The sequence below is a fragment of the Lynx canadensis genome, chromosome C2, assembly GCF_007474595.2.
Source record: "Lynx canadensis isolate LIC74 chromosome C2, mLynCan4.pri.v2, whole genome shotgun sequence".
Taxonomy (NCBI): Eukaryota; Metazoa; Chordata; class Mammalia; order Carnivora; family Felidae; genus Lynx; species Lynx canadensis.
Window position 1 is genome coordinate 103,929,199 of NC_044311.2, and position 136,156 is coordinate 104,065,354.

The window sequence follows — 136,156 nt, forward strand, 5'->3', positions numbered from 1 at the left end:
TACATTTACAAATGGAGTAAGATTTGACTATCAAAATAAAAGGTAAGAACAAGGCTTCTCAATTTTGAACTTCAGTGCATTAATAAGTATCTTTAACAACTAAAGTAGCCCCTGAAATAATATTTTGTATGAAGAGAGTATTAATTAGGACCTCATATTGACATACAAATCCAGATTTAGACTGTTGCAAAATCATAAACCATGACAAAATTAGGTCAAATTCCTACATGACAAAAATGCCCCCTCCTTGAGATGGTGCATGAGTTTTCTAGTTCACCAGTCTTTCTCTCACTCCCTGCTCCTCCCCTTCCCCCCAGCCACATTGCTTAGATACTCATTTCCCTTTACATGCCTGGTCCTTATAAAGGAATTTCCTATTTCAACTCATGCATCTAGAGGAGTGTTTCTCAACAAGGGGTGATATTGTTCCCCAAGGCCCAGGTGGCAAAGTCTGGAGACATTTTTGTTACAACTATGGATGGATACTACTGGCATCTAGTGCATAGAGGCCAGGGATGCTGTTAAACATCCTACAATGTGCATAACAGCACCCAACAACAAAGAGTTATCCAGCCTAAAATGTCAACAGTGTTAAAGGCTAAGAAATCCTGACCTCTAAGAAAACATCTAAAATCCTCCAACATGGCACAGAGGCCTTGCGATAACCTTTGTGTATTTTGGAGACTAATCCATTGACATTATACGGGTCGCAAATACCTCTTTTCTTCATTGTTTATATAGTCTTCTTTGTATCTAAGTTCTTAAATTTTAATGAGTTTCTCTTTCCTTTAAAATTTGTTCTTTATTTCCTTCGAGAAATCCTTCCCTACATTGTTCCCTTCTAAACATCCTATGAGTATTTCACATTTATGTCTTCAATCCATCTGGAATTTATGTGCTGGAATTCAGAGATGTAATTTTGTTTCTACATGGATAACCCATAGCTTCAATAGCATTTACTGAATAGTCCATCTTTCTCCACTAATTGGTAACACCAACTTTGTTGTATACTGACTTTCCAAATAAACTCCCACCTATTTCCAGATTTTCTATTTTCTCTTTATTCCTGTGATGTCATTAATTTAAATTACACTTTGATTAGGAAACCTACTATCTGATATCATGATTCCTTCCCCAGTCTTCTTTAAATTTACTCTTATGTATGATTTTCAGTGTCAGCCCTCTTGTAATTTTATTCAAAAACGCATTGAGTTTAAAGATGGGGTTAAAGATAACTAATTTTTCTTATTCATGAACATTGTATCCCTATTTGGATTTTTCCATGACTTTCAACGAAGTTTAACAATTTCCCCATAATGATAATGATAGACTTATTGCTGGGTGCTATATATGGTTTTTGGTTTTCTAGTAACTATTTTCTTCGTTTAGGTCTTGTATAAGGCAAACTTGCTGAGCTGCCTTAATAGCTTGTCTGTAGAGTCTCTTGGAGTTTTTACTTAATCATATCACCTGCAATAGTTTCTTCTTCTGCAATACTTACTAATCTTTTTCCAATGTACTGGCTCTGATTTCTAGTACAGTTTAGAAGAGTGGGTGTCTTCATCTTGTTCTTGACTTTAAAGGCATTGCCTTTAATGCTTCGCATTTAAACATGACTCTTTTCTTTTTAGATTTTTGGCAGATACTTTCTGTCAGACTATGAAAGTTTTATTCAATTAGTGCCTTTCTAAGTTTTTAACATCTTGAATGGGTGGTACTGAGCCAACTGTAACAGAAAGAGGGTTGTTCTTTAAGCATGCCCAGTCTTCTTGAAGGACTCGTTCTTATATTTGGAGATGTAGCTAGAAAGCTTTCCTCCATCTTTGAACCTGACTCCTATTCACCCCCAGCCTTGCTCAGCATCTTTCAGGGAAATCCATTTAGTTTAAATCACCTTTGATAGAGATACTGTTCAGTTTCCAGAGATCAGCTAATTCACTCACAAAAAGGCCTTAAGGGCCTTAAAAATTACCTCCAATCATTTCACAGTTTGCAAGAGATAAAAATCAAAGTCAGAAGCCTGGCCAAAATTGTAGTCAACACATAGAGCCAGGGATAAATCTCTTAAGATTCTTAAAAGGAAGTAGGAATATGCATCAACATTCCTTTCTCTTCAAGCTCTTCTCTAATTCCCTGGTCAACATATGAGCTACTCTTGCAAAACTGCTAACAAAAATGTAATCCAAAGTTTCTAAGTGGCTGAAACAGCCAGATGAGGATTTAAGTGTGCACCTCACATGTGTGAAGGAAACTACTTCCGCCAGGGAAAGAGAAGTGTTATCAACTATTGTGGGCAAATAAAGAGTCAGCAAAAATAATCCCTGGGCCTTATAAAAATGTAATGACATTTCGGTGTTGTTTCCCATCTTTTTTTTCTGTGGGAAAACACACAATGTTGTACAGTTGGCTTTTTTGTTTCTTTCTGGGCCACACTTACTGGGGGACACTTTATAATTTAGTCTTTTTTTCTTCTTCACAACAATGAAGGGGAAAAATAATTCTTCATACTGCTTTTGAGCCAGGATGCGTCAGTATTGTACCTGAGAAGAAAATGGCTAAGTTCTGGGACAGGTGGGATTTTTTCCCCTTCAGTCAAAATACATATGTTATTGGAGAGTTTCTTAGCCAAAAAACAATGTTTGGCTATTTCATCTTGAGTACTATATTTAACTTTCTGAAAATGTCAAAACATCTTATGCAGGCAGCATGCCTTGAGTAAACATCTATCTCCCTAGGTGTAACTAATTTAGCCATAGCCTTTTTGAGTGTCATTTAAACAGCCACAGGCATGGACCTGAACTTCCATTTTTTTCTCCAATCATAACATCTATCTTGCAGTCTGAAAGTTACTAAAAGTTACCATAGCATCCCTCGCCCACATATGTGGAGGCTGGGGTGGGGATGTATCAGTGAGAAACACTCTTCCAAGTTAGCAAAGAAAAAGATCAAATCTGTAGTGGAGTATAGTCAAATCCAACTTTCCAATCTATCTTTTTTATTTTTATTTTTTTAAGTTTATTTTTATTTATTTTGAAAGGGAGATAGAGAGCAAGCGTGGGAGGGGCAGAGAGAGAGGGAGACAGAATCCTAAGTAGGTTCCAGGCTACCAGCACAGGGCCCAATGTGGGGCTTGAACTCACAAACTGTGAGATCATGACCTGAGCCAATGTCAAGAGTAGGACCCTTACCTGACAGCCACCCAGGGGCCCCTCCAACCTATCTTTTTTTTTTTTTTTTTAATTTTTTTTTTCCAACGTTTATTTATTTTTAAGACAGAGAGAGACAGAGCATGAACGGGGGAGGGGCAGAGAGAGAGGGAGACACAGAATCAGAAGCAGGCTCCAGGCTCTGAGCCATCAGCCCAGAGCCTGACGCGGGGCTCGAACTCATGGACCGCGAGATCGTGACCTGGCTGAAGTCGGACGCTTAACCGACTGCGCCACCCAGGCGCCCCCAACCTATCTTTATTAAAATCAACTGGTTAATGACTTGCAGTAGGCCAGTAAAATGTTATTCATTTAAAAAGCAAGACCTGGGGCACCGGGGTGGCTCAGTCCAGTGAGCATCTGACTCTTGATTTCAGCTCTGATTATGATCTCACAGATATGAGAGTCCCAAGGGCTCTGGGTTGGGCATGGAGCCTGCTTAAGATTCTCTCTCTCCCTCTCTCTCTGCCCCTCCTCTTCACCCCCACATGTGCACACACATGCATTCTCTCCCTCTCAAAAAAAAAAAATTAAAAAATTAAAAATAAAGTTATATATGGCTCTTTGAGTTACTTCTAAATTATTGTATGTATTTCCTTTCTCTGGTAAGTGGAAAAAAGTATTTATTTGCCTGATTTTTCACGTTATTAGTATCAGAGAGAAGTTAGGTCTAGACTGATATTAAAGTGAAAAGTATTCCTCCACCCATTTTCTAACAAGAACAAAAATATATTACAGATAAATTTCAAACTTCAGTTATGTCAAAAAATGTGAGTCTTCCATATTCTCCAGTAGCAGGTATAATACATCAGAGATCTTTCCCAAATCACATTATAAACACAAACACATTTTCAGCCTCCTCCTACACATTTTCTTCTCCCACGAAATCTCCACACATCCACCATCTACCTCATTTTCTATGCAGCTTTTTGGAAAACTGCTTGATACACAAGCCTTTTTTGAAAACTGTAAAGTTGTGGTCAGCTATGTCTTTCTAATTGCTGCAGAGTACAGTAGTAACTTTAGCAACACAGAACTGTGGCACAGAGAAATTCAAGACAATCCCCTTTATCTTGATGATTTTTAACAAGGAACCTCAAAACTTTATGCTACATGTAGTGGGCTTGAAACAGATTAATCAACGGGATGTGAACTTAGAATTCATGTTTCGGAGGTAGAACAAATCCTTCCCAACGCCTCCTTTTTGCTCATCTCCTGCCCTTCTTTTCCCCCACCCCTTCCTTTTTCTAGCGCCAGAGTAACAACCGGGAATTATAATATTTCAAGGTTTATAATATACTGTACTGTTAAATGCAGCAAATACAGAAACCTCTTGTTGGAAAGTTCCTGAGATGAAGGGAAACCTACGACACTATTGTTGCAACTTCGAAAACTTCCAATTTTGAGAAGAAAAAGGAAATCATAGTCGTGGGCTACCTTAGCCTTCAACAGTGCACGTCTTCCTTTCGGTTTGATTTTTTCAAGGCTACCCGCGGCTAACTCAGACGCCCGCGGGGCAGCGGTCCGTAACCAGCAGGCCCAACCAGCTCCCAGCCAGCTAAGAGCTACAGGGAGATCTCAGCAGAAATGCGCTCCGCCCTTCCTTTGCCAGGAGGCGTGCACCCGACGGGGGGGTGGGGAGGGGAACGCCACGCCCCCACGAGGGGCGGGACTGCCTCTCAGCCATCTCCTCCCCAGAGGCTCGGGGCGCTGTCCCGGCGTGACGTCATCCAGAAAGCCCGCCCTGGTTGGAGGGAATTTAGAAGAAAACAGGGCGGGAAGGAGGCGGAGTCTAGTTTCCCTGGAGACGGGTTGCTCGGCGGTCGCTTGGTAACCGGTCGCGGCGGTCCCGTCTGCGGCAACGCAGGCGGCTCAGGCGGCCGAGGTCTGTGGGCCGAAGCCCACGCGGGGCTCTTTCTGCCTGCTCTGTGATGGCGGCTGCGACGGCAGTGGTCACGCCCTCAGGTTTGGAGGATGGGGTGTCTCGGTCCCGCGGCGAAGGGGCCGGGGAGGTGGTCGTGGAGCGGGGGCCTGGTGCGGCCTACCACATGTTCGTGGTGATGGAGGACCTGGTGGAGAAGCTGAAGCTACTCCACTACGAGGAGGAACTCCTCCGGAAGAACAACCTGAAGCCCCCGTCCAGGTGGGTGCCCTCGTTCTCCAGCGCCTGGGAGCCGGCCAGGCCCGGGGAGATGCCTCCTCCGCCTTCTGGGGAACCTTGAACGCGAGTTGCACTTGCCTCCATCTTCCTAGGCAGGAAGGGGCACTTCCCCCCCGAACTTGGCGACAGAGGCCACGGAGTTCACAGAGTTTAGACTTGGTGTTTTTTAGAGAGAGTAAAGTTTCAGAAACGCAGAAAAGACTGGAAGACGGCTTTCCTAGACTTTAAAGCACCCACGCACCTCCACAAAACGCAAACTGTTTTTTCTGATTATAAAAGTTGTAAAAGAACCTATTGTAGAGGACTCAAAAAAACACAAGAGGGGTGTAGAAAAAAAATACTGAAATCACCCATAATCTCATTCCCAAAGATGAATATCATTTTAGCTGCTTCTAGTTTTTGTTTTCCTCTGAGATAATTTGTCTCTACAAGTGGTTAACTGCGGGTACCTAGGACCTTGCTCGACTTTATATGCAGTAAGTAAACTTGTTGATTAATTGTTATGGTTTAAAAGACTCCTGCCTTTGCAGTAACAGTACTCTCAGAAACTAAGAAGTGGAAAAGACAAATGAAACGACAGCTACTGGAACTGTGTCTATCATACAACCTAAAATTCTGCCCTTGTTCTGGTGGGGAACAGTCCATCATATCGTGAAGTCAATGCCATTAGTTGTTGAGGGTAATGCACAGCTAGCACTTTCTCTTCCAGTTAGTGTAGCTTAGTGATAGTCAGATAAATAAGCTAATACTTAGATTTGTTTATTGTGTAAAGTGCAATTTAGATTAAAAATCTGTAGTGATTTCTTTGAATGGGTATAGCTTGGCTAAAATAATTTCTCATGACAGTTTTGATCTCATTAGTCGATCTCTTCCAATAACTTGAGTTTTAAGATATGTAGGCTCTATGTAAACTGCCCATATTGCTAAGTCGGTCTATAATAAAAGTTAGAGGAAAAAGTAGTGTTGCTTGATCCATGATAGAAATTGTGAGATTGAGAGTTATTACATAAATGAATTAAACAGGAGAATATAAATAACCAACATTTTCTATGATAAAAATGCATTTTCGCCCCCAAGTATATTTTTCAAACTAAAAGAAAATGGCTTTAAGGCTCTAGTGATACAACCTCAGTACTATTTCCTCAGGAGTTCAGCAGGCTATTTTGAGTCATGGATTTGAGTGGCAATATCCTAATTTAATGGTTCTCAAGAATGTGGTCATCAGACCGAAAGCAGTATCACTTGGGAACTTATTAGAAATGCAGTTCCACGGGCCCTTTCCCTGGTCTCCTATATCAGAAATTTTAGGGGTGGAGCCTAGAAGTCTGTGTTTAACAAGCTTTTCAGGTGATTCTGATGCATGCTAAAGTTTGCAAACCGCTCTACTAGGTCTGGAGGATCTTTCAGTATCCAGTCCTGTGTCATGGAGTTGTCATCAGCCAGTAAGGAAAAGATGAATTTTTAGCAGTGGGTACTTTGAAGGGGTTGTGAACATATACCTGGAAGAACTTCATTACCTTTTTCTTCCCAGCCATCTCTTACCTTTCAAAACATTTACACTTACCCTGCAGGACAAACTTTGGAAAACATGAAAGAGTAGACTGCTGATTCTTATTTAAAATAGTTATAATAGCTATAAATACAGTTATGAACATAATGGCAATAACTGCACATAAAGGGCAAAATTAGATCTTTGATCAGCTGACTGAAATGTTGTTAGCAAGTTTTATTCTTAACCTATTTAAGTATAAATCATATTGATCTTCATAGGACTGTTTTTAGTAGGCTAAGGGATTTAGCAAAAGTCAATAAATGTTTGTTAGACTGTGGATATGCTACTTAGTGGTTATTGAGGCTGGCTGCATCTCAAAACCATATACGAAGCTTTTGGAACATACTTGTACTGGGGCTCTACTCCCAGAAGTTCTGATTTAATTCATGAGGGAATAAGCAATGCTTGGTCCAGTAGCTATAGTTTGAGGAGCTCCTCAGGGGATTCAGCTATGCAGCCAAGATGAGAACAACTGTTTAACATACCCGATAGGTTAGGAACAGTATGTAAAGATACCAGGGACATTGTAAAAAATGTAAAAATGCATAGTGAATAATCATTAAGGTCTTTTGTTAAACTCTGAAATTCTCTTTAATTCCAAATTACCATTTTCAAGAGGTACTCTCTTATTAATTATTCCTGACATAAATGATTTTGGCAAAAGTTGTACATGATCAGTTTTTTAACATGCCCTGCATTTACTTGAGTGTAAGTTCTTTGATGTAATATTTTGTGTACAGTAGTAATTACCCTAGTCCTGTTGATTAAAAACTTTAATATGAGTGTTGTGGATTACTGGGAACTTCAAAGGGTGAATTGCAGATTTTTTTTTAATTTAAAAATGTTAAATTGAAATTAAAGCCATTAAAAAATATTTCATATTCCATCCTCCCCCCTTGTTTTGAAACAGACACTATTTTGCACTGCCTACCAACCCTGGTGAACAGTTCTACATGTTTTGCACTCTTGCTGCTTGGTTGATTAACAAAGCAGGACGCCCCTTTGAGCAACCTCAAGAATACGATGACCCTAATGCAACTATATCTAACATATTATCTGAGCTTCGATCATTTGTAAGTGTAAATAACTGTCTTCTTTCAGAATGTTGTCAAGTTACGAATTTTAATATTGGTAATTCAACAACACAGATGCTACCCTTTTAGATGAATTGTCTATGAATAAAAATATCTATATACACCCAATACATACGTATGTAAAATTATATTTGGATTTTTTCAGATAAAACCTCAGAATGGTTGGTATTATAATATTAATGCCACTTCTAAAAATGTTCAATGTACTCTTTGTAGCCCAAAGTAATAATATTTTTCTTAATCTTGTTATGTCTCAGAGGTAAATTTATGGATACTTAGTTCTCCTAAAAAATGCTAGTAGGAAGCTGAAACATTGTATTTTGAAAGGGAACTTTGATTTAATAGACCATGATAGCGGTTGGTTGTACTTTTCATTTCTGAATTTTCCTGGGGGGCATTCAGTAAGAACTTTTGGTATACATGTTATTAACTTTTGACAAGTGATTCATTCTGTCCTTCCTATGGTTGTTTAATGATAGGATACCAAGCTAGTAGCTTTACTGTTTTTGTTTTTGTTTTTGTTTTTTTTTTCACCCTAATAGGATCAGTTACTTGTTCTGTCATGGGGTTATTGCCTTTCAGTTTGATACCTTTGACAATAAAACATCCTCATTTTCCTTTAGTGTATGTATCAATGGATAGAAAAGATGGACTTCTAAGAAGCAATATAGTTCATTATTTTAAACCATATTTGAGAAATAGAGAAGTAATATACTTTTTCAGGAGTACTTTGCTTAAAATATTTTGACATATGGAATATAAATAACAAATAAGACACTGTATATCTTTTGTATTTCAGGGTAGAACTGCAGATTTTCCTCCTTCAAAATTAAAGTCAGGATTTGGAGAACATATATGCTATGTTCTTGACTGTCTAGCTGAAGAAGCATTAAAATATATTGGTTTCACCTGGAAAAGGTAAAAATTACCCAACCTGACAATGGTAATTTTATGTGGATAGCTTTTTCCTCTGTGGGTTCAGAGCTGTTTAATTGAACTGACAGGGAGTACTTCCTCTTGACTATTCTAAACTGAAAATGCCACAAGTGATTAAAAATGTCTGTGTATAGACAAAACTGGAATATCTGATTTTATCGTGCTCTTGCCCAATTCAAATTTAAATAATTATTAAAGGTTCAACTGTAAATGAATATCTTCATCAATGTAGGAAATTTTTTCAATGTCTCTTTATTTATATACACAAGGATGGAATATACATGGTGGTAACTGATAGCTGTAGATTTAAGGAAAAAACGGAAATTAATATAGTACTTTAAAATGGGATTTTCCCTTTTTTTTATAGATACTGGCCAAGAATAATAGCCATCTGAAGAAGCCACCTGACACTCTCTTAGATCTTGTTTATTGCTTCTTTCTCTGACTTGACAGTGATGTGTTGTTTATATTTCTATGATCATATTTATCCCTTGGTTTTAAACTCATTTGTTTTCAGGTCAGGCTCTCTTGCCAGAAACTATGAACTCTTCATATATACTGTATAGCAGTTAGCATAGCACTTTGTATATCACAGATGCTCACATCATTTTAAACCATATGAAATTACTAATATTCATCTAATGAACTAAAAAATGGCAATTTTATGCTTCAACCTAAATATTATGAGTTAGTGCGGTATAAGGAATAACTATATGATTCAGATTACTTCTTTATTGGACTCCAAGAAAGTTATGAGATGTGATACTCCATTTGGCATTTTTAAATATTATTAATTTTATTGTCCAGTGTGTTCTAAATTCACCTGAAGTGATCCGTTTCTCAACCATTATTCAGTTTTGTACTTACTTTATTTGTAGGCATATCTAATTCTTGGCCACGTATTGTGATTTTGATAATTTATAAGGACTCTAAATATATGGGGAGGGAAAAGAGGGGAAAATATTGAAAATAGGCATCAGAGAATATGTCAGCTATGTAATGTATAATTTACATAGAAGTTACATATTTATAGATGACTATTTTACTTATTAAATATGTCGAAACAAATCCTAGAAGAACATTGCCTTTTAGACATTATCTAATTCTAATTAATAAAAAAATAGGAAATTTATTTTTTAAATGTTGATTTTTATATTTTGTTAACCCGTCTGAGGTATAGATTTTTAAAATAAGTTTCCAGAAATAAACCTAAATACTTTTGGGTATTTTTAATATGGGAAATACATGTCACTAATCTTGATGGAGAAATGATTGTTCAATTCTTAGTATTAGGACCACTGATTAGATTTTGGAAATAAGCTGGAGCCTTTCTTATTCCATCAAAATAAATTTCAGATTGATCAAAGGTGTAAATGTGAAAAATGAAACTGTAGAAGTACTAAAAAGTCAAAGGTGGTTGAGATGTGTCATGTGAGGGAAAAGCTAGGATCCATGCAAGAAGAGGTTGCCAAGTCTATGTAAACAAGAATTGTAAAAATCCTGAATGGCCAAGATTATATAAGTAATAGACTGGAAAAAATAGTTTTAACACAAGTTAAGCAAAGCACCCATTTTCTTAATATACAAAAGGGCAAAGGGCATAAATAGACATTTCATTGGAAAAGAAACACCAATAACTGATTAAACCATGAAAAAGTGTTCAATCATTCTCCTGTGAAAGAAATGCAATAAAACAAGAGAGATTTTTCATGTATATGATTGGCAAAGATTAACATTTATTTACAATATTGGTGAACATGTGGAAATGGAGTCACTGTTTTTGGGAATGTGAAGTAGGGTAACATTTTGGAAGTTGGTTTTTGGTGATATACATCAAAACAATACAATGTACAAAGTTGTTGACCCAGCTATTCGTTCTACTGGTATAAATTTATTGTAATTGATAGACGTAAAGATAAATGTACAAGGATGATCTTTGTAAAATTGTTTAGTAAAAAAAACCCAGAAATCACCTCAGTGTTCATCCATAGTTGCTAATTAAATTAGTTATGGTACTATTTAACAGTTCAATGGAATACAGTGCCAGGGGGTGGGGGGGGTGGAGAGAAAAATGTATATGTACTTAAATGTGGTATATTAGTAAGTGAAAAAAGTATATTGGGTAACTATATGCATGTTACCATCCTAATTGTGTAAATTTATTCTTTAAATTTGGAGAGAAACATTTTTGCTTCTTTACATAGAAAGTTTCAGAAAGAGTACATCAAACATGTAATGGTGATTATGGAAGGCAGGTAGAAAAGGATAATATCTGGTGTAGAAGGGATTCTTAATATTCACATTATACCTTTTTGTCATGCTAAAATGTTTTGTTTTTAACTCTCCTTTCATACTAAGCTTTATTATTTTAGACCAACATACCCAGTAGAAGAATTAGAAGAAGAAGCTGTCCCAGAAGATGATGCAGAATTAACATTAAATAAAATGGATGAAGAATTTGTGGTATGTGTGTTGCTGAACTTTTTGTTTTTGTTTTTGTTTTTGTTTTGGATTTCTTTCCCTTCCCTTAATTCCCCCAGATTTCCATTTTCAGGAATATATTTTGTTTCATTGTTTCTAGAGAGGAAAAGCTTTTAAATAGTGTACCCAGTATCAGTTGTTGCGACTTTTGGTTAAGTTAATGCTCATGGTTTCTAATGACTGAGGTCTGAATTATAGTCAAGGTTCTTAAACTATAGACAGGAAATAGTAAACTGCTAGTTATATGAGTAACCATTTTATTAGCAACCATTCTTTATTTTAAATGGGCTATAAATAATAAAGAACTTAAAAAGAACAGTAGTATTTAGGATTAATATATTCTGCTTCATAAGAACAGTATTCATTTCTCAGGGACTTCTGTATGCTTCTAAAATTAGAATAAGTACCACCCTTTAGGAATTTTTAAAAACACTTATAAATACCAACATTATTTAAATTGTTGGGCAGTATCTTGGCCTTTACCATTCTTAACATTCTATTTATATTCTGAAACTAAATAATCAAGTCTATAACAGATTAGACAACTAACATGGTAGAGACAAAGAACACTTTCTCATAACCAGAGATGGATTGACCATGGTGTTTTAGGAAGTATAATGTGATCTGAAATTGAAATAGCAGGAAAAAACCCTTTTTTTTTTTTTTTTCAACGTTTATTTATTTTTGGGACAGAGAGAGACAGAGCAAGAACGGGGGAGGGGCAGAGAGAGAGAGAGACACAGAATCGGAAACAGGCTCCAGGCTCTGAGCCATCAGCCCAGAGCCCGACGCGGGGCTCGAACTCCCGGACCGCGAGATCGTGACCTGGCTGAAGTCGGACGCTTAACCGACTGCGCCACCCAGGCGCCCCGAAAAAACCCTTTTTTAAAGTGTACTTTACTGTCATAAACCAATTACATTTTCAAGGTGAATTTTTAAATAAGTAGATAATAAGTATATTCTATATTTCAGCTTAATTTATTATGTGATTATATACTATAAAGATATTAATCACTGCATCATTTTATAGCAAATGCTGAAAATAACCATTAAATAAAGTAGACTATATCCAAATAGTAGAATATTGTATAGCCATTAAGATTGTTTACAAAGAAATGTTATTGACATAGGGATGATAACTTATGCTGTATGCATAAATTCAAGTATGTAAAATATACAAAAAAAGAAAAAATAACAATATGTCAACATTAGTTACATATGGATAGAAAGATTATGGATGATTATTTTCTTTTCTGTGCTTCTTTGTATTATCAAAGTTTTTAATGTGTCTTATCAGAGCATAAATATTTTAAACTGTAAATATAAAAAAGATCATTCTGTTATTTATAGAAGGAAAAAGACCATTGTAAAACTAATGAATTTAATAGATATCTTTTTAAATATGACACATTTAAAAAATTAAGGTAAATGTATATTCATTCTGCATGTGTTTTATTGAGCACCTATTGGGCAAGACGCTGGTGGAACTGTATGTACAAAGGCTCTGAGGCAGGAAGGAGCTTAGCTTGATCAAGGATCTGAGAAAAGACCACTGGGGCCAGATCTCCTAAATGAGGCGGGGTTGTGTGTGTGTGTGTGTGTGTGTGTGTGTGTGTGTGTGTGATAAGATTAACAAGGAAGATAGACCAAGTCCAGATCATTTTCGCCATTTTTAAGGAGTTTAGACTTTTTTCTTGTGTAATAGATCTTTTCATTCAGGCCCAGAGAATGTTAAGTTCTCACATATTGCCAATTGTTCACCTCATTAATTTTACTCAGGTATTTTCCTCATCTTGTCTTTTTAGTAACTGTTTATTAGTTAATGGTTTATGAACAGAAACCTGGTCCTAGCGCATCAACTTTTAGCTTCAGAGACATAACTGAAACCTGCCAGTCAGGGAAAAAAAAAAAAAAAAAAAGGTACAAAAACCTACCAGCCAGAAAGAAAGCTCTGAAGGTGGAAACCAATTTTACACTTTTTTTGTACCTCTACGTTATTGTACAGTGCTTGGTGCAAAGTGGATGTTCATTAAATATTTGACTACCAAATCAGCTGTCAGTAAATTGCTGTGTAACTTGTAGAAATTATAGCTGATTTTTTTCTGAGAACCCTTTGAAGTCCAAAGCAGCATCATTAGGTATGTAAATTAGAGATACAAACTAGAAAGCAGCCTCTTTGCACATTTCTTCCCAACTATAAGGTAAAGTCCTTCTACTGTCATAAGACCAAACTGAAGGCCTTCTTCAAAGGCCTGAGGCTGTTAGTTCCCTTATGTCAAGTCTCTTGAATTTTTTCCTTTTTTCTTTCTTTCTTTTTCCCTTTCTTTCTCTCTTTCTCTTTCTTTCTTTCTTTCTCTCTTTCTCTTTCTTTCTTTCTTTCTTTCTTTCTTTCTTTCTTTCTTTCTTTCTTTCTTTTTCTTATTGTTAATCATATTCTAAGGAGCCCTCAGTTACCTCTCCCATTCCTTTTGTTAAGGAGATCAGTGCCAAAAAGCATTTGGACAGTGGGATGTTACATTATTTTGTTGCCAGAGTCTGAGGTGGCTCAAGGATGGAAAAGATTAATTTCTGACAGAGTAAAATTCTGCTATAATCATCTAGAAACTAGAATCCTTCAGTTTTAGACTTGTCATATCAAGGTAGGACACACTGATAACTTAAAAAGGTAAAACAAGTATTGGTCACAAAACACTATTTTCACCTGCTGTATATAATCATATACTTAGTAATTGGCAGTTAGAGAATTAAAAGGGTATATACTAGGCAAAGAAACAGTAGGAAATTGTTCAGTGTCTTCTAAATAACCAAAATCAGAATACTCCATTTATTTTAAAGCTTTTTTGGTAAGTCTGTTTATATTCAAATTGCTTTTGAATACTGTCTTAAAAATATTTAGTAACAAATTTTTTTTTTGACTGCCTACTATTAAAGCCTTTTGCCTATTAGTGTTTAATCCAGTACTAATTCAACAAGTATTTATTGATCCCCTATGTAAACTGTACTGATTAGGTTATTGTAAAAGCATAATAAACTTGTATCTTCTCCCATGGGCATCAAGTCATTGGCGTTTCAGTCATTTACTCTGGTTGTTAAGTAGGTCATCATTAGTGCAAACACAGAATAAACTGAGCCGCGTCTCAAAGGTGTGCATCTGCATTTATGGTTAAGATTTAAGATGTAAACAGTTACATCAATTTTGTGTACACCTCTATGCTCCATTGCTCCTCCTCCCTAAAAAAGTAAATGTAAAAAAATGTAAACATAAAAAAGTAAATGTCACTTGAGTGTATTTATACTCTGCATTTACATTGGCTCATATTTTACAAAAATCTTTCCAGTTCCCCAAAGATTAGCATAGTTCTCATAACTTACCTTAGTGGCCCCACCCCCCAGAGTTTCAGCGTGATCTGGGATGGGACCTTAGAATTTGCATCCTAACAAGTTCCCAGGTGATGCTGATGCTGTGGTCTCAGAACCACATTTTGAGAACCACTGACTTATATCCTTCTAAATTCTTAAAGATCAGGATTATCTTTGAAATCTACCACTGCAGCTTTGTAGAACTGTATGTGTGGAAGTGTCCACCAAATAATTTTTTCCTTTGAGGACCAAGCTCCATTCGCTGTATTACCACGTCCTTAAGCCTGGGTTATTGTTAAATTTGTTTCACCCGCTATGTCACTTATCACCACAGAGACATTTGAAGAGAAAGGGGAGCTAATTTTTTGACCTTCATGCTTTAGAACCTGCTCAAAACTTCATATTTACTGTATATTGGGGAGGGGATTGCCTCTCAAAGGGTCACTTCTGACCCTACTGCCCACACCAATTGGCCCAGGGGTCAGAACCAACTTTGAATCTACATCAACTATCCTTTAAGATAGTTAATATCTAAGATACAAGGTTAGTATCTCAAATATATATTTATATCTTTAAATAGATTTAATATTTTAATATCTTTAAATAGACCTAGGGCCCATGGGCCAAAGAGTACTAATGACTAAACTTAGTAATTTATTAAACTTGAACATAGAAGAGATGAGATGTCAAAAATATGAATTAATGGGATTGGTCCACAGTGCAGGTGAGAATATTCTGTGTCTGTCAACTTCATTTTTGTCCATTTTAGTCATGTTACTCAAAATTGACATTAACTCCTTCCATTATCTTTCTATTTCATATATACCACTCTGCACTGTTTCTTATTCTTATGCTTATTTATCCCTAGTTTTATAGTAATGGCTCTTCCTTCTTCCTTGTTTTTCTTTTTTCAGTAACTATTAAAAAGCCCTGTTTTAAAAGGCACCATTAAAACCTCTAAAAACAGATGACCTGTTAATAACATTATGCCCTAGTTTACACACACTACCAGGCTTTTAAATACCCTTTCCTGCATTGGTCTTTATATTGAGCTTAGTATATTGTGTATGTAAAAACTGGAAATACATTTTTTAAATTGTAACTTTTTGTAATTATTAACTTTCAAAACTCTTATTTTTCTAAGGAAGAGGAGACAGACAATGAAGAAAACTTTATTGATCTCAACGTTTTGAAGGCCCAGACATATCGCTTGGTAAGTTACATGGAATACACACAGGACCAACAAGCAATCAGTATACTTGTTCTGCTGAAAGTTGAAACAAGTAGAAACCATTGTTTGCCATTGTTTTGTGCATGATGTGAAAAGTAGCTCTCAAAAGTTGTTTCCTATATATAAAATGTTATAATTATAGCAAATAAAAAATCTGGAGGGTTGAGTGAGACAGCCTCTAATCTGTACCATGGAAAATCCACATACTGCTTCTCATATAAACTGAAAATAACTCATTTGTCATTTTTATTATAGAAAGACATTATTTGATTTCAAGTTATTTTCCATTCTAATTGACTAGTGTTGAATGGTCTTGATTATAGGAAAATACTTAAATGGTAATTCTTTGAAATTAAAATGGATTATTTTAAGACTGGTATATGGATAAAGTAGTCAGACATTGCTTTAAGTCAGTGTTGGCTTATGTTAATTAGGAAATAAATGTAGTCTATAAATGAGAACCCACTCAATGAAATGTTTACTTTTTTTAAAAAAATTATTTTTAATGTTTATTTTTGAGAGAAGTGAGAGACAGAGCACAATCAGGGGAGGGGCAGAGAGAGAGGGAGACACAGAGTCCGAAGCAGGCTCCAGGCTCTGAGCTGTCAGCACAGAGCCTGATGCAGGGCTTGAACTCACGAACCAAGAGATCATGACCTGAGCCAAAGTCGGAGGCTTAACCACCTAAGTCACCCAGGAGCCCCTCAATGAGATATTTCAAAAGTACATGTAGGATTTTTGTATTTTATTATACATATATTCAAATAAATGATACTTAATTGTTCAAAAAGGTATGCGTGGAATATTTTTTTTTAATGTTTTAACTGTTTTAAGTGTATTTATTTTTGAGAGAAAGAGAGAAACAGACCATGAGCAGGGTAGGGGCAGAGAGAGAGAGAGAGAGAGAGAGAGAGAGAATCCCAAGCAGTCTCTGTGCTGTCAGGATGGAGCCTGATGAAGGTCTCAATCCCATGAACTGTGACATCACAACCTGAGCTGAAATCAAGAGTCGGACGCTCACCTGACTGAGCCACCCAGGTGCTCCTGGAATGTAATATTCTTATTTGCCCTTTATTTAACTTTTCTTGTCTAACTTCTACAAACAAGTTTGAAACTTCCTTGGCCATCCCACCCCAGGACGATCTCTTCATTTATCATTTACTGCCTTAGTATCATTAGTCAGCATTATTTATAATTGTTAATGATATGTGTGTTTTCTGCCCACCTTGAGATGCAATAAAACATAACGTACAATATTGTGGCTAACTTGCCTGAATGTGTGAGTTGACTTTTAATACATTTATATTCTCCATAGCATAACACAGAAGATGCCAAATACATGAATTCATTCATTCATTCTTAAATGAATTAGTGTATTTTTATTGCTCAATTGAAAACTGAGAATATAATATAATCTGATATAGTATATCAGAATAATATGTTAACATTGAAATTCAAACAGATAAACTCCAGTTGTAACAGTACTTTGGTAGTACTTTATAGTTTTCAAAGTACAGTTGACCCTGAACAACACGGGTTTGCACTGCACAGGTGCACTTACACATGGATTTTTTTCACAATGGATACAGTACAATACTATAAATGTATTTTCTTTATGTTTTTCTCAATAGCATTTTCTTTTGTCTTTATTGTAAGAATACAGTATATAATGCATATAACATACAAAATGTGTATTAATTGACTATGTTATCACTAAGGCTTCCAGTCAGTAGTAGGCTATTAGAAGTTAGGGTTTGGGGAGTCAAAAGTGAGTCCCAGATCTTTGATTATGTAGGGGTCAGCACCCCCCTAATTCCAGCGTTGTTCAAGGTCAACTGCACTTTAGAATACATCCTTTATTGACCTTGTGAAGGGTTTGGGTAGATGTTGTTATCTTCATTGTACAGATACAAAAACTGAAATTTATAATCTTTGGACAGTTTACTCTTTTAAAAAACTAATAAGATTGCAGTAGCTGAATTTGAATTGTTTGTTCTAAACTCCCAAGTCTATTACTTTTTTCCCTTTATACCATACAAGAGTTCAGCAGGTAGGTATGGTTTGTTTGATTCCTATCTTAAACAACGACACTGTGGTGCTTGATGTTCCTAAGTGTTGAAGATGATGATGAACTTCTCCTAAAGTATGAGGGAAAAAAACAAAAGTGATGGATATACAGTTATTCTCAGAACGAAACTGTCATTTGTGTTATTAATTCTTCCATTGATAGTATAAATAGAACCTCTAAAGGCCACCTGGGATTCCCTCTGGATAAAGTAGTTTGAGAATTAGAAGGGGTTTAAGTAATTTAATTTGCCTCTATCACTACTCTAAGTTCCTGTTTGTCCTGATTTCAGTTTTTACTTTAAACTATTTAAGTTTTCCCCTACCTATGCCTTTGTAAGTTATCTAGGTATTAGATTCTTTGGACAAGTATTATATAACATAAACCTCTTCAAGCTGAGGCTATGTTGTATTTTCACAAGAGGAAGAAGTCTGAACACCAGGTGTTTGTGGATGGTCAGCCACAAAGTTCTAATGAGGCAGAAAACCCTTTCATATTTTAAAAAATCTGGCATGCTTATGATGTTGCCCACTAAAGCCATCTGCCTGAGACAGCTGTATCTGACTCTACCTTATGATGGCTTAGGCTGCTCTTTCCCCAAGACAGAACTGCTATATAGGTTAGTAACATAGATTTAAGATTTTATGTTTCATGCAGCAGGTGGACTCACAATGCAGAGGAAATATTATTTTAGCAAAGTTGCATGCAGTGAGTTTTTTGCTAGAATAAAAATGACATGTACTCTCTAGGAAATTGATATACTAAATGTAGATGTGACTGTGCCACTCTAGCCATTTATGGATTATAACAGTCCTCTCTACCTGTGATTTTGAAAACATAGATGCTTCTCCAATCATTCTCTGTTCTCTCACCTTGCTTTATTTTTCTTTAAAGACCCTGGCAACATACTAATTTCTATCTATTGTCTATCTCAGTCACTAGAGTGCTCTCTCCTCTGAGCGGGAGCTTTCTTTACTACTTTTTCACCTGTGCCGGGTGTGTAGAGACTGCTCAGTACTGACTAATCTTGAAGGAATACGTGCAGAAATGAATGCTGTTTTACATTTACAATTTTATAGGCAAGGTATAGCTTAACCTTCATAGAGAAAAGAACTGCTCAACTATAATTACTTCCTCTTCTATGTACCAGGTATGATAATGCAGGGAGAAATCCACTTATATTCCCTTCTTTCACTAAATAAAGTGATACCTAGACACTAAAAAGTGTGCTTGCTCTTAAGGATCGTGATAATGCAAGAAGATGAGCCTGTACAGCATCTTCTTGAGATTTGTGGTAAATGGAGCGAGAGAGAATGTAAATGGAAAAGATGTGTTGCAGATGATGTTCTCTGAAAGTGGACACTGAGACAGGGTTTGTGGTGCAAGATGTTGATTATGAAAGGAAGGGAGAAGACTTGGGCTGGGAGAGAAGCCTAGGTGTGATTCAGGCTGACAAAACCTGGGGCAACTTGCTGAAGAGCTCTGGACCAAGTGCTGCCTGCTTGGCCCCGTCACTGGAGGCAGGCTGCCCTGGGAAGGACATGCGGCCAGGTCGAGGTGGCTCTCTGCAGGTAAGACAGCCTGAGGGGGCTGACAGCAGCAAGCTGTCTGCTGGCCACGTCTGTCCTTGAGAGGGGACCTGGTGGTCCATCTTCCTGACTACCACGACATATTTAAATCCTGCAGCTGCTAATTAGAAGAATTTGTAAAGAGATACTATGTACCCACTGACTAAATTTTGAAGTGTCTACTTGGATCATGACATAGCAGTAGTGTTTCACGAACCCTGAAAATGTTGTTCTAAGAAAATGGTTCCTCTGATCATTGGTGTATGCTTACAGTGATGAAGCTGGTTTGTTTTGGAAGCACTTGTTTTTCAGAACATTTCTTTACTCTCAGGTTTAAAAAGTACGTTTTAAAGTTACTTTATTCTGTGCTCTCCCCCCTAATTCTCTTACACCCCTTATGGCTTTGTCAAATATAATACTTTGCAAGAAAATAACTTTTACAATTAGCAAGGGATTGCTATATCTTCCAAGGTTTTATTTATAGGTTATTTGAATTTTGATATAGCTTTTCTTAGAAGAAAAAAAGATATAAATATTAGTCTTCAAGGCTAGCCCACAAAGTTCTACATTCTCTCTGCCCCTCTGATTTCCTGAATTGTCTTGAAATCCAAAATTTAGCCAAAAATTCCTTGGGGGTGGTCATGGGGAAGACACTGGTGTCGTATTAAAGATCTCACAGTTGGGCAGAGTCCCTGATGGGTAGGGGGACAGTAGAATTTCAGAGATGTGAGGGGCGGGAGCAGGAAAGGAAGGCCCTGGCGGCAAGGTGTCAGGCAGGTGTTTAGGCCATTTCTAGCTCTGTCTCGAGTATGTTAACTGGAAACTGCCTGCACGGTTGTGGCAGCTACACTGTAATTACAAGTGGTCTTTGTTGCTCCCCTCCATTCTGAAGCTCAGTGGAGTCATAGCAGCAGTGTTGTGGCAGCATAACACAGATGTGTCATTCTCCTCCCCCAGTGGAAAAAAGATGGGAGGGAAGCTGTGCGCTCGAGTTCTATTTTTAAATGTCCATCACTTCATTTCAAAACATTTTTTCAAACATGCCATAGATACCATTCTTCCTTGAGATGCTAAATTTGAGGTTTTAGAAACCAAATTCTGAGTTAGACAGCATAAAACCAACTATCTCAAAAGGTTTAAACACAATTGGTTTTTAATTACTTAGCAAAAAATTCATTGTACCAAGAATGAGAGAATTTTTAGCTTAAAAAGCAAAAGCTGTAAGGAAGCAAAAATCTGGGCTTAGAATAAAAATGTCATCTCAGTTTTTGAGTGTCATTGTGGCAAGCCCACAATATTGTAATCAAAAAGGGAAGAAGATGGATCTACTTTGGTTAATATCTTAAATACTTTAAATTTTCTTCATTTTACATTGGATTTACATTTCACTCCTTGACACAATGTCCTTTCTGAGTAACAGGAGAAAAGCACTGTTCTGAAATATAACTTGCCCCCTGGGTTTCCACTGGTTCTGATTCCTGCTTGAAGAAAATGGTTTTTCTTCTCCTTTCCTAAAACATTTGAGTGTTTGTCCTCCTGTGTTGTGACTGTGAGAAGTCTGTGGTTGGTGTTTCACAGGAGAAACAATTAAAGCACCACATGTCTGAGCGTGATGGAACGCCTTATGACTGAGTAAATGCTTTTATTTCTCTGGTAAGTAACCTGTACCACCCCATCAGTTTTATATCTGGAGGTGAATAGAAAATGTAGGTTAGAGAAAAGAAGCTGTACTCCACACTGCTCAGAAGGAGCTCAAATGGCAGTTCTTGCTGAGTGTAAAAGAGAGTTTTGCTTGATCTTTTAGTGTAGCTTTTGAATCCACCCTTGGAATAGGAAAGATTCTTCCTTCTATCCTGATTTTATTGTGAGTCTAAAAAGGAGTAGGAAGCAAGGACTTCTCAAGGTCCTTTCCAGATCTGAGTCCATACCTTCAACACTGGCTCCATGGTGAAGAGTAAGCCTTGGCTAAATTTCTGACTGCATGTCAGTTGAGCACCTGACTCTTGATTTCAGCTCCGGTCATGATCTTAGGGTCGTGAGATCAAGCCCCACCTTGGGCTCTGCCCTGGGCATGGAGCCTACCTAAGATTCTCATTCTCTCTCTGTCTCTCTCTCTCTCTCCCTCTCCCTCTCCCTCTCCCTCTCTCCCCCTCCCACCCTCCCTCCCTCTCTCCCTCCACCCCTCCCCTGCTTGTTGACTCGCTCCCTTCCCAAAAAAAATTCTGACTGCATGTCACTAGACACTTAGTAAATTAACCTGTGACTCCGCTTTCTTATCTGTGCAGTGGTGACACAATTCTTCCCAGGGTTGTTTTGAAATTAATATAACCTAACTAGCTTGATGCATTTCTTCTTTTATATAATTTTTCACCTTTCCTAGAGGTTGGAACTAAGAGATTGGAATGTTACCAACATCCTCATGTGCTGTAGGAGAGTAGAAAAAGCCCCCATCTCTCAATACAAATAAGTTTCTAGATTACCATGAGTATTTTTGAGTAAGAAGCTTACATAGGATATAAGTTATCAAGAAGTTTTCATTTTTATGTAATTTGGGAAGCCTTGGTGATGTCATGTCTTTATTTTCATAATCTGTCACATGGATGCTTATTGAAGGCCCACGAGACGAAATCTGCTATCACGTAAGGTCTCCCCTACAGAAATGACTCGGGAATTTGATGAAAAGTTAATAGGATATTTTCCAGGGTTCATTTGAGAGCTGTCATTTTATAAATGGATAGATTATATTTCCTGAATCAATGCCAATAGCAGATATTTATTATGTAATTCAGTATATTAGATGGGTACCAAGAATGTGTGCTTTTTTTCCATCCTCTATAAACTATATTCTTTAAATCCACCAAACCCCACCCATCCGTCTCTAGCAGTGTTGGTGCTTTGATGTTTGTCTAATGGTTCATTTTAATCCAGGACATCTAGTTGGACACTAAGACCTGCAGATGCTGACTTTGAAATCTCCCTCACATGCATCCCTTCAGCTGTCTTTCAAGGCCAAGTCCTCTTCATCTCCTGTCTGGATTATGTAACAATAATGGCCTGAATTGTCTTTGATCCTTACCCTTCGATCCTACCCTCACCCTTTTGTAAAATATTTTTCACGCTATTCTTCTATCTTGCTTACCAAAATGACTTTTATCAGGTCATCTTGAGTTCAGTAACTTTTGATGGCTTTTCAGTGCCTATAGGTCAATTTATATAGATTATAAAACAATAATTTTTTGGTCTGGATTTCCAGACTCTTAGCAGTTTGACAACTGTCCATATAGCCAACCTTATTTTCTTCTGCAAGAGTAACTTTTTTCCAGATAAATGGATCCTCTCATAAGTTTTCAAACACCTCATGAGCATATCTGCTCTCATCTTTGACCCCTATCTAAAATACCTTCTCGTCCTTTCTCTACTTGACTCTTAAACCTTCAGAGTTCAGCTCAAATTCTGTCTTTTTAGTGACACTTTCCCAATTGCCCCAGTCCCATTCAATTCTGTGGCCCACAAATCTACAACGCATAACTATTCATAAAACATATTTAGAACATTCTAGAAGGTTCTTTCATGAGGATTTTTATCATTTTATTATTGTCCCTGAAATAGAATAGTACCTGGCATATAGTAGGTGCCAAATAAAGATTTGTTGGATACAGGGCTCCTGGATGGCTCAGTCAGTTAAGCATCTGACTCTTGACTTCTCCTCAGGTCATGATCTCAAAGTTTGTGAGATTGAGCCCCATGTTGGACTGTGCACTGACAGCAGAGCCTGCTTGGGATTCATTCTCTCTCTCTCTCTCTCTTTCTCTTTCTGCTTCTCCCCCACTAGCACTTGTGCACACATGCATTCTCTCTCAAAATAAAGAAACATTTATTAAAAATCATAAAAAAAAAGATTTGTTGGCTAAATAAAGTTGTTTTACCTTGCTTGTAACTCTTCTTGGCCTCCCTTCTGGCTTAGAAGACAAAATTCATATTCCTCACCCTAGCTTCTAAGGTCTTTCACAAAGTATTTAACTCTTTTTTTGGCTCCCCAGTATTCGCCTTTCTAAGCCCCCAGTCGCTCTTGATGTGGTGTTCACAAGCCATGTGCATTTCTATTTCAGTATCTTGGCTTATGATGCTTTTCCTGACTATAAACACTTGGCTTGTCTCTTTTCTGCCTATTTGCATTCCATACATCCTTATAAGGTTAAACTTAGATCTCATCGTCTCCATTAAAACACACTCTCCCTTTCATTCGAATTCCTAAAGCATTTACACCTATACCAGCTAGTTTCTGGAAGTTAATCAAACTTCTTATTTTTACCTGCTTTTATTGAAAACACTTCTTTTTAAAAGTGTAATATATACCTGTTGTTGTTTTTTTTTTAATGAAGCCACAAAAAAGTGCAAAGAAAAATTTGAAAACATCCCCAAATCTCATCACCCAGATATAAATACTGTATCACTTTATGCATAATTGCCCTGAGGTTATGTAAGATGCTAGTATTTGGTGAATCTGGATGAAGGGTATATGGGAATTCTTTGTACTATTTGTGTAATTTATTTGTGGGTCTAAAAAAAATTATACAGACCCAGAAATAGATTGATGAAGTAGTATAGTGTTCATAAAATAATCCAAATAATATGGTGATATTAATAATATAGGAAACAATGCAAATACGTGGGGAGAAAACCGGACTGTTTAATTAACTGGTGATGGAATAATAAGCTGTGCATCTGGTGAAAAAAGTTGGGCTCTTTCCTCATATCATACACCCAAATAAACCCCACATGGATCAACACATTAGAAAATGATAAGGTATGAAAACAAGAACATGACTGACAAGTGTTATACTCACGGGTTGAAATTGACATAATAAAGCCTGGCAAGAATACTAAAAACCATAAAAGAAAAGCACTAATAAATCTGAATGCATAAAAATTAAAGGCTATATATGAAAGAGTGGGGTGGGGAGCACCATAAAGTTAAAAGACAAGTGATAAACTGGGGAAACATAGTTGTAACCTGTATGACACAAGGATTGATAGGCATTTGGTAAGGTATCTAAGAGTTTGTGTTCTATAGTAACATTCCCTGGGCCCTGCCACTCTACTAATGATGTGACGTTGGGAAAATTAGCTAACTGCTCTATACCTTACCTTTCTTATTTGCAAAAGTGGGAATAAGAGTCCCTTGATTCATGGTGCTATTATTGGGCATTTAACATAGGTGAAAGCATTGAGAACCATGCTTGGCATTAATAATAGTAATAGTAACTGCTAAAATATATTGAGGCTTACTATGTGCCAGGCACTGTGGAAACCTTTTAAAATGTATAATTTTATCATCACAACCACCCTTCCAATGAGAAGGGTACTATTATCCTCATCTTACCGATGAGAACCCTGAGATTTATAGAGGTTTTATAACTTGACCAATACCTAAGAAGCAGTGGAGGTAGGATTTGAGCAGAGATGGGATTCCAGACCCATCCTCTTGACATTTACACCATACTGTGGCAATTCTTAAGACATTTTAGTTTTCTTTTCCTTGAGTCTTGAGACTCTTTAATCTTGACAGTTAATTAGACTTTCATGTCCCTCTTAGTAGATGTATGAATTGAGCTCTTCAAATGTATTAGGTTGCCATCTCAGAGAAAAGAAGCCTTATAGAAATTCATTACATAAAGAATTAAACTTACTTTGGCATACTCTATAACACCAACTATAATGTCTATGGTAGTTTTTCCATACATGCTTGTTGGGGTACTTTCTTTCAGTTTTATCTTGAGAAAATAAAAAATCAGGACTGATTTTACCTTAGCACTTAATGGACATTAAATTAGCTAAACTAGTAGCAAAGACAGGTGTTTGAGATATTAAACAGAAATAATACTGGAAGTTGCATTCTCATTCAAAAATAATTTCAGATTTCTTATTAGTAAGTTAAATTGATTTTTTTTAATTTAGGGAGCTTTTTAAACTTTTTTTGATTTGTGAGCATAATTTATTCAAATTTTAGTTCACATGATAACAGAATAAAATTTCTTTTGATAGTCTCAAAATTGAATTGAAAACTTTTATGAACTTCGTATATGTAAAGACAGAGGCTACCATGTCTCTTTCTTTTGATGGATTACAGCCAAGGTTTAATTTAGTTATTCAGAACAAATCTGAAAATACTTTTTGTATCGTATTAAACATTTTTCTTCATAGTAATATAGTGCTAAATCATTTAAAACCTAATTTGAAAAGAAAATAGTGAATCAGACTCATGATTTATGCTTCTTTAATCATGAAGAAGAATTGACTTGTAGGGACATGAAAGGTTTTAGCTCTGTGCTTTAAATATGATTTGTTAAAATCACTGGATTTCAAGGGAACACTTCTTGATTGAGATACCTTATTTATCCCTCTAGCTTTTTATTGATCAATGATAAAGAGGGACACTAGGGGCACCTGGGTGGCTCAGTCGGTTAAGCATCTCACTTTGGCTCAGATCATGATCTCACAGCTCCTGAGTTCAAGCCCTGTGCCGGGCTCTGTGCTGACAGCTCAGAGCCTGGAGCCTGCTTCGGATTCTGTGTCTCTCTGTCTCTCTGCTCCTTGCCTGCTCATGCTGTGTCTCTCTCACTCTCAAAGAGTAAATAAACATTTTAAACAACTTAAAAAGGAAGAAAGAGGGACACTAAATACCCTTAGGAGAAACCTTGCTTAATACATAGTAATGTATAATAAATATTATATTTAGCACTTAGCTTGTTGGCCACCTATCCTATTTCCTATCTGAACCAAAGCATCAAATTAGGAAGGTTGGAAAAAAGCCCTCTGAGGAACCAAAATAAGTATAACCACCTCCATTAAAAAAAAAAAAAAAAATGTATGAATAGTCCCAACCTCACCACCACTAACCGCCCTCACCAGTTCTCACGTATTTCCCTTGTATTCTTATTTTGCCTAGACTCCAACATGTTTGGATGCTAGGTTTCTAAGCCTCCAGAAGTTGAGGAGGAGGAGGAGTTGCTACAGGCAATCAAGCAGACAGCCAGAGGTTATCACTGGCATCTTGATAACAAGAGAGGCTGCAGGAGAACTTTAAAAGCAGACATAAGAATGCAAAAATTATAGCCATCTGGGGTCATTTGATGTAGGATCAGTCATATCCAGTTTCCTCAGAGCCCTAGAGAACGATTGTATTACAGAATTAATACAATAAAGGACATCATGAAAATATTAAATTACAGTCAGTAAATGTCAGCATTTATCAGTCTCCAGTATCCAGTCTGATGGTGGTGCCTCATTCTTATAAGAGGTAGGGGTTCAGGCTTGGTAATTGAAGATTCAAGTGCCTCCATTTGCTGTCTTGCTTCATTAGATCAGTGTTAGGACCTTCTGACCCTCCTTTTATCTCCCATTTTCACCTGGAAGTCTGTGGATCCAGTTTCTGCCCAGGCCTTCACGATCTAGGTTCTCTTGGCCAAGCTGTCATCTGAACTTATGATCTCTCTATAACTTCTGATGCAGGGTCTCCATTCCCAAGGAAACAAATTCTCATGGATGCCTGAGTCTTGAGCTTCACTCTTGGGTCTTCCGATGAGCCATATATGTTCCCTTTAGCAGACAAGGTGTTCTTTAGTCAATGATTAGAGGAAGTATTGTAGGGTATCCATGATTAGTCAAGTTTTAGAAACTCTACCCTACTCATAGCTTTCTTCCTTCTTCATTCCCAGTGGAATGTCTTAACTAGAGCTAACTGCCCAACCTAATTTGAACCCTTGCGATCAAAAAGATCCTATAGTACCAGATTTTTGTTACTATAGCAGAGATCAAAAGAATATATATTGCTGGTGTCAGGAAGCCCTCGTCAACATTGCTTTTTCCAGTAATGTTTAGCCCCCTTTCTTTTATAGGGCTTTCCAATAATGAGCATACACTACATATTAGAAATAGTTTTACCCCAAAGAGATTTTTTTTTAAGTTCCTTGCTCAAGATGGTAATTCATCAGATTATACCAAAAATGCAATCAGTGCTTCTACTGCATCACCTGTAACATTTTCTCTATTAAGACTTGTTAATGGGCCAGTCCCCCTCTGTTAGTATCAGGTTCATTACTTCCGATGTTGGTAGTCATGGTCTACCTGGAGTCCCCAGGGTTAATTAAGAGGTGAAGATATTTTGAAGGTATATCAAGTTTTGTATTCCACTGAACCTAGTGTGACAGAACAGCTTTGCAGCACTACATAGGTTATCCAGCAGCTCAGGCTGCAAAGGGCTTTATTTATTTAGCCTCCTTCACTGATATGTGAGGCTTTCCCTTATTCTACCTACCCCTGTAACCATTAAGACTAACCACAGCCAATTATATATACATATGTATATATAATTATGTATATATATACATTCATACATATAAAATTATGTGTGTACACACACACACACACACACATCCAATTTTATGTGTTTACATATATAAACAGATATACAGAATATAGTGTTTTTCAGATGCTTAACCATCCCATTATATTACCTGAAGGAGAGATTACTTCTTGGAACAGAATTCTGAGCAGGCTTTTAACATTGCATGTTTGATCCTTGAACTGACTTTGGTGATATGCCCACTGTTGGAGCCCAAGTTTATGTTATAGGATGGTTTAGACTGTTATCTTCAATTCTTCCATTGACAGTCTTGGGATCAGTTTTCATAAGTTTTTCTTTCCCTCAGGACCATTTATTACCTCCATAAACTAGCCTGAGATTCTCGCTAGCAGGCTATAAACTCTTTGCAGGCAGGGATTAAATCCTTTTATCTTTCTACGCCAAACACAGTACCTGGATTCTTACCTTGCATGTTGTAGGAGCTTTACAAATGGCTTATTGGTAAATTAATTAATTATAAATGAGACTTCTGGGTAGCCTGTGTCTCATTGAGCTTTTAATTGTTTCTTCAGCATTAACTAGAAAATGCAATTTCCCAAGAGGTATGTTTTATCTTAGTGTTGTTTCAGACAGGGACTGGGACTTTGTCATGATGATATAAATTTTTGATTAAATGAAAACAGTAGTTTATTTCTCTTTTTACTAATATCTCCACATAAAATACCATTTGTTAAATGGAGGTACAGTTGGAAAGGAAAGGTTTTCTCAAGTTATTAACCAAGGCATGGAATAGTTTTAAAATGATTTCTACTTCATATGTAGGCCTTGCTCAGTTAATGTATCCACTTATTAGGCATTAGGAAAATGTGACTGAGGAACGAGGTTATGAAATAGATGTGCAAATATGGAAATAGAAGGAGACTGTATAGTTTGATTAAGTTAATGCCGCTCTACCAAGCCTAATGTTCTCTTTTTGCCCTTTCTTCATTTAGTAACTAGGCCATTTCCCCCCAGTATATTAACTGTGGCCTAGGAGGCAGTGAAGACATTTGAGCTGCTATATTAAACCATTTTAGGATTTTGGAAGTAGGAGTTTGCAAATCATTGCTTAAGGGAACCAAATAATAACTTAGGAAGAATAAATGCAACTTACTAAAGGACCCAATATAAAGCAAGTAGTAGTTTATGCACTGGGATGCCTTAATGCAATGTTTGTAAGTGTACCCCTGTATCTTACTAACTCTTAGATTCTAGTCTGAGTCAGGGCCATTGCTGACCCATTTGCCTTGGGGAAATTGAGAAACATGTGCCCTTCCTTGAGGAAAATTTTTGAGTATGTTATGGACAACTTGAACAATCCTCTGAGTTCAGGCTTGAAGAAAGTGGGGCTGTGGATGGGTACCTTCTCCAGCCTTGTTTGGTGATTCTGGACTCCACCGACTTCACCCTCCTATAGGGAAGGGAAGACCGAGGGGAAATGAGGGATGGGGTTGAGGAGCACTGGCTCTGGGGTTTAATCAGGACTACCCAGCTTCAGATCACCCAAATGGTGGTTCCATAAAGCAATCTTATTTTTAAATCAGTGATCAGAACATCTACCTTCTATTACGAATCCTACAACACTGCTGCTGAGAGGTCATGCCCCTTTGGCCCACCCAGGTTCAGTGGGAATGGGATGCAGGGCCCCATAGCCCTGGCAAGAGTGAGCCTGTGTATATACCACACATACACCCCAAATGTCAGGGCTCACGCACACTGGCAGTGCACACATCCGCCCGCCACATCCCACCCCCATTCCCATCCGTCTACCCAGAAAAGGAGCCAGTCAGAATTGGGCCACCTAGAGCCAGGTACAGGTACTGGGGTAGGCCAGTGAGTGAGCAAGCCCCCGGCTCCTCCAAGTCTATATGCATGCTGTGGGCGCCAGGGTGGAGTTACATGATGGAGAGCTTTCCCCATGGCTTTAGGTTTCAACTGGGAGACTCCGTGTCTCTTCTGCTGTCACACATGTCTCAGAAAAGTTCACATGTCTGCTTTGTGAATACTGTGGTAGCATTCTGCTAGTACTCAAAGTAATACAATGTTTCTATATTAAAGTGAGTACTTCAGGGGCGCCTGGGTGGCGCAGTCGGTTAAGCGTCCGACTTCAGCCAGGTCACGATCTCGCGGTCCGTGAGTTCGAGCCCCGCGTCAGGCTCTGGGCTGATGGCTCGGAGCCTGGAGCCTGTTTCCGATTCTGTGTCTCCCTCTCTCTCTCTGCCCCTCCCCGTTCATGCTCTGTCTCTCTCTGTCCCAAAATAAATAAAAAACGTTGAAAAAAAAAATTTTTTTTTAAAAAATAAAGTGAGTACTTTAATATTTAAAACAGAATCTTGAACATTTTTCACTTAGTTTTCACATTTTACTTAAACTAATGCTAATATTTTTTTATACTTCTATTTTTTTTAAAGTAGAATGTACTTGAATAAATTCAGACTATATATTGTAAAATGTAAAAGCATATACTAGTTATCCATCCTCTAATTGTGTGGTTAGAACTATATAGCCCCCCTGAATTTCTGAACAAAAAGCAATATATGCTCCTTTTAAGACTCTGAATCTGTTCAGGACTTGCTAACATGAACTAGGAGGTAGGAGAGAGACTTTCTTATACCAACAGTGCTCTAGAGACTCAGTCGGGACTTTAAAGCCCCTAAAGACCTCAATCTCCCACCAAAATACAAATCCTGATATAAGGTTATTCTTATACTTAGTGTTAGACTGGATTGGAAAGACTTGTCTAATGAGCTTTCATTTTAAGAAATGTCTTTGGGGCGCCTGGGTGGCGCAGTCGGTTAAACGTCCGACTTCAGCCAGGTCACGATCTCGCGGTCCGGGAGTTCGAGCCCCGCGTCGGGCTCTGGGCTGATGGCTCAGAGGCTGGAGCCTGTTTCCGATTCTGTGTCTCCCTCTCTCTCTACCCCTCCCCCGTTCATGCTCTGTCTCTCTCTGTCCCAAAAATAAATAAACGTTGAAAGAAAAAAAAAAAAATTAAAAAAAAAAAAAAGAAATGTCTTTAAGTGACATAAATTCACATTGAGAATGTAATTTCACCATGAGGTTATTTATATAATCTTTTACTTTTAAGTTTTGCATTATGAGAAATTTCAAACATACACAGAAGTGCAAAATAGTGAACTCTTATGTAACATTACCCAGCTTCAGCAGTTAATAGTTTGTCAGCCATGATTCCTCCAGAGGCCCCACTTTTTTCCTTTGCCCTTAGTAAGTATCAAAAGTATCTTAAGTAAGTTTCAGACATCATGTCCACTTACCTATACATAGTTCAGCATTTATCTCTATTTATAGGGCCTTGTTTTTAAACATAACCATCATGCTATTATAATACCTATAAAATTTGTAATAATTCCTTATATCCTCTAATACTCTTCCACATTCAGATTTCCCTGATTGTCTCAAAAACATCTTTTCATAGATTGTTCAAACTAGAATCCATATAAGGTTTATACATTGTATTTGGCTGTTTATGTCTTCAGATCTCTTTTTTTCGTATGGTAATAAATTTTTTTATGTTTTCATTACATTTTCTTACAATTTATCAAGGAAGCTTAAACGAAAAGTTGCTACCAAAACTAATGTGTTAGGCTTTATCTTTGCACGTGACAGCAGGGAAGGGGCAGAGGGAGAGGAGAGAGAGAATCCCAAGCAGGCTCCTCGCTGTCAGTTCAGGAGCCAGAAGCGAGGCTCAATCATCCCATGAACCGTGAGATCATGACCTGAGTCGAAATCAAGAGTTGGTCACCTAATAGACTGAGCCACCCAGGCACCCCAGGCTTTATCTTTAAATCATTAATTTGTACATTCTTTATGTTTTCAGATCTATACATACTTAATGCTGACATGTGAAAGCCTAGGAAAATGAAAAAAAAAAGTTTTCCTTTTGTAATTCAAAAACAGACATGAATTGATTTTATCACTCAACAGCAGAAACCAAATGCAAAAATGTGGCCCCACCCTATTTGAGTTCAAGTAGATCTATATTAAGTTACATTTTTAAACTACATTATAGTTTGACCTAACCAAAATATCACTTAAATTATGAATAAAAACTGTCTAAGTAATGGCCTCTTGGCTTCTGGGATCTTATCTTTTTTGTCTTTCAGATTTGGCGTTTATATTTCAGTATGGAAAATTCAGTGTGCCAGGGTGGCTCAGTTAGTTAAGCGCTCTGACTGTTGATTTCAGCTCAGGTCATGATCTCATGGTTCGTGGGGTCTAGCCCGGCATCTGGCTCTGTGTTCATAGTGCACGGAGCCTGCATGGGATTTTTTCTCTCTACTTCTCTCTGCCCCTCCCCTGCTTCTGCTGCTTGCTCTCTCTCTCTCTCTTTCTCTCAGAATAAATAAACTTAAAAAAAAATTCAAACTGAGACAATGTTTTCTTATCAAATGTGTGAATGTTTGTATCTCCTTTACTGTTACCAATTAACATACCTAAATGGCTTGTTGATTTGACAATATTCCCGTTGAGTTCACTCTGATATTTCAAAAGCATTGTTTTTTGTCAAAATGGTTGAATCCTATATTTGCTTCTTTTTGAAAATACTTATTTTGTTATTCTACCAGGTTTGAGCATTGTTTTCTTTCAACATGGATAGGAGGACAGATAAGAACTTCTTCTGTCACTGTAATTTTAACACTACCATACTTGATATAAATTGTGCAGTCCTGCTAAAATGCCTCAAAATTTTACCATTTCTTTTTATAAACTCTCAATCTTGTGATATCTTTCCTTTCTTAGGATATGAACGAGTCTGCCAAACAAGAAGATATTTTGGAATCCACAACAGATGCTGCGGAATGGAGTCTCGAAGTGGAACGTGTACTACCACAACTGAAAGTCACGATTAGGACTGACAATAAGGTAGAGAAGATAGAACGCAGTTTTTCAAATGGATCTTCATAAGGCAATTTCAGGGTCAAAGGCACTACTAATTATATGAACGATTTAAGCGGGTAGGATTCGGTTTCCAGTGTTTTGTCTTAACAGAGATTTAGTAAATTGTTGTTGAATGAATAAATAATATTAAAGAAGGAAAGAGAGGAATAGATCTTTAAAGTGATTTGGAACACGTCATGTTTCCCTGGGATTGAGGGGTATTTTCTTAATATACTTTGATGTATTTTCTTAGAAATCTTATTTTGTTTAGGTAAATAGTAAATGAAATTGGAATTTCGTGACTGTATAGCAACTGATTATAGTTAGAAAATGGTTTTGGAGCTCTGCTGGATGGCAGAACAGAAGACATCCTGGAAGTTGCCTTACATAATCTATTCAGTACATATGATTAAAAGTCGGATAATAAGAAAATAATCAAAGCATTTGCATTAAGTTTTGGAGATTGGGCCAGATGAATGAACTGGCCCATAATCAAGTTTCTGCTTCCTTTTACAAGAACGTCAGAAAAAACTATCAGGTGACTAGACAATCCTATCCTCATTAATACTATAATAATGTCTACAAAAGAGACTGGAGAGAGAGACATCTAGGTAAAGAAACTAACGAGTTTCCATCCCTGGAGGCAGGAGAAGAGCACCAGCATTACAGAACAAGGTTCTAGGGAAGCTTGTTACTCCGAAAATATGGTCCTGGGGGCGCCTGGGTGGCGCAGTCGGTTAAGCGTCCGACTTCAGCCAGGTCACGATCTCGCGGTCCGTGAGTTCGAGCCCCGCGTCAGGCTCTGGGCTGATGGCTCGGAGCCTGGAGCCTGTTTCCGATTCTGCGTCTCCCTCTCTCTCTGCCCCTCCCCCGTTCATGCTCTGTCTCTCTCTGTCCCAAAAATAAATAAACGTTGAAAATATGGTCCTGAATCTACCCCCAAAGATTGCTGTTTTCAGAGTGCCTTAGAAATGAATTTATTCTTAGAATGTCTGGATTTGGGCTTGTAAAACTGTGTCCTGGAGAAGGTAAGAAGTAGCCTAGACTCCTAGGGCAGTCCTACAATAGGATAAAGGCAGCAAAGGTCTTGCTAGACTGAACAGCTGTGGAACAAACTTAAAGGTAAGTGGGCAAATCCTGCAGCCTGTTTACCATGTATTTTCCCAGACACTATTATGTAGCCATTATTTGACTACATTAGGGGTAAATTCTTGTTTGCATATCTCATATGTAAATATGTGTTAATACATATTGTGTTATTACAATTGTGTTATATTGTGTTAATACATATGTGTTAATACATATTTACATATGAGATATGCAAAGAAAGAATCAGATTTCTTCACTGATTCAACCTCTGCTAAAAGTTGTAATTTGCAAAAATGTAATTTTTTTTGGTAAAAATGTAACTTCTAATTCTTTAGTTTTTGGTAAAAATGTAATTTCTACTTCTTTATTTTTATAAGAGCAGAACTCATAAAATTAAAAATTATTATTGTTATTCTAGTTAGAATGACATGTTAAAATAACTGTGTAGTTAGGAACTCTCAGGTACATCTTAATTCCATACGGAAACCTTTAACTTATTTAACTTTCAAGCTAACTAACTCTTGACATCCAGCATCTCATTTAGAACCTAATAGGATCGATCACACAAGAGTGTTTTTTAAAGGATAGTCATTGATTTCTACATAACAGGAGTAACTGAATAAAGGAAGAATATAAATGTAACAGCTAACACATACAGTTTTGCAAAACTAAGTACAGGTTAAGTTCTACTACAAACTAATATTGTAGTAATCAGAATCCTGGGTTCTTAGAGAATCAGTGATCTCCTGATTGGAGAAGAATTAACTAGGTGAAAGTTGGACTCTTAGTCTTGTGCCATACATTACCAGCCTTGATCTTATGAGGATATACTGTGCCAAATTAATAAAAAGTCAGATTTTACAGGCAACATTCCAAAATGTCACATAAAGTTTTGAGGGCTTTTTTCTTTATATGAATATCATTTTGAATTTAGATTTTTAAAAAATTATATATTTCCATTTTTTTCTGTTTGATAGCATTGGTAATTTTTTTATTTTTACATTTATTTATTTATTTTAAAAGAGAGAGAGAGAGAGAGAGAGAGAGAGGAGAACATGTGCACATGGAAAAGGGTGACAGCAGGGGGAGAGAATCCCAAGCAGGCTCTGTGCTGTCTGATGCAGGGCTCGATGGGCTCAATCTCAGTATTGTGGTAAAATATGCTGATCTAAAGTTACATCTGATTTTTTTTTTTTCAGAATTCTTTTCTAGATCGTTTGGTCTTTGTGCCTAGTATTTCACAAACTCTTCTAAGTATTTCAGAGGTATCAAATAGGAAATGCAGGTTTGGGGTCAATTTATTCAGCTTACTTAAGAAAAATGAAATTGTATGTTGATTTGAGAAAATAAAGGGTTAGTAAATAAAGACATATTTTTCATGTCACAGAAATAAAAATAACCTGGTCACGTACGAGGTTTCTCATGGGCTCACTATCCTCCTTCATCAGAAGAGTTTGACTCCAGCTTCATGCTACATCCCATTCTTCCTCCACTCCTGACTCAACCAAAACCAAACCCTCTCCTTTACTTTTGGGGAAAATAATTACCTTTCACTCGACACAGGCTATTTAGGACATTTGGAGACTTCAACTTTGTGTTTGAGGGAAAATGAGCTGTTTTCAGATCAGTGTGTTTTACTGATCATTATTAGATTAATTTTTAAGTAGCATAGAGATGTGGGAGATAACTATACAGGGCCTCCATTATTTAAATCCATTAAAAAGTTCTTTTTTTTTTTTTCAACGTTTATTTATTTTTGGGACAGAGAGAGACAGAGCATGAACGGGGAAGGGGCAGAGAGAGAGGGAGACACAGAATTGGAAACAGGCTCCAGGCTCTGAGCCATCAGCCCAGAGCCTGACGCGGGGCTCGAACTCACGGACCGCGAGATTGTGACCTGGCTGAAGTCGGACGTTTAACCGACTGCGCCACCCAGGCGCCCCTAAAAAGTTCTTTAAAATGTCCTTGTGTTAGCAGTAAATAAGTCCCATATTTCTTTAGCACTGGATCAAATGTTTGTTTTGCTTTTTTTCCTCACAAGTTCAGTGCTTGTGTGCTTCTTGGCAGGTAACTAACAAAAAAAATTAATAAATAAATAATAAGTAAATCTCCTTTTCTTTTTGTTGTTTTGATGAGATGCTCTCGTATACTGATATTTTATTTTATATTCTCTGTAATGTTGTAATTAGGTTTTATTGTAAGACGAGGTTATTCTTTTTTCTGGCAGCACTCGTTACTGTTGCCAGTTTTCGAAGAATGCAAACGAATTTTAATATTAGCTTAAATTACAATTGGGAAAATTAAAATGTTGCCAAAAATGCAAATGATATGTTCCACAACTGAAGGTGAAGGACTTTTGTCATATGTTAGCTTCAATGGACTATATTAGTAGTTCCCTTTTTAGAGTTGGTTTAGAGAATGCTCCTGGTGATTCCTTCTAGAGTGTTATATACCCAGAGACCAACTCATATTGCCCCAACTTGGAATAATGTGTCTAAAGACACAGAAGTTCTGCCAAGAAAGTCAACAAAGCCAGCCAAGTCCTGGGTCATTCCATTCTAGTTAATGCCTCAGTTATGACCAAGTGAGTAAGGCTCTGGAGTCCATTCCTTAGAAGGGCAGTCTGAGGACAGCTAAACTAGAGTAGACATGAGTGCCACCTAATCAAATTGTCTACGAGTATTATTAGTATACTAAGACTGTATATCTTGTACTTTTTGTTCCTTCCCTCCTTAGTTCATTTTTCTCTTTATATCTCTTTCCCTTCTTCTTTTTATCTCTTTTTTATTGTTTTTATTATTTTATTTTTTTTATTTTTTTTATTAGACCCAGGAGTGGTGACAAGTGTTACGTAAGGACTCTGGTGGAATTTAAAACTAAGAGCAAATATCTGTGACTATAATCAGACTAAATTTAAATCTGTAACTGGTCAAGAATTATCTTAAACTCTGAGTCTTTTTCAAATACACTCTTGTTTTTAATTATAAAAATAATATGGAAACAATTCAAGGGGAAAGGGGCTAGGCAGTGTGCTATGAAAGAGAAGCTGTCAATTCCATGTTTAGTTTCACTATCAATTCCTGATTTACTGAGCCAAAGCTTCAGAAGCTTAGTGGAACTGTGGCAGCCACAAAGACCAGGAGAAGATGGAGCCTATCTCACACATCTTCCCTTGGCACCTTCAATTCATATTTCTACCACTTATTACATGTTCAATCCAGGGCAAGCTACTCAACCTTTCTGTCCCTCCTTTTCCTAATCTGTAAAATGGGACTAATCATATTAGTTACCTCACAAAGCTGTTGTAAAGCACCAAGAACAGTGTCTGTGACATAATTAATGCCTAATAATAAATGTTAATTATTGTTAAATTATAGTATTGTTACTATAATATTGTGTTCTGTCACGGAGGTCTTGTATTCAGTTCCTGTATCAGTATTCAGGAAGAATTTAACAAAATTTCTGCACTAATGCTTCCATCATTTAAGGGAATATTTTAAAACATAAGCCTTATATCCTTACATGGGGATGTAATCAGTTTCATGTAAGTATCACTTTGGTAAATCTTTCCAGTTTTTTTCCCTAGTAAAGTTATATATAAAATGATAATAATAACTGACATTTACTAAGTGTTTACCATGTGCCAAGTGCAGTTCTTAACATTTCACATATATTAGCTCACTTAATCCTTTCCACTGCCTTATTAGATGCAGGTACCTTTTACCACAGGGGAGGAAACTGAAATACAGTGAAGTGAGGTTAACTTGGCTTTGCCTAGTAAGTCACAGATGTGATATTTGAACCTACCACCCAGGCTCTTACCTATTCACTTAGTGATAGTACAGCATACTGGTTAAAAGCACAAATTCTGAATCCAGGTTGCTTGAGTATGAATCCTGGCTCTAACACTTACTAGCCATTGGACCCCATGGGCAAGTTTCAACCACTCTGTGCCTCAGTTTCCTCATCTGTAAAATGGAGTTCATTATAAAACATACCTCAAAGACTTATTGAAAGGATTAAATGAATTAACCTATCTTAAGCACTTAGAATGTTGCCAGAAGACTCACTTAATATATATTGACCACTATTTCCATGTGCTCTTATGTATATAGTTGAGATTATACCTTTTATAAAACATAATAGTATATCATGGACATAACTTTAGCTGAGTGGCATGTAGCAGAGATGGGTTGGCCAAGCCCAGCAGGTTGGGGTCAGACCAGGTCTAAGATCTTGGGTGGAGGAATGGCCAGATAGAGTCATGCAAGAGCTAATGGTTACAATATGGGCAAGCATAAGTAAGGACTGTGAGATCTGAGAATACAGACCAATAGCAAGAAACGGAATCTGCCAGTTAGCCATTTTATTTTTTTTTTTCAACGTTTATTTATTTTTGGGACAGAGAGAGACAGAGCATGAACGGGCGAGGGGCAGAGAGAGAGGGAGACACAGAATCGGAAACAGGCTCCAGGCTCTGAGCCATCAGCCCAGAGCCTGACGCGGGGCTCGAACTCCCGGACCACGAGATCGTGACCTGGCTGAAGTCGGACACTTAACCGACTGCGCCACCCAGGCGCCCCAGCCAGTTAGCCATTTTAAAGAAACAAGTGGTTACTGCAGGTAGAAGCACTTTGTCACATTTATTGAAGGATAATATTTTCCTTCATGACTGAAATATTTTTAAATCCATAATAGTAATTTTTAAAAAAACTTTTAAGTGAGGGGCGCCCAGGTGGCTTAGTCAGTTAAATGTCCAACTTCGACTCAGGTCATGATCTCACAGTTCATAAGTTTGAGCCCCACATCGGGCTGTGTTGACAGCTCAGAGCCTGGAGCCAGCTTCAGATTCTGTCTCCCTCTCTCTCTCTGCCCCTCCCCGGCTCATGCTCTGTCTCTCTTGCTCTCAAAAATAAATTAAACGTAAAAATAATTAAAAACCTTTTAAGTGAGTCAGTTGACAGTTGCCGAGTGGAGTAATAACAGTAGTTGAAGATGAGAATTCTTCATGTCCCATAATTTCTGGGGATTTAGAAGATGTGGTTGCAGATTCATATAAATTTCACTTTCTGTATTTTTTTTATTAATTTTGAATCATTCAGTATTTAATGCTGTTTCTTGAAGACAATCCACCTATCATTTTTAGTTTTCTTGTTACTATGGAAAAACAAGCCCATGTTTGACTGCGTGGAAATAAACAGAGACCACGTAAATTAGGACAAAGACTGTTTATGCAGAGCTTGCTATGGCCGGGGAGTTAGCCACCATTGCCTGCATTTGGCAGAGACTTAAAGGCGGGCAGGAGAAGGTAGAAGATACATAGTGGGAGAAAGCAAAGGCTTCAGAAATGTTCAGATATGACTGGAGATTTGGAGGCAGAACTAACTAGAAGCAGGGCCTCCTGGGTGACCGGGTGGGGGAAGATAGTGTGACTTTGTCTGGTTGGTCCTGCATTGGAAGCCAGGGGCTTGGGGAGAAACATTCAGGAAGCTGGCAGCTGCTAACTCTGCCATGGGCTTACTTCACAAGGAGGTTATGGTTTGACTTCCTGGACTAGTTGCTGCAGATTGTGGGTCAGAATTCTCTTTTGTGTGATGATCTGGCCTTTGTCTGTTGTTTATTTGTACTTTCAGTCTCTCAGTGCCATCCATTGAACTGAGGGAAAGTGGCTTCTTTAATGATCAGTCTTATCAGTCTTTATCAGAAGGACTTTTTTCAAGGGTTTTTACCATAATAGAAACAAAGTAAACATTAATAATATTTATTCCTGTTCCCCAGAAATCAGGAAGAGCAGAAAGTGTGAAATCAGTTTTCAACTAAACCTTACATAGGCCCTTTTCTTCAATTATACAGTATTTATTCCTAAACAATTATGTATTATAATGATTTAATATGAGGTATTTAATGCAATGAACAAATGTTCTATCATGCTTTAATGCCCTGTGGATATTGTAATTAAAATTTTGATTAATGACTTAAATTGATTTTTTTCCAAATTATAATTAAATGTTTCTTGCTTTGTTGTTTTAAAAGATAGTTGGCTAAGTACCTCCTTCATTCCTCCAAAATGTCTCCTACTCATTATGTAAATCTTCAGGTTCATTACAAGAATTTAGATAAAGAGATTATATATTTTTTGAAAGGCTTTGGAAGTACTACAGCATGTGTTTCTAATTATTTCAAGCGTTTGATTCATTCACTGAACTGCTTTTTTACATCCTTACCTGCTTTTCAGTGTCTGACTTTCTCAGGGTGCAGTTGTAAAAAAACAAAACAAAACAAAACCTTAAACTTTAAATTTCAGCTCCAAACAATTGGATTTTCTTTTAACGTAAATAAACCATAAGGTGTTGCCTTGGGTAATTCACAGCAAGAAACCTTTCGGGAAGAGTCATTGTGCTAAGGTTGGAATCGTTGCAATAGTCTTGAGCCCTTGGGCTGTCCAGTCACTGTGAGAGCTAAAACCTAAGAGGGAGGAGAGAGGCCTTTATTAATCAGCGGCTGGAATTCCATTTAAATGAACCTGGAGGGACTACAGAATTACTGTATTAGATCCGAGTCTCTTCAAATTGGGAGCCAAGTCCTGCAGAAAATGTACAATAGTAGGCTTTCTCTTTTTTTACTGTTATAGAGGAATCTGTGTCTGGAAGCAAGAGAAGAGGGGTATTTTTCTCATTCCAGAGTAGTGGAGAAGAGTAACTTGCTTTGACCTTCTGCCATTGCTGTGTTTGGATAGAGTATAAGAAGAATGTTAATAAAATTGAGCTTTCTAATATTTCTGACCTGCAGGGATTTATGAATTGTAATAGTTTGGAAATAAAGAGCATTTCTTAAGACTTGTACTCTAGTTGCTGGATAAGGCTATATTATATTGATAGGGTTCTTGGATCCATGAGCAAACAGGTAGAATATATTCTGTGGGCTGGGATACAAGAATACATTTTATGTATATATTAGTCATTAAAATGAGATTCTGCCTGTTATTTGAATAACAGAGAAATTTACAATATTTAAAGATTTTCTGGTAGACAGATCTTTTGTTGAAAAATATTCACATAATTTAAAAAAAATAAGGCACCAAATAAAAAAAAAATCAGCTCTTACATTTACCAGTAACAAATGTAAATACAGGTGGCAATAAGTTGGTCTCCATGAGGCTCCATGCAGGAGTAATAGCTCCAATTACTGTCACAAATGTTTGTAATTGTATCTATTGCTGCCAGACAATAAATGCTTTTTAATATAGTAAGGCCATAAATGTACATGCTGCTGTTGTTTAAACAAAATACAATTTTCAGCAAATTTATCCTTGAAACACCTGCTATAATCAAAAAGAGGTGAATGCTATCAAAATAAACTGCCTAAATTAACTAGACACATACATTTTTAGAGCAGCCTGCATGATTACTCAACTGCCACGTTTGTCTGAGAGAATGAGGGGAAATATTCACTGATGGACTTTTACCGGCAAGCTTTCTTTAAAGGAGACTACAAAAAAACAGAATATTGCTTTGGATTTTTGTGTTATTTTTAAAACATGGTGTTATTTTGTTATAGTTGTTTTCTCCATTTCTTTTTTTTTTTTCTTTTCCTTAAGCTGATAAAACTGGGGGGTTTTTTGTTTTTTTGTTTTTTTTCCTTTTTAGCATATGGGTCACAGACAGATATCAGGGTTGTGGAAAAGAATACTGTGCTTAAAATTATATACGTAAAACTACTGCAAAGGGGTGGAGAAAAACCCAGCCATCCTCAAGCAACTGGAAAAGATTTTTAGCTGCTTCTGTCATGGTCTTGTTGAACATTCAGGATACTCTGTTTAAAGATAGTTGATGATGCTTTCCTTCCTATTTATCCTGAGTGTGATAAATGCTTCAACTGGATCGGGGGAAAGGCTTCATTTATCACAAGTTGAAATAGGAGAACAAGTGTTTTTGCTTTAGAGATTACCATCAGCTCTAACTAAGGAGCATCAACAGTGGTAGCAGATTTTAAGGAAATAAGGAATAAAGACTGCATGTTATGTAAACAATGCAGAGGAAAGTTACTAATGCCTCACAGCAGATATACTTCAAATAGACATTTGTGATTGAGAGCAGTGAATTAATACATATTGATTATAATTAAAATTTCTAGACTGCCTAAATATTTCATTATTGCAAAGTATGATTTAATGTTTCCTTTAAATTACTTAACGTAGAATATAAATTGAAACAGAAACCATTTGTCAAATGGACCTCCCTATGAAATGCAATTTTTAATTGGTTTGATTCATTTTTCCAATCAATGATATTGGAGGAGTTCTCACTATCACTGTTTTATTATTAAATTTCTTAATATTTGGACACATTTTGCTCCCATAGTCTTTATCCCATTACATTTGATTCTGTTTTCCTTATGCCAAGGCAATCTTTTATGTTTCTTGGTTCTTCAGATATGCAGATAGCTCTATTTATTTTTCAGGTTTTTTGTTTTGTTTTTTGAGTATAATAAGGGATCAAAGTTTTGATTAGTAGATTCCTGAAGTTGAGAGCAACTGTCAAGGTTATCTCTTCTGCCTATCCATTGTGGTTACTCGCAATGAAATAATTACATTCTGATGTGGCCTAAGAGTGTTCCTGTATTCTCAGAAGGGCCCCATTCACTCCCACTCTGCCTTGCCAGATCTCTTCTCTGGCTTCTAACTCCTTCTAAAGTCTGGAAACCCTCACTGAGGAGATTTTTATGGCCATATAAAAGGGATGCGGATGGAATAAGCATGAAAAGTAAGTCAGAGTCAACATATGAAAACACTTTAGTAACAGATGGTAGTCAGTAAAGATAATAATCTCTGAGCACACATTAGAAAGGCAGTTATTTAACTAACAAGGTATTTTATTTAGAGATTATAGATCTCCAGTTTCAGTTCAATTACAGACAGGTGTGAGAATACTAGTGACTGTTATGATAGCCTTTACTTACCCTCTATTTTTCTCTACAACAGGAGGAATATCTGGAAAGCAGGAACTTTCCTGAGGGAACACGTATTTCCAGCAATAGTGGAAAAATAGTCTACTCCCTGCAACAAATATACACATACGACATACCATACATACATACTCCCCTCCTCTTAAGTCGTATGTTTAGTTCTTTGAACACTTAAAAGAAAATTCATGTTTTCATATTAAAAGGGTATACCACAGAAAACTAAGCTGCTGGCAATTAAAAAAACATGTCACATTTAAAAATTCAGGAAAGCTACATTTTGTAATTATCTCACAACTTGATGGGCATTTTTCATTAAGAAAGTAATTCAGTCTCAGGGCACCTGGGTGGCTCAGGCGGTTAAGCATCCAGCGTTGGCTCAGGTCATGATCTCACAGTTGGAGAGTTCAAGCCCTGCATCGGGCTGTCAGTGCAGAGCCGGCTTTGATCCTCTGTCTGCTTCTCTCTCTGCCCCTCCCCAGCTCGTGTTCGCTTGCTCTCTCTCTGTCTCTCTCAAAAATAAACATTTTTTTAAAATTTAAACAAGGTAATTCAATCTCATGAAAAAAATACTTAATGGACAATCTCACGCTTTCCCTCTCTCTCACACACACACAAATATGTGCACAAATGTGAGCTGTGGTGAAGCTGAAAAATTAATAATTAGAACAAGAAATAGAGACTGCAAACTTGCTTGTGCAAAGTGACAAAAGAGAATTTAGTTAATGCTCTGTTGTTAGGGAAGGGAGTGTTCTGGGTGGAGGATGGAGATCCACTGGTCACATTCCTGCTTTGAAAGCATGATGAGTTACCAGCCCACCCCAGCAACATTTACTACAGTGAACTTAGGCATATGCAGCCACCACTGTCAAGACTTTTTCACATCACGTGACTCCCTGCCATCACATTCCCAAAGAATTTGGTCATTGGCCACGGATGGGCTATTAAACATGCCACAGGAACATCATTACTCCACATTGAAATCTTGAGACCAATCACTTTTGGACTGCCACTCAGACTTGGCCCTACCTCTCTCTACCTCTGCAGCTACAGTTATAACATCAGTAACCGAGTCTCTCTCCCTGTGGTGGAGACAGAGGTAAAATGTCCAGATCCCCTTATAAGCAGGGACTTGCTGCCCAACCACAGAGAGTGTGGTCAGCAGTCATCCTCTAGCTGTCCACTCCTTTGATGGCAGAGAGCTGCCTAGCCCAGGTCACGCCTTTCCAGAGTATCCCACACCTGGGCTTCTGTGAATTGTTTATAATATTACACATAATACTGCTTTGAAAATTCTTGTACGATGTCATTTGGTAAACATATGTACACATTTCCAGTAGAAATTTCACTACGAGTGGAATTGCTAGGTCACAGTGTATGTACATGCCAAATAAGGTTTGAAAGTGGTTATTACAAATTTGTATTCCTCCCAGCAGTGTGTGAGAGTTCCAGTTGCTCCACATCTTTATCAGAATTCACTACAGAGTTTATTTTATTTTATTTTTGTCATAGTAGATACGTTGTGGGCTCATTGTCATTTTAATTTGCATTTCCCTGATGACTACCAAAGTTGAGCCCTTTCCATATGTTTTTTTGGCATTTGGATATCCACTTTTGTCTTTTGCTATTGGGTTATCTGCTTTTTGATTTATGGAAATTATTTTTATACTCTGGATATGAATCCTTTGTCAGACATAATGTATTGCAAATATGTGCTCTTTAGCTTTCCTTTTCACTCTTACTGGTGTATGATGATAAACAGTGGCCTAATTTGAATATACTCAAAATGATCTTTTTTTGGAAGAAGGGAGTGTGGCTAATACTTATGTTCTATTTAAGAATCTTTGCTTACCCCAGTGCTATGAAGGTATTCTGTGTTTTCTTTTTGAAGCTTTATTGTCTTACATTTTGCATTGAGATCTGCAATTCACCTAGCATTGATTCTTATGTATGGTGTGAGGCAGAACTCAAGATGTATTTGTTTCTCATATATATATATATATATATATATATATATATATATATATATATATATATACAGCTGACCCAGTGCACTGCTTTGTCATAAAAAGTGAGCATGTATGTGTAGGTCTGTATTTGGACACTGTTTTATGTGTTGTTCTTTCATACTACTGAAAATAGTGTCTTTTAGATTTTATTTTCTGTCTGTTGCTGGTATATAAACATAGAATTCTGTGTGTGTGTGTGTGTATACATCTCCAGCAAACATGCTAAAATCACTTATTCATTCTAACAATAGTCCTATAGGCTGTTTTGCATTTTCAGTGTATATAATTATATCATCTACAATTAACATCAATCTTCTTTCTTTTTTTTTTTTTAACGTTTGTTTTTGAGACATAGAGAGACAGAGCATGAACGGGGAAGGGTCAGAGAGAGAGAGGGAGCCACAGAATCTGAAACAGGCTCCACGTTCTGAGCTGTCAGCACAGAGCCCGACGCGGGGCTTGAACTCACAAACCGCAAGTTCATGACCTGAGCCGAAGTCGGACGCTTAACCGACTGAGCCACCCAGGTGCCCCTCTTATTTCTTTCTTTACAGGCCTTATCCCTTTTATTTCTTTTATCTTGTCTGATATAATATTAGATATAAGTGCTATTAGCAGAGAGAAAGCTTTCAAAATTTACATTTGACCATTAAGTATGATGTTAACTTTGACTTTTATAACTATCCTTTACTGGGTTGAGGAGCTTCCCTTTTGTTCCTAGTTTGCTGAGAGTTATTATTATGTATGGATGGTCAATTTTTTCAAATGATTTTTTTCAAATGATTTTTTTCTTCATTTATGAAGATGATCATAGGATTTATTTCTTTTTTTCCTCTTTTGTTATGGTGGATTATACTGATTGAGTTTTGAGTATTAAACTAACCTTGCATTTTGGATTAAATGCAAATTAATCATGATGTATTATCCTTTTTATATATTACTGGATTTGATTTGCTGGCATTTTGTTGAGAATTTTTATATCTATGTTTACAAAAGATACTGATCTGTAATTTTTCATCTGTTTTAGGTGTCTTTGTCAGGTTTTAGTGTCATGCTATGCAGGCCTCATAAAACAAGTTGGCAGTTGCTTTCCTTTTTTTTTTTTTTTTCCCCTGTTCTCTGGTATTTGTATAAAGTTGTTGCTATTCTTAAATGTCTGAGAAAAATCACTGATGAAGCTGTCTGGGTCTGGGTATTTCTTTGTGAGAAAGTTTTCAGTTGCATATGTTTACCCTAAAACCATTTTAAACTCATTTTTTCACTATACAGTTGATATATAAATACATTCTTGGGAATATTCAAATATTACAGATAAAACTAAAGTCTCCTTTAACCATTACCCCCTTAAAATTTTTAGTTCTACTTTACTGCGTTTCCTCAGGGAAATGATAAGGACTGATATAGTGTCTTTGCAAGATTTGCCTGTGAGCTACTTTAAAGTAGCTCCGTCTCAATTTCCTCATCTTACTAGAGTTTTTAAGAGAGTTACATGTGATGATGTAGTGCCTGACACATACTAGACATTATTTGAATGTTAACCTTGAAGCTATTATTAGACGTAAAAAAGATCTCAGACTGGATATGACTATTGGGGAACTACTACTCTATCCCCAAGGAAGGAAATAGAAAAAGGCTTCTAAGTAGCCAAAATAGAAATCACATAAAACTATGTATTTTATTTATAGGAGAGTCTGATAAATCTTTCTTTGGAACTTACATATAGTTTGTTTCAGAGATTATTCTAACAAGGTTGGTTAAACAGATTGTTCATCCACAGCAGATTAGAAGCAGGAAATCTCCTGTAGCATCCATGCTGTAGCAAAACAACCAAGCTAAGAAACATTAATTTTTATGTGCAGACTTGAATTGAAAGTTGTCAGTTGCTTGTGCTCCTTATTGAAATTGGGTGACAAAGCAAGGAAATGAAAGAAGTAGCTCAGTGTAATGGAAAATCTGTAAGTGAGAGAAAGGACATTTGGTTTCCTATTCATTTTGTAATTGACATGGTAAAAATCATACAACATCAATTTGTTACCCAATCTGTGAAATGGAGGTACAGGATTTCTTCCCCAGAGTGATCTCGAAAATCCACAGAGAAAATGAATTCAGAGTTGAAACAGAGGCCTAATGAGAAAAATGCGGTGAGGCATCTTAAATGGAGGGAGCCCAAAGTGTCTGTGCATATATGCAAAAGCCCATAGAAACCCTCGTAACTATTTTTATATTTACTAGAACAAAAGTGAAAAACAGAACATTCCATTAGTAATTATTCATAACAGAATTGGGGAAGAACCAGTGAGAATAGAGGGAAAAGGTAGGGTAGATTGCAGAAGTAACGTTTTTGTGATGGAGAGCGATTCAGAATACATGAGAATCCTGACACCCCGCTCCTGCTCTTGGGGGCCGCAGCCATGGTGCCACTAGAGCCGGGACCTTGAGCCTCAGCTGTGCTGGAGCAAGGACTTCTGAGCCCAGGAAAAGACATCAAAGGTGCCTTCCTCAGCTTTTTTGTGTCAAGAGTCCTTTGGCACTCTGCCTCTCCACACATAAAGAAGTTCAAACTTGGGGAAGAAACTGAGTTTGACATTTCACAAGTTGTAAATTAGTGAAATGTATACACAGATAAAAGTTGCATTTGCCATCCCTAGCTGGTGGTTCAGTCTCTATCTCAGCAGCCATTTCAGAGAGGAGCTTTACGCATTGAGTTGGAGACCCAGACAAAGAAACAAAGAGTCTGGGTATATGCAAAGGAAATCATTCAGGTGCTGTTGAAGTAAAACCCAGAGATCTATATAGTCTTGCCAGTCACCTTCGTGGCTGCAACCAAATCTACATTTTGATTTTATGGTATCCTGTGATTCGCCATCTGCAAGGATGTCATCGTAATTCTCCAGGCTTTGAAAAAGGGAGATGCGTAATTTGTCACTAAAGAATTTGTAGTGGGGAGGAGGTTATGGTTACCACAGTACCTTTGTGTCTCCCTCATAAGTGACAGAAGTATACGAGATTTTATGTGAAGGGATTTTAAAAAATAGAAAGTCTAAAGAAATTATATGTTGCAGCATTATTAGTTTTCTCATTTCCTCAGAGAGGGTAAATGTGCTGGATTAGTGAAAAGCTCAACTTCAATAGAAAGGAGAAACGAGCTTAATAACACACTTAGAGCGCTTCGGAACCGGTGACCAGTAAACTCCAGCAGCCCAGGTGGTCCCACTTGATATATAACAAAAAGAACTACTGGTTTGCCTTAGGTACTCTTCTGTAGTTCATTTTATCACAAAGAAAAGCAGTATATCATGATGAAATTTGAAGTGGGGTTCGTGAGCACATGGCTAAGAATTCTTGAGACGTTTTTGTTGCAAAAAGGTGATTTTATAGCACGGGAACTGGACCCATGGGCAGAAAACTGCACCGGGATTGTGAGGAGTGACTGAATACATACTTTTAAGTTTGTGGAGGGAGGGGGATAGAGATAACAACATACTTTTCTGAGGAATCTCTATATGCTGAAAGCAGGGCTTTACAGGACCCTGGAGATGCAGCTATGGTAAGATAAGGTTGCTTTTAGTTTTTAATGAAATGTAAACACTAAGGCATTAAGGCAGCCATAAACTCCTTGAGGAATGTTACACGCCGCATGTCTCTGGTATCTATCTGGGATGCAAGCTGTAGGAGATTTAATTTAAACTACATTTTTCTTGCCTTTGTTTCCCTCATCACATGGTATGTGGAAATTCACTGGTTTGGGAGTGCTTTCCATTTTCCAGACATGAAACTTTGGAAAGGTTATTTAACTTACCTGATTCTTGGTTTTCCTCCTATACAAATGTATATATAGTCAGTTTTTCTGTATCAAATGACAGTGTATCAAACCAAATGACAGTGGTTTACGGTAATAATAATAATACATTTACGCTCACTCAAGATGCACGTCTGCTCACGTGTGGCTCAGCTGTGGGTCTACTCCTGCTGTGTTCCGTGTTTCTTATTCCCAGACCCAGGCTGGAAAGCATAACCCCTCTGTGGGGTGTGTCTATTATCATGGCTGAAAGAAAGGGTAAGAGAGCTGATGGATGCCTCTTACAGCATCTGCACAGTCCTGGCATAGGCCATGTCCACCACTGTTGCACTGGCCAATGAGAATCACACGGCTAAGGTCAGCATCAGTGGAGCAGGGTGGTATACAACCAGCCAGCAAATCACAGAACGCTCTTACAGGGAAGCAGAGAAGTGAAAAAGAAGGGATGAGAAATCTACTCAGCACTCCAAACCTGTGTGAGTCTCAAATAAGGAAAGGCATATACCAGTGCACTGTGACCTAATGGATGCACTACCAGTGTAAGAATTGCTATCATTTTGAACGGTTTCTTTTACTGTTTTATTTTGAGGATCAAGTCCTTACATACCATTTAAAACCCATCAGGTCTTCATTCTTACCACAAGCCTTTGTAAACTTTCTAACCATCACAGTTGTAGTTTTTTTAAAGCTACATATTTGTCTTTTTATATTTGTGATTTTAAAATGTTACAAGTATAATCACTTATATTTTCTGCTATCTTAAACCCCTTTCAAGACCTTCTTGGATATCCAGGAGGTTTTTGACTTTATTTTTCCCCGATGATTAAAAATTGTCTTGTAGGAAATTTGGAAAACTTTGGAAGGATAAAGAAAAAATCATAAACATCAATGTTCATATTCCTGGCCTAACACACACACATACAAATATGCACAAATATTAATTTTTACTAAATTGGACACCTAACAGTGTATTCTGTGGGGAATGTTTTTCCACTTTACTATATGTAGCTAGCATGCATTTTTGCTGAGTAAATTTTTTTGAAAGCATGAACTTAACATTTCGGTATACAATACATATATAATTACGAAGCCCAATAATATATCAAACATTCATGAACCCACTACTCAGTTTGAGCACTAGACTGTTACAACGCCCTTGAAGCACCTGTGTTCCTCTGCTGCTGCCCTTTCCCTCCCATGGGTAACCACTGTCCTCAAGCTTGTGTCTTGTGTATTGTCATTAGCTGCTGCTTCCTCTAACTCTTCCTCTTCTTCTTCCTCTTCCTTTTTTCAGTGTTTTCACGTAAGTGTACATCTGCACACAGTGTATCACTGAACTTTGCTTCATGTTGAGCTTTATAAAAATGGTATCATATGGCATGATTTTTCCTTTACAAAAATTACAAAATTAAATTGTCTTCTGCTGGCAAATATGTAGAAAGTTAAATATTTAGGGAGCTGTTTTACAAAGAACTTACATATCCATCTTTGTGTGCATCCCCAGTTATTTCTTTGAGAATAATTTCTAGAGGTGAAGTTGCTGGGTTAAAAGGTTAGAACATTTGTAAGGCTTTTTTTATGACTGAACATCAGGAAATGTGTCCATCTAGATTTTAATAAAACAAACATTCACATTGTGTGGCAGATAATGATAAATCATTACTAGCTTCCCACTTTAAAAGGCAGTAAGAATACACAAATGCCCCAGTGACTTATCATATTAAAAAGTCCATTTTGACTCCCCGAAATCTACACTATTCTTATCACACTGTGATATTACCATTCTCTTAGTTCCTAAGGCTGGAAACCTTTAAGACACCTTCTGGCTACTACCCCACCCCCACTTTAGCCACCGCACACTTGCCCTGAGTCCTCAATTCCTGCTAGTTCTGTCTCTACCACGTCCCTTGAATTCATCCCTCCCCTTTCATTCTTACAGGCACTGCTTTACCGCAAACCTTGCTAACCTGTCACGTGGACCATTACATGGCCTCTTAACTGGTTGCCTTCTTGCCTTCAGTCTCTTGCCTGTCTAATCAGTCCTTCCCTCTGTTATTTTTTTTCTCAAAACACAAACCTGTCTTTAAAACTGAGACCAAAAATCTTTAATATAACTCTTCATTATCCACATAATAAAACCCACACTCCTCAGTTAAAGCCCTCGATCTAACTTAACCTACTATCCAGCTTTGCTTCCTCATGATTCATCCTCCCCACCCCACACCACCCCACCCCAAGAACTTTGTGTTTTATACTCTAGCCAGTCTGGGCTACTTATTCCCTATTTATTTTCCTGTTTTTTCTTGTTACTCCCTCAACTTAAAATACCCTTTCTCTCCCACCCCTTTCCAGCCTTTTGAAATGCTACCCATGCTTCAAGGTTCCACTGAAATGCCAGCTCCTCCATGGAGTTAACATCAGTGTAAATCATCGTAGTTCTCCATACATGACCAGGCATGTTTGTTTCTCTCGAAATACTTTGTCAGAACAGGACATTTGCTGGGTAAAAAAAGAATGCTGAGTAGAAAAAGCAGAACACAAACTATATGAAACACATCAATTATAAATAATATTATATATGTAAGTATATGTAGGTAGATAATGTGTTTATACATATACATACGTGTCTACCAGGACTGTAGGAATACTTAAGCTTGGTGTTTATTAAGCTTACGAATTTTTTTTTGGAATCAGGCAGGATGAGTCCTTTTTAAGAAAAATTACTAATATAATTTTAACTTCTTAGGTTCATTTTCTTTCATAAGGATGCTTGCTTGGGCTTAAACAGGTTTCCATTTTTGAGGCTGAACCATCTTTGGTCCAGTGCAGCAGGCCAGGCAGTGTCGTCTCCTCCCTGTTCCACTGTTGACTGGCTGAGTCGGAGAGGCCTGTTTCCTTGCCAAATCTGTCTAGTCATAGTCACGGGTGATGAACAGTCCCCTCAACTGTAAAATGAAAACGTTGCACCAGATGACTGTTAAATGGATGAGTAGATGATCTTTAAGGTCCTTTCCGGCTCTCATAGTCTGAGATATTTTTTGCTCATGAGATAGAAAAATGCTTAAGGACAAAAGAAAGTGCTGATTTGTTCTCCACTGTAGCACCCTCACTGGTGTCAAGTAGCCAGTTGCTCCTTTGATTAACTCTGAGCTGCCAAAATGTGTTGTGTGGGAATGAATGCATTTGGCTTCTGATCCAGGTGCACCACTACCTGTGGGGCCTTGGGTGTGCCCCCTTCTGTCACTGGGCCTGTTAGTGTTTATCTGTGAAATGATGAAGGTGACACTAGATGCTCTTTGAGGTTTTCTAATATTTTGTAATTTTATGATAGGTATGTGTGAAGTATCCAAAGGTTGTTTTACCCTATAGTCACTAGCCCATGTTTCAAAGTTAAGGAATCAGTAGAACAGGACAATTCACAATATAATTTTCTCTTCACAAAATAGTGTAGATAGCAAAGTGGAGTATCAGGGTATGCAAACAGATATGTGTAATTGAGGAATCTCCTGGTTCCATCACTTCAGCTTATACCATAGTATTTTTTCTCATCATGGGTGTTTCTCCAGTCTTAAAATTATTACCTTTAGTAATGTAAACAAAAAAATTTTAAAGATATCTTGTAATTAAAATACTGGCATAGATTTTAACACACTAATTTGGGTCAGCCTAGTAGTACTCCGATCTATCTCAAAATATATGAACTCTAATAATCATTATAGATTTCCTTTTTTAAGAAGGAAAAGTCTTCCTGAAGAGGGCCCCCGCTTAATTTTCAGGGGACAAACTAATCCTTGATATATGATACTTGATTCCAGAGTTGCCTCTGGCAGTTGTTACTATTTAAACAAGTATTTCTTTTCTAGTAATTAGATTTTTTTTTTTTCATTTTGATGGGTAGTCATAAATATTAACCACCAGCAGTGCAGGAATAATTTATATTCAAATTGTCAGACATCACTCTGTGAACACACAAAATAATTTACATTTATTTAGAGCCTTTTATCCTAAAGTGCTCTACACATATTCCTTTATAATCAGATTGCAAGCTATATATAGGACACTGCTACCTGAAATAGGGCAACAACCAAAGTAATTAAAATAAAGGATATGATGACAAAAAAAGTAGAGGAAAGAAGGAAATATATATTTTACTTGTTTTTATATGCTTTTGTGCCCATAGGATTGGAGAATTCATGTTGACCAAATGCACCAACATAAAAGTGGAATTGAATCTGCTCTAAAGGAGACCAAGGTATGTGAATTACTTCAGGTGAATCAATCAATGTACTTTAATCATCTGTTGAACACTTACTAAAGGAAAACGTGAAAGGAAAAAAAGACAATCCTTGCCTTAGAGGATCTTACATATTGTACCATATTACATTTCAACAGCCCTAACACTTAAACTAACTAAAGAAAGAAAGGTAACTTTATTCAAAAGAAATATAATATATACTATATTACACATTAGAGATATATCTACTATATATATATACACACACATATATATATATACACACTATATGTATATACACATACACACACACACACACATATATATATTTCATCATTTCAACATTTCATCATTCTTTCCTCTCTGGATCCCAAAGGATAACAGAATGCCAGCCCAGCAATGCTTAGAACCTCCAACTTCCATAGGCTTGCGGCTGCTCTGGCCAGAAATAAGGACTTTTTGGAGGATGTCACAAAGAAGCAAAGTTGGAATGAGAAGTTATGGGTCCCAGGCTAGAACTATAAATTTAAGGACCTTCCTCCAACTGGAACATTCTAGTCGTCTTTGAGCTGTGCTACAAGAAAGTCATGCTATTCCATTACCTACTTTGTGAACTATAAAGCAGATTCCACTCACGTACAATATAGATATGCATAAGGACTAATGAATTGACTAACACTACCAGGTGCCTTTTTATTTTAACATTCTGCCATGTGTGACTAAAATATTTCTCATTACAGACTTCTTTTGCTATTGAAAATTACAAGCTATCTTTTTCACAAGTGGTTGAGAATTTGTGGGATGGATTGAAGGAGATTTAGCCCGTCTCATACTGTTTTTGAAAAATATATTTGTGAATTTTTTTATCTACTAAAATCCTATGGAATTTCTAGGGATTTTTGGATAAACTTCATAATGAAATTAGCAGGACTCTGGAAAAGATCGGCAGCCGAGAAAAGTACATCAACAATCAGCTTGAGCACTTGGTTCAAGAATATCGTGCAGCTCAAGCCCAACTGAGTGAGGTAACTTAGGAATGATAGATCCCCAGGGATTTATTTCAGTTGGTGACCCCAATTCCCAAACTTGATACAGCACTTTTCATTTGAGAATCGTGAAATGCTTTTCACAAATAGCAACACATGGATTCTCTGCCTACTTTAGGAAGCCACGTGAGGCAATAGAACTTGTCATCTTCATGTTACATGAAATAGAAATTATCTCCTAGAAGTCTTTAAATGCGTTTCTTCATTTGATTTAAATAAATGAAGGCATGTATTGTTGGGGAACATTACTTAGAACAGGAACAGAGTGTCAGGACACCTGGTTTTGTTTCTAAGTCTGCCGTTAATTTACCGTATGAGTAGGAGGAAAAAGAATAGTATGCATTTACATGTGTCAGAGGGAAAAGACATCCTTGCCTTAATGGCTTACAGCCACATAATAAGGAATATGAAAGCAACACACGTTCAAAGACAAGCAGTTTAATTAATTTAATGAGCAAATTTTTTAATCCTTTCAAGGTTTTAGAATTTCCACCAAAAAAATAAAATAAAACCTTCATCCTTTGAAAGCAGCAGTCCTTTGTACCCCAGTTGGGATCTCAAGGCTTTCCTTGGGAGTGATGCCCCTCTTTTCTGTTGTTGAAGGGAGACTAGTAAGAACACCTGCAAATGTCAGTTGAAGACATTTTTTTTTATTTCAGCAAAAAGGGGTAGAAGAAGGAAAAAAATGGAAATAAACTTGAGATAACTTCTGTACTTTCAGAAGTTCTCAAAGACCAAACAAAATAATCTTCACTTTTTTATTACGTTATTTATTTAACAAATGATTCCCTGATATACACAACTACCCATGGATGTTTTTACTTCCAAAATGCTGTAAAAGTCTCTGGTTAAAACCACTGTGTATCTGTCAAGCATTGATATTAAATAATTGTTAGATTAGTTCCCAAGAACATATTCCATACTGTCATACCATTTGTTAATCCTTATTAATAGCTCATCCTGATGCTCTATTATGATTGATTTTTTAGAACTGGTTTTCTCTGCATAGCATGCAAATTAGATCGACCAAGAGCTACTCTCCTAAACTGTTTGGGAATAGCCGAGGACAGTTTTTATTGTGCACCATGCCCATGTGAGTTACACCATCAGTATGTGAAGGTTAAGGTCATTCATCATTTTATAGTACTTTAGTTTAAGTACATGGTGCCTATTAGCGCTATAAAATAGCTACAGTTAAATGTCACTTTCACAAATGTATTCACAAATGGGGGGGTGTCATAAAATGATATGCAGAAATTGCAAACACAAAGAGGTCATATTTAAGTAATCTGCTTCTGTCTTGAATTTGTCATTAAACAAAATGTTTTCTCCCTTAGGCAAGGGAGCGATACCAGCAGGGTAATGGCGGAGTAACGGAGAGGACCAGGCTCCTGTCTGAGGTACACACTGTGCCCTTGCCCTTTTCCCACCGTCAGCCGAGCCCTGGCTGTTCAGAGCCATTGGTAGTTTAATACTGCTACAACCGTGCGTTATTTGAGTAACTGCTTCCTGTGGCTTTAAGTCCTTTTCTTTAGGAGAAAATCCCTAGTTTTCTTATCAGTGAATCCAGTGATGTATTTATGTACTACTTATTTCCATAAAATGCCTGAAGTTGTTTTATTCACTTGAACATAGGACGTGCTGATAATATTAGCACATTTATAACCCTCCTTAATCTTTTTAAAAACATAACATTTATAATTAATATATAGAAGCGTAGGTAAAGCACTGGCTTAAATGGCTTATAACAAGTTTTAATGTTAGTCTGTAAGATAATAAGATTTGTTTTTAGTGATCGCTCCTGATGTGTGTGACCCTGAGTATTTCTCTACCCACAAACTAGAAGTGGCTTGTAACCTTTTCCTTCTGGGAACTTCTGAAACATTTGCATATATTATTGTATTTATTTTCATTATCTTGCAAGAGAGTAAGATCTAATATATATTCCAATTTTTTTAATGAAGAGCTGAGAGGAAAAAAAAATCTTACAAGATCAGTAACCAGTGTACAAGATTATCTTTGGTTACAGTTCAGTGTAATTGTCATGGGCTTTTTCTATATAATAGAATTAAGCTCCTTTTATAGGGATTATTTGAGGCATAAATAGTTATTTTAAAATACTAAAAATATAACTTTAGAAATATTTAGACTCTAATCCTGTGGTGCCTCTAGGCAAATAAAACGTTATGTAGAAGTAAAGTGCTCACTTAATGTTAGGTAAATTAACACTTGAAGGGAGTCCAGGGAACCATTTAGTTCTTTTGCAGGAGGTAGTTATCCCCAGTTGTAACGTTGCAGGTGCCTAAAAAAAATTAATTTGCTTTACTTGAATGAGCACTTGATTCCCAAGGAAGTTTTTACTCACCAGTATGATAAAAATAAAGCCTACTAAGTTACAATAAGTATGGCTTAGTTCTAGTCATTTAAAATTTTTTTGATTTTTTAAACATAACGTACTAGATTAGAATTTTGCTAATAGAAGTTACAGTAGTATAATTTTGAGTATGACGTAGAGTACAGATAAGAGCCAATATGACAGCACGATGTGCCTCTTGGAGTTCTTGGTTTGGATAGAGCAGTTAGCATATTTTTATATGCAGCCATATGTTATAAACATTATTTTTAGTGTCCTGTACAGGAAAAAGTGGCATCTTTTCTTATAAGACTATAATATTAAGATACCTAGTAAACCTCGGAAATCCAAAATCTTCTCTGGATGTGTATACTATTTTAATTAGTAACTGATTATTAAAGACTGGCATGGTAGATGCAAGGGGATAACGGCAAGCTTTACATGCCATTAATGACAACCGAACCATTTGCATTGTCACATGACAATCTGAGACAGTCATTTGGTGAAGTTAATTTTAGAAGCACTCTCAGAAGATAAAAAGCCTAGTGTGTCTGCATACTTTATCTTATTATTCTAATTATGTCCAGAAGAGTCCTAAGATCTTTATATCCCTTTACAGATGTATTATATCCAAATGTTCTTAATACATCATTCAGTAATTTTGGAGATTTTACTAAAATTCAGAGCTCATGAAGACTTTTTTTTTTTTTTTTTTCAATTAAAGGTTACAGAAGAACTAGAAAAGGTAAAGCAGGAAATGGAAGAAAAAGGCAGCAGCATGACTGACGGCGGTGAGTGCACACTCATCCTAAGGGGAAAATGAGCAAGACGAGAATATGTCTTCAAGAAATCTGTTTAACAAAATGGTATTAGAAAATAGGGAATCTGCTTTTTAAAGTGAATTTGAGGAGAGGTAAGTACATGGTACAGAGATGGCATCTGATAATCAGTTTTTCCTTATAAATCAGCTGAAAAGAGTCATTTTTTTTTTTACTCTCATTTAAGATTTTTTGATTCAAACTGCACTGATTCAGAGATAGAGTGGGAAATATTTAGTATATACTTTGTTATTCCAGTTTTTAGAAAATAATATTTTCTGTTTTCATCAAATGAGCTTCATTATTCCATTTTATGTACAAAAGAGCACTAAGTGCGTGCCCACACGGCCTGGAGGCAGGGACGGGACGACCTTTGTTTTTCTTCCTCTCCCCCTGGTAGACCTGACTGGGCAGGGGTCAAATAGAGAAGAATTAATAATCCTCTACTAATCATGCTCCATCATGAGCTAGTGACTTTGACATGGCCCTGGGTGATTGCCTAAGGCCCTTCTGTGCTCTAGAAAGATTTTCTAGAGCTCTAATTGTATATACTGAGGGATCCTTTAAAAGGGGATGTATGAAGATTTTGCTATGTTTGAATGAGCCCATTATCTGTGTCTCACAGGTAATTCTTTCTTTTTTCTCCAGTTGTATCTGTTTTCCTTCAGACAAATATTCTAGCCCATAAAAAATATTAAAAGACATCCTCAAATACCCTTTTAACAACTCCTCCCCTAGAAAAGAAAGGAAATTCAGCCGTAGCACATCAAATGCTGCATCATTTCCCTTCCTGAAAATCTCAGGTGTTTAAAATACCACCGCAAAACTGTGTGAATGCCAGTACATTGTCGGCTGTGTTTTTAACCCCATTTTTGTCTTCAGACAAAGTGAGGAAAATGTCATACAATTCTGTAATACACTGATACTCCAAATATACATTTTTATTGCATGTTATTTTCATTCTGCAGCTCCCTTGGTGAAGATTAAACAGAGTTTAACAAAGCTGAAGCAAGAAACTGTTCAGATGGACATCAGAATCGGTGTTGTAGAACACACATTACTCCAATCAAAACTGAAAGAGAAATCTAACATGACTAGGGACATGCATGCGACAGTCATTCCAGAATCTGCAGTAGGCTCTTATTAAAATATACTGTTTTTCATGCTTCTTAGTTGTTTTTTTATATCAAAGTATATTTCACGTTGCATAGATTTTCAAAACACAATTAAAGCACGTTCAGTGGGTGTTTTTTTACATATATACACATACCTATTGTATCGTGATAATGGATGGTTAAAGCCTTTAAATTGAACATAATAAGGTGATTAAAAATTCTCACTTTGAAAGAAACTTTCACTAATCAATACGTATGTTAAAGCCCCCACCTGGTGGCATGTTTTTCTTACTGTTCCTTATGTAAGCCAATGTCCATGACCCATGCCTTCTGTAGTGCGGCGGCTGCTGACACCACATGGACCTTTGACACGAGCCTGGCACCTTCAGTTTGGTCCACCTCTGCAGTGACCACAGTTGCCTCTGTGCCCAGTGGCAGCTAGTGATGGCTGGGGATTCTTTTTTAAGAACCCGGACTACCCTTGCCTCAGCTTTATGGTTACCTAAAATCACATTTCTTTTAAAAAGCATATGAAAAAAGTTCAGTGTTCTTATTAACATTTGAAGCTTATTATCTATCATGAGTATGTCATGACTAAAATGATTTTGTATCTTCTCTGATCTAAGGTCACCTAATAAACATTTCAGGCATGTTTGACTCTAGTGACAAAAAAAGTATATACGTGTCTCAGTTCTAGTTTTTTCTGTGGTATCGGCTGTACTAAAGAATCATTTATAGCAGAATGGCAGACAGCAAGACACGTGAAGATCAGCCTCCCAGTGTCAGTGATTTTTCCTTACACATCTTACTGAGCAAAATTCTACTCTGGGACTGCTAAATTGCTAAAATAAGCAATACTAGCATGACCAGACTTAACATCTGGGGGAAACTGGTGAGGAGAGCACAAACCAGAAGATAGCCTGCATTTATGTTTTAAAAAGAAGAAAAGAAAATCTGGTGAATTTTGATAAGAGTACTATGTTTGTATAGGACAACAAAAATAATAAAATCCCCTTTTCAATTTTTATCGTAATATTTTATCTCCCCAATTTTTTGTCTTAGTCTTTATAGGTAACACACACACACGCGCAAATATTTTTCTTCATACTCTTCTTGAGTTTAAGTTTAGTTAAAAGAAAAGGAGTATGTATAAACTTTTCTATGACCCAAGAGGGTGATAATCAATACAATGACAAAGAAGTCAGTTCATTTAGTTTGGGATAATAGTTTGAAAAACTCCAAAATTTTCCTTCCCTTATTTTATGGTTATTGAGTGGGGCCTAGAAGAAAGAGGGAAACCCAAACTTTGGTCCCACAAGCTAACACTGAGTCCCTTGGAGCTTACTCGCATAGGTACTGTCATGGCTGCACAGTTTTTTGGTGAATTCAATCAATTGCAGAGAATCCTTCTGAATAAATCAGAGCTCTCCATAAAATATACTTTTGCTCAGAAGCAAAGTACACTCTTCACTTTGTGTAAACATGCAGTAATCTAAGAACTCTTCCAATAAGTAGTGTGAGCAACCTATTTTTATTTCTTCTCTGAAATAATCCAGTTTACTCCATTTGAGCTGGTTACTCCTCCTCTGTGTTCTCATAGAACACTGAATACCTCTGATACAGAATTGATTGTATTGCATTGGGATTATCTATTGTCTTCTACCCTAATAGTCCGAGCTGCTTGAGGAGAGGGAGGATGTCTTTTTCATTTCCATAATTCTACTCAAGTACCTAGCACACGGAGCACAGGTTAGTAAAGGAATGGGTGGATGACAGGCATTATTACCCAGTGCCAGAATGTCTCATAGTTCCTATTCCACAACATGGCAAATTTAATGACTTTAAGCCTATGAGTTTTGACACAGTTTTGAGATAGTAACTGTAAATGATGGGGTTTTTTTACCCTGTGGTATTAGATTGGAGTTGGAAGCATCAGTATGGACTCATGGTTTTTTAATACATACAGATTAACAAATATATAAATATATAGAAACACATGTGTACATATATGCATGCATTTACGATTTCTGTGTCTAAGAGGGCCTAGAATCAGTGACAGCTCAGTAACAGGATGTTTCCCTCAGATCTTGGTTTTTAATTTTTCTACTGAAAAAAAAACCAAAAACAGCCTTCTTAGAAAAACTAAGACTTCTGGGCTGGGGCAGGGAAAGCACCATATGAATCGGGAATATTTCGTTCTGCCAGAAAGTAAAGAAGGGCTCAAAGAATGATGGGAAAATGGCTAAAGGACACAGATTGAGGGGTGTCCTACCAGCCAATCTGGGACAACTGGACATTAAATAATGATAGTAATGAACTCTAGCCCACAGAATAAAACAAGAAATCGTGAGTCCATTCAGATAGATCATGAAAATTAATCAAGGAAACCTCACTTAAAATGGAATCAGAAAGCCCTGAAGGGGGGAGCTCTCATGCACATCCCACTTGTTGCAGCCTGCATGATCAGCAGAGAGAAGGAAGATAAGAATTATCTTGACAAGGAAAGACATTTTTTTCACACAGGAATTTCATTTTCTGCTTTTAAGAAAAAAAAAGGAAAATCTCTCCTGGCCCAGTGACAAAGCACTAACCATTGCTTGCAGCCAGTGAGAAACTGCCACAACCTTAAACTGTTGCTCTTTGCAATGAACTTTTGTTCAAAACAACCCTCCCCAATTTCCTCCTAACCTAGTAAAAGCTGACTTTCCCTTTGTCTCTTCAGATTTGCCTGTGGTTCACCATAGCTTGCATGTCCCATATTGCAATTCCCCTGCTATTTCCAAATACACTCATTTTTCTAGTAATATAAGTGGGTATTTTATTTTTAATGTTGACAAAATGAATGAATCAATAGAAGAGAGGTCTTCCTTACAACAGAATGATAGCTAATGTAAAAAGAATATTACATTTAGAAATTGCCATCTAGCGATTACCATAGTAATTGTTTCAGGCAAGAATCATCAAAGGATATGTGAAAGTATTTCAATCTAAAATGGAACCAGAAGGGGGTACCTGGGTGGCTTAGTCAGTTAAGTTTCTGACTCTTGGTATTGGCTCAGGTTATGATCTCAGGTTGGTGAAATCAAACCCTCAGGTTGGGCTCTGCACTGACAGCATGGAGCCTGCTTGGGATTCTCTCCCTCCCTGTCTGCCCCTCCCTCCCCCCACTTATGCACAGGCACTCTAAATAAGTAAATAAATAAATAAAGCCAGAGGATATGAAACAGGACTCTCACTTATGCTATGCACCCTCAGAACATAATTTAAGAACTGAGAGAATGATTTCTCCTAAATGCCTGATTTATAGAAGACCCAGATTTAGGGCAGCTGGGCAGCTCAGTTGGTTAAGTGTCTGACTTTGGCTCAGGTCATGATCTCACAGTTTGTGGATTCGAGCCCCACATCAGGCTCTGTGCTGACAGCTCAGAGCCTGGAGCCTGCTTCAGATTCTGTGTCTCCTTCTTTCTCTGCCCCTCCCACACTCGTGCTCTGTCTCTGTCTCTCTCTCTCAAAAATGAATAAACATTAAAAAATTTAGAAGACCCAGTCTTATCTCCTGAACAGTGAACATATGCCAAGAGTCTCTCCCCATCCTTAAGCCAGTGAACTGATTGCTCAGATTCTGGCCTTCCCGTCTGTGCACTCCTCGTTCAAAAATACAGCCCTCCCTGAACTCTCAACAGATTCACCTGTAGCTTGCATGTGTGTCTTGAATTGTAGTTCCTCTGCTATTCCTGAATAAACTCAATTTCTGGTCATTTGAGTTTGCTTCAGTTTACCTCTTTAAGTTGACAAAAGCTAAAACCACTAGGTAAAAGTTTAATGAAAATCTGGATATTTGCATAGTCTCAAACTATTCCACAAAGAAAAAAATGGTAACGTTACAAAAGAAAAACCCTAGCAGACGCCACTTTAAGTGATCAAAAGTTAACATCAGTAGTAGTGGAACAAATAGACACCAGGTGTCTCCTGAAAAGGGCACACACTTATGTGATTCCTTCTGAAAATGCATGACTTGAATCTAATCATGAGGAAACATCAGAGGAATCCAGTGGAGGGACATTGTACAAAATGGCCTATATTCTTCAAAAATGATAAGGTCATGAAAAACAAGAAAGACTGAGAAACTGCTCCAAATTAGAGACAAAAGAGACATACTTGTATGCAACAAACCATTCCAGTTTGGATTCCTGGACCAGAAAAAACATTTTGTAAAATGACAGGTAAAATTTGAATAAACTCTGTAGATTGGATAATAGTATCAAGTTAATGTTAACGTTTTCATATTTGTACTATGGTTATGTAAGGGAATATCCTTGTTTTTACCAATATATAGAAGTATTTGGAGGTAAAGGTGCATCCTGTCAGCAACTTGCTCTCAAATGATTCAGAGAAAAAAAAGTGTAAATGTATGTGTGCGTTTGTATATTCACATATATATGAATAGAAGGAGGGTGATAAAGAAAATGGGTGAATTGTTAACATTTTGGAAGTCTGAGGGAAGGGCATATAGAAATTCATTGTATTTTTTTAGGAGGTGCAGCTTTTAATTGAAGTATAATTAACATATAGTGTTATGTTAGTTTCAGGTGTATGATATAATGATTCAACAATTCTATACATTACTCAGTGCTCATGGAGACAAGTGTACTCTTAATCCCATTTATCTATCTTACCTGTCCCCTCTCTCTGTGCCCCCATTGGCAACTACCAGTTTGTTCTTTGTATTTAAGACCCTGTTTTTTAGCCAGTCTCTTCTTTGTTTGTTTTGTTATTGTTTCTTAAATTGCACATATGAGTGAAATCCTAGGTATCTGTCTTTCTCTATCTGACTTATTTCATTTACCATAATACCCTCTAGGTCCATCCATGTTGTTGCAAATGGCAAGATCTCATTCTTTTTTATGATTGAGTAATATTCCATTGTGTGTATATATACACACGTGTGTGTGTGTGTGTGTGTGTGTATAGATATAGATTCTACATCTCTATCCATTCATTTATCTATGGATACTTGGGTTGCTTCCATATCTTGCCTATTGTAAATAATGTTGCAGTAAACATAGGGGTGCATATATCTTTTTTTTTTTTTTTTTGAATTAGTGTTTTCCTATTCTTTGGGTGAATATCCAGTAGTGGAATTACTGAGTCATATGGTAATTCTGTTTTTTATTTTTTGAGGACCTTCCATACTGTTTTCCACAGTAGCTGCACCAGCTTGCATTCCCACCAACAGTACACGAGTATTACTTTTTCTCCACATCTTCACTGACACTTGTTATTTCATGTGTTTTTGATTTTAGTCATTCTGACAGGTGTAAGGTGGTATCTACCTCATTTGCATTTCTATGGTAATTAGTGATGTTAAGCATCTTTTCTTATGTCTTTTGGCCATCTGTATGTCTCCTTTGAAAAGATGTCTACTTAGGTCCTCTGCCCATTTTTAATCAGATTATTTGGGGGGGGGGGGTTGATGTTGAATTGTTTAAGTTCTTTATATACTTTGGATATTAAACCCTTTCCATTGTATTTTTTTACCAATTTTTCTATAAAGCTGAAGTTATTTTAAAATATAAAGCTTAAGAAATGATGGTTCTTGGAGATTATATGCTCTATATAGAAGTTAACCTGTCCCTGAATCAAAAAGAAAATCAACTTGTTAAAATAATATGAACTCCCCAATAAAATTATATGGCCCACTGAACACATCTTATATCTTCATAATCATTGATTCATAAGGAATAGTTTTTGACAATTCTAAGAAGTTTTTTCTCCTGCCCTCTAGCTTATTTAGGTCAGCATTTCCCATGAGTTTTACACAAAAACAAATTTCTGTAACCAGTAAATTTGAAAATGTTAAAAACGGGTTTCATTTTCTTTAGAACTTCTCATCTGCATTGTGAATCTGCAAATAGCAAATATAGTTCCATTATTATTTTTTTTAAATATGTAATCACCTTTTCATCCAAGAACGTTCTTTGAGTGCAGATTTAGGTAAATGAGCATGTGAAAATCAGTATACAAACTTATTTTCAACCTTTTGTTAGGAAGACGAGGAGACCCATGTCACCCTGGTTCACAACTCTCCTGCATGGATGATAAAACATGCATGCAATGCTCTTCGAATGTCAGTAGACTTTGAAGATTTGGGAGACTTTATAGAGAACCTAGGATTACATGGCCAAATGTTTTTCTTCTTAAAACTCTTCTATGCTGGCCAAAACAGCTTTTTGTTTTTCCTTTAAAGCAGTCTTTAATAACAACATAATTATAGTAGTTAGAATGTACTGCTCTATTTTGTGGTCAAATAGTAACCATTATCATAGCTTTACCTTTTTCAAAACAATGTGCCTAACAACCAAGTCTAAATCCTAAAACTTTATATTTTAAAAGGAGAAATGGCATTTTAAAGAGTGAAAACAATTTGGATTCACTGGTTTGTTTGTTTGTTTGTTTGTTTTGACAAGACTTTTTTTTTAAATACAGGAGAGAGGAGAATAAGAACCGGGCTCATCTAAATGTGTCCTAAATAATGTGTCCCAAGTGTTAGATTTACATATTTGTGCACGTTTGATACAGACATGCAAAGTTCAAATTTGTGATTCACTGACTCACCATCAGCACCTTATTTCAGGGCTGTGTTGGGCCCCTCCATACTTTGTCCTTGTACTGCTTCATACTGCAAGGACCCTTTCCAGTTGACCATCAGTACCCCAGAATCCATCACCTGCTCCTTCCCATCCCCTACTTGAGATGCTACTGGAGAGGCCCCAAGCTCCTGTGCATAGCCCCATCTCTATGGGTCAGAGTTAACAACTAGTTACAACTTTCTTACCCTGCAAAACATTTTCTAGGCTAGCAACCTCTGAAGTTTCTGACTCTGCTTGGACATCAAAATCAAATAGGCAACTTAAAAAAAAAATTCCCAGCCCTCTTACCCCTCAATCTTACGTGATAGTTCTTTGATAGTTCTTGGGTGGGACTGAGAAGTCAGATATATTAAAAAGCTCCTCAGATGACTGTGAGGGGCACCTGGGTGGCTCAGTTGGTTAAGCACCTGACTTCAGCTCAGGTTCTGATCTCATGGTTCATGAGTTTGAGCCCTGCATCAGACTCTGCTGTCAGCTTCAGATCCTGACTTCCTCTCTCTCTGTCCCTCTGCCCTCTCTCTCTCTCAAAAATAGACATTTTAGGGGCACCTGGGTGGCTCAGTCGGTTGAGCGTCTGACTTCAGCTCAGGTCATGATCTCACAGCTCGTGAGTTCAAACCCCGCGTCGGGCTCTGTGCTGACAGCTCGGAGCCTGGAGCCTGCTTCAGATTCTGTGTCTCCCCCTCTCTCTCCCCCTAACCCACTTGCATTCTGTCTCTGTCTCTCTCAAAAATAAATAAACATTAAAAATTTTTTAAAAATACAAAAAAATAAACATTTTAAAGAAAAAGAAAAAGCCCCTCAGATGACTCTGATGCAGCTAATCGAAGAACTACTTTGGGGAGCTATCACTGCAAAAATTGTCCCTGCCTACAAGTAAACAGATAAAGCATCTTAGGTCTGAAGAGCTCTTTAAGCTAGTGTTTTTCTTTTCTTTTCTTTTCTTTTCTTTCTTTTCTTTTTTTTAATGTTTAGTTTTGAGAGAAAGATTGCATGTGCAAGTTGGGGAGGGGCAGAGAGAGAAGGAGGCAGAGGATCCAAAGCAGGCTCTGTGCTGAGAATGGAGAGCCTGATGTGGGGCTCAAATTCATGAGCTGTGAGATCGTGACTTAAGCCAAAGCCTGATGCTTAACCAACCGAGCCACCCATGTGCCCCTAAAGTAGTGTTTCTTAACGTTTGGCCCGTGGACTATCTTAACATTAGCCCTACTTGGGGTGACTTTTAATAGGTACCTGAGATTATTTAAAAGATACTAGAGTTTGAGACATACGAATATTAAAAACTGCCAATTAAAAAAAATCATAAAACCAATGTCCAAAAAGGTTAAGTGGCTTGCCCCTTTTCAAACCAAGATTGTAAACCTCAGTTTCCTAACTGGTTCTCCATGCACTTGGAGCAACTCTATGGGAACTTCATGTTCACAGCTCCTGTCACGTATGCTTCCTATCCGAATCCCAAAGCAACAGTATACAGTCACATTTCCATTCATGCCCAATGAGTACTTATTTTTCTCTAGTCCCTATACAAAGGCTTTTGCATAGAATAGTGGATGGGGAATCCAGACACCTTGATTCCAACCACAAGTCTGCTAGTAACTTTCTGCATGACTTTTAGGACATCACTTACCCTCAGTGTCAGTTTTTTGTTGTTGTTGTTGTTGTTGTTGTTTTGTGGAAAGTTAGGAGTAGGACTAGAATATTCTGAATGATTTTAGTCCTAAAATTGTGCAAATTTAAACCTTTAGCAGGCTCTCCTATAGTAAATAATTTGCAAAGGTGTACCAATTCCTAAGAGCTGATTGTCAGATATTTAGAAACTTTGAGAGCAGTTGTTAAACTGTTGGTAGCTTAAAGCCAGCACATAATGGGAGTATTTACACCATGGAAATAGGAAAACACTAAAAATTAGGGCTTTAAAAAGAAGACAAAAACAAAACAAAAAGCGGGTTTACCAGCACACCACTTATAGGCAGTATCATAATGTTCTCTAGACCAGAACCAAATGCAGTAAATACATAACAGAATGTTCCGCCATATTTTAAGGTAGATTATTATAGTACTAATTGAATTAGATCAGATTTGCAAATTGTTCTAAAAAATCATTAAGTCTCCATAAAGCCACTCAGTGTGTCAAATGTGCATCCCCTGTACCATTTTATTGATGTAACTTTACTGCCTTTCTAACTAAACCCAGTTCCTTTTACTGCCTCTCAAATCAATAGGCTAAAGCAGCCCAAGCATCCTCCCTCACGATAGATTCAAAGATCATGCTTGTACAACTGAAAAAAAATGTAGGATGCACAACTAGTCCAATTACTTGCTATAAAAAAAACAACTAATTCAGTTCACTGCATCATTGATCCATTTAATTGTATAGCAGCTTCCTATTGATAACAGGAAATGTCCCTGACTCAACCATGCTGAAACTGAAACTGGCCAGTTTTCCACAACCATAAATTTCAATAATGATTCTACATAATACACAGAGACTAAAAATCGTAGCCAGAGTTTATTACATTTTTCTTGGTTTCACTGACGTATTTCCCTTGCATATGACCTGATTTCTCTTATGCTTCCTGGGCTTCATTAGTCATTAAATGCTAGCCTATACTTACGTTCATGACTGGATATTTTATTTCAGATAGAGATTGTGACAGATTTTAAACTACTTATTCATTTGACTCTTGGAAACCATTCAGCAATCCATGAGCTTTACGGAAGGTGCTGATGATCTGGAAGTGCTACCTTCGTTCATATTTCTGACCACTTGGTTTAGGCAGATGCTATTTAGTATACTGATGGAATACAAATACAACAAAAATGGGATGGATAACTACTATATTTGGGGCATAATAGTAGGTGCTGAAGGAAACAAATAATCAGACATAATCTCTCCCGTCAAGAGCTCCCAGTCTAATGGGAAAGATCTATGCATTAACTAAAATGTTATACTGGTAAGTCTCATAATAGAGAAATAAACTGAATGGTACTGAAGTTGGGTGAAGAAGTAATTCTAACTTGGAGAAAACAAAGAAGAATTTATAGAGTTGGTCCTTGATGGATGAGTAAAAACCCAGGAGCAAGTTAAAAGAGGAATGGCCATGCCACACACACAGAGGGAAAGACACAAAGTCAGGGGGTGCAGAAGGGCATTAAGGGATCAGGTGACAGAGAGGAAGGATTAAAGGTACACCAGGAGGAAAAGAGGGAAGATGAAACGGAAGATTTTGAATGTCAAGATAAGGAATCAAGCAGGAGAAGTGGTAAATCAAGTAGGCATGATACAATAAAACCTAATAACAGACCTGGATACAGTGCAACACAACTGAGGAGACAGGAATCCACTGAGAGGAAAGGATGTTTCATCCAGGTCTTTCAGAATTTTGCAAAATGGAAAAGAGGAGAAGCAGCACTCGAGGAAGAGGGGCCAACGTGAGCCGAGGCACAAAGATAGTAATGATGACTAGCATTATCACTATGGATGCCAAGCACTATGCTAAGCATTTTATCTATATTATCACATTTTATTTTGCTCCTGAGTGAGTTAATATTTCCATTTCATAGATATGAAACTGAGATCCAGGGAAGCCATGTAACAGGCCCAAAGCCACATAGTAGTGGACTCAGGCACTATACCATAAACCTTCAATCTGAGAAATATAATGATATATGATATGACATTGAAGGGTAACAGTAAATCAAGGTGGTTAGAGTGCAATAATTTTTTAAATCACAATTATCATTTATTGACCAGCTACTATGTCGCAAGGAAGTTAATACATGATTCATCACAGTGCCTTGAAGGAAAAAATGGACCCAAACGACTCAGTTAGTACCAACCTTAGTAATTCTTGCCACACAAACAGTACAGAGGGAGCTGAGAAGAGCAGGGAGACAGGATGTCAGGCATGACTGTGCAGAGAAGCATCAGTGAAGAAATGCAAGGAAGTTTGGCAGTGGTGTTGACAACTACACTATTCTATGCCTGCTCCCTTTGACCCTTCTTACATAATACATGTGAAGGAGGAGCCAGATTCAAGGTCAGGGCAGAGACCGTAGCTGCTCTGAACCCTGTTGTATTTGAAGCATGTTGAAACTGTCATGTGGATACACTTAAATAGACGGCTGCTGGGGCGCCTGTGTGGCTCAGACGGTTAAGTGTCAACTCTTGATTTCCGCTCAGGTCTCACGGTTTGTGACATCAAGTCCCGCTCTGATAGTGCAGAGCCCATTTGGGATTCTCTCTCTCCCCTCTCTCTCTGCCCTTCCCCCACTCATGTATTCTTTCTCTCTCTCTCTCTCTCTCTCTCTCTCTCTCTCAAAATAAATAAGTAAAACCCCCCCCAAAAAAAATAGCTGCAAAAACTGTCAGTCAAATTTGGCATGGGATATTTTGTAATGGGAGATGGTGGAGGAAACTGCCTAGAAACTAAAACGGAATATGAGAAAAGGACCAAGCTTCTATTTCCTTGGAGGGGACTAGGATGGCAAAGACCAAGTCTGCCCAGGGATGTCAAGATTTAGTCCAGTCTGGAATCAGGAAGTGGCAGTTTTTGAGTGTCATCCAGGGGCTGCAGGCCAGGGATCAGAGAGAGTTAGTATGATACCAAACGCTAACTTAGGTAATGTCAGGTCACGGAGAGTGAGAGCAGGATCTGGTGTTCCTCAGGCCTGGGCTGGTAGGGAAAGCGGAAGTAGGTAGGGATATTGGGTGGGACTCTTTCTGCAGTGACCACACCTTGGAGGGAAATCCCCAAAGCCCAAGATACCAGAAAACTGCATGGCCCTTCAGAAACCTGTCAGCAGCCTCCAAGTATTATTTCCAGAAGGTGCTGCTGATCTAAAACGGCTCCCTTCAGTCAGATTTCTTATTTCTTGGTTTGGGGAGATGATATTTAGTCCTAATATCACTGGGATTATGGACAAGGCTGGAGTGACTTTAGCCCAATACACACCAGTTGGCCATTAGCAGGTCAGCCCCACTCATTTACACGTACAGGTGGCTAGCTGGGAGCGGGCAAGGCTGATGTGGCTCTAGAATGTAGGGCAGAATCAGGACCAGAGATGGGAATCATCTACCAGGACGCTGTACCTCAAGCAGAAACTGAGACTGGGGAAGGGACCAAGGATTGGAAATGCTTACCTTGATGACATGATACTACACATGGAAAATCCGATAGACTCCACCAAAAGACTGCTAGAACTGATACATGAATTCAGCAAAGTTGCAGGATACAAAATCAATGTACGGAAATGCTTACCTTTAAGAACTGGCCAGAGGAAGGAAACTAAGAAGGATTAATCAAATAAATTAAAAGTAAGTGAGAATAAACTTCCAATGTTTCCCTTTTTCTCCTCCTTCTTCATTTCTTGTGTATGAGTTTTATTTTACACACTGATTTGTAATTGGAACAAACCTTCAAAAAGGAAACTCGCTTCATTGTAAAATGATGGTAAATGATTCCTCCCTCTGGGGAGGCTGTATACAATGGGATAATGTATGTGATTGCTCGTATTAGGTGTTCAATGTGTGCTCAAACGCACCACCTCTGGCCCACCTTCTTCCTTCCCTGGGCTTCTATTCCTTACCTTATAATCTGATCTTATCATCAAAATAGAAGCAGGTGTGATTAAATTAGATGTGGTTGATTTCTACATACAGGCTTAACAGTGAGAGAAAAGAAAAGAGTTAAGCCTTTGGTTTCCAAATCGGCTTTTGCAGAGCATTGAAAAAGTGTTCTTTGGCCATCCCCTTTTATGGATGAGAAAATTGAAATAATCAGCTGAACAGAAGTGCTCTCTCCAAATTCATAGTTGCATCCTGTGCCCTGGCAGACACTTTCTCACCCGTTGCTTAGCATTTGGGAAATTCCAGGGAGTCAAAAGAATCAAGACAATGAATCATTTGGTATTATTATTATTTTTTAAAAAACTCTTTTCCTAGCTGTTAGAAAGGCTTTTTTTTTTTTTTTTTTTTTTGGAGAAAGAGAGACAGAGACAGAGAGAGACAGAGAGTGTGTGAGCAGGGGAGCGGCAGGGAGAGAGGGAGAATCTCTACCAGGCTCCAGGCCATCACCGCAGAGCCTACCATAGGGCTCCAACTCACGAAACTGTGAGACCATAACCTGAGCCAAAACCAAGAGTTGGACTCTCAACTGAGCCACCTAGGTGCCCCTCATTTGGTATTATTTATCCTTATCCTCCCAATTCTGGAGCAAACCAGTTCCTAGGAATCACCTTATAGGAAATCTGTTGCTTAGCAATTAGATTTCAGCACTGCCATTTTACAAGCGCAAGGATGATAATCATCAGCCTGTTACCTTTTCCCCTTATTAGAAGTAGCTAGGTTTATGATTATAGGGGTCACCATTAGTTCCACTTCATGGATCCACCTTTCCTGTAATGTGGCTCCTGTAGTTTACCTTAGACACTTACATGGCTTTTAGAACATAGTTCCATGATTCACATGTTAACTCCCTAATGGCCGGGGAGACCCGCGAACTTTGACCAACCAAATGGGAAATCTAAAACAGTGCTAAAGTGGCCTTCCTTAACAGCCAGTCCCTAGGAAAGTGATAGATGTTTACACAGTGGCCTATCCATCCCCACCTTGGTGGTCAGGCTGAGCTCCAGAAGGAGAGAACACGATAATGTTGCCACAGTGCTAGGTTCTAAACATGTCTGTTCCTCTTGGCTGGTACCACCCTCTCCTCTAGAGAGGACACCCTCTCCTTCTCCAAGGACCCCTAGAGAGACCACTCCAGTTTCTCTCACATAATGATCTGTGGATGTATGTGTATGTCTGTACACATGCCAACATTCAAAAATGAGAATTTTACATAAAGACCCAGACTCCAGGGGTGCATGGATGACTCAGTTGCTTGAGTTTCCAACTTTGGCTCAGGTCATGATCTCACAGTTCATGAGTTCAAGCCCCACATAGGGCTCCGTACTGACAGCTTGGAGCCTGGAGCCTGTTTTGGATTCCGTGTCTCCCTCTCTCTCTGCCCCTCCCCATTCAAGTGCTCGCTCAAAAATAAAATAAACATTAAAAAAAAAAAAAAAAGATCCAGACTATAGACCTTAACCAAAAATTGGAAGATACCCCAACTCGAAGCGTTCATTGGTACCTATGACAATCAGATCAAGTGGAATATTGCTCTCCATTGTACCTCAGTCCTCACCACTCCCGATTGTATTCCTGAAATGAGGCAGTTCTAAATATGAAATATAATGCTACTGGGTTATCAGAATTCTTACCTTGCCTACCTCCCTTGTCTGCATGGCTCACCTAGCTCAGCAGGCATTGAAGTGGAAGCGATGAATTCTTGTTGCCTCTAGACTCGAATCGCCACCACATCCACCAGCATCCAGTATCACCAGCTTCTGTTTACCCATCCACTTTCAGGGAAAAAAAAAAAAAAAAATCAACAGATATTTTTCCTCTCACTGAGCCTCTGGAGCTGTTGGAATAGAATCTGTACCAGGCTCCTAAAGCCATCCCAAGGCCACGGGTCTATTGCCAGGGTGGGAATGCATGCTGACAGGGCTCTGACTTTGGCACGGGGCCCCTTTGACATTTCCTGGTTCTTCCAGGAGACAGAAGACCAATTCCCTCATAGGACAGTTCAATGTGAGCCACCTGAAAGGAAGATTCTTTTTGCTGTTGTCATAACTGAAGAATTGATAGCTTTATATTTTATAATCCATATATGCATATTTTACAAATATCCTACATACATATTTTTACACATATGCAGACCTATATCATTTTGATATATCACAGTAGAAAATGTAGATATGTTCTTGGTTTATAGTTCAGTTGCAGACGGGAAGCCCTGGCTTACAGGATGCAGTCTTTGTTTCCTGACATCTGTTTTCTTTCCATCTTGAGGAGGCACCCCATATAGACATTAATAATCATACTCATCTTTAACGGGCCTTATGCTACTGAACAAGCTTGTACTTCTATTCTTGCTGAATGTTCCTATTCATACACAGAGACACACAGGGCAGAGATCATCACTCGGCTCTAATGAAAAGACAACAGAGGCTCAGGTAGGGTAGGCTGCTTAGGACATTCCACGTGGGTGGGATGGAGTCTGAGCAAAGCAGGCCTCCTGGCCAGCAACCCAGGGCTCTTCCCAAGACAGGCACCTCCGTCAGAATCCAGTGAACATTTGAAACATATCTGCTGACTGAATAAACAACCCACAGTCCCTGGCAGTTAGAACATAGGAAGATAAAGCAAAGTATTAAAAATCCATATGCACTATACTGACAGTTCCCAGGTATCGTACTGGAGTTAGAGGCATAGAGCAGCTGTCAAGGTACTCTATAATGAAAAATGGTCATGGTTGGACTGTGCCCCTTTATCTCCCTAGTTCTATAACCCAATTTTTATCAAGGACCTCAGGCCTGAAGAGCTCAAACTGTATTTTGAAGCTTATGTCATTAATATTCACCACCACATTCTCAAAGGGTGCAAGGCATGTATCATTATCTTCACGTTTCAGATGGAAATATGGCAGTGAAAAGAAGCACAGCCACGTGTGCCTGGGTTAAGGATTCAGAGAATGTTTTCTTATAGCACCATCATCCATGTCCGATTCGGCAGTTACTTCCCCTGTAAGAAACAACACTGAGATAAAGCACGTGGGAAGCTGTCATTTCAGCCTGATGTCCCCAGTGTCACAGTCTGACCAAAGTAATAAAATCAAAGCCCCAAGGCTATGATGAAAATGAAAGGCTATGGCAAAGAAGATTGGCAAAAAAGCCATTATGTATTGGCCTGGGTCCTCAAACGTCCTCAGAAAAATATTGAAACTACAGATGTGTATTATTGTACAATAGCAATTAAAGCCGATGCCTCACAGTGAAAACAGTCAGCTTACAACACTGGCCACACAAGATTTGTGTGGGATTTCTGGGATTTTATATTTGATCCCACTATGATCTTTCAGCACCATCTTGAGCACCCATGTGTCAATTTCACTGCATCCAACACTGCTCACTATTTCTCTTTCTACAAATCTCTGTGCTTTTCAGAAAGCAGACCAAAGACACCTGGCATTAGTAAACCCCAGTGACCCTGAAAAGAACATAAGAAATGCCTGCTTTCAGGCGGATCAGTGTTCCAGTTGATTGAGAATTGTGTCACTAATATCTGAGATATTTGGGGGAGGACATGACTTCATAAAAACTGGTGTTGTACTTCTAGGAACTTATCCTACAGGTGCAAAAATCACACAAGATTATTCATCACCATATGTTTGTAGTAACAAAAATGTGGGACTAAGTGGCCATTAATAAGAGACTGGTCAAATAAATTATGGTACATCCATGCAGTGGAGCATAACTGGGCTCTAAAAGAAAAGATGAAAGAGGTCTTTATGTACCAATAAGGAAAGATCTTGAGGACATAATAAAGCAAGATGCGATACAAATGAGTGAGTATAGGATCCTACTATTTAAAAATTCGGAGGGTGAATATATTTGATCATTTAACATATGCTTTTTGAACACCTTTGATATCCCAGGAACTTTTCTAGGAGTGGGGTAATTGTCACTGAAGGAAACAGACTAAACTCCCTGCCATCAAAGGACTTATTCCTATTTGCTTTTATATGCACTTTACAAAATATTTTTAACGACATATAAGAAACCCGTGATCACCTATTGGGACTGTGGCAGGGACTGGACAGACATGGGACAAGTGCAAGAGAGCAAGTTTTCACTGTATGATCTTTTATATTTTCTAAATATTTAGAATAAAAGGAAAATTAAAAAAATAAACAGGAAAATCTTAAATACCTTTCCCTATTAATCTGAGATGGATTCACACTCACTAAACTGTCCAAACCTGTCTTGAACCTCTTTACCAATTGAGGCTAGTATTACACTCTCTTGTAAGCCTCTTCCATATATTTACTTGTGGAATTTAAATAAAATATCATTCCCTTTATTTATCCTACAGGCATTTCCTTCTTGCTTTCAAAACACCCCTTTTATCTAATATTCTGCGATTAAATGAGTATATTTATGTTTATTGTTCTCAAACCATTCATTAATCTGTAACACTTAAAGAATCTCCCCATTGTTGTTGCCTTCCCTCATTGAAGACTTCCCATTCTTGCTAAGAAATTCCTTATTTCCATGCTGTTAGTTACATACACTAGCTTCTCTGCTTGCAATTGAGGTGACTGGGGCTCTGTGGAGGACCATTTCTATTGTAAGTCCTGAAGGGTGAATGGGGTAATAGTTGAAACATCAGCAATGTTCTGGTCTCAAGGCTGTCGAATGAGATAGCACTATGAGGACAGAGCCCCATGATCCCCCAAAGGACAGTTAAGATACAACACCTGCTGTAACTCCCTGACATTCCTTGAAACCACACGCACCCCCTTCGTGCCTTCACGTAGCCACCAGACGTATGTCTGGCTAATGTCTAAAGATCCTTTGTGTTCTCTTTCCTTGCTTTGATACTCTTTGATGCTTCTATCTAATGAAATATGAAATAAAGGCTATTGCAGTCTGCTGCCGCTGCTGTTCTCTCACAGAGGCAGCCTGAACGTCCACTCTGTCTAGTGTTTGAGAACTCCTTCAGTTCATGGCCACAGGGCTCCACTTCTTGCCCCGCTAGAGACACCAGCCTCACCCCTCCCAAGACAGACTTTCACCTTCATTTATATCCATAAACTCCTTTCCTTCAGAAAGCCTCCAAAAAATAATCATTCTGGTCAAAACATTTTTTTCTTTTTTCTTTTTTTTTTTTCAAAAAAAAATCCTGACGAGAGTAAATTGATCTCTTCCCAGCCCTGTCCTTCCTCTGACTCCAGGTTTTCAGCCTCTCATTCCCCTTAGATCTGTAGATGACGTTGTGCTGTGTGCTCTGTGTTGAGTTTCACATTCCAGCCCAGCTCCTAGTCGTACCCATGTGCTTCCTGCCCCTCTTGTCTTACTCGTGCCTCTCACTGCCCAGCTAGATGTTTCCCCACACTGATCCCCCTCAGCCCCTCCGCAGTGTGTAAAAAAGTTTGAAACAATTTATACCTGTTATAGGTCACAGGTTCTTAACATTAAAAGGGTCCTTGGCAGCTAGTTGACCTCCAGCATTCCTGGCGAAGATGCCTCCAATGAATCCTGCAGGCCCCACTTACCCAGCTGGGGATATTCATGCATTTACCGGGGGAGAAGCATCAGGATCTGCTCATGCATCCCATAATCTCTTTCTAGGGTGACCAACTGTGTGGTTTGCCTAGGACTGAGGGGGCTTCTCAGATGTGGGACTTACCATTTTATATTTTTGAATGTTTATTCATTTTTGAGAGACAGAAAGAGAGAGAACGTGAGTGGAGGAAGGGCAGAGAGAAGGGGACAGAGGATCTGAAGCAGGCTTTGGACTGACAGAAGAGAGCCCTTCGCGGGGCACAAACCCACAAACCATGAAATCATGACCTGAGCTGAAGTCAGACACTCAACCAACTGAGCCACCCAGGTGCCCAGGACTTTCCATTTTAAATAAAGACAGTCCCTGGCAAACGGGGATACACTGGTCACCCTGCTTTTAACCATTCCACACACTATTTCTGTGCGCACCTTTGTTCCCGAAGGCCAGCACTAGTGTATCCTTGCTGGAGAGCCGCCCTCAGGCTGCTAACATCCATCCCCTGACCTGCTCCGCCTGAGAACCAGAAGTGACTGACAGTTTACATATCCCCAGGAAAGCTCTTAACCAGTGACTGAAGGGTAAGGGAGTTTTGGTACTCCAGTATCTAGGACCCTGATGGGGACAATACTGAGTTATGAATTACACCATATCCAGAGCTCCTGGCAGGATTAGATCACACTTAACCTCCACGGGACTTCGCCTGATGTCACATCCTTGCTTGGTTGTCTTCCTCTACTGCCTCACTTGCCCATGCCACCACCATTTGTTTCCTGGGAACACATCCTAATAAATCACTTCATTACCTCAGAGTCTGTTTCTAGGGAGCTCAAACATTTGGTCATCTAGTGCTATGTAGAAAACCACCCCACAATGTCACAGCTAAAACAACCATTTTATTATCTCACAATTTGGTGGGTTGACCGGGCCCAGCGGGGTGGTTCTTCTATTCCACATGGCAGCAGCTGGGGCTGTAGTTATCTGGATGCTCTATGGGGCTGGAATGTCCAAGATGTCCCATGCCATCGACATGAATGTGTCTGAGACCCCTTGGCAGAACTTCTTGTCTTACTTGGAGTCTCTCATGTGGTTGTGGTCAATGGCAGCTAGGGCTAGACTGAATGGAAGGATTCAGCAGAATGCTGGATAGTGAGACTCATTCTCTCCCCATGTAGTTTCAAGACCTCTCTTCTTGTATTAGTGTCCTAGGGCTGCAATAACAAAGTACCACAAATGGGTAGCTTACAACAACAGATATTTATTCTCTTACAGTTCCAGAGGCTAGAAACTCAAAATCAAGGTATCGGTGCAGCCATGGTCCTACTGAAGGCTCTAGGGAAGAATTCTTCCTCACTTCTTCTGGATTCTGGAAATTGCTGCCAATCCTTGACATTCCTTGGATTGCAGCTGAATCACCACAATCTCTGCCCCTGTCATCACACAGCTTTCTTTCTTCCTGTGTGTGTTTTTCCCATGGTCCTCTTATAAGGATGCCAGCCATTGGATTTACGTTGCATCCAATCTAGTGTGACCTCATTTTAACTTGATGACATCTGCAAAAACCCTATTTCCAAATAAGTCTTTTTCATAGGTTTCAAGAGTGCACATGATCTCTCCATATGGTCTCTCCATCAGAATAGCCGAATTTCTTCCAGGCACCTTAGGTTTCCCAGAAACAAAAAGTAGAAGCTACTAGGCCTTACCAAGTACTCACAAGTGCCTTGCAGAACTTTAAATGCTGAGGTTACAGCAGAGGAAAAGATAGGCAAAGTGCCTGCTGTCATACAACTTCCACTGTGGCAGAGGGAATATCATTAGTCACTCCCTTGCCTAGAACTCTGAGCTAACATGTTGTGGTAGTATGGGAAGAATAATGAACTACATCTGACACCTGGACTCTAGCTGTGCTTTGGGTTCCAGACAGATAAAAGATAATATAGCCTGTCACCTGGCTCAATCACATAATATTCCTGGGCCTCCATTTCCTCGTCTGCATAATGAAGGATTTGAACCAGACAATCTGAGGGCCTCCCAAATGAGGTCTCCACCATTTACAGAACTGTTTTCTTTTGTTCAAACAACTTCCTAATTTTCATCTCTGTCATAAAGTCTTAAAAGTAGTTAATGCTTTGGGGGGATGAGTAAGGAGGGGATGAGAGGACAAGAAAGAAAATTAAGTTCCCGAGCAGTTGAAAATTTTCTCTCTCATTCCCCAAGTTATTCCATATTCTTATACTCTTTCTTTTAAATGGTGACACTTCCCCTAAATTATTAACACACAGCTGTGGTTTCCATCTCAACTGACCCATTTGGCAGGAATGACAGGCTGCAAATTGTGATCTGGGCCAAAATCATATGATTTTTTATCACTGCTATCTTGAGCATACACCTGTTACAGACACCGCCAGGTGTTAGGCAACAGATGTTACTGGAATTCACAAAGAAAAACAGGTAACTGTCCCTCTATGCTTCTTAGCATAAAAACAGAATGATATCCATTAATATACTTTAATTGAAGGGACCAGAGGGTCAGCCTACATGATAGCATGTGTGTATTTTGTTCCAAGCAACTCAGTACAGCAGAGAATATAGGGGGCTTTTTGAAAGTGTTAACATTGCTCTTAATAAATTATGTCTCTATGCCAGTGCTTTTTTCAAAGTGCTATGCAGGGACCACATGCATCAGAATTATTTGGGCTGCATATTAAAATGCAGATTTCTGGGCCAGTTTCAGAAATTCAGAGTAAGTAGGCCTGGCATTTAATCACTTCCCCAAAACACACTGGAAATAATACTAGCATCTCATCCTTCCACACAGCTCCCCCACTCCCTGTTCTTTCTTCTAGGTAGTTTGGATTCCAGATCAGAGCTACATAAACTCTGCTCTTGCCAGGGACTAGGAATCAGCTCCGCCATCAGCATCACCACCCCACTCCCCACTCACCAGTCCTGCTGAAGCTGTAGGGATACAAAATCCAAGGGTGAAGCAAAAAAAGTCTGAAGAATTGCCTCAAGCAAGCATCAGTGATAGGCTCTGACTTGAAGGCAAGGTAGCTGGGAAGACCAGAAGGTCATAGATGCAAGGGAGTGTGGTAAGTATGGTGGGAAGGGGAGCAGCCAGGCCAATATCCCAGGGCAGCAGGCTCTGGCTGCCACGCACTGCAGTGGGGCCTAGTTTCAAGACCCAGGGATGGGTTTCAAGACCAGATCATACCCTTTTGTTATTGGCTACTGAGAAAATTAAAAGGATTATACATTGAGATATTCAGAGTGTGTTAAGAAGTTTACAATAGAAGAGGGAAGTCTTGAGTCAAAAAAAATTTACCTTAAAATTTAATATATGAGGGGTGCCTGGGTGGCGCAGTCGGTTAAGCGTCCGACTTCAGCCAGGTCACGATCTCGCGGTCCGTGAGTTCGAGCCCCGCGTCAGGCTCTGGGCTGATGGCTCAGAGCCTGGAGCCTGCTTCAGATTCTGTGTCTCCCTCTCTCTCTGCCCCTCCCCCGTTCATGCTCTGTCTCTCTCTGTCCCAAAAATAAATAAACGTTGAAAAAAAAATTTTTTTTTTAAATTTATGACCTATCACTCAAAAAAGATTTAATTCTTACTATTTAATCTGTTACATTTAAAATTAATTCCTTTGTGTTTTCAGAATCATTCATCTTATTCATTCAATGAATAGTTATCAATGACTGCAGGAGGTACAATGCTAAGCAAAAACTGACTTGGTTCCTGCCCTTATGGGGTTTTTATTCCACTAGAGAAGAGAATCATTGAGCAAATAATTACATAAACAAAAGCATAACTACAAACTGCATTAAATGTCCTGATAATGAGCCTTGTGGTGTTATAAGGACATATTACAGGAGAAGCTCACCTAGTCTGGGAAGAAGGGCCAAGAAGGTGTCTCTGGAGAATTGACATGTGACCTAAGAAGAGAAGAATGCATAAAAGTTAACCAGACTTGGTGGGGAAGGGTGGGAGCATTTCAGACAGAGGGAATAACATGTGCAAAGACCCTGAAGTGGACCAAAAATGTCTAAATGAAAGAAGGTAAGTATGCCTGATACAAAGAGTGAAGAGAAGAAGATTCACATGAGTCTGGAACTTCAGACACAGACCAGACTTTGCAGCACCTTGCTGGTCCTGCTAAGTAGATAGTTCTTTAGCTATGAAAAATGAGAACCACAGAAGCATTTAGGCAGGTGATGGTGTTGTCAACTTAGACTGCAATGTCAAGAGCAGATGAAGAGGGCTGAAGCTGGATGTGAGACCAGTCAGGGTTCTATGGCACTAGGTTAGTTAAGACATAACAATGGCTTGGGCAAATGAGGTGGCTGTGGAGACTGAGAGAAGAGGACGGTTTTGAAACTCATCTCAGAGATATCAGTGACAAGACTTAATAATGGATGGGACACTGTTGAAGGAAAGAAAGGGATGAGTCAAGGATGATGCCCAGGTGCCTGATTTGTACCACTAAATGCAGGATTGTGTCCTTCACTGATGGAGGGAGGGTGCATTTAAGAGGACTGGGTTTGGAGGGGCAAATGCAGTTGGCTCTTACACAACATGAATTTGAACTGCACAGGCCCACTTACATGTGGATTTTGTTTAAAAAATATGGTACTATAAATGTATTTTCTGTTTCTTATGATTTTTCTTAATAACATTTTTTTCCTTTAGCTTACTTTATTGTAAGAATGCAGTACATAATACATATAACATATAAAATATGCTAACTGTTCATATTTACCAGTAAGGCTTCTGGTCAACAGTAGGCTGTTAGCAGTTAAATTTGGGGGAAGTCAAAAATCATATGCACACTTTCAACTGCACAGGGGTCTGCACCCTTAACTCCTATGTTATTCAAGGGTCAACCACAATTGAGGTACCTTTAGGATGTATTTAGTTTGAAGTGCTTTTGGGACATCCAAATGGAGACCTTGAGTAGGCAACTGAGGTTTAGCAGTCCATCCATACTTTGGTGACAAGTGAACTTACAAGCGTGGATGAGATCTCTCAGCAATTCCATATAAACCAATGGCAATATAGCATAGTGGTTGAGAACAGGGGTGTTGGAGTAAAACTGTCTTGATTTGCAACCCAGCTTTGTCACTTTCTAGCTGTGCAATCATGAAGAAATTACTCAAATACTCTAACCCAAATTCTCATATTCTATAAAACAGAGACAATAACATTCCCTATTTTATAACACCATTGGGAGTATCAAGTGGCAGGATGGATTTAAAACTCTTAATATGGTTCTCAGAATCTAGTAACTATTCTATTAACCAGTCATTAAATGTGGACTTTAGTTCTTCCAGAGAGCACACAGAGTTAGTAAGTAGGACCTAGAGCTAAGCCTTGATGAAATCCAATGCTTAATGGCTGGGATAAAGAAGGATGAACAACCAATTCATGGTCAGAAACTGTGCTGTCCAAATCTACCCACCAGAGAAACTAAGTCAGCAGCCCCATGTGGAAGTTGCTAGGATGGGTTAACCTTTTCAAAGTGACTAGAAAAGGAGCCCAGAATCCTTGAAAGGAGCGCAAAGTCAAAGGCCTAAAAAGGTCTAAAAATAGAGGAAGATAATAATGCAGAGTCAGGAACAAGCTGGAAATAGGCCTGCGGCAGGTCAGAAACCAGGGAGTTAGGGGCTGGGAAATGGCTGCTAACCATGCGATGCCCAGAGCATCCTATTAAGGGTAGATGAGCAGGATGGGAGAAGCCCCAGTATTTCATAAGATTCTTAAAGTAGATAGATGTCTGCTGCTCAAAATCACCTACCATAAAAATATTTTAAATTGTCCTAAATATAAACAATAAAATAACAGAATTTAATAGCCCTTCTTGTTCAAGTGTTTAAGAGTATCGTACGTTATATAAGTTGAGTCATGACACAGTATGAAATTTTGATGCTTACACATTATGTTACTACATTACTCTTAAAAATACGTATTATTTGGTATTCTTGATTAGTGTTATTGTTTGAGGATATAATATATCAGACATCAGACAGCTATATTCAAAATGTTCTCAAAATGTTCTTCGATATGATGATAATGACAGTGGTAATAGTGGTGTCATCAGTGTCATTATCAATGTTGTCCAGTGACAATAGGATCCGGTCAAATGTGACACCTGTGTTATGAGAAAAGGTATACATGTATATGTGGGGTGTATGTGGAGGGGCCCTGGGGGTGAGGAGAGAGAAAGTAAGAGAGAGAGGAGCATACAATGGCAAGAAAACTTAATTAAAAGCAAATTTGGATTGACACCAAATATATAGCAATAGAATTTGCATTATTAAAGTATTGATATTGGCTCATGCTCCTGTAAGTCTATTCTCATTATTATGATAGCTTCCATTTCTCTCATTAGATTGATGAATTGCTGAAGAAAGCAAAAAAGTGAATTTGTCTCAGTAAGTGAAAATCATTTGATTGAGTATAAATTTCTTTTGGTCCAGCCTCAGTACTACAATAGTCACAGGTTGAATATCAAATGGTCTCTAGCCCAGGCTAATCTCAAAGACAACCATGTAAGCTTATTCAAAGGAAGAAACATTATTACTAAAATTTAACAAATATCTTGGGAAATCTTTAAATAGGCTAAATCTACCTTAATTTTTTTTCCTGAGTAGGAATGTTGTTCTGAAAGGTCTCAGGCTGACACTGTTTACTTATTGATTGCATATCTCCCATGGTGTTTTCAGCATTATAGTCCCAGGGATCATTTTTGAATGCGGCTTTTAAACTATTTTAATGAGGGCATTATAATGTATTAAAGTCAGGCAGAAAGTGAAAAGTAACTATCTCTCCACACACATCCATAGGCATACATACACTTCAACATTAATCTCTCTTCCTCATCCTCCCCCCACCCCCTCAGCTCCCTCTTGCTGCCCTGACTCTCTTCAGGAATCTTTGGTTTTTACTGGAGTTTCAGAGCAGGGTAAAAATCACTCATTCAATCCTCACCTTCTATTTCCACTCAGTTAAGAACCTGGCAAAAGGAGCAAGTGGAGGATCATAGCACAGTTATCAGCTTTACCAGCAGTAAAGCCAGATTGAATAACACTGCACAATCCAAGCACAGTATCAGCTTTATGTTATGGGCCAAAGAACACAGGGCACTTTGTTACACTTTGCAGAAAGTGCAGCTCCAACCTACTAGTTCTCTGCTCCAGGTCTACACCTGGACACCCACTGGACAATAACTTCTTATCCAGCCACAAGTGGAGAGGCAAGAACAAGAGTCTTGGCTGGACCCACCAGTGATAAGCTAACCATGTGGACACTTGAGATAGGCACATGCAGCTCCTAGGAGCATTGAGTCAGAGAGACCAAGAGAAAAAGAACAAATGACACATTTAAATTTGCCCAGTAAAGAAATGTGGCCAAATAGATGGCATGCTGTCCCTACATTCATCAATCAGGAAAACCATCTTCTTCTCAAGAGAAGAACTAAGGAAGCAGGAAGGGGCAGACTATATAGCACCTTTCCCAAGAGGGCCACTGATATTCTAGATCCATGTGGAGAAACTATTATATTTCATTACTTCTCCAATGCAAATAATACACAATTGTTTTCCTTTCATAACAAGCACTGGTTATAGATGACCCAGAAATCCAAGGATAGAAAGGACTTTAATGAGGTAAAGTTTAATTATTCATGTTTACCATTTTGGTGATTATTAACCCTTTTTTCAACTGGCAGTGAAGGATTTCTGGAGATCAGCTAATTCAGTCACTCTGAATAAGCTGATACAGTTTGTTGTAAATGTGTTTTGCTTCACAGACAATAGTGCTGTGATGGAATGGTTAGTCCATGAATCTGTGAATAAATGAATAAATCACACACCTGTTAAATTGTGTGCTGCACATAATGAAGGGGTTGGGATGTGTTGTGTTTTTTTTTAAAGCAAAGTGTTGCTTCTTTCCATTTGCTGCTCCTAAACAATTTCTAAATGTAATGTCTTGTACATCTCCCCTTTTAGTGAAGCTCAAAGTACTTCACAGAATATGAATTCTAACTTTATTTATTCTCTCCATTAATTCTCAGAGTTGCAAATACAAACACTGTGATTTGGCATATGAGCATATTAAAATATATCAACATTCTGACCCTGTACCAAGTCATATTGTAAGTAAAATATGGAGAAATAGAGCAATAGTCTGGCTGGCATCATCGGCATGCTGTTCACCTGGGCAGGTACCCTGTGGAAGTATGTAAGGTAGGCAGCATCCTAGAAAAACCCACCTAAGCCTTGGAGACTCAGGCACCAATTCAGGAATACCCAGCATGGATGAAATCTTCATGCCAGGAATGTGGTCATTGTATCCACTTGGCAGCCAAAGAAAAAAGAAAACCATGAAGCAACTGGGTTTTCAAATCTGTGCATGGATCCCTTCTGAGTCCTCCCCAGTATCTTGTAGCCTTAAAACAATCTCCTCTTCCAGAGTAGGGATGTGTACTCCATTATGAATGAGGACATTACATCTTTAAGCTAAACAATAATTACAACATTGATTTCATCCTACTTTGTACCTATTATTTCCCAAGATATGCAGGGAAAAGACTATAGGCTTTGGAGCCAGACAGTTTAGCTTTAAATTCATGCTCCAGATTTTAGTTTTCATTGCCAAGCTACCTAACTTACCTGAATTTCTTTACTCATCCAAAAAATAGCAGTACAATTATTATAGAGTAGGGATGTTGGGGGAATTAAATGTGTGTGTGTGTGTGTGTGTGTGTGTGTGTGTGTGTGTGTGTGTGTGTAAATAAAACATGTAACACATTTGGATTGAAATAAACTCCTAGAAGTTAGACACTTTTACTGGGCTTTGGCCACTTCATGTATTAACTTATGTATTGGTCCACTTGGTCTATATATATTTACCTATAACAGCATCAAAAGAGGTTTTTTAACTTGAAATATCACAAAGCCAAAAGAAACAGGAGGAGGGAGAAGGAGAGGGAGGGGAAGAGAAAAAGGGAAAGGAGAAAGAAAAAAATGAACTAAAGATTACTGAATGCCACATTACTAAGATCTACAGTTGCATTGATAAACTACATATACATATACATAATTATGTACAGTGTATTTCTGATACAATTTATGGGGAACAAAATTTGCCACCCCAAAATATGTCTCCTTAGCATGAAAATTATTTTAGGCTGATTATTTTTAAGACATGGGCTCAAGAAGTTTTTCTTTTTTGCTACTCCCTTAACTGCCTGAAAGAATATAAAGGACCTGCTCCAGGAAGGGAGTTATCACCATAGATAACTACAGTATAATATAAACTAGGGGTGGAAGACAGGGAGGAAACTAGCAAAGTCGGTTTGCTAAAATTCCTTCTTGTGTTCCATTGCTTCTGTATAGCCCAGCAAACATTTGTTTACCAAACATTTACTCTTCCTGTCAATTGTCTTTATTCTTTTCTGTGAATTGTCCCGGCTCCCTTCCCCCTCTTCCCCCCCTTCCCCCTCCTTAGCTCTAGATGGCATATAAGCCTCAATTGCCTGACTGCCTGTGGCCTTCATATTCTTATGGAGCCACCAGCCATATGTAATTAAGTTTGATTTTCTCTTGTTCATCTCATGTCAATTTAATTGTCTCATGTCAGTTTAATTTTTAGACCAGCCAAAAGAATCTTGAAGGTAGATAAAAATTCTTCCTCCCCAACAGTTGGTGTAGTCAACAGGATAAACTTTAACTGACTGAATGCTGCTCACTCCAGGACTGCTGCAGCTGAGAGATTCTGGAACTTCTAACAAAAAGGCCAGCAGAAGGTAAGATTCTTACCACACCAGTCTCCCGACTTGTGCCTGCAGGGTCTAATGGAAGCAAGAGTAGTGAGAGTCCTTTGCTTTATCTAATTTAGATTAGTAGGAGAAAATATTTATGGAACTATTTCCTTGGGTATAGTGACTTTGGCAAAAATTTTTTATGAGTATTGTTATTTTCTATTGATCCTTTTCCTCCCAGAGATGGTCACTGTTTGTTGTTGTTGTTGTTGTTGTTGTTGTTTTTGTCTCTGTTTTTTGTGTCATTTGTCACAAGAAATGGTGAACCACAGTTCTGATTAAGTTTTTCTCTCATCTTTTTCTATGTATTGAGAGCTTAGTTTTATGACCAGTGAGAATATTCTCTCTGGTATCTGCCATCTAGAGGATGCTTATACTGGCATGCATCTGGCAGGCAGCCCAATAGATTGTGGATCCAATAGCCAGCATTCTTTTTGTCCAAATGTGCCAGTCTCAGGGGAATTTGTCATAAGGGGATCCAGTGCATAAAGGTCCTTTTCCATTTCAACCTTCATTGTCACTAACTTGGCCAGACAGAAATGTGGGTTGCACTTTATTTGCAGCTAGATAAGGCTAGACAGAAATGTGAGTGTCACTCCATTTGTGGCTAGATCTTTCTTAGGCTAAATTTAGGAGCAAACCTTCTGGATCTTCTGAGGACTGTTTGTTTTTGTTTTTCACTCTCCTTTAGGGACACGTCTTACATCCATGGTCAAGCCATAAACAGGCTTAGTGGTTTAAGTCACTATTGAGATTAATATAAGATTCTTCTCATCAATGGCCAGACAATGGATCTCTTAAGTTGACTGTATTTGAAAGAAAAGGTTTTGGAGAGCTCCCATCCTAAACAATTGTCTTATTGGTATAATGGCTAGCCTTACAGACCCACTTAATAAGATGAAAGAACAGAAATCTGACATAGAACAAAAATCAAAGTCCACTCAGATCCCCTCCTATTTGCCTTCAGACATTTGCAAGTATTGTAAAAAAAAAAAAAAAAAAAAAAAAGGAGAAGAAAAGAAAAATAATGAAAGTAACTGTCCTTATCTTACAAATGTTTGCAAAACTAAAAAAAAAAAAAAAAAAAAAAAATCAACTCTATAGGCAATCCAAAGTCCATCCATGCCTTTTTACCAATTCTAAAACCTCACCAATTCATCTCAAAAGGTTTGTCAATTATTGGCCTTAGGAAACCAAAGTCCTTCTTGGAGGAACTTGTATTCTTTTTCAGTCTCTTGAAAAAATAAATCTTACCATGTCTTTGAAATGTAACACCCCAGGAGGTATCTAAAACAATGTCCATACTTACCTAAGACTAAAGGAAAAGAAAAGAAAAGGAGTCTTTTTAAAAATACAAACTACGAAAAGGGCTCTCTTTCCCAAACTCTAGACCATAGCCTCCTTAAGATTACTTCCAGGGACAAATACAAATCTTAAAAGTCTTCTCTACAAATAGTAAAAGATTTTAACCATTTTAGTGAGTAACGTAAATTATCCCAACTATTATTTATAAACTAGTAATTCTATATTGTTTCAACACAGAAACAATAACAGGGAGCCTAGGTGGCTCATTCAGTTAAGCATCCAACTCTTGATTTTGGCTCAGGTCATGCTCCACACTGAGAATGGAGCCTGCTTGAGATTCTCTCTAGCTCTCTCTCGCTCTCTCTCTCTTTTCCCTTCTCCCCAGCTCATGTGCACTCTCTCTCTAAATGTAATAATAATAATAATAATAGAACTATAAAATCTCTGTGCTTGTCTTTAGTATATCCATGTCTATATATTAAAAATACAGTGTTTTTCTACTTCTAGATGGCATTACCAAAATTAATTTGTAAAAGAGCTCTCTATTTAACTGGCTTAAAGAAAATTAAACACATATAAATTTAGTATTCATAAAAATTCTCAAAAATAAAATAGAAATTTAATCCAAATGAATTTCAGGTTTATACGGTTTAGAAAAATATTCAGTATGAAAGCCAACTTAAGGTTGTTAGTTTTATTAAAATAGGCATGTCTTGGAGTTATCAACATTCACTATAATAGAGACATACAACTTTTTATTCTACTTGAGTCTATTAGTCAAATAAGTTTGTTATCTCTGTTGTAAAATTTGTCAGCAAAAAATAACTTAGAATGATGGCTGATTTTGTCCAATGTCTCATAAAGTTTTCATGGGTAATCTAAACATAATTTTTGGGAGCAAATTATTTAGAGAGATGTGAGATAAGAGTTTGCAGGTGAACTTTTTAGCAAAAATTATGTTTTACAGTATGTGTACTTAAAAATAATTTCCAGGGAGCCTGGGTGACTCAGTAGGTTAAGCAGCTGACTTTGGCTCAAGTCATGATCTTGCAGGCCATGGGTTTGAGCCCTGTGTCGGGCTCTGTGACATAGCTTAGAGCCTGGAGCCTGCTTGGGAGCCTGGAGGGAGCTGGTGTCTCCCTTTCTCTCTACCCCTCCCCCACTTGTGCTCTCTGTCAAAAACAAACATTAAAAAAATAATAATAATTTCCAAAATCTTTTTGACAACCTGAAATTTAAGAATTTTGCTTAGTTAAGTTAAATGAGGGAAATTTATTGAATACCTAGATCATCTCCAAAGAAGATAAAATAATGAAACATTGACTACTAAACATAGGTTTATCTACTTTTGGCTTCCTTATTACAGAAAAATTAAGATAAAGTTGGGTCTGTTAACAAATATGTTTTATGAAGATGCATGTTTCTAGAAATTATGAAATGTATTCATAAATTTGCCAACCTAAAGAATGCTGATAAACCTAAAGAATGGGAAAAGATATTTGCAAATGACATATTGGATTCAGGGCTAGCATCCAAAATCTATAGAGAACTTCTCAATTTTAACACCCCAAAAACAAATAATCCAGTTAAGAAATAGGCAGAAGACATGAACTGACACTTCCCCAAAGAAGACATCCAGATGGCTAACAGACACGTGAAAACATGCTCAACATCACTCATCGTCAGAGAAATACAAATGAAAACCACAATGAGATACCACCTCACACCTGTCGGAATGGTGAAAATTAACAACAGGAAATAGAGGATATCAAGGATGCAAAAAAAGGGGAATCCTCTTACTCTGTTGGTGGGAATGCAAACTGGTGCAGCCACTCTGAAGAACACTATGGAGGTTCTTTAGAAAGTTAAAGATAGAACTACTCTATGACCCAGCAATTGCACTACTAGATATTTATCCAAAGAATACAAAAATACAGATTCAAAGGGGCACATGCACCCCAATGTTTATAGCAGCACTATCAACAATAGCCAAATTATGGAAAGAGCCCAAATGTCCATTGATTGATGAATGGATAAAGAAGATGTGGTATATAAATACAGTAGAATATTACTCAGCCATCAAAAAGAATGAAACTTTGCTATTTGCAACAATATGGATGGAACTAGAGTGTATTATGCTAAGCAAAATAAGTCAGTCAGAGAAAGACATATACCATATGATTTCACTCATACGTGGAACTTAAGAAACAAAGCAGATGAACATAGGAAGAGGGAAGGAAAAATAAAATAAAAAAAGTAAGCCAAACTATAAGAGACACTTTTTTTTAATTTTATTATTATTATTTTTTTTAATGTTTGTTTATTTTTGAGAGAGAGAGAGAGACAGAGTGTGAGCTGAGAAGGGGCAGAGAGAGAGACACAGAATCTGAACCAGGCTCCAGGCTGTCAGCACAGAGCCTGACATGGGGCTCGAACCCACGAACTGTGAGATCATGACCTGAGCTGAAGTCTGGCACTTAACCGACTGAGCCACCCAGGCACCCCAAGAGACTCTTAATGATAGAGAACAAAAGGAGGGTTGCTAGAGGGGAGGTGGGTGTGAGGATGGGCTAAATGGGTGGTAGGGCATTAAGGAGGGCACTTGTGATGAGCACTGGGTGTATATGTAAGTGATGAATCACTAAATTCTATTCTTGAAACCAATACTACACTATATGTTAACTAACTTGAATTTAAGTAAAATCTTGGAAGAAAAAAAAATAAAGAATGCTGATATAACAATTCCCAATTGATTACTAGTTTTCACTAGATATTAAAGTTTCTAAGAATTAATAACTCTAATTAATATATGTGGTTAAAGCTACTAGAAATAATATGGGAGGTAGAATGTATTTACAAGGAAAGTTGATATACTTTGGGAAGAAAAGTATGAGGTATGAAGATGTTTTTGTCAAGGAAAATAAAGTAAATTTGTCCTAAAGTAAAACTTGTTATGGAAAAGAGGAAAGCACAAAATCTAATGTAAAAAAGAAAGTTGTACAAGGTTTGTGGAAATGGGATCTTTGAAAAGGAATTTTAATGTATAGTCCAGCTGGCTAAAATAAAAATAAACTTATTTAAGAATGAGTTTTAATATCAAAAGTACGTTAGTGCACAATTAGAATTTGGTTTTCCTATCTGTTAAAAAAACCAAGTTTTCTTGGATTATTGGTCTGCTCTTTATAATAAGAGATTATAAAGGGTTTCTCTTTTTTCTTAAAGTAATCTGCCTAGGAAACAAAAATGTTGGGTTTTATCAAAATAATGTCCTGTGCCATGTTGTCTTAATCAGGTCCTTGATTATTTAAGAAAATGACTCTTCTTAATTTTAAAAGAGCTAAATTTTTCCTTTTTATGGTCATTTAACTTTCTGCATTTGCCTAAAAAATCTTTGTCATCATGGTTAAGTGGATAACTAAGTATTGTTTCACAGAGATTTATGACCCAATTTGATAAAGTGTTTTATATTTTTGATATTTTTGACAAACTTCTCAAAAATCAAAATCTAGATGAAGTCTTTTTGACTTCAAAATAACTTTGGGATTTCTTAGATGGTTCCTGAGAAATCATAAAAGATTTGTTCTTTCTCCTTACTAAAGATTTAGATATTAAACTAGTATCTTATTTGATATTGAGTAGGTGTATTTGATATGTTAAATTACATAGGAAGCAGTGTCAAGTGCCTATATTGTAATAGGTAAATATTATTAATGTAAGTGTTCTAGAAATTGCATAAAATTCTTAAAATTCTTAAATATCCTGGTATAATATTATCAATCATAATTCTAGTTATTATCCTAAAATGTTGTGTCATAGAAATAACCAAATTTCTTCATCAGTTGCATTGTAATGAACTCTAATCAGACCCTTAACCATACTACCTTTAAGCTTTTTTTATTTATTCATTTACTCAGATGCTTTTACAAAAAGAATTCCTACAAAAATGCTCATCGTAATAAAAATTCATGGAAAAGCCTGTAGAATACAGGTTTCTGATAACTTTAAGACCATAAAACTGAAGTGGATAAGAATTTCCAGAACTAATGGAAAAAACTGGATTCCAGCAGAACAAAATAATATGGGGCTGAATGCAACTGATAAGAATAATTACAATTTTGGTGATGTTTATTGCTGATTTTTAAAAATGTTTTGCTTTCAGGGCACCTGGGTGGGTCAGTCAGTTAAGTGTCTGACTTTGGCTCAGGTCATGATCTCACAGCTCATGAGTTCGAGCCCCATGTCAGGCTCTGTGCTGACAGCTCAGAGCCCGGAGCCTCCTTCAGATTCTGTGTTTCTGTCTCTCTCTGCCTCTCCCCAGCATGCACACACACACACACACACACACACACACACACACACACTCTCTCAACAGTAAACATTAAAAAAATTAAAATGTTTTGCTTTCTAGATTTAAGCATATTTTTTCTCTTGAGCTAACTATGACTTACAGCAATTTGATAAAGTGTATCTTTGAGAACAAACTGACACAATTGGAAACACTGGTTATATTACCAAGGCTTTGACTGGAATGTCATAGTTGAGACAGATGGGCATAGACTCAGACGTGACCAGACAGCTTTAAGGAACTAAGGTTGACTTTATGGAGCCAATAGAGCCCCTTGGAAATATGAACCTGATACCTTGCCTACGGAGTTTCCAGTAGCATTCCCAGGTGAATAAAAAGATTACTTCCTAGCAGCTGCAGGAACCTCAAAAGGAATTAACCCAAATCTATAGATATTGCAGGCAAAGTCTGATGGTAAGTATTTGGCTTGGCTTCTTAGGCTCAAGAGGCTGATAAAAGTTCAGTCTCAAGATTCTTTATAAAAAGTTCCAGCAAAGCAGATTTAAAAGAGTCTATACGGAAAAAAAATGAATAAATAAATATAAAAGCCTAAATGATCAATTACTATCCTTGCTGTACTTACACAGATAATCAGGCCAGGCTTAGTAAAATTAGACTTATTTTGCAAACAGATTAGTATTATTTTGGCTACCTTTGGTAGGAATGAGGTGGGAGGTATTGGAAACACTGTTCCAATAGCACACCTTTGTGGATATTAAATTCTAATACTGTTCATTTTAAACTGGACTACATTATGAATTCTTCTAGTTTCCTTTGATACCTGGCTACAACTCTCTAAACTAACATTTTCAATTTTTCTCCCACCCTTTTGACTTGCAATCATTGAGAACTAAAACTGCCTTTTCCTAAAGCCCTACAAACTGAATATGAATGCTTTGATACAAACTTTAGAGAAATTACCATAGCAGCATGTTCATAGCAGTTGTTGTGTGGCCACTCAGAAAGATTACCAGAGACATTAAAACTGCAAACCAGGAAAATATATAAGATTGCCACTGCTTGCCTTCATTTCATCTAAAAATGCTCTAAGCCAAACATCTATAAATCTTCTTGACTGGCTATCTTCAGAACTCAGAAACTGGGTTTATAATTTGCTCCAATCATTAACCATTGCTTTCTTTCTGTATAAATTTCCATATAAATTAAAAAAATTTTTTTTTAATTTTCCACATAGATGTCTCTTATTTAATACCTGATTACTTGAACCATAGGCCTAACTTTGGGAGCACACCTCCATCACTGCCTCCTGAAATGAGTTTAACTGAACTGACTGACCTACTGTTTGGGCTAAGAGACTGGTTCGATGAGAGGAAACAATCTACCAACTAATTTCTGGACTTTGGAACTTCCAGTAACAAAGGCAGGACTATAGAGGAATAAAATTTGCCACCCCCAAAATGTGTCTCTTTGGCATGTGGATTATTTAGTCTGATCACTTTTAAGAAACAGAAGGCTCAAGAAATTTTTCTTTTTTGCCACTCCCCTAACTGCCTAGAAGAATATAGATAGAGGACCTGCTCCAGGAAGGGAGCTATCACCATAGATACCTATAGTATAATATGAACTAGGGGTGGTAGACAGGGAAGAACTTAGCAAAGTCTGTAATAATTTCTGTGTCCCATTATTTCCGTATGGCCCAGCAAACATTTGTTTACTCTTTTCCATTTTCCTGTGAATTGTCTTTCTTCCCTTTGAAGTCCCAAACCTTTACTCTCTTCTTCTTATCACTGAATGGCATAGAAACCTCAACTGCCAAACTGCTGTGGGCCTCATATTCTTCTGAAGTCCCTCTAGCTATGTAACTAAATTTGATTTTCTCCTGTTAATGTGTTTCGTGCCACTTAAAGTCTTAGACCAGCCAAAAGAATCTTGAAGTGTAAAGAAAAAATTTTCCTCCCCAACAGTTACACTTCCTCCTAAGAACTGAAGACTCCCACAGGATTTATAGAGAATGCCATGACACTTTTTGTATAATTTCCATATATTAAAGGTGTCTGTGGTTCTAGAAGATCAAGACTATACTCCTTAACCATTTACATTCAATGCTGAGTAGCTTTATAAAGCATTTAAAGGGATACTGAAATCTGTACCTGTTACCTTCAGGTGGCATTTTCAGAGGTTTGTCAGCAAGGTCCTCTAGCATTATAAAATAACTAAGTAGGAGACATTAATGAAAGCCATCTGAATTCCAAAATATTTCATGCCTCTTCCCTCACCCTATCACTTTTCTAGAGGTCCTGAAATTCTTAGCATTGTTCATTCAGTCTTCAATTCACAAGTATTTATTGAGGTCCTCCAAGTATTTTTTGTTTGTTTATTTATTTATTTAAGTAATCTCTACACCCAATGAGGGGCTTGAACCCACAACCCTGAGATCAAGAGTTGCATGTTCTTCCAACTGAGCCAGCCAGGTGCCCTGAGATCCTTCAAGTATTTAATCACAGATCTATGTGGTAGGAATTCATATAATGGTATATGTATATGAATATACGTCTATATGCTCACAGAGCTCACAGTTGAACTGCAAGAGAGACAAACAAATAATCACAATAATGGGTGCTAAGTGCCATGACAGAAAAAGTACACCTTGCTTAGGAGTCTTACTGGGAACATCTAGCCTGTGGAGATGGAGGGAGCCTGGAGATACTTCCTGGAAGAAATGGTATTTTAACAATCCTATGGTGACACTCTTTTGAACTAGGAATTTATTTACTCTTGTTAAAATGCAAACCACTTATTCAGAAGAAAAAGACTTTTAGATTAAAACAAACATAAAAACTGTGAGCATTAGGAGAGATTAATGTCCACAAACTGAAGCCCTGGGCTTAATTTTCCTTTTGCAGCCATCTAAAATTTAACAATTTTAATATTTATTACCTCAAGGCATGCTTCTGTGGGGGAATTTTGTGTCTGCATAGAGTTGGGTGCCTAGGGGTGAGGATAGGGCTTACAAGCCTCAAGGCACTGAAACAGGATGCAGGCTAAACCAATAATTTTCCCTACATTAAAGTTTTGCTAAAAGCCTACTCTACTTTCAAACTAGTCCTTGCAAGTCCCACTCATCACGGAAAATGCTTCAACTTGGCTTCTAGATAGTGAAAGTGAAGTGTGAGAGGAAAAATATCTTCATAAAATCTGACAATATGTCTAAGGTAGTTGTGCGCCAAGACAAGCTTGGCTGGAAAAATCCATCTTGTTTTCCTAAAGGTTATCTCTATGACCCTTCCTTCTATGTAAATTGTTTATAACTGCGTGATTCTAAAATTCAACATAAAAATTGGTCATTCATTATTTGATTACATGAACATGTGCTGGCATCTACATTACTCATTCCTATAGCATTTTAGAAGTGCCAGTAAAATGAGTCTCCTATTTATTTCTAGAAAAGCTTTCAATTAAACATCACTGCAGCACAAGTTATATAGGCACTCTAGGATATAATAAAATCTCTAACCCTAATCTCAACCTGTGTCTTTTTTTAATCCAATTCAAAACATTTCTCAAGTGATTTGTTTCCAAACAACAGGAAGTTTGGTCTTGTGAAAATGAAAAGAAGTGACTAGCAACTAAGAATTTTCACTCTACTCCTTTTCCTGCTGGGAGACATGTGAACTCTGTGAGCCAGGATCCCTATCTCTCCTCCTGATAGTGGGGTGTTTGTGTCTGTGTGTGTGCATTTGTGTGTGTGTGTAGGTGAGTGCATGCATGCACACATGCTCTTATGTTTGGAATGAAGAGAGATTAAGTTTAGAGTTCCCACTTTTGCTGTGGGACAAAGATCTGTCCCTGGTGTTCCAACATGAAAGTGTGGAAGTGAGGCATGCTTCATAGAAATTATAACAAAGATCTGAATAACATTTTACACTTTCACTTTTATTTTGCCCAAACATCAAACCTCTGAGGAAAGGAGGTTAGTTACAGATGCTTCTCTGTTTACAGACTTTCAACTTATGGATGTTCACAGATAAAAATAAAGCTCTCCTATGAGAACACACTACATGGTACCAGCAGATAATGTTTGCTGCTGCCTTTTGGATTATAAAACTGCACTTTTTGCCATCAATACATTTTGCTGTTTTTGTGTTTATTTTGAGACATTTTTCCAAACATCATTAACCACATCAGGTCTAATCAGTCCAAGAGCAGTGGTAGTGTTAGACGCCCTTGTCAAGATATATAATTACCATGGAAACAGAAGAGATTTTTTAAAATTAAAAGTGGTCAGAAAAGGAGGAATTTTTCACGTGAATATTGAATGAATTATTCAAGAGTAGAAATGATTCTGAAGGACAAAGAACAAATCATGGAAAGTACAAAAGTGCTGTTCCTGTGCCAATGGGCAATACCAACAAGAGAATGGAATAGGGACACTGTTGGAATCTCATGTTAATTCCAGAAGGGGCCAAGCATCAGAGAAGTTTAAGGATTAGCAGATGAGGCCCTGCTGCTAAAACTCTGGTCTCTGGCCTCTTCCAATGTGGTTTCCATCTACACAAGGGGTGAGGTGGTGAGAATGGAAGCTGGGCTGCTAAAGCAGCCCCAGACACTAGGAGACCCCCCAAGGAAGGCAATTGTCTTCCTCCAGAGACTTCCAGTAGATGATAATTAGGATGATTTGGGGGAAAACATGTCACTCACTCAATCTTTCTTTGTGCCAAGCATTATTCGCTTAGCTAGGCCCACATGACATAGGAGATGTATGAACAAGAACACTAGCCTTAATTAAAAGCTTTAAGAAACTGATTCATGCTCCTATTCTTGGAAATGCATTTGGGACTGCAAGCTTAGTCACTTTGGACTTTTCAACAAATAGACTCACTTACAACTTGATTGTAAGTAGAGGAGTTTCTATATTAGTATTTCTAGTCTACTGATGAGGAAAGTGAGCTTTGGAGAGGTTAAACAGACTTGCTCTAAGAAGTCAGAAGTGGAATGAAAATTCAGTTCAGCTGTTGACTTCAAACCAGAGTTCTCTTCTACTTCATCTTAATTCTTTATAATATGGTTGAACATTCTATCCTATAGATGGACCAAAAACTGATTCCCCAAATTTCCCTCCTTTAGCTCCTAGAAGCAAATGGCGTTCAACACCCTAGATTATCTTTTTTTACATATGATGAGACAAACTTTCTAGCAACCCACAAAGTATGTTACTAAAATATGGTATCATGATCTAAAATTAACACATTATTAGAGTTTACCAGGGACTTAATTCTCTATTCTACTAAGAAGCCTGAATATCACCAAAGGATTGTCACTTTGGCATGTGACCTACTTAAAGACATAGAGATAGTTTGGAACTTCCGGAATTTGTAGTAAATATGCTGTACATTTTGAGTGTTGTTAATCATGAGAAGCCTAGAGATTTCAACTTCTGACATTTGCACCTTTAAGTATAATTCATTGTCCATTTAATTTTAGAATTCTCATTTTAGTTTGTGGTGAGTTGTTGGGTTAATCCTATCGTGAATGGTAATGTATTAACAGTATCTTGGGTCAAAATTATCCAATGACTAGATTTTAAGACATAGGTCCACAGAAGCTCAAAATAAGAATTTATTTTGCTAAAGCTGTTATATGTAGAATCGACCCTTGCTCAACAAAAGTACTTGTAAAGAGACACATTATTATTTTTATGAAGTTTTTTTTTATTGGAAAGTGGGAAAAAGCAGAAGAATGAACACAGAGTATTTTCACCTTTGTTCAAAAACATCTGAGCATCACTTTAACCTCTAAAATATGATTACTGCTAACCTTTAAGTATAAATGCCATTGACTACTGGCTACCTGTTCAAGAGCCGCTCCTAATTCCTTTTTCCCTGCTGCCTCCCACCATAGAGGTTGGAAAATGAAGTATGTGCTTTCTTCATTTTTCTTAAAGCTGGAGATAGGCACATGATCTTGTCTGCCCATGAGATGAAAATGGAAGTCTTCTGGGGGAGGCTACTTAAATAGCTTTACTTTCCTGCTGAATGGGGGTACCCCATTTCCACATTCCCCTGGCATTGATGACATGCTTGTAATTACAACAGCCATTCTGGAACCATGAGGAAAATAGCAACAGGATTATGGGGATGCATTGTTAAAACCCCGAACCTATGCTGGCAGTTGCCTACCTACAAATTTCTTATTATGCAAGAAAAAAATAACCCCTATTTATTAAGGCCAATGGGTGTTGTTTTGTGTTAGGATTCAAAAGCATTTTCACTAATGCTTATGTACAAGCAAGTCAGAATTTAGGTGTTGACTTTTGTGTATAATTCTTATTTGTAACATTGCTTTTGGGTGAGGGGAGTGTTCTGACTTATAAATAAAAAATTTGGAGCATAACTCCCTTAAAGGATAAACAAGTCCAAGCGTTCATTTTCATTATGTCTCCCTTACCTCCATGCTCTCGCTAGCACTCACACACACATTTGTGCACACACACCTGCTCAAAGACCCATATTTGCCCCTATTACCTAGCGCTGGGATGATAAATTGGTTTCATCTCAGGCACCAACATTGATAGATTGGTAGTGGCTGTCTGGATCACTATGCTGAGAATAATTTTGAGGCAGACAACACAACTCATGAGGAAGAGTGTTGTGATCAATCGGCTAAGTCTTCCATGAATGTGAAAAATGGGCTGGCAGCACCTGTATTTTCTAATAGTTGATCTGATCCAGGGTATCAAATTTTAATTGTTCAACCTACTACCATCCTTTCTCTTCTCTTAATCCTGTTGATAGGAATTTAGCATTTCAAGCTGGGACATTCATAGTCCTTATGTGGGCTATAGTTTACTAACTAGAAAGTGAAGGTATCCTAAATAAAACAATATCCACCTAGGGTACTTAAGTTGGAATTGTAAAGAAATTCCAATTAAGAAAAATTTAATATACACTCTGCTGGCCATGGGGGTGTACCATTTCCTCTCTCTTAAGAAAGAGCTTGCAATTAAGCTGTAAGAAGTGCAATTAGCTGACAACATCCAATACAGTTCCTGCACAACTCACCTCAACTTTCAAGCCAAGGCCATGTGCATGTCTAGGCAGACCCAGACATTGAGCATGGTGGAGATAGGGAGGTTACATCCTGGCCATTTATAGCCAATGCAGGGCTCCACTACAGGCAATCTCTGTTCTGGAACTCATGTAGTATTGGCTAAGTCTTCATAAGATTTGTGTCATTATATCATCTGTCTGAGACATTCCTAGCTTGATTCTGCTTCTTTCTGCCTTTCCTTTCACAAGTGCCATTCCAGCATCCCTGCCCTACTCTGCTCCTTCCCCCTTTATCTTTCACAAGTGGTACTCCGTCCTCTTCACACACACCCAATTCCATCAGAGTGTTTCCTGAAGGACCCAAGCTGATACACACACCTACTCCGGATATGGCTACTTAGATTTACAGGCATTTATATTAAATGTACAACATTCCATAAGACACAATGTGCTCTATTGGCTTTGGCACTAGGGAGTGCAGATTAAAATCCCAGACACTTATCAATAAGTGACATCAAATTAGTGTTCTCATTTTTATTTTTTTAAGTTTGTTTGTTTGTTTATTTTGGGGGAGAAAGAGATCACGTGTGCAGGGAAGGAGCAGAGAGAGAGGGAGAGAGAGAATCCCAAGCAGGCTCTGCACTGTCATGAACTATGAAATCATGACCTGAGCCAAAATCAAGAGTTGGACGCTTAACCAACTGAGCCACCCAGGTACCCCATGTCCTCATCTTTAAAATAAGGATGCTAATGGTGATACTTGATGGGACTGTGTGAGGACTAAATGAGATGATAACATGAAATTGATTTCTAAACCATTAAGCAGTACATACATTTTAGTTATCACTATTGTTATTATTATTCCAAGTAATCTTAAATATCACTTACCAGCTGATCAATTAACATTTTTTTTTTTTTTTACAAATCTTTATTGTGCCCTTACCATGACACTGGTGCTGACCTAGGAGATGAGGTGGGCAAAGTCCCTGCTCTAGTGAAGCTTACATTTTCTAAATTTTTTTTTTTCAACGTTTATTTATTTTTGGGACAGAGAGAGACAGAGCATGAACGGGGGAGGGGCAGAGAGAGAGGGAGACACAGAACCGGAAACAGGCTCCAGGCTCTGAGCCATCAGCCCAGAGCCCGACGTGGGGCTCGAACTCACGGACCGCGAGATCGTGACCTGGCTGAAGTCGGACGCTTAACCGACTGCGCCACCCAGGCGCCCCTCTAAATGAACCAAGTACATACAAATTTCATTTTTAAAATACTAATAAGTTAGCAACAGTTCACAAACAGAGAAGGCCATGTCTGTGTCAGTTCAAGTCTAATTGCAGTTTGGTCTTGTCCCAGGACTTGTCTTTGTTAATGTTTCCTGCTGAACTGCCTTTCTTTCTCTTAGTTTCACCACTCTTGATGCTGTGAATCCTGCAGGAGACTAATGGGCCAGGGATAGCTTCTTACTACACCCAGGGCTCAGCTGGCCCAGCTATTTGCCTTCTACACTTACTATTTTTCTCTTTGTCTTTCTCTTTTTTATGACCCTAACCCCCTTCACCTGAATTTTTGCTAGATCTCACCTCTCGGCCCCTATTTCTCTTTTCTTCACTTTCCCATTTCCCCTTTGCTGTCACCCTCAGTGAGAGAAGCTGTTTCTTCAGATGGCCTTGTCCTTTGGTTAGAGAGCAAACCTCCTGGCAGAAAAACAGGAAGACACACCTCTCAGTAAACAAGACCTCTGCTTCTAACATTTCCTGGAGCCTTGTAGCCACAGGAATCAACATGTGTCTCTGAGAGGTCTGTTCACTTCAAATTAACTCAGGGCTCAACGAGGCAAAGAGGGATGTGGCCATCCATTGCAGGCTGTGGTCAGGGCCAGCTGGTTGCCATCCACTGAGAGGCTGGCTGAAATGTAGCTATGCTGAGTGTACAATGTCAAATGTCTGCATAAAAGCAGAACCTTCTGGTCCAAAGTATGAATATGTCATCACATTCTACACCCATAATTTTTAAAATGGATTTTTTATGGGGCACCTGGGTGGCTCAGTCAGTTAAGTGTCAGGTCTTGATTTCAGCTCAGGTCATGATCTCACTGTTCATGAGATCGAGCCCCACATCAGGCTGTGTGCTGACAGATCTAGTGCTTGGGATTCTCTCTCTCTCCCCTTCCCCTTTTCATGCTCTCTGTCTCTCTCTCAAATGAAACATTAAAAACAAACAAACAAACAAACAAATAAAATGGATTTTTTAATTTTTAACTTAGTGTCTAGAAGCCTATATAGATGAGTGGCTGTCAAATTTTTTGAACCACTGTTAGAAATATATATATATATATATATATATATATATATATATGGCACATATATACATATGTATATTTGTACACACACATATTTAAATATTTGAAACAAAATTTTCACAAAACACTACTTACCCTTACTACATGTGGAGCGCAAATTATTCTATTTTTTAGTCTATCATAATAGCTTTTTAAAAATGTTGGTCTTGACCCTAGGATTTTTTTATTTTTTGGTGCCATTTGTACTAAATGTGGTAAAGGACACCCTCTTGGACTAATGTTTTTAAATGAATAAAACAAAACTCATAGGATTACAAAGGTAATTAATTACTTTGAAATACAGTCCCATCCTTGAGCCTCTGGGGGTAGAGGGAGCCACGTCCATGGACCCCAGATTAAGAATCCCTGCATGACTAAATTGATTTCACAACGAACTGCTAAGACAGGACCTGAGGTTTGGAAAATATGGCCGTGGACAAAGCCTCAGAACATTTTGTGGTAATTAGATCTTTATCATCGTGTCCTGATTTAAATGTTATTTTTCCTCTCTTTTCCCGTGCTCCCACTCCAGTCACATCCCTGACCACTACCCTGCACACATACAGATCTTCAGGTCATGTATCTGGAATGAGATAAGGCACTAGACTACTGTGTCCAGCCCCTTCGATCTCCCCAGTCACACTCTCTGACTGCCCCCTCTGTTCCTGCCCCTCCAGCCCCTGTCTCAGAACTATTGCAACGGTGCCATTATCTCTGCAGGCCAGTGCTCACAGTTGTGGCTTTTGTGGTTTCCTTCCCAGCACTGTGATCCAACAGGTGCATTCTGCCCTAGAATAATGGTAGAGGCTGGAGGTGGACAGCCCAGAGCCCTTGATCTTTATTTTCTCCCTCTTCAGTGAACCTTTTCTGGCAGGTGTTTCCCTCTGATAGGTGTCTCTGCCTCCCACCACCAGGCAGGGACTCAGGAACTCCCAGCCTGCAGCTACAGCTCTAACTTGGGTCACAGTGGCCTGCTGAACACACCGTACTCCAACCCAGAGCAGCTCAGCAAGGGGGTACTGGGAGGAAAAATAGTTACTGCTGTAATGAATTATGCCAGTACCTTCTCAAATGGTTTACTCCTGTGGTTTCCCCCCAAATTTTCACACTCCCATGAACAAAGAAGGAAGCAGAAGAGGAAGAAGAGCCTGTATCCACTTCCTTTTTGGCATGAGAATAAGTCAGACTACTCTAGAATCATTCTATCAACAGAACTTCTTGGTCCAGAATATGAACATTTTCACTATACCCAACACTCACAATTTTAAAAATAGATTTTCTGTTTTTTTTTATTCTAAATGTCTAGTATCCCATAGACCAGTAACTATAAAATGTTGGGTTCTTTGGTTTTGGGTGTTGTTTTTTTTTTTTTTAACCATGCTTTACAATGAGAAACGCAAACATACAGAATAGGGCCTTGGAGGCATTCAAGCCTACCATTTCATGTAGATAGGACTATGAAGCCCTGAGAGCAGATGGGACTTGCCCACAGTCCCACATCAGGAAGGAGCTGACTGGGGCTCAAATCCTGCCTTCTCCTCCAGAGGTCTCTCTCCCTTGCTACCTCCTAAGGAGGTTTCTACTATAAAATCCACACAATAGAAATTAAGGTTTTTTAACCTGAAACTAGTAACACTGTATGTTAACTATACTGGAATGAAAATTAAAGTGATAAACTTAATTTTTTAAATTCATGCCTTACCACCTTTCCCTCAAACATGCTTTTAGAAGTTGAAAGGTCACAAGAGCCTCATAAAATTACCCAGAAGAATTGAAAAGGCAATTGACAGATGTCCTTATTTCAAAATCTGTTCTTCATGAAGATGGCTTTTGCCACTCAGATGAAATTATAATTTTCTTTTTCTTCCCTGGTTTTCTTCTAATTGTGCCTAGGCCTTCATCCTTAAAATCGTTTGTATGTATTAATCACACTATACTCCCCTTTTTAGCAAATAAAATTCCAAAACTGTTTTTTAATCATCTTTTAACCCTTAGTCCTTCTCCCATCTCCTAAATCACTTTTCATATCCTATTCAATGAATTACACAATTATTTTTTCAGCTTCCAAATGGTTTGCTATTGTATGTGTCATAGTTTTCTTCTGAATGAGAAAACCCTTATTTCACACAATAGTGCCATTGCTTTTATTCCTATCTCTGAGGGGGTAAAGATCAAGAACCAAACAATAAGACTTTTATATACAGCCACTGCAGAGCTGTCCTGAAGGTCATGGCAAGCCTCAGCCATTGTGTGCTTCACCTTGGGAGTGCTATCAAGAGGCACAGAATGGCAGCGATCCTCAGGACCACAGAGTCTACTCCCTTCATTCCACAGAAGAAGAATCCAAGGCAATCGGGTCATCCCAGAACCATACAGCCAGCTAGTGGCATAGCAGCAGACCCAGAACCAAACCTCGGGCCTCCCTCCCAACACACCGTCTTTGCTACTGTCCGGTAAGTCCCAGGAGTTCCTCCTGAATTTCCCAGGTTCATCCCAAAGTAGAAATGTAATCCATCTGTGTTTATCTCAGCAGTATGGAGAAAAGAGAATGTCACGACTCCTGGCTCAGCAACATGAATTTACATAATAATTTACATAGCCTGGTTGACTGGTTTCAAGTTTCTCCAACTCCAACCTCCAATCTGTCTTCAAAAGTTCTTTCATGGGGGCGCCTGGGTGGCTTAGTCCCTTAAGTGTCCGACTTCAGATCAGGTCATGATCTCACAGTTCGTGAGTTTGAGCCCCACATCGGGCTCTGGTCTGACAGCTCGGAGCCTGGAGCCTGCTTCAGATTCTGTGTCTCCCTGTCTGTCCCTCCACTGCTTGCACTCTGTCTCTCGCATTGTCTCAAAAATAAATAAACATTAAAAAAAAAAGTTCTTTCATGTATCAGAATCCAGACGTTGTCAGCAGGATCATGCATGTGACCTTGTGGTGGCCAGAGGATGGGCTCTGGCATCAAACCTATGCAAGTTATTAACTTCCCTCTGCCTCAGTTTCCCCATATACAAAACAAGGATACTGATAGCACCTGTTCATGCTGCTGTTTTTGAGGATTAAAGGAGATAATGCATGGGAAGGGCTTGGTATTCATAACAACTCAATAAATACTAATGATTATTATTATAGCTACCGATAAGGATTACTACTTGATAGTGTGTTAATAAAAATTTATAAGGAAATGTAAAAGAATACTTACCATATCTCCAACATTGGCAGTGTGATGCAGCAGAAATCATCCTAGGCTATGAACTGGGAAATCAGAGCATCAGACCCAGCTCTTCCACTAATGAGCTCTGTGGCCAACAGGAAGCAGGCTCATCTCTCTGAGTCTCAATTTTTTAATCAGCAAATCTAATTCTAATATCTAAATGGGGAAGAGGGACTTCCTGAGAAGTTCAACTTAACAGACTTAAAACCAGTCAAAGCAACCCCATCTCAAGCCAGAAGAAGGTGAACCTCTGCCAAGAATTACCATCCTCTTTGCAGTGAGAAAGCTGGTTCCTTGGTCTACCTCCATGAGAAAAACAACTGCTGGGACATCACTGTCCCCGAAGCAACCCAGGAATAATTTCATCCTCGCCTTCATATGAGCCACCTGCCTGAGCTTAAGCCAGAGAAGAGAGCAGATGAACAATGAATGTCACAGCAATTAGTTTTGGCAATTAGGCAGGCAATTAGTTCTGCAGCATGTAGAATGGGAGGAGAAAGTAAATCAGCGCTGAGAGGTGACAGGGAAATATGATTAGGACAACAGGGTTTGGTGACACCCAGGTGGAAAGGTGTGCAACAGGGTCCCAGCCTCCCTTTTCCCATCACTGCTGTGACAAAGGAGGGTGCTTTCCAGAGGTCTTTGGAAATAGCTGTTTAATGGAAGGGGCTTTCAGTTCACTGTTCTAGTCCCTTTCTCAGGGTCACCTCACACCTCCAGTGTTCATTCTTGGCTAAAGTTTTTGCTAGTTTCTCACCAGGAATTCTGCTTACAATGTCAAATGAATGGACCAGTAGGTCCTGGGGATTTCCTCCTTAGCTGAGAGTGTTTGTTTTTTTGTTTTGTTTGTTTGAATAGCTTTGGGAGTTCTTCTCTAGAGACAAATTAATTCCACATTTTGCTTGGGTTAGAGGGAGATATGACATAATTGTATCATATAGTGAGGGGAAAAGTGAGCTTTAAAGTCAAAGATTGGGTGCAGGGGGCACCTAGGTGGCTCAGTTGGTTGAGCATCTAACTCTTGACTTTGGCTCAGGTCGCGGTCTCACGGTTTGTTAGATTGAGCCCTGCAGCATGGAGTCTGCTTGGAATTCTGTCCCTCCCTCTCTCTTTGTCCCTCCCCTGCTCACATGCATGTGTGCTCTCTCTCTCACTCTCTCTCAAAATAAAATTAAAATGAAAATTAAATTAAATTAATAAAATATAATAAAATAAAATAAATAAAATAAAAAATAAAGTCAAAGGCCAGGGCTTGGATTCCAGTGCTGCTACTTGCCAGGCTCTGAACTTTCCTTAGCTCCAAAATGGGCATAATAATGAGGTTGTCAGGGCACCTGGGTGGCTCAGTCAGTTAAGCATCCGACTTCGGCTCAGGTCATGATCTCATGGTTCATGAGTTCGAGCCCCACGTCAGGCTCTGTGCTGACGGCTCAGAGCCTGGAGCCTGCTTTGGATTCTGTCTCCCTCTCTCTCTGCTCTTCCCCCACTCATGCTCTGTCTCTCTCTCTCCTTCAAAAATAAATAAAAACATTTAAAAGTAAATAAATAAAAATAATGAGGTTGTCACGTAAAATGCATTACAATTTGGTAGCTCTTCTCCAAAGACATTTGGCCCAAGTTAATTTCACATTTTGGCCCAAATGCCTTGAAGAAGAGAATCAAGTGTCCAAGGAATGTCTGGGCATCACCATCAGGTAAGTCCCTTCTTACCCTGAAATTCTGAACTGGAATTTTTTTTTTTTTTTTTTTTTTTTTTTCAAATTTTTTTAATGTCTATTTTTGAGAGAGAGAAAGAGACACAGTACAAGTGGGGGAGAGGCAGAGAAAGAGGGAGACACCGAATCTGAAGCAGGCTCCAGGCTCTGAGCTGTCAGCACAGAGCCTGACATGAGGCTCAAACTCATGAAGTGTGAGATCATGACCTGGGCCGAAGTCTGACGTTTAACCGACTGAGCCACCCAGGTGCCCCCTGACCTGGTATTTCAAGCTGCTTTTCTCAGGATAAAGAACTGAGAATAGCTTAGGAGACAGAAGTGAAATGAGGAGAGTGGTGATGTGCAAAGCACAGAGCACAACAGTAGTTTGTCCAACACGTTCATAGCAGTTCTTAGGGAAAGTCTGGGATTAGACCCTGTGGTAGATTTCACACTGCTCAGAACTCAGGTGGGGATCTGATGACCTGCTTAATCAAAGGCACCTTCAGGTTTTGTGAGGCATGAAGCTTATACAACTTTTTTTTTTTTTAAAGGATGCAGACATACAAATACAAAAGGAGGAACGAAAGTGAGTATTTACTTAGAATGAGAAAACAGATCATGACAGATTACAGGAATGCTGAAGAATTAGGTCCCTTTCTTCTGAGATCTCAAGTGATTTACCAGAAGTGCTGACATAGAAATGTTTCTGATTGTAACACAGTCCTCTCTTCCCACCTGGAACCCTCTATAACTCAGTAATTCAGGCACTCACAGGGGCCCTGCAAGTGAGGGGAACTGCAGCTTACAATTTATTACCTTCATGCTGTATCTTTCCTGCACCTAAATGCATTTGCAACTATGCCACTTACACAAGTAGTACTGAAATACCATTAATGGAAAACTAAAAAAAGGGGAAGGCTTCCATAATCCCACCATTTTAACCAACTACCTGTTTCCTTTTTCCATATTTCCTTTTTCCATATTCCTTTTCCAGTCTGTGCTCATATACACATAATATATGTACTTGAAATCATGGTATAGACAGAATTTCATATTCTTTTTCACTCAACATGCTACCATTTCTCTATGATGTTCCATTGTCTTAATCTATGTGATATTTCAAGGCTGCATAATAATCCACTATCCTGCCATTGTTAGAAATTTGTATTATGTAAATGAGAACTATGAAAATAGGAACAGAATCTAAGACTGACTATGACAGTTCTAACCACCACATAAAAAAAAATTAAAGAAAAAACCAGAGAATTTAGCCGCATTGCAATTCACAGATGCGTAAATAATCTGTCAATCTAAAGAAAAAAAAATCAGCCAAACCAATTATTAGGTGTGGGCAGGTAAAGAAACTAGCAGCAGGTTGGATTTCCACTCTTCAACTAATTTCTTCAGTTAAGCAATTGAAAATCCAGTGCGAATGACCCTTCTTGCAGGGTTACTGAATAGAATAAATAGAGATTGCCGTGTGACTGGGTACTACAGTGGACATTTTTTTTTTCCCTAAGGAGTATTTCCTAATGGAAAGTATTCCTACTGGAGTCACAACATGCCAATTCTATGGAAATAATTTAATCATGCCAATTAGAATGCAAATTGTTCCACAAAACACGATGTGGACCCTCGCTCTGAGAAACTTGTGAACAAAACATTTCAATAGTGCTCAGTAGTTTTGCCTTCCTGGGTCGAAATTAGGAGTCAAGTACAATGTGATTCATAACTTCAGGGAACAATTGCTGTGGGTGGACTCGAGTCACCCACGTCCCCCTTCACACCCAGGCTACACCTCCTTACCTTTTACTTTCTCAACTTCTCAGTGGGGTATAGCAAAGAAACCACGGTGTGGGGGACTGACTTCGTAAAACTCCAGTATAAAAAACTTGGGTGGTAAAGATGTGGCAAGAGTCAAAAGTTCCTATTCTAAATTCGTTGGGTGTCATGTCAGGTGGCAACATTGGGGTTTGAAATGTCTTTTCTGTGGCTTGGAACTGTCTCAACAGCCCATTTAATTCATACGTAAAGTTGATTACAACTTATTACAACTCATTTATAGCTTTATACCTAGATGGGTATAAGCTACCAAAACTATGGCTAAATCATTTTTAGAATGCACTTTCACATTAATCAGTACAACTCACCTTATTTTGAAGTTCCTGATATACCAAAGGGTGTTTCAAAGGCCCCCTGTAAGATTTTAAAGCTGCATCTCTCATGTTTTCATATTAGGAGCAGGACAGAGGATCTGCCAGCAACTGACTGGAGGCCAGGCCACCACTTGGGCTGGAAGTTTCTTCAATCCTATGTCGTAACAATGTTGAGGCTTAGCCTCTCCCTAAGCCTCAACCTCCAACATCCCCTTATACTTTATGGCTTCCATGCCTTGTATTGAGAGGCATTATTTGGGGGAGCAGCTACAAAGAACTGATTTCACAGGGTCTCCTAAGGTATTGATCTTCCCTCTGCATCAGTGACTCACCTAATGTCACAGGGCTAGTGATGATCAAAGGGTCTCTGCCTGGCAAAGACAAAACTGTGTACTCTTTTTTTAATTTTATAGAAGCCAACATCTATGTGAACCAAAAACAGGGAATGACACTCTGACCAGCCAATTTTCTCATTGAAGCTTTTGTAAAATAAAATTTTCTTTGCTTCCTATTTTTATGCTGTCTTATAGTGTTGCTGGCACGGGTAACAATCACACTTGGCACTTCTGTCGTGCTTTTCATCCAAAGATTTCAAAGTGCTCCACAACAGGATTTCATCCTCACTGCAGGCCAGGGAGGAAGGTCAGCTCTATCATGCCTCGTGAGCAGATGGGATGCCGAGAGGTGACGTGACATATGCCTGCCATGCAGAGCTGCAGGGGCAGAACCGGGTTAGAGCCCAAGCTTCCTAATTCCTAACTCAGTCTACTATTCACCTGTCCTAGCTGATGTGGCCTCTTCTTCGAAGGGCTGAACATTAGGCCCAGCACGACACGTTAAGAACAGCTTGTTAAGTGTTTTACTGGAAAGCTACCATGCCAAGGTGACTGACCTCAAGGAGAAACTAGAAGCCCAAATAAAAAGGTTTGACTTGTTTTTGAGGACTACTTTTCAGACTTTAAGAACTTGGCCAAATAAGCCTAACGACTTAGTGCAAATCCCCTGAATGAAAAATGGCTACCAGATTTCAAAACTTGAAAATATCAAAGTATTGGCAAGAAAGTCAAGCAACAGGAATCTTATATTCTGCAGTTGGGAATGTAATTAGTACAACCACTCAGGAAAACAATTTAGCAATAGCTTGTATATTTGAATGGGCACATAGACTTCAACCTAGCGACTCCTTTCCCGTGTATATACATGTATAATACATATATGTATACATACAATACATGTGTGTATACACACACATATATGCATATATATGTATATATGTGTGTATATGTATATATATATACATATACACACATATATACATATATATATATGATGAATTATTATCCAGGGATGACAATTAATGGATTATATCTTCACATAAAATATGGATAAATCTTATATATAGTACTTAATAAAAAAAGCAAGTCTGGGGGCACCTGGGTGGCTCAGTTGGTTAAATGTCTGACTTCGGCTCAGGTCATGATCTTGCGGTTTGTGAGTTTGAGCCCGCCATCAGGGGCTCAGAGTCTGGATCCTGCTTCGGATTCTGTCTCCTTCTCTCTGCCCCTCCCCTGCTCACGCTGTCTTTCTCTCTCTCTCAAAAATAAATAAACATTAAAAATAAAAAGCAACTGAGAAGATGAGATAAAAGATTAATCTATTTTTGTGAAGCTCAAAAAATATGAAAACTAAACATATGCTCAGAGGTGCAAACATATACAGGATAAAATTGGTTTTTAAAAAACAAGGGAATGATAAAGGCAAAAGCAGGATGGGAGCTCCATCTTGGGAAAGGCAGAGATCAGAGACTGTGCAGTATATTAGTCAGGATTCTGCAGAGAACAGAAACAATAAGATATGTATAGGAAGAGATTGATGATAAGGAATTAGCTCGTGTGATTAGGAAGGCTGGGAAGTCCCATGATGTGCCATCTGCAAGCTGGAGGCCCAGGAAAGCCAGTGCTGTAATTCCATTCCAAAGGTCTGAGAACCAGGGGAGCCAATGGTGCAAATCCCAGCCAAGGGCAGGAGACCAATGTCCCAGCTCAGTAGGCAGGCAGGAAGCAAAATGGGCCAATTTTTCCTTTCTCTTCTTTTTTGTTCTATTCAGGCCCTCAACAGATTGGATGATGCCCACCCACATTGAGGAGGGTAATCTACTTTAATGAGTTCACCAATTCAAATGCTAATCTCATCCAGAAACACCTTCACAGACACACTCAGGAATAATGTTTAATCCAGGGCACCCCACAGTACAATCAGGTTGACACAAAATGAGCCATACAGGGAGGAACAGAGAGTAGTTAGCATGTTTTAATTCTTACGTTGGGTGGTGGAGTCATAGGATTTTTCTTTTTTTTTTTTTTTTACTATTTTTCTTCAAAATTACATACGTGTTACACACATTCTTTTCAAATATTACAAAATAATGTTAGGTCTGAAGAGCTAAGAGTGAAAAAAAAAAACATTTAAAGGAAATCCTAGACCTCCCCCCAGGATTGTGTGTATGCATGCACATGTGTGCAGTTTAATATACTGCTTGAGATCATAAACATCCAAAACTTTTAAGGGTCACTATTTGAAAAACATCTATCTATCCGACGATAAACCAAGAGAAGTATTCGAAATAAGCATGAAATTAAAAAGTCATTAGAGTTAGTTTGTAAACAGTTGTATAAATTGAGAAGACATTGAAACTCAATATAAAATCTGGAAAATATGGGGCTCCCGGGTGGCTCAGTCAGTTGAGTGCCTGACTCTTGGTTTTGGGTCAGGTCATGATCTCACAGTTTGAGAGTTTGAGGCTTACATCAGGCTCTGTGTTCACTGCACACAGCCTGTTTGGAATTATTTCTCTCTCCCTCTGTCTGTGCCCCTCCCCAACTCACGCTGTCTCTGTCTCTCTCAAAAACAAATAAATACACTTTAAAAAAAATCTGGAGGGACGCCTGGGTGGCTCAGTCAGTTGAGCATCTGACTTCGGCTCAGGTCATGATCTTGAGGTTTGTGGGTTTGAGCCCTGCGTTGGGCTCTGGGCTGACAGCTCAGAGCCTGGAGCCTGCTTCAGATTCGGTGTCTACCTCTCTCTCTGCCCACCACCTCCCCCACACTCTGTCTCTCTCTCCTTCAAAAATAAATAAACATTGAAAAAAAAATTTTTTTTTAATCTGGAAAATATATGAACACACAATTTATAGGAAAGTTCAAAAGAGACTTAAAAGAGGTTTGAACCTCATTAGTAAACAAAGAAATACAGATTATTTACAGTAACCTTTTTTTTTAACCTATAACATTGATGAAGATTAAAAATATATTCAGTAGGATACCTGGGTGGCTTAAACATCCAACTTCAACTCAGGTCATGATCTCACGGTTTGTTGGAGCCCTGCATTGGACTCTGTGCTGATAGCTCAGAGCCTGGAGCCTGTTTCAAATTCTGCATCTCCCTCTCTCTCTCTCTGCCCCTCTCCCACTCATGCTCTGTCTCTGTCTCTCTCAAAACTAAATAAACATTAAAAAAAATTTAATAAAAAAAATACTCAGTGCTGGCAGTTCAATGAAACCATCATAAATGCTGCTGATATATAAACCTTTTCCAAAAGCATTTTGGAGATAGGATTCAGTAGCTCTAGTGAAGCCCATAACTTTTCACCTAATAACATCTTGGAAACTTTTCCAAAAGAAATAATTAGAAACACAAAGATGTTCCTAACCATATTATTTTTAACAGTAAACATTAGCCTAAATGCTGAACAATAGGAAAACGGTTAAATAAGGTGCAGTACATCCTCAATGGAAATTAGGCAGCCATTAGCAATGGTGTTTTCAAAAAGTATTTACTGATATGAGAGAATGCTCACACTAAAGGAAAATCAGGATACAAAGTTATTTATATGGCACAATTGTAGATTTGTAAAATATATGCATACACACACATACACATATACACAAATCAAGGAAAACTCACGAGAGAGAAGGATGAAATAGCGATCTGTGCAATATGAGCTCATGTGTGGTTTTTAGTTTCTCCTTTATCAGCTTCCACGATTCCTAAATTTTCAAATTTAATGATACAATATAAGTATTTTTCCAGATAATAAGAAGTATCTGCAATAGAGGGGCAGGCATTTCCTGGAACCCAGCGGTGCTGGGTCACAAAGTGTGCATTGTGGGTCGCTCACCTTATCCAGCTTGCATGGGACTCTTCCAGTTTCAGCAATGAAAGGGTCACATCCTGGGAACCCTCTCAGCCACAGATAAAGCAGGCATAGTTGGTCATTCTACCATTTGGCCTAAAGGAATCACTGAAGTGAAAAGCTTTCCCAACTGTAAACTGCAACAGTAGTCTTGATAATTCCTTCAGTCTCTCTATAGAACTAGCTATTTTGACCTTGCAGATTTATGAAGCCTTTTAAAAAAAATTTTTTTTAACATTTATTTTTGAGAGACAGACAGATCATGAGTGGGAGAGGGTCAGAGAGAGAGGGAGACACAGAATCTGAAGCAGGCTCCAGGTTCCGAGCTGTCAGCACAGAGCCTGACACGGGGCTCAAACCCACAAACCATGAGATCATGACCTAAGCCAAAGTTACATGCTTCACTGACTTGAGCCACCCAGGTGCCCCTATGAAGCTTTTTAAATAAGTCACATCTTTTTTTATATTATTTAAAAAAAAAAAAATTTTTAACATTCATTTATTTTTTGAGAGACAGAGAAAGAGCAGGAGCAGGGGAGGGGCAGAGAAAGAGGGAGACACAGAATCTGAAACAGGCTCCAGGCTCTGAGCTGGCAGCACAGAGCCCGATGTGGGGCTTAAACTCACAAACCATGAGATCATGACCTGAGCTGAAGCTGGACGCTTAACCGACTGAGCCACACAGGCACCCCTTAAATAAGTCACATCTTAAAGAGCTTGTTGAAAGCAAAGCAGATTGCATTAACGCTAAATAGGCTGGTTAAGCGACATTATACAAGCTCTGAATGTGTGTTCAAATAGATCAGGAAACAAGAACTACCTCTTGTCTTTCGGAAAAGAAACCTATTTATCTCTCATTTCATTTTTTGTGCTGTACATATTCTTTCCCTTTGCAAGAGAGGGAGTGGCAGGTGTATCATGTCACCAGAGGAAAAGTGAGCTCTGGGGAATCAGCTTAGAGGGTGAAATGAACTTGCTGGTTAGGGCTAAAGCTCTATGGAAGAACAAAGAATTGGGTCTGAAATGCTTTTTTTTTTTGCCTGCCTTTCTTACACAATCAGGACAAATCCTCTCCCATGCTAAATCTACAGGAAGTTCTTCTACATCTTTGCTCGGAAAATATCTTGAAAATATAATAGAACTACAATACTCAATGTGCTAGCAGCAATCTCTGCGTCATGGAGGAGAGCTGCAGTGGCTAATCAGGGGGTTGTGGGGATATCAGATGCCTGTGTCAAGCCTCGCCACTGTAAGTACCATTGGCCAGTCACTTAGCCACTCTCTGTGCCTCGGTTTCCTCACATATAAAATGTGGATGCTGGGGCGCCTGGGTGGTTCAGTCAGTTAAGCATCCAACTTTAGCTCAGGTCACGATTTCACAGTTCATGAGTTCAAGCCCGAAGTCAGGCTCTGTGCTGACAACTCAGAGCCTGGAGTCTGCTTCAGATTCTATGTCTCCTTCTCTCTCTACCCCTTCCCCATTCATTCTCATTCTCTCTCTCTCAAAAATAAATAAAAAAATAAAATGGAGATGCCAATAGCACCCACCTCATAGCATTGTGAGGATTAAATATGTTCACAAATAAAAGCTTGAAGCAGTGCTGGGAGATGAGTGTACAGGTGGTTTACTAGAGAATACTCCTAAAATCAGCACCAGGGGTAGCTGAAGGAAAGAAGCTGAGGAGAAGGAGAGGATGAGCTGTGATGAAGTCTTGACAGAGCCTTAGTGGGGATGGCCCCAGATGTGTCCTGATTTGGGGACAGTGGGTGCTTGGCCTCGATACCCCTGCAATCCATTAGATGGTGACCACTCTGAGAGGGGGTCATGAACCGGGTATGGCAGCTGTGAATTGCCTCTCAGGTTTCCTCCCACAGACCCAGGTGCTAGGATCTTAAATCCCCAGGGATCTGAACCCCCCTGAAATACTATAGGGGCTGATCTGATAGTTTATCTTATCTGCAGAAAACCCCCTGGCTTTGTAGAACATTCACTTCCTTAGATTTTACAGTGATCTAGGATGCTTCCACTCCACCTTCTGTTTCTGTCACATTTACTTAGGATCTGATTCCTTAAAATTTATGGTGAACATTGTGATGTGCTCCAACCTCCCTTTAGGAACAAATGTTAAAGTTATCCTTTTCCAATCCTCTTTATTTTTTGAATATTTCAAAAAAAAATAGTAAACACACAAAAACAAGAAGAAGGTGCACTTGGGTGGCTCAGCCAGTTAAGCGTCTGACTCGATTTCAGCTGAGGCCATGCTCTCACAGTTGTGAGATCCGCATTGAGCTACACACCCAGCACAAAGCCTGCTTAAGATTCTCTCTCCCCCCCTCACCCCCCACCCCTCTCCCAGAGTCCTGGCTTGCATGTGAGTGCTCACTCTTTCTCTTTCTAGAAACAAACAAATGGGCACCTGGGTGGCTCAGTTGGTGAAGCATCCAACTTCTGCTCAGGTCATGATCTTGCAGTTCATGAATTCGAGCCCCGCATCAGGCTCTGTGCTGACAGCTCAGAGCCTGGAGCCTGCTTTGGATTCCATGTCTCCTTCTCTCTCTGTCCCTCCCCTGCTTGTGCTCTGTCTGTCTCTCTCTCTCTCAGTCTCTCAAAAATAAATAAACATTAAAAAAATTTTTTAAACAAACAAATGAACAAAACACCCAGAAATATTCTCAGAGAATTCAGAAGCCTACCTTGAAAGTCAGAAACAGGATAGAGGAATTGTTCTAGACTAAGAGACTAAAGAAATATGGTGACCAACTGGTTCAAGGGGAAAATATCTATCTAGCTATAGATATAAAAAACCAATATGGCAAAATGCTAATGATTGTTGGTCTGGGTCAAGAACACTATATTCTTCTTTGAGTCTTTCTGTGCATTTTGAAAGTTTTCAAAAAATATAAATTCAGGGGAAAGTAAGAAATGTCTGCTTGTTGAAATGTCTGTTGCTTGGGTTCTTATTTATTTGCAAACATGTTAAAACAGGAAAGAGAATCTACATGGCCTGAAAGGCAGCAAATAGGTTCAACACTAATACTAAGCCCTAATTTCTTATAAGTCAAGCAGGAAGTAATAGAGGCAGACATGTGGGTTTTAAAATAAGACACTTTTTAATTCTCAATGAAATTCTGGAGAGAAACACATCATCTGTGAGCACTTAGGAAGGAAAGCAATGATCACTAGGAGACAACATATGTTCATGAAGAATAGGTCATGCATAATACACCTTTCCCAGTGGGGAACATCAAAGATATAACTTAATTACAACAAAGTAGTTGAAAAAGCCCATCAGATTGGGTATGTCATTAAAATGGAGAAACGTTAGCTGGGTTGTTAGTTGAGCTTTCCTTTCTATCTATCATTCTTTCATCCCTTCATTCATTCATTATCAATCATGTATCCAGCACTGTGCTAGGCAACCACCCCCCTGGAATTAACAAACACATTACTGTCCACCTAGACTCAAAGAACATTTCTAAAGATGCTTCTAAAGTTGACCTAGGACCAAATGCATCAGGATCACATGTGGTACTTGTTAGAAATGCACATTCCTAGAGCCCCATCACACGCTTACTGAATCAAAATTTCTGGAAATGAGACTTGGGAATCTCCATGTCCTGATAATGTCCCAGATAATTCTTGGTACACTGAAGTTTGAGAACTACACTAAAGTTCTCTACCCTCTGTTTTGAAATCTTACACATATTAATCAGTGAATTAGGTGAACCCCAGTATAAATTTTGCCTATCAAATTTGTGACTCATAGTTGGAGGAAAAGCTGATAAACTGTATTAAAGAATCAAACTGGAAAAAGACCTTGACAAAGGAGAATGATGGAATGAAATTAACAGTATAAAACTTAATAGGGTTAAATGTTAAGTTCTGCCTCTAAGTTCAAAGAATCAACTACTTAAATACAAGGTAGGAAAGCTCTGGACTGACAGCAGTTCACTTGAAAAAGATTTAAAGTTCAATGAGAGTCAAAAATGTGATATTATTTTTTTAAAAACTCATACAAATTTTAGGGTACATTAATAGAAACTGAAATTAAGGAATAGAGAGGCAAGGTTGCACCCATCATATTTTGCATTGCAGAGCACATCTATTTTAAAATATTTGAATTTTTTAAAAGACACTGTCAGACTAGAAGTGTCCAAGAGAAGGTGACTAGGTAGTAGTCTTAAACCCACATCCTATGAAGAATTAAGGAACAGAATACATTTCACATAGAAAAGTGAATGTTCACATGTCATGATAGCTGACAATATGAGACTGAGAAACTATTGAGTTGTTGAAGAAGGAATTTATTTTTCTGTGTGGGTCCACAGGACAGACCTGAGAATATAGGGGCAAAATTATAGGAAAATTATTTTTGGCTTAATCTAAGAATTAGGGGGCTCTAAATACGGTATGGGCTGTTCCCTTTAGAGATGAATTCCAGCAGTTGGTTAAAACAGAGGATTCCAATTAATAAATCAATCAAGGGAGGTCTAGCATGGACCAGTGGTGATGGTGGGCTAGAAAGTAAGGAGTATGTTTAACTCAACCTTCTGTAGTTGAAATACAAAAAAAAAAAATAAGTGAGAGAAAAATAAAAAAGGACACCTGCCTTACATAGGCAGTCCCTTCATATATTCCATTCTTTAAATTTCTATATAAGTTTATCCAGAATTTTGGATGCCATGAAAAGCCTTCAGACCCTTATCTGGTTATATCAGTTGTTCATCCTTCTGAAGTCATCTGTTTCTGACATCTTTTAGAGGGGCTGTTTTGGAAAAGGCAAGAATGCCCATGACATACTTCCACCATCCCACAGAGGAAACCCAACCATGGTGAATCCTTAGCTGACAGGATTTCAAACCTTACGCTGTGTTAGTCAACAACAGCCAACCTCACCATAAGTGGAAACTGAACTGGAGGGCAAACAACGTGGAGGTTGGCTGGTGCTCTAAGAGGTGGCTTGTCACAAAATCTATGTTAAAATAGAGAGATCATGGTGATTAATTGAAGGGATTATATTGCTTATTTTGGAGAGTTTTATATATAATACACAAACTGGTTGGGCATTTGGAAGATGGAGCAGAGGCAAAAGATATACAGAAAGAAAGTTGTAGAGGCTGTGAAAGCCCACTGGATATACCTAAATTATTAGTAGGCAAAAGCCATAGGGAAGCAGAAACCAAAAACTATGGCAAGGAGTGAGGACCGTCGTTGGCGGGTGGGAGTAGGAACCGCTGAAGCAGACATACTGGCCCTTGCCAGAGTTCTCCTAAGAGCAGAGGCAGAAACATTGAACTGCTGAGGTGGTGTCCAGATAAATCATTCACCAGAGCCATCTTGGGTGTGTTTAGCTAACTCTGTTCTCAGAACAACATTCCAGTCTCCAACAATGTCTGTTCTGCAGTCCTTACTATTGTCCTTAAGGACTATTGTCCTTATTTTTCTGTAAATCCTATTTAATACTTCTCTGACTTTTCCATTTTACCAAGGAAAAAGAAAAGAAAGTGTGCTATTGGTAGTTTGGGACATGGCCCAAGCAGTTTATCATCAGTTCAACATTTCTTTACAGTCCCATGGTATTTTTATCTTTAAAATTTCGAGAAATTTCCATCCTCCTCCTTAAGAGATCTGCACTAGTTTCTATACCAAAATAATGTTTAGCCCATTGATTTAAATTAACAACTTAGAGATATATCCCTTTTTTATTTTTTCAGTTCCTTCCCGTAACTCCTGGCTGATAACTCATGTAATCTTCTGAGGTATGGCTACCTCAGTTTGAGAAACATGGTCTTGCAATAAACCTACATTAGTTGAGGTTATGAGTATTCCCTGAAGATTGTAACTACTGCAGAGGTTGGTCTCAGGGAGATACAAATGTGTGTGTGTGTGTGTGTGTGTGTGTGTGTGTGTGTGTCCCATTCCAGAACCTCTTCTTATTCACAAAGGCCAGAATGGACAATATTTTAGATGTTTCAAATACATGTTAATTTTTAATAAACACATGCTATAGAAAAATTGAATTTAATGTTCAAACCCAAATATATTTGTTTTTTTTTTATCTTTCTGTAGATTGAAAGTAATTATATTTTTGCTTGTTTTTCTTAAGTCAGTGTTGATTGCCCCACTTTATTGTAGGCCTGAAAAAACTCCACCTTCTTTCATATAAACCTCACTGAAGAAATAATAGGAAGAAAAAGAAGAAAAGCTGAGAACATGAGCAATACAAACAAAATCAAGGATGAGGATCAGACCTAAAACTTGGTCAAGGTGTAGCATTGTAGCTAGCATAATTTTTCCACTACAGTGTATTTAAAAATCAATTATGATAAAAAGTGTTTTTATATGAAGTGTCATTTTTAGTTACTGAATGTTATTATTTATTAAAACTCTATTAAAAACTAGATTTTAAATTAAATATTAGATCTCAATAAACTAAATTCAAATAATTAAACCTATTTTTTAAGTTCATTTATTTATTTATTTTTTTATTTTTTTAGTAATCTCTACATCCAATGTGGGGCTCAAACTCATGACCCGGAGATCAAAAGTCATATGCTGCTCTGACTGAGCCAGCTAGGCTCCCCTAAATAATTAAGTCTAATATTAATGATGAGGGATTACAGGGAGGAGTAAATCCATTGTGAAACCCATATTTTATTTAAAAATTTATACATAAATAATGTGTTGAGAGATTATGATTCTCTAAGTCACCTTTTTGCCCATCGCTAGTGTCTACTTTCTTTAGAAACTGGTTTGTACTTCCCAGGCACTATAAACATCAAGTAAAATTTACTGAGAACCCACTAATAACTGTATACATCAGTTAAAAAGCCCTTATTGGACAGTAACGGGCATCAGACACAGTGAGGGAGTAGCACTAAGATATGGTCCTATCCTTCAGGAGTCCACAGCCAGCAGAGAGGAAGGGACGTATAAACACATAATTGCAGCGGAGCATGACACACGCAAGAGGGGAAATATGTGTAGGGCACCCAGTCAGGAGTCTTCATAGATACAGTGGCTCCAAGCTAGGATTTTGACACAATATCAGGTAGGGCTTTGACAAGTGAATATCCAAAAGAGAGGTTCCAAGCAAAACTACTTAGTTTGTGCAGAGGTGTGATGCAGCATCGGGTATTAGAGGGACAGCTATTGCTTCAGTGTGACTGGGAGATGTTAAAGGAAATAAACTATAGCATGAGTGAGAAAAGAAATAGGGTCAAGGCTAGATTTGTCATTTCTTCTCTCTGTATGACCTTAGGCAAATTACCTGACCTCTATAAGCTTCAGTTTCCTCATTTATAAAATTTCTTCCTAGAATTACTGTGAAAACCAAATGACATAAATTGAAGATTATACATAAGGACTGGCTCCCCAGTACTCAATGAAGACTAGCTGCTCATGGTGTTTGTGGAGGTTGACACAGTTAAATACAAGAATGGGATACCAGGCCCAAGACCTCACAGGACCACCTCAAACTCACTGCCATGCCAATATCTATAAACTCAGTGTGTGTGTGTATGTGTGTGTGTGTACGATGGAAGTGAGGGTGGGGGGGGGAGGGAGGGTGGGAGGGAGGGGGGTGGAGAGAGAGAGAGAAAGAGGAAGCTTAATCTTGGGAAGCAGGAAACTCATTCCACCTGTGTCTACTACTCTCTGACACCCAGATTATTATCATATTTAAGCCACTTTCCATAATAAAATGAGTATGTTCAACTGTCCCTTTCTTTTCATCCTAACACCTGGCTTGGACAACTACAGAGCTTAGAAAGATTGCTCACATTTCTCCTCTACCTCCCTCAGAAATCCACTGGAATATTGCAGATGAGTGTACCTGTCCAGCCAATGCCTGCTAGGGTAAAATATAATACACTGTTTTCACACAAAGAGGTGTCTATAATTAATGTATGCCACATAATGACTTTGGAGATAAGTATATATCCATGAGACCATCACCACGATGTATGCCACAAACATATCCATTACCTCCAAAAGTTTCCTCCTGCCCTCTTCTTTTTTGGTGATAACAACAGTTAATAGCTACCCTCTTAGCAAATTTTTAAATATACAATATGGTATCATTAACTATAAGCACTTGGCCATACAGATCTCTAGTAGGACTTATTCATATTGCATAGCTGAAACTTTGTGCCCTTTGACTAATACCTTTCTGTTTCAGCCTCCCCTCAGCCCCAGCAACCACCATTCTATTCTCTGCTTTTATGAGTTTGACTATTTTAGATTCCTCATATAAACGGCATCATGGCTGCTGTATCTGGCTTATTTTGCTTAGCATGATGCCCTCCAGGTTCATCCACGTGGTCACAATGGCAGCGTTCCCTTCTTTTTTTAGGGCTGAAAAATATTCCACTGTATGTTTATGCCACATTTTTTACAATCTATTCATCCATCAATGGACATCTAGTTTGTATCCATGCCTTGGCTATTGTGAATAATGCTGCAATGAACACGGCAGCAGTGCTGACATCTCTTTGACCTCCTTATCTTAATTACTTTGAGAATATACCCAGAAGTAGGATTTCTGGGTCATATTCGGGAGTTCTATTTTTAATTTTTTGAGGAAACCCCAAGCTGTTTTCCATAGTGGTTGCACAAATTTACATTCCCACCATCAGCGTACAAGGGTTCCCTTTTCTCTGAAACAAAATGCACTCTTTTTTTTTTTTTTTTTTAAATTTTTTTTTTCAACGTTTATTTATTTTTGGGACAGAGAGAGACAGAGCATGAATGGGGGAGGGGCAGAGAGAGAGGGAGACACAGAATCGGAAACAGGCTCCAGGCTCTGAGCCATCAGCCCAGAGCCTGATGCGGGGCTCGAACTCACGGACCGCGAGATCGTGACCTGGCTGAAGTCGGACGCTTAACCGACTGCGCCACCCAGGCGCCCCCAAAATGCACTCTTAAAAAACAAGTTCTCACAATTAAAGTCCAATTGGACACCTCTCTGTTTTTTGATAGGATAGGCAGCTTGAATTCATTTATCTGAAAACCATTCTCTCTTAACCCTGCCCCTAAACTTGCATCTCCTCCTTTGCTCCCTATTCTGGTCAGTGGCATCATTATCTATCCAGAGCTCTTCCCAGGAACTTGCAAGTCTTCCTTGATGCCTCTCTCCTTCACTACCCACACTCAATCAATGACTAAGTCCCAGTAGACCTAAGTCCAAAAAGCAAACCTGTCTTCTTCCTTCCACTTCTCCTGTGGCTTCCTCGGTTCAGGTCCTCATTATTTCTGTGTTCAGGCAACATAATTGTAAAGGCCTCCTCACTGGACTCCCTGAATCCAGCAGAGCCTACCCACATGGTGGCAGAGAGATCTAATATTACAACCTCTACTTGAAATCATTTCAAGGTGCTCTTTCATCTACAAAATGAAGTACAAATAGGGTGGACGAGGTCTTGACTGCTCTGACTCTGCCTTCCTATCTAACTTTATCTCCCACCACATAACACTTTGCATTCTGTGCTCTAATCATACCAAATTACTGGTTGTTCCCCAGAAAAGCTCTTCCAAGGCTCCATACTTTCATACCTACAAATCCCTTTGTCTAGAACTTTGCTACTTTAAGAGTGGTCCATGGACCCAGCAACATCGGCATCACCTGGGAGCTTGATAGAAATGTAGGTTCTCAGGCCTCACCCAGACATACTGAAGCAGAATCCACATTTACCACAATACCCAGGTGATTCTTAAACACATTAAAGTTTTAGAGTACTGCACAGAATGCTCTTTCCACCTTTGTTCATCGCACTGGTTCTCAGGCTTAGAGACCCAGTACCCCCTTTTTATATATTAAAAAAAAAGCAACCTGCCTTTTACTATCTTGAAATAAATGTTGTGATAATGTATCTATGCTCATAATTTAAAAAATTCAATATAATGTTTTAATAATAAAGTGAAAAAAGGCAAGTAATATAGAATAAAATATATTTCTATATGTAAATGGTGGGGCACAATTATACTTAAAAACATAACAAAGTAATGAAATATTTGCCTAAAATCACTGGGAATGGATACAAATGAAGACCAATTCAGGTGTATTGCATTGGTGACACAAATACCATGAGCAATGAGACAGTTAGTGATGCGACTTTTCAGGATGGAGAATGACTCTTGGCAAAGTTCCAAAGAGCAAAACACAATCTTCCTTTGACTCACAAGGGAGTCATATATTGCAAAATTCAGTTTTTAATAAAACTGTGCAAGTCATACTTTGTGTCTATACATGACAGGAATCAGGCTTTTGTCTCAGATAATTATAACCAGATTTTCACCTACGTGAATGTCTGGTGGGACATTCAAATGTCTGTTGGATGCAGGGCGATGCTGTCTTATACAGGACTAACCCACGCATTGCAGGGCATCTAGCATCTTTGGCCTCCATCCACTAAATGTTAGAACCGTCCTCTCAGCAGTGCCACCACCAGTAATGCCCCCTGAGATTTCCAAAGTTCCTGAGGGGACAACACCTCTCCTGCTGAGAACTGTTGGTCTGCCAAAACCACTTTAAGACTTCCTTCAAATCTCTGTTTACCCAGTTTCTCTCTCCGTCACTGGTGTTACTCTGGCTCTATGCTTCAGTGGTGCTCTTAGCTCCCCCGAACATGGTTCTGGTTCAGCTCTTTGAAGTACAGGACTTTTATACCCTCTAGGGAATCACACAATCTTGTGTGATCTTAAATCACACAATCTTTTGTTGAGTAAATGCTTAACAAAAGTGGTTGAATAAATGACTTAAAAAACAAACTAAAAGGAATGCCTGGATGAGTCTGTTGGTTAAGTGTCTGCCTCTTGATTTCAGCTCAGGTCATGATCTCACAGTTCATGGGTTTCAGCCCTGCATTAGGCTCTGCACTGACAGCACAGAGCCTGCTTGGGACTCTCCCTCTCTCTCCCTCTCTCTCTGCCCCTCCCTCACTCATGCACACCTTTCCCCTCTCTCTTACAGAATATATAAACAAACATTTAAAAACAAAAACAAAAGAACTTTGAGCATGTAAATTAGAGACATTTTCATCCATTAACAACTGAATGTTTTCTAATATACCTATTTTATCCTGAAGATAGTATGATAAAAATGAACATTTGGTAATTTTTCTTTTGTTTTCTTTATAACTGCAAGTATTTTGGTAATCTTTATTCTTTTTTTAATTTTTTAAAATTTTTTTAGAGAGAGAGTATGAGCAAGAGAGAGGAACAGAGGGAGAAAGAAAGAGAATCTCAAGAAGGCTCCATGCTGAGCATAGAGCCCAACGCAGGGCTCGATTCCAGGACCCTGGGATCATGACCCTGGCTGAAATCAAGGGTCGATGCCTAACTGACAGAGCCACCCCAGCACCCCTCTGTAGCCTTTATTCTTTTATTCGATGTATTCAGTACCAACTGTGTGTCAGGCACTGAGCTGCACATTCCTTTGAGGAATCTATGATGCATCATGAGAAAGAGCCAAGTACACAACTTGGTATATTTAAATGTGAAGTTATTTTATTTTTTTTAATTTTTTAAATTTTTTTTTACGTTTATTTATTTTTGAGACAGAGAGAGACAGAGCATGAACGGGGGAGGGGCAGAGAGAGAGGGAGACACAGAATCGGAAGCAGGCTCCAGGCTCTGAGCCGTCAGCCCAGAGCCTGACGCGGGGCTCAAACTCACGGACTGCGAGATCGTGACCTGAGCCGAAGTCGGACGCTCAACCGACTGAGCCACCCAGGCGCCCATAAATGTGAAGTTATTTTAGCCTCCTGTGGCACCAATCACCAGGAGTGATTAATTCTGACCAGGTGACTTGAGATCCACATCTTCTATATATAATAGTGCAAAAGTTCACATTTTGGTGCTCTCATATAAAGGCTATATGAAAAAATATGTGATTCATTCACTGATGACACTTAAAATCTCTCAAAAAAAAAAAAAACCCAAAAATCAAAAACTGAAGAGAGGCATTTTCTCAAGGTTCATTGTTATGGGTATACTGATATGCCCTCTGTGGGGTGACTTGGGGCCCTTCTACAGACCTGATATTCACCATTAAAATCAGCCTTTCCAAATGGGATGGCTTCATCACAGTATTCTTCTCCAAAAGGTGATTGGCAATATTATTTTTTCTTCACTAATATGCTGAATTTGGTACTTATGCCCTCAGGAAATTTACCACTAAAAAATATACTCCTCTAGTTCAAATAGGTAATAGCACAGGTCTTGAATACATTTGTATATTTAAGGGCTAGTTGTGGGGATGGTGGTAAAAAATTAAAACTAAAATACTTTTGACAGCTCTAATAGTTAAGAATTACAACATATATATCTGCCTGGTTCTTCTCTGTCCCAGAATATCCCACAGCTCCTGGCATGTCTGAGGCATATAACAAATATCTGTCAGATGAATTAATCCATGCATACGTAAATGAATGGTCTATATTTCCACTTATTCTGGGCTTCAGAATTTTTTTTTTTATTAAGCTTTAGGGAAGTAAAAAATGTTAAGGAAAGCAACTGCGAAGGGTTTTCCTTCCTATCCCAGAGAGAATGCAGTCTTTGGAGGCACCGAAGCTTCTTGGTCAGGCAATGCTGTAACCTCTATCGAACCTAGCACAAAGGTGGCCTTTCTTTGTTTTCCTCCTTCTCTTCACTGGTTTCATGAGCTGGTGCCAGCCGAGTCTAGATGGCATGCGCTTTACACTTGAATGAAACACTCCCTGCCCTCGGTTCTGGGAGCTCCACTCTGCTGCCTCCATCTGCTGCTTCTGATAAATGCTCATATTCTAAATATATTACTATCAGCTCACTCCCAAAGTGGTTTGCCGGCTCTCCATGCAGCAAACAACCCCACTGGCACAGAGCCACTTCTTGGGTAGAAAGAATTTGGGCAGACAGAAGACATACCTCCCAGTGAGGAGAGATGAGAGAGAAGAGGGAGGAAATGGCCTGGAGAAGCTAATGACAAAGACCTTGGCTATGTCCTGTGGGTCTCCAGGGGCCACCAAATCAGCTTACACTGCCAGGGGTACCTAATGCAGGGGTGAGTGGGACTGAAGTGTAGGCATTCTGAGAGAGCAGCAGAGGTTAAGTTGAAGATGACGCTTTGCTTTTTCTCTGAAAATGAGTTGAATATTCTTAGCCTGGTCGGCTGACAACCCTCCATTATGAATAACCTCCAGGAAACTAAGATTCACAGGAATTTGCCTCCAGCCCTTTAAAGCCTCCTCGGGCACATACACGATTTAAGCTGCTCTTCCAACTCCCCCTGCTAGTTTCAGCTGCCAGTTGCCTCCCTTTCGATGTTTCTTCCTCCCAGCAACTGATCTCTAGCCAGCATAATCACCAATTGCATTTGGGAAAGATGGAGTAATGCAGCGTGGAAGGTCTCCCTGAAGAATGCGTTCATAGCAGAAGCCACTAGGGTAGATGTTTATTCTCTCACAGTTGTGGAATCACAGAATATTGGAGCTAGAAGGAGAGTTAAGAAACATCTAGTCCAATTCCTTTATCCTAAAGGCATCTTCAGTTATCATGTTCCAACAGACTCCCGATACCCCTCCCCCACTTCCCCACCACACCTCCCCTTCTCAGTTTGCCCATTTTGGTAGTGGCAACTTCATTTCTCTAGTTGCACGGGCTGAAAACCCTGGAGTTATCTGGCCACAACCAACATCTATCTGGTCCCATGGCAAATCCCGAGGGTTCTACCTTCAAAACATAGCTACTATCTAACGCCTCCTGGCCACCTCCTTTGCTACAATTCTGGTCTGAGCCACCTTAATCTCCCCAGTGGATTACTGCAATAGCCCAAGGACCAGCTTGTGACAAATCTGGTCTGCCATCTGCTTTTGTAAATAAAGTTTTATAGACACACAGCCATATTCATTGGTTTACCTGGTGCTCCAACAGCAGTATCAACGAGTTGCAACAGAGATCTTGTGGCCTGCTAATTTACTATCTCTGGCCAACCCCTGAAATAACCCACTAAATGGAAAGTTGGATAGTATCACTGCCCTGTTCAAAATCCTGTCACTCAGAGTACAAGTCCTATTAAGCCCTGCGTAAACTGGCCCTGCTGTGATCTTCTGACCTTATCCCCTACTATTCTCCCCTGTGCTTACTGTCACCTGACCACACTGTCTGTTCCCCTGCCCCTAGGCCTGTCTTCCTCCCCCTGCTCTTCCTCAAATAAGCCAGGTGGGCTCTAAATGCAGGACCTTGCATATATTGTCTCCTCTACCAGAAATGATCTCCACGTTGACATCTGCCTGACTTGCTCACTCTTTACTTTTTCTTCAAATGTTACCTTCTAGTGAGCCTTCCCTGACCACCTTATTTAAAATGGCATTTCCTGGGGCGCCTGGGTGGCTTGGTCGGTTAAGCGTCCGACTTTGGCTCAGGTCATGATCTCACGGTCTGTGGGTTCGAGCCCCGCGTCAGGCTCTGTGCTGACAGCTCAGAGCCTGGAGCCCGTTTCAGATTCTGTGTCTCCCTCTCTCTCTGACCCTCCCCCGTTCATGCTCTGTCTCTCTCTGTCTCAAAAATAAATAAACGTTAAAAAAATAATAATAAAATGGCATTTCCTCCCCATCCCTTCTCATTGCTTTACTTTTCTCCACAGCTGCTACCACCATTTAGTGTACCACACTTCCCTTTATTTATTTCCCATGTTGTCTCTCCCCACCCTCCCACTAAAACACAAGCTCTGTGAGGGCAGGGTTTTTATCTGGTTTGTTTTCCTGATGTACCCACAGTGCCCAGGCATGTACTAGCTGTTCAATAGCTCTTTTTGAATAAATACATACATACATACTTAGAAGTGTCTCAGCAGGGTATCTGTAAATATTCCTGCTTAGGAGAAAGAATCACCAGGAGCTCTAGGCAGAAATGACCTCTGTACTTGGGGAGGCACTTTATTTCCCACTTTCCTACTTTCTCTTTTCCATCCATCTTATTTCTCACCATGTAACTAGCATACTTCTTCTATTCCTTAAGTCTATGGCTATAGTTTCTGTAGCATTTCAGATCTCAGTCTTTTCTGTTCTGCCTATCATCATTAAAACATATCTCTCTGGCTTCTATTACCAAAAGACTCTGGCCTGCTCTCGTCTAAGCTTATAAACTCATTAAAGCCCAAATATTAATGAATAATAATGTCTCTACCTCCTAGAAAATAATTTGCATTTAAACAACTTTCAGTGCCTCAATCCAAAGCGACCAGTGATGTGGGAATTCCCAGCAGGCAAAAGGCCTGGGCCAGCTAGGGTAGTCATGGAAAGGTCCCTCCAGCAAAATCAAATCACAGCCCATCGGCAGCTGTCCACTTTGCCTCTATAAGATGAATCCAGCCATGTATATCCCCATCAGACTATGTGTGCACCCAGATACACAGGGTGTCAATTAGAGGCACTGAGAACATCTTAACTTGCATGGAAATGAGACTGTCACTTGTGATATATGTGCACACTTACATATATTACTATCGATTTCTTCCCTTAGTGCTTTGATAGCTTTTCATCTAACTTGTGGTCCCACTGGCACAAAGCCACTGCTTGGGGAGGAAAAGGAAGCTGGGTAGGCATAGTATTCAGCCCCCAAAGAGGTGAGACAGGGAAAGCGGATGACTATTGGAGCACAAATTACAAGCATGTTCCATTGGTCTTCTGGGGCCATACTTACAATGCTTCAAAACACAGTGAGGGTTCTGAGAGTAGAAAGGAGGAAAAGACTGAGAAGTGCAACCTTTACACCAAAAAATAATACCAGCAACAACAACAAATTTCTGTTTCATAAGAATTTGTAGTATGCAAGGAAAGCAGATTTTCTTAGGCAATCCAGTACTGCCAGACAAAATTAAGAGAATCATCTATACAACTGAAGAGGAGGAATATATCCATTACCAAATCTGACTGATCTGTCCATCAGAAACCCTTCTAACATCTCCAGAGGAAGGAGCATTCATGCACACCTATGGGCAAGAATGCTGCTTACCTTTTTAGGACAGAGCAGATTTAGATGACCCTTTTATCTTAGTTTATCAGAACCAGCTGCAGGTGATCTAGCTCATGTGGTTTTTGAAAACGAACAAATAATTTTCTTTTGAATTATGATAGAGCATGACTCATTTCTCCCCTATTCCACATACCACCACATAGGTGCCTCTGAATCTGTCATCTGGTGAAATGGGTATTGATTTGTCATTCCTCCAGGGAATCCTTGGTTTCATTTACTTCCTTCTCTAGACAAAGAGACACATTTATGTGACTATATGAAAATTTCTACATTTTTATCAAAATGGCATCTTGTATGGCTAAAATTAACAACTCAGGAAACAACAGATGTTGGTGAAGATGCGGAGAAAGGGGAACCCTTTTGCACTGTTGGTAAGAATGCAAACTGGTGCAGCCACTCTGGAAAACAGTATGGAGCTTCCTCGAAAAATTAAAAATAGAACTACCCTACAACCCAGCAATTGCACTACTAGGTATTTATCCAAAATCACAAGAATGCTGATTCAAAGTGGCATATGCACCCCAATGTTTACAGCAGCACTATCAACAATAGCCAAATTATGGAAACAGCCCAAATGTCCACTGATTGATGAATGGATAAAGGTGTGGTATACATACACACATGCACATGCACACACACACACACACACACACGGGAATACTACTCAGTGATTGAAGGAATGAAATCTTGCCATTTGCAACTACTGGATGGAACTAGAGGGTACTATGCTGAGTAAAATAAGTGAGTCAAAGATAAATATCATCTGATTTCACTCAAACATGGAATTTAAGAAACACAAAAGATGAACATAGGGGAAAGGAAGGAAAAATAAGATAAAAATGGAAAGGGAAGCAAACCATAATAGACTCTTACATACAGAGAACAAATTAAGGATTGCTGGAGGGGTATTAGGTTGGGGGATGGGTTAAATGGGTGATGGGCATTAAGGAGGGCACTTATTGGGACTTGTTGGGATGAGTACTGGATATTATACGTAAGTGATGAACCACTGGGTTCTACTCCTGAAACCAATACTACACTGTATGTTAGCTAACTTGAATTTAAATAAATGAATTTATTAAAAAATGGCATCTTGTAAGTGGAAACTCACAAGACATTAGCCGAGATTTCACATACTAAATATCTGGATGAACACACAAAAAAGGCAGTTTGTAAACTACCATGAAACCAATTTCTTAAACTACTTGTAAACCCACTAACTATAGAACTAAAGTGATCCTCAAGTCACTCTGAAGCACACTTCGGTTTCTATCAGTACAGACGTAGTGCATGTGCTCTTTCACCATAAGATGTTAGAGAAACCTGCAGCTAATACAAAACACCCAGTGGGCCAAGAGACAACTGGGGTTGCCAGGGATTCTACACTGTACCCACCAAATCCAAGGAGACAGAGGCACCGATGACATTTTTACCAAGATGGATTACCTCCTAGGAGGAGCACCTGACTTCCAAGGTCAGGCCTGAAGCCGGTGGTTCTCATACTTTAGTATAAACCAGAATGGCCCGGAAGACTCCCTGAAACAGTGATTGCTAGGTCCCACTCCAGAGTTTCTGGTTTGGTAGGTTTCAGGATAGAGCTCAAGGATTTGCATTTCTAACAAGCTCTCAGTGGCTACAACTGTTGCTGATGCAGGTACCACACTTGGAGAACTACTCCTATAAGCATAGTGTTTCTATAACATTTTCCTTTCCTCCTATTGTTGTTGTTCACGGGGCCTGTGGTTGGGGAAGAGAAGGTAGAAGTTGCAGCTGCAACAATAGCACTTGGCACATGGGAGCCTTCAAGTCCAGGCTGCCATTCAAGACAGACAAGTAAGTGAGGTTACGGGCACATGGAATCAGGCAACCTTTCTCATGATTCCAAATATGTACATCTGTCTTGTCTGGCAGTTTGATCCTAGTTTATCCACTTCACTTTTAAAGCCCATCTGATGATAGTTTGAGTCCGCTGGCCCACACCCATAGCAATTAGACCAGTATTAGGGAAGAGCAGATTGGCAGATGCACGCAGAGAACTCATGTAGCATCAATAAGCAAACTTGATGAGGCACAGTGTCTTGAGTAATTTTGCACAAGTGGCCATGGACGGGCAAGGGAGAGCACACCTAGAGAGCACTGTTTAGGCAGAGAACAAAGCTTTCTCAACAGACGTTCCTGGCTGCTGCAGGTGGGGAACTCTTCTGAAACTGGAGAGGAGACTATCAGCCTGACATGCAGACAGCTACTCTGCAGCTAATTTCAAAGGACATTCATATGCTCTAGCCTTTACTCTTTCTTTTCCTAGAAAACTTGCCCCTCTAAGGATACAAAAGGCAGTCTTTGAAATCTATTTCTTTCTACACCTTGCTCCATAGAGGAACAATAGTGCAGTAAAACGTTGCCAGTGGAGCTGGGACTAAGAGGTACAGTGAGGCCTCAGAGTGGTTTTGGCTAATGCCAGTATTCAAGGGTATTTTTGTATACAAACAAGGAAGTGGGGAGCTGCCTTAGCTGCTGGGAATATTTCTGAAGGGCTGGACTATGTCATTAAATGCTGTAGATGGTATCTGTCAGGAGAGATGACACATTTATTTCTATTCTCGTTGTACGTTCTTTGTAGGTCAGCCAGGGCTCTGCTTTGCCTCATCCTTACTCTAGGGCCCAGGCCGACAGAGCAGACACTGTCTGGAGCATTGCTGATTGCCATGATGTAGGGAAAGAAAGAGTGGCAAATTACATGCTAGGTTTTATGCTTTTGTCCAGAAGTAATACACTTTACTGGCTACAGTGGGTTGAATAGTATCCCCTCAAAATTCATGTCCATTCCTGGATCTTCAGACTGTGCCCTTATTTTGAAACAGGAACCTTTGCAGGTGTATTTAGTTAAGTATTTGGAAATAACACTGTAATTAGGGTGGACCCTAAATCAAATGACTGGTCTCCTTATAAGAAGAGGGACGGGGCACCTGGGTGGCTCAGTTGGTTGAGTGTCTGACTTCAGCTCAGGTCACGATCTCACAGTTCGTGTGTTCGAGCCCCATGTCGGGCTCTGCTCTGTGCTGACAGCTCAGAGCCTGGAGCCTGCTTCAGATTCTGTGTCTCCCCCTCTCTCTCTCTGCCCCTCCCCTGCTTGGACTCTGTTTCTGTCTCTCAAAAATGAATAAATGTTAAAAAAAATTTAGAAAGAAGAGGGACATAGAGATGTTAAAGGCCATGTGAAGACGGAGTCAGAGATTGGAGTGTTGCAGCTCAAGCCAAGGAACTCCAAGGACTGTCAGGATCCACCAAGAGCTAGGAAGAGGCAAGGAAGGATTCTTATCGAGGACTTCAGACAGAGCATGGATCTGTTGACACCTTATTTTCAGACTTTGAGCCTCCAGAACTAGGAGAGAATAAATGTTTCTTAAGTCTCCTCGTTTTTTGGTTTTAGGGTAGACCTAAGAAAACTAATCCACTGGGCAAAGTAAGTCACCTGTGATACAAACCTCTCTGGAGCTCAGTTTCTTCACATACACAATGGATATGAACAACGCTTCCCTTACTGAGCTGTTACAAAGATAAAGGGAATAAATATGAAAAGAACCTAACTGTGGTACACACAATAATGCCTCCCAAAGATTGCCAAACTCTAATTCCTGGGAATTTGTGAATATGTTGCCTTACATAGCAAAAGAGAGTTTGTGGATGTGATTAAGGTTACAGACCTTAAAATAGGGAGATTATCCTGGATTACCGAGGGGTGCAATCTAATCACTTGAGCACTTATAAAAGTAGAAGAGGAAGGCAGAAAAGTCAGTCATAGAAATGTGGCAGAGGAAGGGGAGGCAGAAGAAACGTGATAACATAAGAAGGATTTAATGTACCACTGCTAGCTCTGAGATGTTCAGAGACCACATGCAACTACACACAATGACCCAAAAGAGGCCTCTAGATGGTAAGCAGCCCCCCTAACCCCAGATGGCAGCCGGCAAGAAAATGGGGACCTCAGACACTGAACTCTGCCAACCACCCAAATAAACCTGGAAATGGATTCTCCCCTAGAGCCTCCAGAAGGGAAAGCAGCCCAGGCAACGCCTTGATTTTAGCCCTGTGAGACCGGAAGCCAAGAAACCAGCGGAGTCCAGTGGACTTCTGACCTACAGAACTGTAAGATAATAAATGAGTGCCGTTTTAAGCCCCTAAATTTGTGGTAGTTTGTTCTGCCAGCAATAGAAAATAAATGCATTAGCACAGTGAGGTCTTGGTGCATAGTATGTACCCACTACAAGTATGTTATCTGCCATCAAAGGGAAGAGTTAGGCAAGATACAGAGGGGCCTTCCCAGGACCCCAAACATTACATGCTCTCAAAGAAATAAGCCTGCTGTGATTTTACAACCTAACCTAGAAGCTGGCTTTCTCTCGTGCTTTCCAGCTGTCATGTGTGGGCCCCCTACATGGGTAGCCTCCAGCAGCAGCAGCAGCAGCAGCAGCAGCAGCAGCAAGAACAGGAGGAGGAGGAGGAGGAGGAGGAGGAAGAGGAGGGGGAGGGAGAGGGGGAGGGGGAGGGGGAGGAAGAGGAGGAGGAAATGCTGTTTCCCCTGACTTAAGTAAAACACGCCTGTGCACATCTGACATCCAGAAGGAAAGTTACACCAGAGCCAACTGTCAGCACTCTGGTAGCATGCTTCTCACCTGGAACCATTAAGTCCTGCCATCCTCGTATATGGAGGCAGTTTCTGTTCCTAATATTTGCTCCTAATTGAAGCACAAGCAAGGATGAAGAGCATTTCCTGCTGCTAAAGCCTTCCTTCTGTCCCCCTAAGCCAAATCCATCTCTCCAACCACATGTCAATATCTCCCAGCTGTCTAACCATCCAAACCTAGTCCTTAACCAGAGAGCACAGACTCTCCTTGCTACATCGCTTTATTTGATGACTGGAGCTCCTATGCTTTAATAACTAGGTCAAGTTGAAATAACATCCTAGGACACTGGGCCCTGAGCCAGGTGTCAGAGATGTGGGCCACTCGGCATTCAATCACTAACAAAGTGTTCAGAAAAGCAAGAGGATTAAGGGCTACCCACTGGGCACAGACATGTGCCTCTAGCTTGAATCAAATGTAGACATTTTGCCAAGTCCCAGTACTTCTTCAAGGCTCCAGACCAGCAACTGGTGATCCTTTTGATAATAATTTTCATTTCTATTCTAGGAGAACCATCTCACTATAAGGAGACTATAATATTAAGAGCTAATATTGTGTGCTTACTGTACACCAGGCACTGTTTCATATAAGTGTAAAGTGTTCACTTATTATACTGTTAAGGCAATTTGAAGATTTAATTTCTATTATCTTTATCATCTAGCTTTACAAATGAAGAAACTAGGGCTCAGAAAGTTTAAGTAACTTGTCTAAGATTACCTGGTAGTACATGGCTGGAGCTGTAACTCAAAGCCAGACTAAAGTTTTCTATATACTACATACCACACTGATTTCTTTAGGTCTTAACCAGGCACTGTGCCAGGCCCTGGAGATGCAAACATACCCAGGAAAAAATTCATTTTCTCCTAGCTGACATGGTAGAAGAGGAGACAGATGTGTAGAAAGAAGTATGTATTGATATATTTTATTAGCAGCATGAACAAAGTATGATGGAAGAGGTAATTAAATCCTTTAAGTGGTGGAGAAGTATAGGAAAGAGGAAAAGTAGCATTTGGGAAAGGCTTCTTGGAAGAGATAGAAAAAGGACAAGGGAGATAGACATAAATGAGAGACAGAGAGGAATTATCACATATAAGTGTGGACAAAATGCTCGTTATCTCTCTCTACCCTTGTTTCTTCATTGCTAAAATGGAGATCATAATATCTGTTCCAAGGCTGTTATGAAGACTAATTTAGGTGATAAATCTAATGCGTATTACCTCTGTTTAAAACATTCTAATATGTATTACTCCCTTGCCTTCCACCCTCCCCTCCACGATCCCCCCCCCCCCAAAAAAAAATCCCTTATGTAAAGATAAGATGAGCTCAAAATCCAAATAAAAAGGTTTGGGAGCACTAAAAGGGAAACATAAATGTAAAGCGGTTAGATACTGGAGAGAAGAGCCCAAGGTTATCTAAGAGAGACTTGGATTCTATCTCTGGAAAAGGCCTCCTCTTGCTTCACCATCAAAACACATTCCCAAGAGTAGAAATAGTCACCCAGGTGGCCTCTCATTCACCTGACATGAGCCTACTGCATTTTCTGCACACAGCTACACTAAGCTCATAGCCTCGGCAGCTCCTAGTATGAAATAGAGCATCCCTCAATCTCTACCTCTGAAGATTGGGGACAGTCCTTCCCAGTCACTCTTCAGCTTTAGGGGGGTCGGTTGGTCTCAGGGACAGCTGACAGCCTTATTTAGCCAACCAGCTGCTCTGTGATACACAATGTCCCGAATGCTCAAAGTCTGGTGGATGATTCTTTTGTATCCATATAAGCAGCAGTTGGAGGAGAATCCATCAGTCCCTTTGGTAGCCTCAGGGTGTCAAGGCTGCCATTCAAATCATTACCACCATAATTATTAACCATTATTTTAGTGAGATATCTGCTAGGCAACTGTTTTTCTTTTTTTCTAATCATTAAAAAACAAATTTCACTGCAACAATGCTTGCCTCAAGTCACATCAACACATTTATTAAACCCCTTCTGTTTTCACAGTTCGATAGGAAGTCTTGGAGGAAATACTTAAAATATTCTCTGAAAGAATCGATAATGCTGTGCACAAGAGGTCCAGACCAAAAAAATAATAATAATAATAATTATAGAAAAAAGTTACACACGTATACAATATACTGCTACAGTGTCGAGGGGCGGGGGTGGCAATTGTTATTTCCTGGATTTTATTACGACAGGGATGGGGTGCAATGGAAGAGACATCACGGGTAGAGGATTTGGAGAAGCAGGATACTGTGGTGAGAAACTGCTTTCTTTTCCAGCGGATAAGAGAAAAACAACCAAGGGGAGCAGACATATATGCACCCCATTAAGGTAGCCACCGGAGCCGGACTCTTTAAGGAGTTAGTTCACCATTTAGGGTTAAGTGTTACCTGTAGTTGTAAAAGGGCTTTCGCTTCAGGACGAAGGATGATGATTCAATGAGACAGTCAAAGGCCTTGTCCACATTTTGAACCCATTTTTCAAGCACGCTAACCCCGAACGGTGTAGCGGGCTGCAGGAGTTGGGGTCACTCACCAGGCTCAATTGAGGATCCTGGAAAGGAACGTCTTGAGTGTGTCAGCCAACGTTTACAACCGTGCCTGACTGAACCTGGGGGCTTGGCGTCAACCACACCTAAAGATGTTTACCACCACGACGGAAGGTGCTGGAGGAACCCTGTTCAGAGGAGAAACACACTAAAGAACAAGGCGAGAAAGCGCGAGGGGAGCCCACAACCGCACCGGAAACAAAAGCTTGTGGGGCAGGTGGACCGAAGCGGCGCCCAAGAGGGCGAGCGGGACCTCGCCGCAGACAGGCCCGCCCCCTCGCCCAACACTCAGGCGCCCCGGGCTCCCAGACTGTCGGGAAGCGTAGCGACGCCCCTACGCGAGTGCGCTCGCGTTGAGGGGTGGGGGGGCCGAGGCGGCAATTAGGGGGCGCAGGCACAGGTTCGGACGAGGACGCGGCAGGAGGGGCTCGTGTGGGCGGAGACGCCCCGGTCGGGGGAGCGCAGCGCCAGGCGGCGCTCCTGAAGCGTGACGGTGGGAGTGAGAGCGGAAGAGGACCGTTGCAGGGAGGGCACGGGGCTCTGGGTGGTGTGAGAGGCACGAGAGAACCGCGGAGAGGGCGGGGGCAAGCAGGTCCCGAGTAAACGTAGGAACACACGCTCAGCCTCCTGTGGCGGCTGGCGAATACACCGTGGGGG

General features: G+C 38.9%; 1 protein-coding gene across 1 annotated transcript; it reads left to right on the plus strand.

The window, feature by feature from the left end:
- Positions 1-5,036: 5,036 nt before the first annotated feature.
- Positions 5,037-59,058, plus strand: IFT57 (intraflagellar transport 57). The gene is made up of 11 exons (XM_030328974.1): positions 5,037-5,349; positions 7,830-7,992; positions 8,813-8,931; positions 11,322-11,412; positions 15,935-16,003; positions 32,820-32,942; positions 52,996-53,067; positions 53,943-54,074; positions 55,433-55,495; positions 57,173-57,239; positions 58,235-59,058. Exons 1-11 carry the CDS (start codon positions 5,138-5,140, stop codon positions 58,411-58,413), a joined length of 1,290 nt encoding a protein of 429 aa, XP_030184834.1. The 5' UTR covers positions 5,037-5,137; the 3' UTR covers positions 58,414-59,058.
- Positions 59,059-136,156: the final 77,098 nt, after the last annotated feature.

Bases quoted from the DNA above. Each gene is read 5' to 3' on its own strand.
- IFT57 (XM_030328974.1), top strand. From the start codon at position 5,138: ATGGCGGCTGCGACGGCAGTGGTCACGCCCTCAGGTTTGGAGGATGGG. The intron at 11,413-15,934 runs GTATGTGTGTTG...TATTTTTCTAAG, and splicing joins AAATGGATGAAGAATTTGTG to GAAGAGGAGACAGACAATGA. The intron at 32,943-52,995 runs GTAGAGAAGATA...TTGTGCCCATAG, and splicing joins CGATTAGGACTGACAATAAG to GATTGGAGAATTCATGTTGA.